General features: G+C 39.1%; 1 protein-coding gene across 1 annotated transcript; it reads right to left on the bottom strand.

Moving 5' to 3' along the window:
* Positions 1–7,092: 7,092 nt before the first annotated feature.
* On the bottom strand, positions 7,093–84,283 carry RNF180 (ring finger protein 180; the record flags this gene model as incomplete). The annotated part of the gene is made up of 6 exons (XM_082335659.1): positions 7,093–7,295; positions 25,279–25,404; positions 31,683–31,908; positions 77,072–78,022; positions 81,804–81,899; positions 84,182–84,283. 6 exons carry the CDS (start codon positions 84,281–84,283, stop codon positions 7,093–7,095), a joined length of 1,704 nt encoding a protein of 567 aa, XP_082191785.1.
* Positions 84,284–128,113: the final 43,830 nt, after the last annotated feature.

Raw genomic sequence — 128,113 nt, 5'->3', positions numbered from 1 at the left:
TATCATCTAGTGTTACAAAGTGTTTTGTGCACTTCTTTGGCAGGGTATATATTTTCCATCTGTTTACATTTGCCACAATTTTCATTAAAGGCTGTAAAATAAATTAGGTCACAGGTTCTTACCTGGGTATAAGTTCAGAGTTTCAGGTGGGTATGTCATGCCTCAGCACATCAACTAATTGAAATGGAAAAGCAGCCCTAAAGGGCAAAAAGTAATGAAAAACAATAGCACATCATCCTGTCTCCTTTGGGTAGAGTTCAGCAGTCACAGGTCAAGCAAACGACCTTAAGAAAACTGGCAATATTCAGGAATGTCTTAATGAAGAAGAAAAGGAAAATCAATGTCTGCCATCTGATGCCCTGGATAACTCCCAAGGACTTGCATGGGACACCTGTGCAATAAAGGACAAAAGCTGACGCTAAAGCGCCAGTGGAGACTGTGTATCTGAGTAAGTAGAGAGTGCCCTGCGCAGCATTCAAAGGGCAAGGAAAGCCATTTGGTCTCCTACGTAACTGTCCTGCTGAGAGCCTTTCCTTGAGAAGCGAGCCCTGAGCTTCTTGTTCTACAGTGTCAATCTGCTGACTTGCCCAGAAGCATTCCTCAGATCAAATGTGTCAGCTTATTCAGCACATTGCCTCCAGTGTATATCAGAGATGAAGCCTGTCCTGTAGGATCTGTCTGTAATAATTTTAGTGAAATCACAATATGGAATTACACATACCTTCAGTCTTCTTTTAAGAATATTTTTTTTTAATAAGAAATCACTTTGTAAAAATATAATCAAGGGAAAAGCGAATGTCCTAAATTAAAGATTACATTTTACAGTTAAACTTTCACAGCATAACACTGAAAGTACTTTCAAATAGGATTACATTTTAATGCCTTACCAGAAATGCAGAAATATTTCAACCAAAGAAAATGTTTGATGGAAAATGAAATAGATTAAGCTATTTTTAACTTATTTTTAATTAAGTTATTTTATTAAGTTCATTTTGACAGTATGTATTCCAGGATTACAGCACAGCAACAAAGAAATCCTAACATGTCTAAGACACTGGAGGTTTAGTTTACTTTCAGTCACGGGGTAATCAAATGTAAGTAAATATAGACTTTGAACTTGCTTGTGCCTCAAGAAATTCTGAAAACTCATTTCAGAGATTCCGTCAGAATATCTTTTACAGCAATGGAAAAAGGTTGTAGGACAAAAATCCAGTTGCAGGTATATATGAGAAACTAGATCTTTACAATGATGGCTCCCATTGATTCTGCTGGGATCTGGATCACTGCCGAAGTCCATCATAAATAGCTGTATTTAAGGTTTATCAGGCTTTGGCTCCCAACATAAGAAATCCTAAAGAACCTGTTTGGGAGAAAGGTGATCTTCAGTTCTGCATCAGGTCCCTTTAGAAGGAAGGTATCATGTTGGGAATGCCAAACTGAGGCACCCAAAATTAGGAGGTGCTTTTGGAAATTTGAATTCAAACCTTTACCTGTAAAAAATCGGATTTTAGACTTTAAAATTTAGATAATAATAAAAAGTTTAAATAATAAATTCTGAATATCTATTTCTGACAGTAAGAGGACTCATACTGGAATGATACAACTAGATTTCTTGTGATTCTTTCCTTGGTACTCTTCTGAACTGTACCATTAGAGGACTGCAACAAAGACAGATTTCAATAAGTAGGAGGAAAGATAACCCCTTGAAGTTTGAACTGGTACCCAAACAGAGATTGGTTTTATTGACTCAAGATACCACTGAGAGAAAAAAAATTACAGTGAATTATTCCAGCCAGAGAATTACAGATATGTATAAAAAAGAACAGAAATAACATAGACATAAATGTGGGCCAAGTTCTTCCAGCATTGTACTGCCTTGTGTTATTAAGGGAAACCATGATGTTCTACTCAGCACTTTCTAGTTTACTTGCCCATTATTGAAGGACACACTTTTTCCGGTCCTCAACCTGGTAAGTCTTGTGTGATGACTTCACAGTATCACTCATGTAAGAGATGCTCCAGCCCCTTAATCATCTTAGTGGCCCTTCGCTGGACTCTCTCTAGTAGCTCTCTATCTCTGTTGTACAGGAGAGTCCAAAGCTGGACACAGCACTGCAGGTGTGGCCTCACCTGTGCTGAGTAGAGAGGAAGGATCACCTCCCTTGACCTGCTGGCCAGTCTGCCTAATGCAGCTCAGGATACCATTAGCCTTCCTGACGCAAAGGTACCTTGCTGGCTTGTGTTCAACTTGGTGTCCACCAGGTCCCCCAGGTTCTTTTCTGCAGAGCTGCTTTCCAGCTGGGTGACCCCCAGCATGTACTGGGGCATGGGGCTGTTTCCAGGCTCAAGACTTTTCATTTCTCCTTGTTGAACCGCATGAGGTTCCTTTCAGTCCATTTCTCCAACCTGCCAAGGTCCCACTGGACAGCAGCACAACCCTCTGGTGTATCAGCCACTCCTCCCAGCTTTGTCCTCTGCAACTTTCTCAGGGTATGCTCTGCCCCATCATCCAGATCATTAATGAAGATGATGAACAGGATAGGACCCAGTTTTGACCCCTGGGATACACCACTAGTTACTTGCCTCCAGGTAGACTTTGTGCCACTGATCAAAACCCTCGGAGCTTGGCTGTTCAGTCTGTTTTAAATCCACCTCACTGTCTGCTCTTACTGTCTCTCTTAGCACTTTCTGCTAAATAAAGGGTATCTCTAAGGAGAGCTTGTTGTCTTGCTCCACATCTAGCCCAGAGCAATCCACAGCATATCTCGCCTCCTTTCTCTCAGCATCTGCCTGGGTGCGGGGCTGAACACCAGCAGAATGCTCTCGATGTATGGGGTTGGTCTCTTCTCCCTAGTAACAAGTGATAGGACGAGAGGAAATGGCCTCAGGCTGCGCCAGGGGAAGTTTAGGTTGGATATTAGGAAAAACTTCTTCACCGAAAAGGGTGGTCAAGCATTGGAACAGGCTGCCCAGGGAAGTGGTTGAGTCTCCATCCCTGGAGGTATTTAAAGAACGGATAGATGTGGTGCTCGAGGACATGGTATAGTGATGGACTTGGCAGTGCTAGGTTAACGGTTGGACTCGATGACCTTAAGGGTCTTTTCCAACCTTGACGATTCTATGATTCTATGTCGCACCTTCGTCTTCTCCATCCACCTGCGACTCCCCTTGTACAGACCTGCAATTCCCCAGAGGGGACTGTGCATCCCACAGTTATGAAGTGGTCAGGATTGCCAAGGAAAAAAGATGATGAAAACACATCCACAAAAGCAACACTACACACCATCAAGACAGTTGTCACATGATAGATAGAATAGCTACTCTTCCTCCCAGAAGTCTCATGTTACCAGCACTACTTTTCTCTAAAAATGATGAAATAAACCGAAACTCTGCTTCTTCATCATCCCTTTCCAACTCAATATCAGTAACTGTGGTAATGCTATTGTTGATATACGGTAAATATTTCAGGTTTGTATGTAGTGTACTGGTAAAGGCTTAACTTAAATCTCAGTTTCTCTGGGCAGGTACACAGCTGTGAAAGAATCCGCTGTGCTTCACAGCACCTACTCCCTGTGTAGCTATTGCTTGGGAATTTTATTTTAATTGTGTGAGGGAAGCAAGATGACTGGACCTTTGGCAGGTAGGAGAGCTACAAATGTACCCACTGCTAGGCAAGAAACTCATACACTTCTGACTGTGCACAAAGTCCCTCTGCCTGTCAAAGCCAAACTTAGTCTTGTCCTGGATTTCTGCTGCCTTCAACAGTTAATCATTCTGGACTAACAGCACCAGCACTGAGTACTCTTTGTTGTCACAATATGTTAAGATTCATACCTTGCCCCAAGATGATTTCTGACAAAAACTGACCGTTTCCTGGAAAGTACTGAAACAAATAAAAGGCTGCTAGTATGAAAAGAGTTAATCACAGTAGTAAAAAATTCAACAAACTCTAGCTGCACCCCAAACAGAAACAGAATAGACAGGATAACAAACAAAACATTGAGTGAAAAAAATATTAAAATTTAATTCCACCAAGCAAAATCTAGTGAAAGGACTGCAAAATATTACAAACAACTCAAATTTTATTGCAAACATTTTAATACTATTGTAGATAAGAAAGACAAGCTTGCAGAGCAGGATCAATTTAACCAGAAAATTGCTTACAAAGGACCTGCTCTTGCTCCCACAGATATCAACAGCATTTTACAGGCAGGCTTCAAGGAAAAACAAATTTGAGCCTTCGAATTGTCATTGTATTTTTACAAAAGTATGTATCTCAAAAAAGCAATAAAGGACAAAAAAAGTACCTCCACTCTATGCCTTTTAGGTGTTTTCCTACGGAGGATGTATCTCAGAGTTGCAACAGTCTTCATTATGTACATTTGTAATTTTTTAAAATTAATTGTCCCCTGGAATTAATAACAACCAATATAAAGTAAAATGATATAGCCCAAGAAACAGTTTATTGTTTAGGCCTTGAAGAACAGTAGAGTTACACAGTTAAAAATGTCATACAAAATTGTCACTCCTACTAAATTTAGGAAAATGCAGCCACCCTCAGCCATCAATTTGTCCTGTAAATGTACAAAAGGGGCCAATATTACATTGGATTTTTTACTCTCCTTTGTTGCCTTTTTCAGAATAAAACCATGGTAACATGCTATTAAAAATGATGTAAGTAACACTTTCTTATATATTTAGTTAGTACCTGTATTATGTTTCTTATGTCTCAATATATTTTGGAATAGTCACTTAAGGATATTGCTTTATCAGATATCCTGGTTAAATAATTTTAAGTTACATTATTACTGGAATTTCAGACTATGTCAGCTAAGTTAAAGTAATTTTTCATGACATCTTTTTATTTTAGTATGTTCTGAGATCAAAAGGTAGAAGCAATTTTGGCTTAACAGGTGAATCAGTCCCTCTCTTTGTTAAGATAAGAGCAGTAAATTGATAAGATTGGAGAGACAAACAAAAATTGCAGTTAGAATCCCAGTCCCGGCATAGATGAAAAAAACGTTTAAAATTATTGATAATATTTAAGCATACAGACCTACACATCTGCATGTAGCAAAACATGAGCCTATGACCTAAAACCCCTAGCTTTTAGAAGACTTGTTTCTATCAATAAAGCGGGAAATTCACCAAGTGCTTTACTACAACCTTAAAGCTTTTAAAACTTTAGGCCTAATGCCACCAGTAATAGAACCCATCAGCTTTAGGTAGAGACAAAGTAACTAGATATACAGTAATTGCAGAAAATGGATTTGTCGCAACCATGACTATGTGGTGATGGTGAATTTCAATTATTATATCTCCTTATATTCGCATATATTAAAAAAGATGGCAAAAGTTATTGAGTCCAATCAGTGTAGTTAGACTTGTAATTTTTAATTCTATACATATATTCTCGAAGAGATTATTTTATGCAGCATGTAAGAAAACTAAATATTAGTTGCTGATTTGCTGCTGTTTTTCAAATAAAGTGGAAGTTTCTGGTCCTTATCACTTTATAGCCTATAAGAGACTGACCCTGCTCCAGTAAAGACGCATAAGCACACGCTTAATAAAACCCCTGCATTCATTCCATTCCACCACATTTGGCAGATGGCACCTTCCACAAAACATTTCTCCTTGTTCTCTGCTAGAACAGGGGAGTACACCACCTACTGAAAAACCACAGGTCTCCCACACAAATCCTTATACCAGAGGAACTGCATACATACACTCACATGCTTTTCTAGATGAAACCACAGTGTACTTTGCAGGGTCATGGCCTTAGAAACAAAACCTTCCTTGTACCTTCCTGAAAAGTAAGCCCCTGAACTACCTTGTACCATTCTTCAGCACTTGGTTCCCGCAATATTTTCTAATATCCTCTTTATAATTTAATAGATGCTCTTTCACTTTCATTCGAAAATACAGTGTAAAGCAGCAAGTATGGAATGATTGCTGAACTGGCTGCAGTTTGGTACTGTAACTCAGCAATCTATATATGGAATAGCTATAAAGTGCTTTAAATTGTTTCACACGAAAGGTGCAAATCAATACTGTGTCCTCGTACATGATCTCCCTGGAGACACATAGTCCTGGTGAGCCCACACTTGAGAGTATCCTTAAATTGTTACAGCAATTTAATAATGACACTGTTTTCTTACACTGGAGAATGCTTCTTTCTCCAGTGTAAGCTTCTTTCTCCGATATTTACTGGGGTTAGTGTCTCATGGCATCCTAGCCAGCAGGCCTGCTGCTTGGCCTCCATTAGCTGTCTTGCTGGATCCAAACACACTGATCTGGACAGGTAAAAAAAGGCACAGTGCTGCTCTGGGAATCTGCACAAAAATGGTCCCTTTAATGCGCAGAACTTGGGGTTGTCAGCTGACTCCTGATTGCCATTTGCTGAAAAGATGAACTGTCAGCACACTGTGCAGTCACATTTCTTTTTGGTTAATAGGCTCAAAATTTCAGGCACTGAGTACAGCACATCTCCACAGTAGAATGCTGACAGGTCTATCAATTGTCAAAATTTTCCAGGATTTGGATTATACCATTGAAATAGCTCAGATGAATGTCTATGTAATGCATGGTGCAGCACTGAAGTGCTTATAATCTCCTTTTCCCAAAAGATCTGACTATAAATGGGAAGCATCTTTATTGCTTTTATGTATGAGGAATTGAAGCACCAAATGAGCGAGCAAAGTGTGTCAACATAGAGTTGAACCCTGAAATGGCTCTGTGGATCATATTCTGTTTTAGTGCACAGAACTCCCCTAAGAACAAGCAGTATTCTATATTTCTACAGAGTAATTATTTTAGACATTAGGGATAAATCCCGTTCCCACCAAAATCAAGGCAAAACTCTGACTGAAGTATGATCTGGATTTCACATTATATTTGGAAGCAAACTCAAGTACTTTGTCACACATAGCGGAAGTATCAAATAGCCTCACAGCATGCTTGATGCAGTCTATTACAATTCTGAATGATAAAAACACAATAGCAAACAAACGTTTTGCCTTCTTCAAGTTTTTTCTATTCACATTATTGTGGTTCACGACTGCCGTTTTCCTTAACTGTGATTGCTACAGACTAAAAAGGGAAAAAGAAATAACAAAGAAAACAGAACACAATAAATCCTATTACCCAGTTGACTGAATAAATGTAGATTATCACCATGTCCATATCAAACCGCCATCCACGGCTATCATCCTCAAAGTCCATGTAGTCCATCCTGTGAGCAGCATGTGGGAAATGCCTCCTTGTTACAGTATGTGAGTGTCTTTGAAAACCTGCTGAAAAACAGACCAGAAGGTAAAAATCTTTAGAAAAGCAACCAGATTGAGTTAAAAGAAAAAGTTAACCCTCTTTCTCCCATTTATTTACAAAACAAATGGAAGCAGGAAATCTGACACCTCACTGCTAGGTTTACTCACTTTGTTGAACAAGAAGCTCTTTGTGGACTTGATTTTGAAAGACTTAAAAAGTAACCCTGTCTTCCATGTCTGGGAAATAATATGTATGTTTGTTTGTATTTGGCACTCTCTACTACAGTAAAGTAATCCTATCAGCTTATGTTATCCAGACCTACGAATACCTCTCATTTGGTGCCGCCTTCCACTGAATTTGATTTCAGTGATCTAGAAGTGAAGGGCTCCATATACTGTAATTAATCTCTTGAGTAATTAATCTCTGGATTCCTGAAGTCTACTCATCTGAATTCTTCAGTAATCGAGACACATCCGTATGTGTACACACATAGTTCAACAGCGCAATTACATTTGAATTCCTATTTCTAGTATTTGAATTTTTTTTCAAAACAGTCTTCTAAATAAATCCTGCTTGCTTTAATATTATGTGTCTATATGATACATACCAGATTAAAATTAAATTTTTAAATTACTGTTTGTATGCCGATAATACATGAAAAATATATAGGCAGATGCAAATACAGCCTTTCAAGTGGAAGTAAAAATCCTGTGACTCCAAGAATGGCCTGAGTGTGGGGTCCTGCCAAAAAGTCCTTCCTCTTCATTCCTCCCCTGACTTCCCTATGTAGTAAGAGAAGTACTACAGGAGCATAGTTCTTGCATATGTCAAGATACGAGGTTAGAGAAGTGTCTGTGCAGCTGTGTTCCCAGAACTTTTGTAGCACAATTGTTTCCATGCCTTCCAAAGAAAGTATTTTCTCTCTTTGGTATCCTTTTTAAGTTCATCAGACATCTTTTGACTCCAAATTACATATGTAAACTGGTCCTCCTCTGTTCATTTAATGACTGCTTTATTTAGAAATTTGACTAGACTACTGAGACACAGAAATTCTTCCTTTGGAGAATCACTCATGGTCAGACGTCATGATATCAGTGCATTTCTTTTTTATTTTTTTATTATTAATGACAATTTGGATCAGTTTGTCATGTACAGATACAAAGTTTCTAGATCTGTATACATCAGAATCTCTCTAACATTATTTATCTTATTTTGGAGACTATACATGAAATCTTCATGCTAGTCAAGAGTGTGATGATGTTTTATGATGGTTTTCAGTGACTCCAAGTGGGCTAAGATTTGCCTCACAGCTAAATATACTACACTGACTCTAGGAAAAAAAAGTAAAAAATTCCAGGGATTTACTTGTAAAGAGTTTTAGATTATAATACAACAATTTTTTATGCAAGTGCATGAACTAAACATCTGCTTAAAGATGCTGAATATCTGCTTAAAGTATGATCTGGACCTCCTTGTTCTTTATGTTATGCTTTAGATTATGTTAATTTAAAATTAAACAGTTAAACAGTATCATATGATAACTGAAAAATACTGGAAAATAATTTTTCAACTGAAAAATAACATTAGTAATTCAGTAACAAAATTCTGAAAAATGTTAGTCTTCTTTAAATACCTTTCTGCCAAGATGTAATCTACTTGAAAAATGCTCATTTAAAAACTTACCTCAATTTCAAACTGTATTTTTCTTAATTTCTTCTCTAACACTTTTGAAACATTATTGTCAAATAGAAACCTAGATTTATGTTGTTATGTTCTACTTTTTAAATTCAATTTGCAAATGGTATTAAATTTTATCACTGATGCTATATCTTTCACTTTGCCTTTTACACATGAATTTTAGTGTATATTATCCTCTCTGGAGGGTCTTAGTCAAGACTGCTATCCGTGCTTTCTTTTTATTTATTTCTATACTTAAAAATGCTAGAGGCTGCTTTTGGATCAACAGGGATAATCAAGGAATTATGCTAACACGGAGTTACATTAGTTTTGACTTGGTAGTCATCACCTTCTAGAAGATCTGGACAAATATTATCCTTGATTTGTATGTCTGTGCAACTCACCTTAAGCAAACCTGCACTGAGCTTATCACAGATTAGACTTTGTAATGTAATCATTCTACATTCAATAACAGCAGTTTCAGTACAGGAAACTGGCTATTCTCTAATTGTTCTTCCTATAAAAAGACATAGAAAAATTGTTGGTGCTGTATTAAGGGTATGTATACAAGATCCCTGTGGCTTCCCTGAGTGTGAGTAAGGCTACTGAAAATTGGCATCCAGTTATGTGGAAAAGATTTAAATTCCGCTGCTGAAATACTCTCTTTTTTACCATCTGTAAATTGATTAAGCTTCAGCTGAAAATGTCAATAGTACAACTATTATGTAAACTGAATTCTAGGACTTAAGAGAGGCTAACAAAGAACAAGAACTGTTTCTTTTCCCTGAAGTATATTACAAAATAAACTTACATACAGTACTGAAACCAAGGATCAGATTTAGAAACCCTGTATTTTCATGCACAAAGGTTACTGCAGACTCTATGATCCATACTGTGACTACTGTCTTTAATAAGCTAGAGTGGAAATAAGCCATGTCTCTACGTCTGATTCTAGCCATCTGCAAATAAAAACTGAGAGCTGTAGAGTTCCTCAAAAACTGTACAGCAACATGGAGTAGGGGTTTGAATTATGAAACAGAAGAGCTGAGGGAGCTTCAAATCACTTCTAATATATTTGCTTCCTTTTTAAAAAGAAACCCTATCTTATTTGATGAATGCAGTCCCTAAATAATTTCTGCACAGGCATGTATTTGTTAAAACATATATTTTACTTAACTTTTTTGTGCATGCCGGTGTTGCTATGCTCTGAACAAGAACTTCCACTCAAATCACATGAATATGCATGCACAGTGCCAGTGGAGTCTGGCAGACTGTTAGTGGAAACCTGTTACTAGATAACAAAAACAATGTTGTGTGCAAATCACACTTTCATACCCACCAAAGCATGCAAATCAAAAAGGATTTTCACCAGAGCATCAATAGGCACATCTGTTGCATGTGTCCCTGCCAAAGTTTTTGCAACCTCCTGTTGAGGTACTAGCAATATTCAAAATAAGACTAGAAACAATTTAAAATACTCTCCCAATTTTATAAACTTACTGACCTCATCTTGCTATGACTAAAGAATATAAGATATGAGATGGAAAATTTTACTCTAAAAATGTGCCCAAATGAATAATATGCAAGCTATAATAGCCATTTACATTATAAGTGCTCATGTAAAATTAAATTACCTAAGAACAAGTGTACTTAGGTAATCAGATGTACCAAGGTCATTTTGACGCAGTCTCTTCTTTCTGATTATGAGCTGCAGCAGATAGATAGAGCTACTGAAAGACTGTAAGAAAAAAGGCAAGTACAGCCTGACACCTTCCCATATGTGCCCTTGCAGCAACCAGCAGCTTAGGACCCCAGTGCTTTGGAAGCTGTGCTCAGAACAATGTGTTACAATGGCATTGACAAGATTTTCTTTCCTTGCATGTGCCTGTGCATACTTTTGAACGAGATCTCATATTGCCTCCACTTACTGTGCTTTGTGTCCCTTGGTGGAGTAGTCTTAGAGCAAATAAATTGATTTCCTTTCAGGTGAAACTGAACCAGAAGATGAGCTCCAGGAGCTCTGATGTGTTCCAGTAATATGCTTCAACCACTAATGGGCATTCAGCCCTTGGGACTGGAAGTAAGTTGCTCCTGTTCCCTAAAATGCAAATGTGGACATCTGGCCCTCAGTGCCAAATGTTTTGCCCTATCTATTATGGCTGATATAATTGCTACGGCTGATATAATTGCTATAATCTTTCCTAAAACGTATTTATGCCATTCATAATTTTACGGACCTCTTGTATCTGTCTTCTGTAATATCCTTCGCAAACAAAAAACTTGTAAATTTCCTTCGTATGGAAAAGCTTCCATACTTCAGATCATCCTTTCCGCATTATGCTTCACTCTGTTTTATCCTTTTTTGAGATGATATAATCTAAAATTACATGCAAAATTGGAGATGTGGGATCACCACAAATCTAGACAATGACATAATGTTTTCCATTTTGTTATGATTCTAATAATTCCTGCTTACCTTTTGACTATGGCTGTGCATTGAATGTTTTCAGAAAACTAATCACAGTATTACCCAGATCTCTTAAGTGGCAATAATAGTTAATTTACAGCTCATCATAGTGAATATTATGTATTCACTATGGAGATTAGATAGCCTCTGTGGGCAACTGCTCCACCACTTGACTGTCCTCACAGTGAAAGTGTTTTTCTTACTTGCACTCTGAACTTCCCATATCTGTTATCACTCATCCTCCTGCCATGCACCACTGTGAACAGCTCATCTGTCCTCTTAGTGGTCTCCTTATAGGTATGGTAAGCCTGCCTGAAGATCCTCCCCAAAGCCTACCCTTCTCCAGACTGAATAAGCCAGTTCCCTCAGCCTCTCCTCACAGGTCAGCTGCTCCAGGCCCCTGAGCATCAGAATCTCCCTCTGCTAAACTTGCTCCAATTTACTTCTGTCTTTCCTGTATTTGGGGGGGTATGTGCAATAGCAGCATTTTAGATGTGGTCTGCTGAGTAGCAGGGGATAAAAACTTCCCTTATCTACTGCTGTTCATACATCATGCTCCTGTTCATAAAGCCCAGGATGCTGTTGGCCTTCTTTGCTGCCAGGGCACACTGCCAGCTCATATGCAGCTTGCTCTCCGTCAGGATGCCCAGGTTGTTTCCAGAGCGCTGCTCCCCAGGCTGTCAGTGCCCAACCCGTCTCATTGCCAGGGGCTGATTCTTCCCAGGTGCAGGACTCAGCATTTGTCCTTGTTGAATTTCACACGGTTCCTTTCAGCACACTTCTCCAGCCTGTCTTGGTCTCTCTGAATGGCAGCCCTGCTGCTGAGTCTATCAACCTGTCCTCCAATTTGTTGTCCTCGCAGACCTGATGAGAGTGCATTCTGTTGCCTCCTTGAGGTTGCTGATCAAGAGAACTGTTAACTGTCAAGCTCATATTTACTATCATCAGTGCCCTGAATAATTTAGTATCACTAATAAACAGCTTTATATGTATCACTTTTCCAAATCACATATGAATGTTCTGAACTACACAGACCGCTGTGGGATTCCAACAACAATCCAATGTAGTTTGCTAGATGCTCTTTTACACCATATTTTCCACCTTCTACATTGGTCTGGTTTTCTTTTAATGTGCCCTGCTGAAAGGGACTTTATCTGCTGAAGCACCTGCTTTACTGTTTCAGCCCATTTCTCCAGCCTGTCTTGGTTTCTCTGAATAGCAGCCCCACCACTGAGTCTACCAATCGGTCCTCCAATTTGTTGTCACCTGCAGACCTAATGACATTGTGGAGAAATGGGCCAAAATTTCACACCATTCTGTACTTTTTTCAAGGATACAGTGCTTTTATACTGCTTTCACAAACAAGGTATCATCCAAAACTTCTTGCATAAACACCAGCCTTTTCCCATATGCACATCACGCAGCATCAGATTCTGGTTATGCTAAGATAATAGCTAAAGACTGCAAAATTTGCTAGTTAAAATGAGCTATGAAATCTGTATTTCCAACAAAGAAAAAAGCATGTATTGCTAGAGAGGTTTGTGAAAGGATGGCACTTATCCTATGTGAATGCCTGCAAGCATGTCCCATTGACTCCCAATCTCATCTCCCAAGCTCTAACTCAGTCTCAGGCCCTCCACCAAACTCAAGTCCCCAAAGCATTCAGTTCCTTCCCCAAACCAAGGCCACTCAACCCAATCACCATCCTTCTCAGACAAAGAGTTTTAGCTTTCTCCTCCTCCTGCATGAAAAGCTTAAATCTCCCTACCCTCCTGCCTCGGGTATTTCAGCTCCACACACCTCTTGTCTCAGAAGTCAAAACCTCATTTTTTCTAGAGTGAGTCCTGAAATTCCAGACTCCTCTTGCCCCAGGATGCACACCAGAAACTCCAGCTTTCCTATGCTAAAACTTCTACCATCACCTTTCAAGGTCTTTCTCACTGCAAAGTCCAATCATCTTCCCAAACCTCCCTCACTATCCTACTCCTGCCTTCCTCTCACTTTCTCTCTGCTCTCTTTGAATATTTCTCTGCTCTTGCCCTTCTGACTTCACCTGTGGGCACTCACTGGCTGCCAGCACCTTATATCCATGTGTGACTAAACTGACATAATGGCCTAAACATCTCTCCATTCCTTTTTCATCCCCAAAATCCAAGTCCTACTTTCTGCTAGCAGTTGGACTTCAGAAAACCTGGATGTAAAATGTACTTAAGCTGGACATAATCCTTATCTGAAACCATTTTTATATTCACTATGATGTCTGTCTTACTAGCTATAGGACTTTTGCAGGGCTTTTGGTTTAAATGTTGAAATCTGCGACAGTCCCAGAGAGGTAAATTGTGTGTAAGCAGTTATTTGCACATGCATAAAATGCAATTTATTGAACTCACTGTGCATACGATACAGAATCCTTCTGTACATGAACAAATCAGCAGCATGCAGGCAATTTAGCAGGGAATACACAGTACCTGCTTTTCAAAATGTCAAAGAACATCGTCTGCAGAGGGTCTAGAAAAGCACCTGATTACTGTGAAAATCTGAAAAAGCCCCGTCCTGAAGCCTTTCATATGGGACACAAGACTTAATTGCATAAGGAGCACTCCTTTTTATAAGGCAGAGTCATTAGGAACCACTGTTCTTAACTCTTACAACTAGCTTTTTGTTTTGTGACTTTCGTAAGGCACTTGACATAAGAAAAAGAACACCATGCTACAGACAAAACTATACAGAAATCCCAAAATGTGGTAATGCCACTAACTGACATACATATGTTTCATCTGTTGAAGCAAAAAGCTTATAAAAACTGCAGTCCTACAAAATCAACCACCAGGCAAATAATGCTGCTTGCTGATCAGTATCAGTGTAACTATTGGCACGGATATCTAAGAACCATCTCTACTCTCTTAAAACTTTATAAATCCTGCATGGATCTGGGAACAGAATATCCACAAATGAACGAGAAATCTCATAGCAAGTAAAAGAAGAAAAAAAAAACCCTGAAATAATTCATAGAAGTTCTTGTAGCAGTTACAGTTCTTACAAATATTCATTTCATACTGCTCTAACTTTCCATATTATTTTTAAGATTATAAATATGATCATCTATTCCTTTTTCTTTGTAGCTATTCTCTGGCTTTTTCTACAGAGATATGTAAGAAAACAAGCCCAAGAGGTAAGGTTATATGCTACACATCAATACATAAAAGCCATACTTGAATTCAGCATTTCTTTGGACCTTAATTGTTAATCCCTGCAGTTAACACCTCTCAGGCCTTCAGGACAGAGAGGAGGCAACTACTCATTTGGAGGTTTTTTCCTCTGTGAAATACTGTAAATTTTATTTAATCAAAATTACAAATATTTACACTTGACAAAGAGATCTGACAGTTTCACTCTGAATAGGAAATGAAGATGAGATTTTTTTCCATTCAATTACAGCTCACTGGATTTCAGTGAGGATTATTTATAACTGAAGTTTTTTGCATGTTCCTGCCATTAGTTTGAATTCTAAGACTAAAATATAAAATATGAAATATAGTGCCCCTGACATAAATTAACAATGACATTCTGAATATTAAGTAAATAAGCAAATAAAAATGTGTGAAGGCAGTTACCTCTTGCTATTTTATAGACTAATTCAGCTTTTACGATTAAAACACAAACCATAAAGCTAGCTAGTATATCTTATCAAAGAATCGGGTTATTGGAAAAGAAAACAAGAGAAAGCTTTAAAAATGAATGACAAAATCCATAAAGAATGCATGCATACACATTTTACATTGAGTATTTTGCATAACTAACATTTTTGCTAATTTATTAAATACGTTTATTAAAGTTATTAAATATATCTCTTTAGCAATTTTATGAGAAATATTCAATGACTACTGTGCCCAGTCCCTCTCATAAATCCAAAGCAAAACTAGAACAACTTGTGTTTTCTATCTTGGACTGTTTATTTCCCTGGAAGTAAATGAATCAAGAAGCAAGAGGACTGTGGGAAGGCAGAATGAGCTTAGAAAACATAACTCTGTCCAAACATCTGTGATTATTCTATAATTATCAATACTCACAATTATAAGCTAATTGGCTAGTTTAAGTGCTGGAGTGCATACTAAAACAGGAGTAATTAATCTTACATTTCACAATGTAAAAGTCATTTGACTGTAGAAACCATGAAGGAATTCTGATAATCAGTCTGTAAACAGATTTTTTTTTATGTAACCAAGTGAATTATTTGTTTCCTTTTTCCTTCTTCCCCTAAACCATAACACACTAGCACCAAGCAGGCAGGACATCATATAACAGCTTTTTAAAATGATTTATAGCAAAACCTACTCTCCTACTTTACAACCACTTTATTTCAAAATTCAATTAAGGGTGATGAAATAAAAATAATATATGGATGAAATAAAAATAATATACAGTAATTGAAATGCATATCCTTGTTTTTCAGGGTGCAAACTAGCTCTGTAAATAAATGAAACATTGGCTTCTTTAACTGCCCTCCTCTTCACCATACCATATAGTCTTGATGACTCATACCAAGAAATGAAGCTGCATGGTTTCCCTGTGAGATCATGTCATGGATCTAAATGCACTGTTTGCATACATTCTAGACCATAAAATGTCTTCCTTTAATTTTAAAGGTAAGTTTTCTACGTGTATATTGATGACACACATCATATAGTTATGGTAATTTTCATACATTTGCCTTTAAGATGGGGATTTGTAATCACTTCTGTTCACATTTGCATGTAGATAAACTGTATCTTAACAGTGAATTTAACTTGTGGACAACTTCCCTCTTTGCCATGACAGTGCACACAGTGAAAACCAGGGAATCTCAAACAGCAACCTGAAGTATTTAACTTTCTGTGGTATGTGCACCAATAATCTATATGAAAAATTAATTTTAAAAAGTATTCAGAATATTCTGACTCTATGAATTTTCTTATTAATTTTTTATCTATTTTCCACTTCTCTTTCACTTTCTCGTCACTAAATCTCTTACTCATGGTCTCAAACGCTACTTGTCATCAACACCCTCTTCTGTTATTCCTACTTTTTATCACTGAACTTTTCTAAAAATCATGTTGCAAGTTTATGTTTTCTTTACATTTGTCATCTCCCCAGCTGATCAAATACTACATTTCAGCTGTCAGCAACTCTTGCTAAATTATCATCGTAAGAGCCTTCACCTTTGTGTCATATTGCTGTAATGGCATCACCTCCCTCTAGTTTCATTCTTCCCTACAACTCCTCCCTAACTACTTACATCCCTTCAGGCTCCATTTGTTTGGACTGGTACCGTACAAAATATGTAGAGGCAAAAGCTATTGATATTTATAGGTAGGCTTAACATAATAGCTCAAGATGACTGAATAAGTATAAATACCATTAAAAAGGATCTCATACTGATGCTTGTCTCTAGTGTGAATGCTACTTGGCATACTGCTCAATTCTTTTTAGATGCTTATTTCTTGACTTGCATGATTGCTATATTTTGTTAAAAAAGTTAATACTAAAGATAATTTAAGAAAAATTTTGCAGAGTTTTGTTATACACTGCTGTCCACAAGCCTTTCAGTGCTTAAGTCTTTAATGTTTTAAGCCAATTTTAGTGGAACACCGTAAGATAATAGTAATGCAAATACTTTTTAAAAAATAAATTCATGAATTAGCTCTACTTGTCTTAAGACAGGGTCAGTCTGACAGCAAAGGTCAGAGGGAATACACAAGATAGGCATGCCAGGGCCTCACCACACCCCTCTGCAAGACAAGGCCATGTATGTCTACACAAAGCATTTAGTTTATTTGCAAATCAGCTGTCTGGCAACATGAATCCCTTAATTCCTCCAGAGAAACTGGTGAATGACCTATCTTGGAGCCATGCCATTGTCTTCGAACAAATTCATATTCAGCTTTAGTTAACGTCAAGTTCAAAAATTCCTACTTCCCATCTGAGCAAACAAAGGAAATATTAATTCCTCCAGAGAATGAAAAATATAAAGCACAAGACCATATCTTGAGAAAGCTGGCAGTTTTTCTGAACTGAAAGTTTTCTGATGCTGACATTACTTAACCAGTTTTTAGGAAGCTGACCAAGGTTTTACAGAAAGAGTTGTCTGAAAAGGATCATATATGTCCAACAGAAAATTAAAAATAAATTTTCGCAAAGAAAAGTTATCAAGAAAGAAGCTATTTAAAATTAAAAAAATATGTTTATGAACTCTTAAAAAAATCCTTCCTTTAATCCTTTATTAAATATGTAATGGTGGTTATCTCTTTTTCTGACAGCATTGCAAACATCCATCTTTATCTACTCAGCTAAGATATTCACCAAAAGTCTCCTGACTTTACTCTGCTGTTTGCTCATCTCTTGCTTCTTTGAGAAGGTATGCTTAATCTGGCTCTGATCTAATAAAAATATGATCACCTTTTCTTGCTTATTATTCTCACACATCACCTTGAGTGCTTTTACGCTTCCACTTTTGTCATTCATCAAATTCAAATTTCAGCTTTTGTTTTCACTTTTAAGGGTCTCCAAAACTCTGCCTTGCCCAAAAAAATGCCTCACTTTTCATAATTACGCTATGCAAGTACCATATTCCTCCAGAAATCTTAGCAGTTTTCTACCCAATAAGTGCTCTAGGATCAAACTGAACTCGTGTCCATGTCCAAATTTTGGAATGGCATGGATCTCTCTGTGTCACTGGTACAGATGTATGAAACAGAAATCACAGGCGTGTTAGGTAGCAGAAACAATGTACTTGTTTATCCTACTTTATTCTCTATTAAGTCATTGATACTGATGAAGCCAACTGATATTTCTACAATCCATTCTCAGCCAAAAATTCTTTGTTATTCTTATAGTAAATGGGATTTCTATGAGGCATTGAATCAAAGGACTGAACACCAGGCAAACTTAACTTTCAAGGTAAGATGTATTTCTACCAGCAGAGCTGAGACATTTAGGGGCTAGTTCAGTAGAACTGAACTGTTCTCCTATGCAGTATATTTCAGTGCTAAGTGGATGGGGGGAGTGTGCTGGGGAAGCACGTCTGACATAACCTTTGCAAAACATAATCAGTTCACAGCTAATTAGGAATATAACCAATTTTACTGGTCATTGCTCAGTAGTCACAATCTATCTTTTTGCCGTTCTATTTGGCATAGCTGGCAAGGATCATTCCCCACTTCCACTAAAATGCATAGAAAGATACTTGCTAATTCCTGCCAGTGATGAAGACAGAATGCATCTTTGCTTCCACTTGTTCACAGAGACCCGTCATAACCTGAACTAGTCTCAAAAGAATCTTAGAGAAAACATAAAAAAATAAGACAAAGAGATATTTTATGCGATAAACAGATTCTGTGATGAAAGACTACCGCTTCAAAAAGCTAGCAATTCAAAGTTTACCTAGACTGGTTTAACCAGGATTATGTATTGTCCTCAATTGTCTTTAGAGGCCAAATAATAAATATTTATGTAATCTTATTTGATAAATACATAAAATCCTTTTACAATGCGTAAGTTAAAATTGTAATGGAAGACACCATTGTAATCAAACTGCAGGATATCTTACAAGAACAGGCATACTAAGAGTAGACTAAAGGTCTTCCTACCCTATCGTTCTTTCTCTGACAAGGTCACAGAATGAGAAATTGGTGAATAGGAAGGAAAGAATATAAGAACAGGGCAAGCGTTTTGCAATACTTTCCTGGTATTCTCTCTCAGCTCCCAGGGACTTGCAGTTCAAGGATCTCCTCAGGTAAATGTGGTATCTTTGAGTTTAATACACTTTACTCCATTTTTCTTCCAAGAATCTGCCATTATTTGAACCCATGCTCTGGGGTAATGATAATTTTATTTAATGTCTTCTAGTTCTTTTATTATGAGACAGTGAATAACAGCAGCACATTCACTTCTGCCATGCCTGTCATGATTTTAATTACCTCTATCATCCTCCCTCTTTAGTCATCTCTTGTTTTGGCTGAAGCATTCTAGTCTATTTACATATTCCTCATCAGGAAGGAATTGAAAACTGACATTCTTATTTATCTTCTCTGTACCCTTCCAGTTTACTGCCTCTTTTTGTGATGAAAGGGAAACAAGGTAAACATTGCTGAAGATCACTGAGGACCATGACAGTCTTCTGCCACTGCTTGCACTTGGCTTTCATTTTTTTTTATTCCGAATATTTCAGTACTGTAAGCAAATGTTATCACCTTCATTTCTAGTAACGAATATGCTGGATAGTACAAACTGTACCATATAGCCGTCTAGGACAAGACTGCTAATCTCCCTTCAGTGAGAAAAATTAATCATTTATTTCTATCCTTTGTTTGGTATCTTTTAACCAGCTATTAATGGATGAGAGGACTTTCCCTCTTATCCTGAACACAGCTATGTTTTTTCAAGCATCTTCAGAAAAGAACCTTCTTAAAAGACTTTTGGAATTTGTAAGCTGCTGGGTGAAAAGCACAATACCTCTAACTCCCCTACAAGTTCATTTGGGTCCCTTCAGTACAGCTGTGGGACCATGGTTGTGTAAGAGGTCTAAAATGTTCTTAGTTTGTCTTACCAGCTAGTATGAACACTTGGTTCGATAAGCAGAACTAAAGATGCCAATCTTAACATCTATTCAGGGACATATCAAGAAATACATGGGGAAAGGCTACAGTATACTTTTTTGCCATGGTGTTGCGTAGTTATAGCTATAAATATTCCTCGTACAGCAGTCTTATAATACCACAGTTAAATGGGAACAAGCAATCCTAAGAAGTCTCTAAAGAACAGCCTCTGCGAAACAGCTTAAAAGATAAACAAGGCTATTGAAACTTACACAGTGCTTTGTACTGACGCTGTTGGCAAAACAGCAGAGACAGAAAGTGGCAGTGCTAACAGGGCTGAAGCTTAAGAAATCTCTGTGACACTGACCTTTGTACCTTAAAGTTCCCCTTCCATTTCATTTTGTTTTTCTTTCAGATACACTTCTGCTTGGTGAGGTGCAGAAGTGAAGCCTTGAAGGCCAGTCAGAGCACAGCTGCTCTGTGGGACCCAAGCGGGACCTTGGAATTAAGAAATCAGTTTTGTGTTTCTTACCAGTGACCTGTTGGAGCTGAAAGGACTTGTGGGCAAGCAAAAATGGTGCAAGTGTTAGGGTCTAAGTGCTGACAAATCAGCAAAATGACAAAGTTGCCAGCTGACCGAAGACACTCTCAACCAGCAGTGCTTGGATTCTCTTTTCTGTCTTAATGTACTATAGGCATAACAGATGCTCAAAGACAACATTTCCCAGTAATGTGTGTCTCCTTGAGGCAGAAAATTCACTTACTGAGAATACTGTAGACTGTAAATGCATCTTGTGAGAAATGCATGTGTGCAGATGGATCCTGGCTGAAAAAGGAAAGCCTTCTGGTGAAGAAGCATTGCATGGTCCCACAACTGCAGTCTTGAGTAGTACGACAAAGGAACAAATAAAATAAAGAAATGAAGAAGTAAGGAAATTAACTGAGGAAAAAAAGTGCAATAAGGAAGGATGGAAGAGTAGGACTTGGGAAAAATAGCTCAATATAAGGATTATTCTGAGAGACTTCTTATACTCCAGCACTACTCTTTATAGCTGGAATCAATGCTGCACCTTCTATTTTCAGTAACACCTGTCTTGTTTCTCTTCTCAGTAGATCACAGCATCAGAAACTTGAAAACCACTATCACTTTTTTCTTCTTTTTAAACAGAGAAGTATGAACTTAAAACCTAGTTGAGGTAATTTTATAGCTGTAAATTTTCACATCTGTTAACATTCTTCCTTTATTGCCTATCTAACTGAAAGAATGATAACAAGAATCTTGACTCAAGAAAGTAGATTTTAAAGTGTTCTACTCCAATTTTAAAGAAAGAGATACAAAAATTTATCAACAGGTATTACTAAAAGCTTTCACAACATTTTTTTTTTTTTTTTTAATGTGTAGGAAATTGTGCACCCTTTTCTCTAGAGAATGATTGCTTAAAAGGACATGGCAGATGTGACCTACTGAGGTGGCGGGAATTTCCACTGGGTATTAGCAGGCATTGAAAACACTGTATCTTGCAATCCTTGACTGATGCAGAAGTCAATAGCTATTTATTAAGTCACTAAACAGATGAGATCAGTAAAGAATTAGCACAGATCTCATTGTATGCAACATTGGGGAAATGTTTTGTAGATTAAGCATTTAAAAAAAAAAAAACAGATAAAAAGAATTACTCTATTTCTAAATAGCTTTTTCCACTTTCAATTTAATCATCATATTTTAAATAAAAATGTTAGCATAGAAACAGTTGGAGGTAATTTCCAAGTAGCCTAGGAATAATCATATCTTGAAATAGTCGCCAACAGCTGTAACTCAGAGGTTTCATAATCCCCTTCTCTCATTCTGAACACCTAGCTATGTACTTACTTTCAGGCATATCTACAGTCTTTCTCTACATGCAGACAGCTAGCACCCTTTTACAACATTATCATCACTATCTTGATTACTGTATCCTGTATCTCTGGTCTCTTCAATGTATTTCTACCACAGATTTATGCAAAAGCTTTTGAAATAACCCTTTTAGGCCCAGTGCACTGTCTCAGTCTATTTTTTTAACTCCTGCACTTGACTACACCAAAGTCACTGTCAAATTAAGTATCGTATTTTCAATTTAAATGATATTTATCACTTCTTTTAGTCCACATTTCTGGTATCAAATTACTTCAGGAGACTTACACAGAAAGTTTGTGAACTTTCTGTGACTGTACAGTGTTTATAGAATGCAACTCCAATTTAATAGCATGCAAAGGCTACACTTATGATGTTATTAAACTATAAATATATGATAACAGGATCCAATCGAGCACATTTGCTATTTAACTATCCTATTCAAACTACACTATTTATTTATTTTTAAATCTGTTTAAGGAAACCATTATTTGGGATGTTATTTCTATTGTGCAATTACATTTTTTAAACGTTACCAATACTCAAAACAATACCTAACATAGTATCTTCATCTTATATAAAACAGAAGACATTCTAGATGCATATTTAAAATTAGCTTGTTAACTTTCACATGTATTAAAAACCTGAATCCTAAAAGAAGATTGGCCTTCATGCTTGAGCAACATTTCCATTTTATCATTAACCTATCCTTGACCAAATAGAGCATACCGTATGCAGAGCAATGGCATATGCAATGTTTATGAAACAAATGGGAATTCTGTTAATGATTTTAATTGGAAAAAAATACAGTGCGGTATAAGGGCAAACTACTCTGGAGCAATTTTCATCAGCTTGAAAGCTACAGTGCTGAGGTTTCTTACTTTTTGTATAAACCTCAAAAGCTACAGATGTTTGGCGTTTTTTTAGTTAGAAGATAATTTTACATTCCTCATGGAAATTCTCATATGAAAGAAGACTCACATATTGATTACAAAATCTGTTTGGCTCAGTGAATCAGTTCAGGAAAAGAAGTAAGGAAAAAGAAAAGACACTTGATTTTATCTAGCAGTCCTGCAATGTTCAGAAAGTCTAAATTAGTTCATACTGATAAATCTTCTATATAATCTAGGCTTCTCAACAGCCATCTTTCTCTCCTTGCATCCCAATCTAATTCCGAGGTCTGATTTTATCAGGTCTAGCATCTCTAACGAGTGGTTTACTGTTCAAAGTTTACCATTTTTATGTCTAGAGTATTAAAATAATACTGTGGAAGAGGTTTTGTCATATGGAAAACTGGAATCATATGAAGTTTGAAAAGAGCTGCTAGATTCTTGGCGACCACTGAACCTGCTGGATATGAACTAGACAAAAGAGCATATGCATTTCTAACAGGGCCACAGAATTTCTTCTTTGACGATGCAGTATTGTCATATAAGGAGGCAGTTATTCTCACATTCAAAACTGCAGATTTTCATCGCTCTCTAAGCACTGTAATCATATCCCTTTTCACTCCAGTCACTCTACTCATAGACCCACTCTGTTCTTCTTCCCATTCTTTATATTTTGCCTTCTGCAACTCTAACATCTTATTAGACTGTTACCTTTCTAACTAAAAAAATTTAATCTAAGTAGCCTCTTTTCCCCTACTGCTCTCAGTGATACCAAGCTTTGCATTTCGAGGGCATCTGTTATGGTGTCAGAAGTCTTTTGCTGCCAGTACGCTCAGTCTTCTATGCCTGTAAAGTCCCTGCGAGCCTCCTGAGGCAGGGAACATAAGCAAAGTTAGGAAAACCAAATATGGAACTTCATATGCTGCCAAGCACAATTTAGATGTAAGCCCAAAAAAGATGTCCAGGAAGAAAACATTATACACTTGTGTTTTGAACTGACACAAACCCTGAAGTAGCTTTTATTCAAATAAAAAGTCCGAAGAGAGAGACATGGCAGTGACACATGTATTTAAGAAGGCAAAGACAAAGTTTCAGACAGGTATGTGGTTTGGATTTCCTATTAACTAGATCTAATCATGTTCCCATTCAGTGTGGGACTTTTAGGCTATCCTTTGGAGACACGTAAATCCAGCATTCTGAATTACATTTGTGGAACGACATGCCCAATTTTCAGGTAGCACAATACTGAAGCTGTGTGACCTCTCCAGATCTTCCTTTTACTTTTAATTATTTATGTTTTGTACAAAGCTCAGCATGGTAGCTTCATATTCATATTCATATTTATGAAAGACATAATTCATGCGACACTATGGAACATATATGAACTATGTCACATACATGAAGTAATGTATTACAGTAAACCAATAAGCTCAGCATCAACATTCACACTACATAAACTGCTGTTAGAGAAAAAGAAATACTAATCTCTGTTTTTCCTGCCAACAGCTTCCCCTCTGAGTAATACCAAAGATGATCTACCAGTCCTCAAAGTTCTCAAGTCTGCTCATTTTTGATAGCTAGGAGCATTTTCTGTTATTTACAGTATCAAATCATGACCTTGTGTGACACAGTTTTATAAGTGGAGGACCAGAATTTATCAAATTTGACCTGTAGAAAGGTCTGCGTAGACTCACAAAAGGAATATAAAAAGAATGTCCTGTTTTATTTTTTCCACATACTTTTAAAAGCAATCAAGATTGTTCTTACAAACAGGAAAAATATATCTGCTAGCAAGACAGCACTACAGAAAGTAACAATGTAGATAGATGTAGATGAGGCCTGGTGAAGAAAGGCTGTTAGACTGGAAACAGGGAAATACGGGTAAACAATGAATCCCACATTTCAGCGGTCTAACTTAAATGTTTTTCAGTTAACAACCAGTTGATAACAATGAAAATGTTTAAGTGTTAAAGTAGCAACAAGAGGACTAAGCTTTCTTCATATAATAAGCAGAAAACAAAGCTAAAACCCACACCCTTTACTCCATTTCATATGTATAGAACAAGCAATACAGAATAAGATATATGATATTATTCCAACTTTCTTATACGACTTCTTTCATAGAAGACTGATTCTGATTTTTTTTGGAGAGGTCTTTATTGACCACACTCAGAACTAGTAACTTTTTCCCTTTTTCCCTTTTTCTTCATTCCACTATGCAGGCACAAATTTGTCCAAACAGGAAACAACATACAATTATCCTGATAATGTGCACAAAATTAAAAGATTGAAGAATAAATAAAAAGGTAAACACAAAAATTGTCTTTTTACAATTTGCAGTTTATCTTTAGATTCAGACCATTGTGTATGAGTCACCCAGGAGAATTTAACTCAGCTCTACTTTAAAAATCATCCATCTCTGATTTGCTATGGCATGTATTACCTAGAGACATATTTTCAAATATTATACTCAAGGCTGAGTGAAGTTTAGGGAAAAATTAAAAAACTTACCTTCAAAAACTCTGAAGGCTTTCTTGCAGCTTGGTAGAGGCGATTTTGCAGAATTTGATTTTTGAAAATTTTCTTTCAACTTCAAATATTCCGTCGGGAAAAAAGATTTGGTAGAGTTGTTCAGTTCTACAATAATTAATGGGAAAGAATGTGCACATCAATGCTGTAAATATAGCAATAATTTGCATAGGTTTATATTACAAAATAAAAATGCCTTATCTACTGTGTAATCCTTTTTCTGATTCTAACATCTCTTAAAATCACATAAACTCAAGCATTTCCAGATATAGCACAAACAAGTTTTGAACATGCTGTTTTGGTTCTGTTCCTCTGAAAAAAAGCATTTAGGAAAGATGACGTCAAATTCTAGCAAAATGAAGTACATAATCATAGAATCATAGAATCATAGAATCCTTTGGGTTGTAAGGGACCTTTAAAGGTCATCTAGTCCATCCCCCCTGCAATGGGCAGGGACATCTACAACTAGATCAGGTTGCTCAGAGCCCCATCCAGCCTGGCCTTGAATGTTTCCAAGGATGGGGCATCTACCACCTCTCTGGGCAACCCGTTCCAGTGTTTCACCACCCTCATTGTAAAAAATTTCTTCCGTATATCTAGTCTAAATCTACCCTCTTTTAGTTTAAAACCATTACCCCTTGTCCTATCGCAACAGGCCCTGCTAAAAAGCCTGTCCCCATCTTTCTTAGAAGCCCCCTTTATGTATTGAAAGGCTGCAATAAGGTCATCCCAGAGCCGCCTTTTCTCCAGGCTGAACAACCCCAACTCCCTCAGCCTTTCCTCATAGAAGAGGTGCTCCATCCCTCTTATTGTTTTTGTGGTCTCCTCTGGACCTGCTCCAACAGGTCCGTGTCCTTCCTGTGCAGAGGACCCCAGAGCTGGACGCAGCACTCCAGGTGGGGTCTCACCGGAGCAGAGTAGAGGGGCAGAATCCCCTCCCTCGACCTGCTGGCCACGCTGCTTTTGATGCAGCCCAGGAGACGGTTGGCTTTCTGGGCTGTGAGCGCACATTGCCGGCTCATGTCCAGCTTGTCATCCACCACTACACCCAAGTCCTTCTCCTCAGGGCTGCTCTCAAACCCTTCATCCCCCAGCCTGTTCTTGTTGTCCAGAACCAGGTCCAGAACCTTGCACTTGTCCTTGTTGGACCTCATGAAGTTCACACAGGCCCATTTCTCCAGCTTGTCCAGGTCCCTCTGGATGGCATCCTGTCCCTCAGGCACGTCAACTGCACCACTCAGTTTGGTGTCATCTGCAAACGTGCTGAGGGTGCACTCAGTCCTGCTGTCTATGTCATTGATGAAGATATTGAACAGCACTGGCCCCGGTACAGATCCCTGATGGACACCACTCGTCACTGATCTCCATCTGGACATCAAGCCATTGACCACTACCCTCTGGATGCAAACATCCAGCCAGTTCCTTATCCACCGACCAGTCCACCCACCAAATCCATATCCTTCCAATTTAGAGAGAAGGATGTTGTGGGGGACTGTGTCAAAGGCCTTACAGAAGTCCAGATAGATGACATCCATAGCTCTTCCTTGGTCCACTGATGTAGTCACTCCATCATAGAAGGCCACTAGGTTGGTCAGGCAGGGCTTGCCCTTGGTGAAGCCATGCTGGCTGTCTCGAATCACCTCCCTGTCCTCCATGTGCCTTAGCATAGCTTCTAGGAGGATCTGTTCCATGGTCTTCCCAGGCACAGAGGTGAGGCTGACAGGTCAGTAGTTCCCAGGGTCCTCCTTTCTACCCATTTTAAAAACAGGTGCAATGTTTCCCTTTTCTGAGTCCCCAGGGACTTCACCTGACTGCCAGGACTTTTCAGATATCATGGAGAGTGGCTTGGCAACTACATCAGCCAATTCCCTCAGGAATCAGGCTATTTAACTTACAAAACCATGATGACCTTTATGAATGAAAATGACATCTATCAAACTGACTGTGGTATTAATTCTCAGTTCATATTGTTTTTTGTTTAACACCATCACTCGGTAACAGTCAGTAATGGAAGAAGAGGGGAAGAGTCTGAAAATTTTTTTTGAGAATTTTTAGATGGTGTAGATTAACAAAAATTAAGAACATATTTGTAGAATGATTAATGACACGTTGCAAGAGTTGACATGACTTATTAATCTCAAGATATCATCAGCTTCTTGGGATATAATATAGGGAATGATGTACATAGACTGCAACTCAAAACTGTCAAAACTAACCTATCCATAGCTATACAACAATGGAAAACAATTTAAAAATAACCATATTTTCCTACCACAGAAAAGAAGTGATCTGCTGATAACACAGTTGCCAGATAGCAGTTAACAGGGAAAACTTCAAAACCCCCCATTTTGGCCCTTCAAACCACCATGGCTCCAGGTAAATACTAATAATAGCAGCTGCTACCATAACTCCTTCTGTACCTTAAAAGAAAGAAAAGGCCCTTCACAGATCTTTGAAAAGCCTTACATATTATTACTTTACCTGGTTCATTGGAATTGTACATACTTTTTCAATAATCAATATTTTATGAAAGGATCAAATCTTTTTCTCTGGAAAATTTGAGAAAGTTAAGCTTTTTGTGAACAGGCTCCAGAAAGAAGAAAAAATTCCAAATGCCCTTTGGTTGCAGTAGCTTTTTCTATGTAAGAAGAAGGCGTTAGCAGATTTGAAGAAAAAAAAAAATGCTGATCTTATTCTAAAAATTATGCTGTATTTCACCGTGTCAGAATGCAGGTGGAATGAGGCTACCCAACACATGCAGAGTACAGAAATCTCCAAATCCTTCTATCTCGTTATGTGAGAATGGCACTACTGCACACATAAACCTCTGTCAGTGAAGGGAAAGAGGTCATTTTCTCTCCTAAATGTAAAAGAAACAAGCTGTGTATTTTTCACTAGTGTTTTTTTTAATTTTTATATAAGAGCTTTGTACGCTACTGAACATATTTGGATTAAGTACTATTTGGATTCAGAGAAATATCCTCTGATGAGACTCTGCTTGCCTCTCACAGCATCAACAGAGAGTATTTTACTTTCCTTATACAGGCTACAAAAACCCACTCAGTTCTTTCAACTTTATTGTCTAAATTTAAACACTGAAATCTCTGGTGAGGCATCTAATTCCTGTTTTTCAAAAGACAGTGGTGACAACACTGGCTTTTAAAAGGTTGCTTGGTTCGGCTTTTAATGAAAGATCCCTTCAGGCTCGCTAGGCCACCTGTCTTTCTGTATGTATGTGACCCCTTCCCTGCCACGTGCCCGGACCTCCCGTGTACAATCACTAGACTGAATCTGTGTTTCACCAAAGTGGTGGACTTATTGTACATGAGTGACAGATCTGGCCCTTCTTGGAAACACTTAACATAAATGAAACTTTATATGAATGGAAGCATAGAAGCCAATCCCTGGCTCACTCTTTCCCCTGATCCCTGATAGGAGAGGCATTTAAAAGACAGAGTTACTTGAAGTGGGTTGCTGCACTCAAATCCAAAGCTGTTGTCTTAGGTGTATCCTGGGCACCCTATCATCTGACCAGAGGTGTTTATTCTGATGGGAGAAGGGCTTTTAAGAAAGCTGGAAATGCACGGAGGACACTCATCAGAGCAACCTATCTGGACTGGAACTCACTCTCAAGGGAACCAGTAGAAAAGGCTCACTTGCTCAAGGCAACAGGCCAGAGGAAGTACTCTCGTAGGACACATCTGGATTTGTAGCTCTGCGTTAAGCACTCTTTTTCTTCATAATTAGTGGATGATGGACCTGTTAGCCATCATCTTTTTTTGACATGTTACATGCATCCTTCTGTTGCAGTTATGTTCAGCTTGCAAAACTGTACAAGCTAAAAAGTGAACTTCTGAATATATCCTTAAATATTTTCTTTCTGAGGTATCCTTGTAAAATAAAATGCAGTTATACAAAAGGAAAGCTGCAGAAGGTATCCAGAATAAATTAATAAGGGAAATAAGACATCCCAGCTGTAGCATTAGAGAAATATGTAAAGAATGCTAGCAACTTTGCCTTGCTGGCTGCACAAACCTATAGCAGCAGTGACTTTAGCATAACTTTTAAAAGGCTTAATAAATCCCCTGAGTAAAAAAAATATTTACTACCCTTTACATTGGTCTGGCACCATCCATCTTCCTTAATGTGTTAACCTTACTAATTTCTCTAAGGATATGATATCATTATCAATATCTCTTAGTTGATTTAAAAGCTGCTCAATATGTTATCCACTGGGAAATTACAAAATATTTTTTTAATACATGTATAATAAAACAAAGTAAATTTAGTGTACCTATTTTCAAATACATTGCTAAGTCAAGCATATATTGCTATATATTGAATAGCAATATACAAATAGCTGCTGTAAGGCCATATGGATTTCTGTCATCTGAAGTTGTTAATACTAAACACATCTCATATACTGTTACGGCTCTCTATTTACAGTAGACTCCCTATTTACATATTTATGACGCTGTATTTACACTTTAGACACACATATCCTTTTCCTCAAAAAAACTACATACCTTTTTAATATTTTCACAGAATGGGTTAGGTTGGAAGGTATGTCTTGAGATCATCTAGTCCAACCCACCCTTCTCATGCAGGGTCAGCTACAGCAGGTTGCCCAGGAGCATGTCTGGTTGGGTTTTGAGTATCTCCACAGATGAAGACTCCACAGACTCTCTGAGCAACTTGTTTGACCACCCTCACAAGAAAAAAGTGTTTTTTTGTGTTCAGATGGAATTCCATGCCTCTAGTCCTGTCAGTGGGCACCACTAGGAAGAGTCCAGCTCTCTCTTCTTCATTCCCTCCCAGCAGGTATTTTTACACATTCTATATTAAGTACTCAATGGCTACAAATGATCCTGGTAATATTTCACTTAAATAACAGTATTTTAAATGTGTGGAAAAGTTTTGCAAATACATTTTACCAAGTATCTATAGGCTCTCTTTGTGTTCTCCCAGTAGTATTTTACTGCAGCAAATCTGTTAACTAGCTTTTTTTTTAAATTTAAATAGCCCTAAACCAACTGAAAGTAATTCTCTATTGGTGAAACACACTTCATCTGTACATCAAATTCAAAGGAGCATCAAGCATTAAGCAAATGAAATGAGAACAGCTTGAAACCTCTATACACCAGCCAGGCAGGGTGCTTAGAGTGCTCAGGCTGCAGCTTTCCATCCATTTTGTCTGCTGCAGTGCTGACATAGTCAGTCTCTATCCCTGGCCACCAGCAGCTCCCCAGTGAACCATCCTGGGGCAATTAGTTTGTCTGAAAAAGGCCTCCTTCCCATCCAAGTGAGTTCTTATTTAGCCCAGTCAGTTCCTTGAACTGGTCTGCCATCAAATTATGCAAAGTTGTGCCTGTGCAGAGGAAGAGTCTGTGCACAACCAGAAATAGAAGCTGGGCAGCTCTTCTGATCAATGTGAAATCATACTTTAATCTGCATCCCCAACCTGTCATCATCACAGCACTCTCCCAGTTTAAAGAGAATCGCTGCAAGATCTCTGCAGCATGCAAAAATAAACAAACACTCCTTCATGGCTGAGTCATTTCCATTACTTTGTGACCTGTCTATGCACAGTTTTAAGGGCTGTAAAGGGTCTAGCTCCAGATATCATAGTGCAATTTTATCTATGGTGCTTGAATTTACCTTTTTAAGCTCCAGGCGTAAAAGACTGACTCATGCTGTTCCAGGTATCTCATCTACAGCACTACTTGCCCTCTTCTATCCCTGTACCCATTCTGACATCAAACACCCCTTACCCACCATGTTTTCCTACTGCTAAAAGTCAGGAACACTAGAGATGAGGGTGTAAGAGGCTAGGAAGGGAGAATTTGAAAACAAGATTAGTTAGGAGGATTCTATAGTTCTGCCAGCCTTTATTTTCACTTGTAGCTAAATTAAAGCCGCAAAACCAAGAAAAGAGCATTTTTTTGTGTCATTAAGTTAGTAATTTTAAAAATGCTCTTCTCGTAGGGTATTTTGAGAAAATGTTTATCATATTTGGAGTTTGTGATTATTTAGCAAGAGGAAACCAAAGAAATGCAAAATACCAGAACCTCACTTCAAAAATCAAAAAGTTTTAAAATATGCATCCAGAATAATTTCTTGCCACTGAAGAAAGCCTGCATGGAATAGTCCTAGGAAGAATTAAATGCAGAGAAAACCTCACGGTGGCTCAACATCACCAAATTTGTTCTGCATGCGTTTTGGATTCGGCCCATTGCATATTATTATTTCTGCCTTTCTTCCTTTTATGACTATATTTGGTTATCAGGGTTTTACTATACTTTTAACTACATATTTATTCAGGCCAGAAATACAGGAAGGAAAGCTACAAATATTTTTCTGTATTGTAAAAACTTCCATTTTTATACCTGCTTGGAAAAAGACTCTGGCAATTGTAGTGCGACACAGTGGACATGGAGTGCTGGCTGGATTGTCTTTGGCAAGCATCCTTAAGCAAGGTTCACAAAAGATGTGGCGGCATGGATAGCACATGTAAGGATTGAAATAAACATCCAGGCACACTGCACAGAGATAGCTTTCTTTATCTCCTCTGAGTTCATGCTCATCGTCTGCATGCAGGTTATCATTTACAGTCTGTAAGAAGAAAAAGAAAAAGAAAACATCTTTTCACAGCTCAGCTCATAACTATTTTGGATAAACCAATCAGCAGGAAGATGACTTTAAATAACACTTAGGAAGTTGGTACACACTGGTGGTATTCTTAATTTTTAATACAGGTTACTTTTAACGAGGTGATGAAAGATACTGATAAGACAGGAATGTCACAACAAGCACTCTGTGGGAAAGGAGAAGGAAAATCATATGAGACAGTAAAAGAAGGAAATAACAAAACCAAAAAGGCTGAGTAAAACTGTACTATGATCAGATTTCTTCCTTTAAAACAAATTTTAACAATTCATTTATAACTTTATTACCAAAATACCTGGTTACTGTGCCAAGAAAGGCAAAACAAAACAAAAAGCTCTAAAAATAACCTGTGGATTGTCCTGCCTTGAAAGGTAATTTGGGAAGGGCATGTTTCAGCAAGAATAATGACTCACAGTTTGAAATAAGCCACAACTTTGCAACTACAATGCAGAATCTAAACCTTAGAGTAGGAAGTCTAGGAACCCCTAACATCTTTCATAACTGCTTGTTTTTGCCAGCACATATGCTCCGAATTTCCTGCATTGATATATTTGTAGGGGGACATAGTTGAACTTCCCAAATGGTGTCCATGTCATATGAGTGTAACAACTTGTGTATACTGCCAGGTTCCTGCTTTGCTCTTGTAACATGACTACACCTTTCCATGTAATCTGAAGATCTTATACTAATGACATCCAGGGTTTTTGGCTTAAAGAAAAAAATCTTCTTATTTCATCTCTATGGGAGCCACACCAGAGACACTGACTTTGCTCTAGCTCCTCTACCCATTCTCTCTGTTTCACAGCTAACAGACCTCAACATAGCCCAATACCCAAGGGACCCACCAGGAAAGAACCAAGGCAGAGGTGGGTGTCAGACACTGCTGAGTGTCAAAATTCTTTTCTCATGCCCCTTGTTCTAAACTCCCAATACTTGCCTATTGATCTCAGTTTAAGTGTCTCAATTCTAAGCTGCCTCGTAGTATCAGTGACTTCTTGCAAGCTCCAGTACCCATACTTAATACCCTCATGCCCCTTGCTCAACTACTGCTCTGTACCTACCTCTTTGCTAGTCCTCCAATGCTACTCCTGCAAGGCCTTCCAGACATCCATTCTTAAGTACACCTGTCGATGCACTTCTACCCAGTAAGTACTACTCTGTGCTAGAGCACCTGCTTGATTTGCGTCTAATCTGCATACCCACTAGCCTTATATTACACAGGCCACTTTTGACACTCATAGGCCATGGCACACAACCACTGCCTGATACTGGTATACCATATATTAATGACAATTGCTATTTTGTGCCTACTGTAGAGATGGGAGTCTCTAGGTCTGTTTCAGAGATGATTACGTGTACGTGGATTTCTGTTGTCTCTCATTATAGTCAGTCCTCCTCTACCTGGGATACAGAACACTGCAAATAATGAATAAGCCCTAACAGTATGGGTACTGTGGAATGCATTTAAAAAAACAGAGCAGAAGTATTTACCCAGAATTTATCAGTTCTGGATAAGCACTCGTCCTGCTAGTCCAGCTCAGCCTTCGCATCGCACTTTCCAGAATACCAGGTGCCAAGAGGGTTTTATAAATTATGGCCTCTCCACAAATGTGTGGAGACAGTTTGGGTTTAGCACTGTGTCCAAATGTAAGCTCTTGTGCAACCCTAAGCGTCAATAACTGCGTGGCTCTTGTAGTACTTACCTCAGCACTTATTACTCCAGCTTGATTTTCTCCATGCCAGACTTGAGATGGGCCCAGAAAACTTCAGTGTGTACTGTAATTTGCTGCAGAGGCAACTAGGCTGTACTGTCAAGCAGCCAGTGTACGTCTGGCTGGGATTAGCTTCTAGCTTCTCTAGCATCTACAGAAGCTGGTCCCAGACAGTAACAACTGGGACTATTACTTCTAGCTCCATGCTGTAGGAAAGAGTGTTAGAGCAGCACTATATTACAACTAATCAATAACACTGTTTAACCCAGACTGTCTCTACACTTACAGCACAGAGAACCCACACCAGAACAGAATGGCAAAAGGTAATTGAGAGTTGATTACAGCTAGGTAATTTCAGAATGAAGGAAGCCTCATAGTACCATTTCTTTGACAAAAAGTGGAAAATAATTTGGCAGAGAAAGCAAGGAAAGTAGTCTGAGCTTAATACGTAACAGAGATGACTTCTGCAGAAATCAGGAAACACTAATACATTGTGACAACAAGAACCCCCTCCAACCCAGCCATGTGGACTTGGCAGTGCTAGGTTAACGGTTGGACTCAATGATCTTAAAGGTCTTTTCCAACCTAAATGATTCTACGATTGTATGATTCTATGTAAGGACAAAATTATAATTAAAAGCTAGGACAAAACCAAAAGAAGGGCTGGGGGGGACACAAGCTTTTTCTGCCTTTTGGTTTTGATGAGCACTGATCAGAATGGAAATATAAAATGTGTACAGAGGAGCTGCTTGTCTCATTGGCTACAAGTTAAACGTCTTGCATGAGCCAGTTAAGTAAATGAGGGAGCTAGAGGCAAAATGGCTGAGGACTCAAGGGTAATGGCTGGTTGTGAGATACATTTGTAATCTCAGTAAGATGCACAGACAGGAGAATCTGAGAGCCAATTGCAATTAGAAAGAGATCAAAATTATTCTAATGTGCAAACTAGACTCTAGTTAAGAGTAATTTGCTTAGTGGATCAGAGGAAGAGCTGTCTTTTCTACAGCTTTGCACCTCTTCTCAAAAGACCTATGGCATGCACATGGCATCATTTAGTACTGCAAAACTAAAATCAGAACAACTTCCTTATGCAAGAAGCTAATGCACAGTAATTTAAACAGGCGTTATTTTTCATCTGCAATTAAGCAATGCCTACATGTTCCAACTAGAGCCAGAGCTTTGGTGTTTGAGAGCTTTCCAAGCATAAACCAGAATGTTATTCTTGCAGAATTATAGTACAGACAAAATTGAGAAAGGCCATGTAGACATCAAAGACAGTGATGAGAGTAAAAGATTGCCAAATACTAACAGGAAAACCTTGAAAGCAAAACTATTACTCCTAAGAAATGAAAGAAAAGTAAGAGCCTTCAAAAGTTTCCATCTTCCCAAGTCACTTGGGAACTGCTAATACTGGCTGTATCACCTGACGGTAACCCCTGATATTTCACTGTTTGGACAGGATCAACTTCTGCTTGAAAAAACTATAAAAAAGCCTATAAAGAATATTAACTAACAAAGAGTCTAACATAGTTTGGTTGGACTACGTGAAAGTATTTGTTTCAGTCCCACAATCAGAGAGAACACATGCACCAATGAATAACATCATATTTAATGTAAGGTTTACCTGTAATCATGTGAAAGACCTAGAACTAGTGGACACTAACAGGAAAAGATTCTATATATATGCTAACAGTAAAAGGAGGTTCAGAGAAAAATCTGGGAGTATGATCAGACCAATGACAAAACTAAATAACATTTGCGCCAAGATGCCAAACTATGAAAAAAACCTTGCAAACCATTTTAAACCAACCAATTTAGAATGCTTTGTAAGCTCAAAAATGTCCACAGTTAAAGGGAATGATGACCAAGAAAAAGATCAGTTCAATACTTCACATGATTATCTTGCAAAGATAACTGTCTGAGATAAAATTTGGAAAAAATACATAAAACTGTATTTCATAAAAATATTAACCCAGCAAAGATTAATGATCAAAGGTGTAATTTTTTAAAAGGCTTTGAAGTTAAGTAAACATTAGAGAAAGTTTTCCATATATTTCACTTTTTAAACAGAAGAATGAAAGCCTAAAGATGCCTGTGTATGCTTTGTCAATGCAAATGCAACTCCAAGTTAATGAGTAGTTGACTTAATATTAGTGCATAATAATTCTGCCAACAAATTGCCCTGAAATGACAGCAGCAGCAGAATTTAAATGCCTCACAGGGCTACACTCTTCTACTAACCAAGAGTTAAAATAGAAGAATGTCATGAACTCTCTTTCCCCATCTAAATGAAATTAGTGTGAAAGCAGAGTCAGGCATAAGCCATTCAGCATGGACATGCCATTTTCAGGGGAGTGCTTTGCAGTGGTGTGGTACTAAGAATGAGAAATAATCTGTATAGTCTGGGATGGGATGTGCTAAGCAGCACAGTGCTGTGCAGTATGGAGGACTAGAGAAACACCTAGCAGTGTGAGATGCTGGCCTGAGTAGTAATGTGCACTGTGAAATGGCTGGGCATTAAATAGCACAAGACAGTGCAGAAAATTGTGTAGGTTGATGGAGAGCCTGTGGAATGGAGACTTGGGAAACAAGGCAGATGTATTATTAGTGTGTGGCCCACAAAATACATCCAAAAGTTCTCTAGAATGAGAAAAGTTATTCATCCTTGCCATAAAACTGTGGAGATCCCATTCCAGACTGCACTTGTAACAGTGGCTACATGCTACACTGGACAATGATAATCTTTTTCAGTAATTCCTCACTAAAAGATACTGACCTATGTGGTGATCAGAATACATATTCCATTAGATGTTACATAGACTGGTTAAGAGGGGAAAAAAAATATTTCTGTCCTTGTATGCTTAATGTAAAGGTGGATAAAACTGTAGTTTCTTTGCGGAGGCAACTCCTTCACTGTTCTCTGACAATAACAGTACCTCGAACAATACCTCAAAAGGGGAACAGTGGTGTGGGAGGCTCAAGAAGCCACATTTTCACCCTTACAAACCAGGAGGAAGACCTCACCTGCTGCACATTCACATACCTCATAGTTTGAAGGAGTGCAGTGTGTATGTTCTCCTTTGTTCTCTTGGAAGCTGCCTCTCTGTAACCTGTTCCACGCTATTCATAAGCCGTACATAAATAAATCTACAATGATTTGCAGCTCTAAAATAGACTTTAAGCCTTCAGTTATACTATATAATCAGAATCATACACCTCAGGTCTGAAAAAGTTTGAAAGAATGAATATAGATCCTGTTTTGTACAGAAATGGATCAAAAATAAATATTTGTTGGTTGCTGCTGGAGAAAAATAATCAGTGGCTTTAGCCTGATTTCCAACAGAAATGCAGCTTATGGCAGTGCCATGTCTATCCGTCAGGTTGTCCCACAACAGCTTTTGAACCAATTGTAACCAAATCTGACACAAGGGTTGTGACCTCAGGTATACTGGCTTCCTGAAAATTTTATAAAAATTGACAGCTATATTGAGTAGAGAGACTGAAATGAGTGCCATCACTATGCGAAAGTCTGCAGGTGCTTTGTTGCTTTGAACAGAATTTATGTAGCCTAATTTCTGCAGACTAAATTGGTCACATTTCATGGAGTTCCAAAAGCAAACTCAGAAAACAAATTCAAGTCCAATTTTAAAATGTAAGAAAAGCCCTACCAAAAATCTTTACTAGCTAAACAAGCAGAAGTTCTTCCAAATCAGGCCATAAGGTCCACCGGTGTTTATATGCCTTTGAGCACTCTGTTTTGGTTGACGGGTATGATGAATGCAAAAGGACATCTTTTCAGGTGTCTGGCAAACCTAAGCTTGAAAGATATAAATCATAATAGCGCAGAGGTGCCAATGCCCATGGCTTAAATATCTGTACAAATCAATAATTCAGTCTGAATGCCCTGCACTCTAAATTTCTCCCCATACAACATTTCAGAAAAATCCAAAGGCAAGCCAAAAACTTCAAAGCAGAGCAAAGCAGCGTAAGCAGCTCTCTGGAGCTACATACTGCCATGTCCTGCGTTCAGACCCTCTCTGCTGCATTTAGGTTGGATATATTGCTCAAGGGGAAACAACTGAAGGACATTTTCTTCATTCTTCTTCCAGAGAACTTTTGTTTAAAGCTAACAGTGTGTTTTATTTTTTTATTATTCTGTATCATTTAGAAGTAGCTTTAGGCAGTGGAGTTGTTCATCTTGTGTGATTAAGTGCTTTGCAGACTAAGGCCTCTAAGGCAACTACTGACAGGACACCTATACTTTTTGTATATGGGGCTCTAAAGAGACAACAATAAATGAATAGAATAAACAATTAAAGTGAAAATCAGAATATTCTCAACAGATATTTGCACTCTATCCTCTAGTTAGCCTCTTCCATGTTCCAGAGAAAATAAATTACCTATCCTCCTGCTTCCCAGAGAAGATATGCTCCTTAACACTAATTCCCTTTCCCTCTCTATTTGAGTTATCAAAAATTGTTCTGAGGTCACGTTTATTGGTGCAGGCTACTGCTTTTCAGACCTAAAAAAACTTTTTGACCCTCCAAACTTTGTTTTTCCATACTCTAGTAGTTTGCCTAATCAAATATGGTTTATTTGTTTTCTTTGATCAAATATATGTACATGTACTAACTTCTCCCTATCAATCTCAAATTGTTTCTATCTTTATGTAATGATGGCTACAATAGTATTACTACAATCTTTTCCTAATCCTGAATGATCTCATAGTGAACAACACAGGCAAGTTAAATTTCTTATCTAGCTAAAGTTTACTGAATTATTATGCATAGGCCATAGCTGAGAAAATTAAGTATCAAGTTTTCAGCGTTTACTGAATACAAACATTACACATACTACAAACAGAGCCAGGTCAATAACTCTATGAGTTTATCATACTCCTGGCTAAGATAATTATCCAGTCTATTATTTTAGAATCTGAGCACTTCACGAGTGCAACTCATCACAACTTGTCTGGTTATCTGAAGTTATTTTCTCTAATATGCATTAAAATTTCTTGTACTTGCCTACTGTGACTTTGTGCTATCGCCAGCCTACTCAGCTATGATAAACTCGTGAAGCTCTGCACAGTGCTGTTTGAACTTGACTAGGTGACTGCCTTTGCACAAATCACTGGTGAGTCATTAGAAGGTTCAAGTCTGTTAGCCACAAATTAAAATGTATGCAGAAAAATTGGATAGCGTACAGAAAAGATACTAGAGATGAAAACAGTGAGCCAATAGCCTGAAGATGAGATGCTTATAGAAAGCAAATGATGCTTGTTAGTTATGAACCCTAATGTGTGAGCTGGCACTAGTACCGTTTTCTTTTGTTCGGGTGCAGTAAGACACCATTTGGAGGAAGGTTTAAAGGTGCTCACAGGCTGTGTAGAGTCAACAAATCTTGGAGAATTCCTCTGAGTTCACTACTCTTCTCAAGAGTTAGAAGACATTGTGTTGTGCACCCTCAGAGATAAATATGTCTTCTCATATGCTGGCCTGGAAAAGTTAGCTTGAAGATATTGTTGAAGCATAAAGAAGGAGATAGGAAAGGAGACAATTTTTTTGGTCCTAGATGGAAACACTTGGGATAACACAACTGATATGCATGGACACAGGGCCTTGCTTCAGTGCTTACAAACACTGTCTGGAGCAGATGTACTGGAAACTATTCTTTATGACTAGTAAGCAAGAAGTCAAGTGTCCAGAGCCAAGGAATTAGGCATTTCATTTAACCCATGTGATGTTGTCCCTTTGATGACGCCATTCACATTATCATCAGAGCTTAATGGAAGAGCTCACCAATGGAAGATATAGGGAAATGAAAAATCTGCCAATTCTATGGAGCCTTGTAAGGCCAAAAGATTCTTCAAGTACTGAATGCCAGGACAGACACCTTCATAACCACAGGGTAAATGTGGACATAGAAAACCATTGGAAGAATATAGCTTGTGCTTGCCCAAAAGGAATTTCTTCTCTTGCTGCCTACATAGACTGCTTTTAAAGGCTCTCCTGAAGTTCTGTACAGGTTGTTACTGAGATCTCTTCTAGAATAACATACCCAAGTTGGAACATCTACAATTTAAAATTTACATTGAAAACCAGAGAGGGCACAACAAAAACATATAACAGCCTAAAATACATCCTACAACAGAAGGCAAAGGAATTCAATCAACTTGATTTTTTACAGTCTACCATAAAAAGGAATAATAAGATGCCACATCTTACAGATGCAATTAACAGTTCAAACCGAAAATAATTTGAAGTGAGAACAATGACAATTCAAATGGATTATCATTGTGACAAACTCTCCACCACTTACAGGCTACGTATGTGGACTATTTTTTCAAAATAGCTCATCTCATGGCCTGTAAGTTAATGGAGCAGGTACAAGACACTGAGTGCAAAGCCTACGGGAGGCTATTTATCAGTGTATAGCTATTGCAGCCCAGCTGCAGACAGAAGTTAACTAAGAGACAGTACTAGCACTGAAATGGCTGGATTAATTCACCACTCTACGGAACATAAAGCCCATCCTTGTACATGGGCATTTCACTGGAGTCTAAGTAGGTTCAGCCTGCATTTTTCTTCTCTGGAGAAGCAGTTATATTCAAAAAATATCAAGGCAATCTGACAATATCTGACTTTCATAGACCTAAAACTATTACAAAGAAACAATAAAAAACATGCCTTACTCAGAATGAATTTAAAGTTTTACAGGGTATATTTATTTAATCTGATTGTTCAAGGAACCATGTCCTTTTTACACACTTCATTAATTAACAAATTAATTAAAGAACATTATTTACAGCATTTTTTAAACTTCTGGTTAGAGATTCATTGAGAGTTACAAAACTGTAATAACATCAGTAGCCTGCTAATGACAAACATTATTTCATACTAGTTGAATGCATTGTTAATATGATCTCTTTTAAGTAAAAGGACAATTTGAGGACATAACTAGAGTACCTTAAAAAAAACAAATTTATAAAATGCCTGGATACGTGGCAAGTTAACCAATTTGTCTCACTGAAATATTTTTACTTCAGCAGATCTTTAATCTTATTTATGTCAGGAGAGAAAGGCTTACTTTGTGGAAGAAGTGGAAAACAAAACTCAGAAAAACAGATAAAGGAGAAGAAAACGATCTAACATCTTTTTATTCCTGTACACACTTCACAGAACTAGAATAATGACTATTTTATTATATTACCGTACTCATTGTATTATTGTATTCATACTGTTTTAATCAGGTTGAAACAGGCCACACAGAACTGAATATCCCTTGTGCTACATGTTGTACATGGGTATTATGCACGTCCCCTTTCTTTCCAAGCAGCTGACAAAATATATTTCAGTTTCTTGTTATGATGAATTTGAAATTATTTAAGCATTTTTTGTTATGCAATTTGGTTAATCTCTGCAGTTCCTTCTATGGAGTAATTGAGCCTTTATGCTTTTGGAATACACATCTAAACTGGCAGCTCTAGTTATTACCTTCTTGGAGATTTCTCTTAGAAGAATCATATTTATTGTTTAAGAAACATGTGTAAACACAGCTTTTATGATGATCTCTTGAAGATAATCCTTCGGCTGGGGCTGCACGGCTAGAAGGCGCGTCCCCTGGGTGGTGGATAGCAGATCCCTCTCTGGAGGGAGCACCGGATAAAATTGAAGAAGGTGCCGCGAACCAACGCAGCCTAAGGGAAGGCCACCCTGACAGAAAAACCACTGGCCCTCCAAGGCATGGGGGTTGGGCAGGAGGCCAACTACCTCCTCCCGGAAAAAAAAAATAAAAAGTTGCAGAAACGACGAGCATCAACTTTCAAAAAAATGAAATGGCGGAGATGGAGAAAATCAGTAATGAAGTGAGGAGGAGGAGATGGAACTGGATTGGTCATGCCTTGAGGAAAAAAACAACAGAAGACTGCGCTGTGGCCCTTGGGACTCCAGAGCACGCAGCCGCAGACCGATGGAAGAACGATGTTCGCGTCTTGTGTGCCTCCTGGCACTGAGAGAATTCAGATCAGATCTTGAAGATAATGGCAACTACTTCATTGACTTATCAGAAAGTATTATTCCCATTAAAATAATTTAAGTATGAAGATGAATTCAGAGATAGGCCACTGGAATAAATATTACTCAAAGTACTTGAATCACAATCATCTTAATGCTTTAATATTTATACCCATTGCTAAACTAGTATGTAAGAAATAAGTGCCATGTTACATGCCTATCTTAATTTTTATTTTGATTTTGCATTTAACAAAACACACATTATCTATTCACGCATTTAAGAGAACGATGTGAGCATTATAGCTAAGTTGGCAAACAAAGCTTCACACCAAAAATAAATATGCAGAGTAGAGCACCCAGGCACAGCTACTAGTGTCACTACACCTAACAATAAAGCAAATATTAATAATCATTCATCTTTATTGAAACCAGTATTTCAAACAAAGAGGAGGAAAATTCATTCACAGAGGCCTGCAGAAACATCTATGAATCTCCTAGAGCCTTTATGCAATGCCTAAATAACAGATAAAAGATTGTGTTGGCCCTTCTGGTATGAATTCCATGCAGAGAAAACATTTTCTTTTTTTACAACTTCTTCCTTTTACAGAAGTTGTAGGGAAAAAAAAGAGAGTATTGTTCCTCCTTTTGGTATTAGAGATCTCCTTTGCATTTTGGAAACTGAAATGATGTAGAACTGTCAGTAACACGTGTGCTAAACATACTGCTGAGGTTCACAGACATATTTGGACTGAAAGGTTAAATTATAGTCCTGAAGAAGTAAACAAGCTGCAAGCACAAAGACTGCCTTCTGTTAGTTAGATCAAAGCAGTTTCTATCTACATCTGAAGAGTCCTACTCTCTAGCACAAAGAGGGTACAGCTGCTCTCTGGTACAAACCAGTAATTGTTCTGGTACATAGTAAAAAGACAGAGTCCTGTCAATTCACATACATAAAGAGCTAGAGAATCAAGAAAATATTTCTACTGAAATATTAATGTTATATCTGTAAAAATAGCATATATTTAATTTTATTTATTAAATTATATTTAATTTATTTATATATATATATATTTATTTATATATTTATATATATATTTTTATATATATATAAAAATATATATTTATATATATTTATATATATATTTATATATATATTTATATATATATAAATAAATATATAAATTTACATATATGTTATACATAACATATATGTATATGTTATATATATAACATATGTTATATATATATAATATATGTTATATATATATGTTATATATATAATATAATATATATATAATAATATGTTATATATATATAAAATATATGTTATATATATATGTTATATATATAACATATACATATATGTTATGTATAACATATATGTAAATTTATATATTTATATAAATATATATAATTATATATTTTTATATATATTTTATATATATTATATATAATATATATTTTATATATTTTATATATATTTTTATATATTTTATTTTTTATTATATATTTTTATTATTATATATTTATAAATATATAATTTATATATATTTAATTTATTACATTATAATTTAATCTTAATTAAATTAAGATTTGCAGCACTGAAATAACAGACAATTGATTGCATTTATTTTTTCATTCGACTTCTAGGCTTTGCATGAGAGTATATACTATTACTCTGTTAGGGAAAATGCTCATAGCAAAATATCTGTAAAAGAATGTGCTGTATTTTGGCAGCTTTGCATAAATATAGTCATAGTATATCAAACTGCATCTGAAATTCTTCTTGTCACTCAGCATAAATCTAAAGCAAATTACAGTGATGCATGACACAATATGAGTTAACAGCACAAAAAAGGCCCTTTTGTGCAGAACACCCACTCTTATCATTAAAATAGGTCTCTTCCCCAGCACTATACAGCAGAAAGTGGAGTAGACAACACGGGAAGAGTGCTGGTCAGAGATGAAGATCCACTCCTCTTCTGAAGAGCATTTACAAACTGTTTATAACTCAATGTATCTCCACTTCTGGAATACAGCTTTATAAATATCATCATTTATAAACATCAATACAGATTTTAAGTTTCCTACCAAAGCCTCATTCCTCCTGGGATTTGCCAGCTCCAAGTTAGTGTTCTCTGCTCATACAGTCTACAGCAACTGCATAGACTTGTCTGCTAACAGTTATCAAAAGGTCAACACAATGAGAGTTACACAGAGCTTCGGGCTGCTAGGTATGGTTATAGAAGGCATACTACTGTTTTGGACAGAAAGATGGGTTTGCTGAACTTAACTCTCATCACAGGCTGTTTCAAAAATGTCTTTAAATAAACTTTACATGAACTCCTTTGTACTATTACATAAGCATGACCTTCCCTTCAGTCATTAATTGTGGTGGCTACACGATCACTCGAATTTTACTAATACAGTAACACAGATTTCCAGCATAGGCTGGGGCAGAAGTGAAAAAGTTCTTGCCTTTTATTCATCAGATAGATAGAAGAGAATTTAGGTAAGAATCACCACAACTATGACTCAAAAGAGGTCTTTAACCCAGATAAATTAAATGTGCCTGTTTTCACCTGGATGCACATTATGGCATACCCAACCCGGACCCTTCAGCTGGGCACCTGCCAAATGTGACATCCTTCCATCTAGGCTGGGTGCCCACAGTGTCCTTTTCATTGGGCTAGGACATGCCTACCTCTCACCCCAAAATCAAGGCACACACAGGACACCCTAGATTTACGAATCTGCAAGTACCCTCTGTTTCCCCAATGAAGGCATAGTTTGTGACATATTACAGTAAAAGACGGATTCACTTACTGAAATGAATTGCTTTAAAATAAGTTGCCCTAAAATTAGGAACGTAAAACTATATTTAGACAACTAAATGATTGTCCCAGTTTCCAAAAGCTTCCTTATCGGGATGGAGCAACTGGGTGATCATCTTGCTCAGAACAATCAGACCACCTATTTAAAGTGTCTTGGCCGAGTTTCTTAAACTCTATTTAATTATTGATTACATAAATAGACTCCATCTCTAAACAGTGTTTAAAGTACAGCATTCACTTACACTGTAGGAAAATAATGACAAGCAAAGGGTTTCAGAGAAGAGTATGTCTGAGAAACTTAGGGGAAAGGTAATCAGATTTCATCACTGTTGCTCAATTTGTCATACCCAGTGAGATCACTACTGATTAATCCCAACTTCATCATAACTGAATCTTTGAATTCATTTCCTATGCAGTTCTGGGCTGACTTGAAAAAATCATATACACTTTTTCCTTAAAATGCAAACAAACAAATCACTGAAATACATAAATATATGCTTTTACTTCAAAAAAATCAGGAAAATTATGGTAGATTTTCCATTACTACAAATTTGCAAGAAGTCCAAATCTGTTTGATTTCCTACAGAACTCGTACTGCCTTTCTGAAGATTTTCTGTAAAGTTGTAAATGACACTTTGAAAAGAAAAAATGATTTAAGGTTAAGACTCTGGGAGTCATCAACAACAAGAAGAAGCAAGATCTTTTTCTCCATTTTGATTACATAGTTACTCTGACTCAGTAAAACTTCTGGTTTGCAATCCATCTACAAGTAGACATTGTAATGCAAAATTAACCATAAAATGTAATGCAAAATTAACAATAAACCATCAAAATATAAAAGTATTTCAGATGTCTTCATAATGTCTTCATGTAGCAATAAAAAAAAAAGTCCCTTTTTTTTCTTCTTTTTATGCAGTCTTTGGAGAGTGACATTGAAGTTTGATCCTGTGCTGTTTAAAAAAAATCCAGGTAGTTCTGTAGTAACAAAATGCAAACCAACTGTTCCATATATTGCTTTTCTGACAAATAATATCTAGATGCTCAATTTGATTAAACAATCTCTCCTCAACTCTTATTCTTTATGAAATTTTATCAGAAAGTTTATCAGAAATTTTATCATAAATTATGGTTCTGTGATGGCAGCTGTCAGCAATAAGCACTACATTCTTTCCTTGGTATTTTATTCAGTCATATCCAAAGTCATCCAAACTGTGCAAAAGCTTGTTTTCCTCCAATTTATCTATTAGATGCCTCAGTCTGAAAGTGCTGAACATGGAGGGCTTCAAAGGGGTCAGCTGTCAGTATACTGATACCTAAATAAATCCTCTTTCCACATACTTGATTTGAGCTGCTGTTATCCAAATCTCTTCTGTCTGATAAACAGAGTAGAAATTATTGCTTATTCTTTCTCAGTATAAGTGAAAAACCTTTATACATGCATGCATATTTCTGTTAATAATTAGTAATTTCATATACACTTCCGTAAACGTTTCCTTTCTTACAGAGCAAACTACATTTCCTAAACAGGTATTACAACATTCAGACTTTATTTTAGGCAAGACATTAATTTTCTGTGTTGTATAAGCAGCATATTGCATCCTACTTCATTTTCCCCAGAAGTTATTTATGAAGACAGTAAGGCCATTTTAAATTTTAGGGTGGCAACATTTCTTGTGAGCCTTCCTACAAAAGCCTTGAGGGTCTGAATAACAACCTCTGACAATTTCAATCTTTTCTCTCTGCTATAGTTCAATACTGCAGATTTTCCTTTTAGTGGAGTCTCTCACAAACCTTCTTAGAAACCAAATATGAAAATCCACTCCCCCCAAAAAAATTCATAGAGTTTAAAGCTTTCTTTGGAATGACAGGATGCTGAAATAGAAAAATTGAGCTGCACATCTGCTATTTCACATTTCTCTGCCTGGATTAAAAAAGTAGGATGCAACTATTAATGTTGGTGCAACATACTCACCAATAGAACGATTTAAGAATTATGGTGCTAAAGTCTATAACTGACTATAAATAGGATTAGTAGCAAAAAGAAAGCAACCTCAAAGTAATCAGTAACTATCTAAGAGAGAGAGCATATGGATAAAAAAAATCCCAGATCATTTACCCTTAACCATCACTTCTCAAACACCATTTCCTTTGCAATAACTTGTTTAAAATATAAACCTTACAAAGGATCTAGACATTCCACAAATTGAAGCTTTCTGAATTTTAAGCAGCAGACTGATGGCAAGATCTTTTGACAAGTCCTGCTAGATGACATAGAAGTGGCACAAAAAGTTTTGCAAAGAATGAGCTGGATGAGGAAATAATAAAATCTATCTTCTGCTCAGCATGTCAGGGTACTCTAACACAGATGTTGTTTAGGAGAATTAGACTTCTCCTTGCTTAGAACGTCTTGGACAACAATCTTCCAGAGGAAGCCTCACTGTCAGTTACTAAACTGTGATCCGTTGCCTGTAACATTACAGTTTCACCCTTAACAAGATCCACTGCTACAAGCTGATGTTGACTGAACATAATTTGTCTTCTGTGACTCAGAGGCTAGGGGACAAGGGACCAGCCTCAAGACAGGTCTCTCTCTTCAGAGGGGATGTGAGATGCAAAGACAAGTCAGGGGAAGGGCCACCACGGAGCACTGCTGTTGCAACAAAAAAAGACTACTTTTTTGGTGGGAGGGTGGAGCTGAGTTGGCCTTCTTGCTCTAACAAAATTAATACACATTCTGATTAGCTGTGTAGGACAATGGAAACAAATGTTTCTTTATTTTTGAGAAAATGTGCTGTGCTGGTTTCAGCTACGATAGAGTTAATTTTCTTCGCAGTAGCTTGTATGGGGCTATTTGCTGGATCTGTGCTGAAAACAGTCTTGATAACACAGGGATGTTTCCATTACTGCTGAGCAGTGTTTACACAGAGTCAAGGCCTTTTCTGCTTCTCACCCCACCACCAGTAAGTAGGCTGGGGGTGCGCAAGAAGCTGGGAGGGAGCACAGCCAGGACAGCTGACCCCAGCTGACCAAAGGGCTGTTCCATACCGTATGACGTCATGCCCAGCATATAAAGCTGGGGGAAGAAGAAGGAGGAGGGGGACATTTGGAGTGATGGCGTTTGTCTTCCCAAGTAACCGTTACGTGTGATGGAGCCCTGCTTTCCTGAAGATGGCTGAACACCCGCCTGCCGGTGGGAAGGAGTGAATCAATTCCTTGTTTTGCTCTGCTTGCGTAAGCGGCTTTTGCTCTACCTGTTAAACTGTCCTTATCTCAACCCATGAGTTTTCTCACACTCTTCTGATTCTCCCCCCCATCCCATGGCGGCGGAGTGAGCAGGCAGCTGTGTGGGGCTTAGTTGCCAGCTGAAGTTAAACCACAACATGTGCCTAGCAATAAGTTATGATTCTGCTACCATGGATTTTCTTTCATTCAGGTGTATTTTGTGTCTTTCTTCAAACATTTACATTCATACTGCACACTAACCTGGAATTTATCTTTCCATTATTAGCAAAATATAAAGCAGCAATATATTTCATTAATGAAGGGATCTGTAAAGAAATGCTCTTTGTGTTTTCATTTTTACCTACAAATTATTCTTTTGATAAAATAATGTCTTCGTAAGAATAAAATGTGCTTCAAACCTTGTGATTACACTGTAACAGAAACTTTATTACAGCATTTTAATCACATCATCTCCAGAAACAGAGGCTACTCCAACACATTCTGTTATAATTGAAGAATTCCAATTTCTTGGTAATTTTATGTGGTGAATACATTTAATCTATGTTCATCTCCAAACAGAGCTCCAACTAACATTCTTCCTTCCCATTTTGCTTACATGCACAAATAAAATGATAAAGCTTCCTAACAAAAAGAACAAAAATACTTTGGTAAATGACAGTGAGTAACAAAAAAATCACCTATGAAAAGGTTAGAAAAACCTCAATGGACAAATTCAGTCCTAAAATAGTGACAATCTCTACAGCTAATTAAATTGCCATAGAAATCTTCATCAGCTTTTGCTGAAGCTATCATTCAGATTGGTTAGGTCAGTCTTCTCGAAGGTCCTTTACAAGGGTATTCACGAGATCCCATTTCACCTAAGAGTTACAGAAAATTATGGTCAACTAGAACATACAGGGAACACAATTTTCTAATTAAGAATAAAGAAAACAACAAATTGTCAAGCACAGCTGTAGTGTCTGGATATCTGAAACTGCTAAAAAAATAATAAGAAGGAAATGTTCAAACATAATTTTAGCACTCCAAGAAAATACAGCTCATGATACAAAATAATCACAGAATCATAGAATCATTTAGGTTGGAAAAGACCCTTAAGATCATCAGGTCCAGCTGTTAACCTAGCACTGCCAATTCCACCACTAAACCATGTCCCTAAGCACCACATCTACCCATCTTTTAAATACCTCCAGGGATGGAGACTCAACCACTTCCCGGGGCAGCCTGGTCCAATGCCTGACTACCCTTTCAGTGAAGAAGTTTTTCCTAATATCCAACCTAAACTTCCCTTGGCCCCATGTGAGGACATTTCCTCTTGTCCTATTGCTTGTTACCTGGGAGAAGAGACCGACCCCCACCTCACTACAACCTCCTTTCAAGTAGCTGTAGAGAGCAATAAGGTCACCCCTCAGCCTCCTCTTCTCCAGGCTAAACAACCCCAGATCCCTCAGCCGCTCCTCGTAGGACCTGTTCTCTAGACCCTTCACCAACTTCACTGCCCTTCTTTGGACACGCTCCAGCACCTCGATGTTCTTCTTGGAGTGAAGGGCCCAAAACTGAACACAGTACTCAAGGTGCGGTCTCACCAGTGCCACGTACAGGGGCACTATCACCCTGGTCCTGCTGGCCACACTATTCTTGATACAAGCCAGGATGCCATTGGCCCTCTTGGCCACCTGAGCACACTGCTGGCTCATGTTCAGGTGGCTGTTGACCAGCACCCCCAGGTCCTTTTCCACCGGGCAGCTCTCCAGCCACTCCACCCCAAGCCTGTAGCGTTGCATGGGGTTGGTGTGATCCAGGTGCAGGACCCAGCACTTGGCCTTGTTGAACCTCATACAGTAGGCCTCTGCCCATCGATCCAGCCTGTCCAGGTCCCTCTGTAGAGCCTTCCTACCCTCCAGCAGATCAACACTCCCACCCAGCTTGGTGTCATCTGCAAACTTACTGAGGGTGCACTCCACCCCCTCATCCAGACCATTGATAAAGACAATAAACAGAACTGGCCCCAGTACCGAGCCCTGGGGAACACCACTTGTGACCAGCTGCCAACTGGATTTAACTCCGTTCACCAGAACTCTCTGGGCCTGGCCATCCAGCCAGTTTGTTACCCAGCAAAGAGTACACCCATCCAAGCCATGAGCAGCCAGCTTCTCCAGGAGAATGCTGTGGGAAATGGTGTCAAAAGCTTTACTGAAGTCCAGCTAGACAACACCCACAGCCTTTCCCTCATCCACTGAGTAGGTCACCTGGTCACAGAAGGAGATCAGGTTAGTGAAGCAGGACCTGCCTTTCATAAACCCATGCTCCCTGAGCCTGATCCCCTAGTCGTTCCATATATGCCGCATGATGGCACTCAGGATGATCTGCTCCATAACCTTCCCCGGCACCGAGGTCAGGCTGACAGGCCTGTAGTTCCCCGCATCCTCCTTCCAGCCCTTCCAGCCCAACCTCCCCGGTTGACCAGGACTGCTGACAGATGATGGAGAGTGGCTCGGTGAGCACTTCCACCAGCTCCCTCAGTACCCCTGGGTGGATGCCATCTGGCCCCATAGACTTGTGTGTTTCTACGTGCTGTAGCAGGTCACTAACCATTTCCCCTTGGATTATGGGGGCTTCGTTCTGCTCCCCGTCCCTGTCTTCCAGCTCAGGGGGCTGGGTACCCCAAGAACAACTGGTCTGACTATAAAAGACTGAGGCAAAGAAGGCATTAAGTTCCTCAGCCTCTTCCTTGTCCTCTGTCACTATGTTTCCCCCTGCATCCAGTAAAGGATGGAGATTCTCCTTAGCTCTCCTTTTGCTGCTAATGCATTTATAGAAACATTTTTTGTTGTCTTTCACAGCAGTAGCCAGTTTAAGTTCCATCTGGGCTTTGGCCCTTCTAATCCTCTCCCTGCATAACCTCATGACATCCTTGTAGTCCTCCTGAGTTGCCTGCCCCTTCTCCCAAAGGTCGTAAACTCTCCTTTTATTCCAGGGTTCCAGCCGGAGCTCTCTGTTCAGCCAGGCCGGTCTTCTTCCCCACCTGCTCATCTTTCGGCACATGGGGACGGCCTGCTCCTGCGCCTTCAGAATTTCCTGCTTGAAGAATGTCCAGCCTTCCCAGACTCCTTTGCCCTTCAGGACTGCCTTCCGAGGGACTCTCTCAACCAGGCTCCTGAACAGGCCAAACTCTGCCCTCCAGAAGTCCAAGGTAGCCATTCTGCTGACCCCCCTCCTTACTTCTCCAAGAATCGAAAACTGCCATTTTATGATCGCTACGCCCAAGACGGCCTCCAACTGTCACGTCGCCCACCAGTCCTTCTCTGTTCACAAATGAGAGGTCCAGCGGGGCGCCCTCCCTAGTGGGCTCCCTCCCCAGCTGTGTCAGGAAGTTCTCTTCCACACCCTCCAGGAACCTCCTAGACCGTTTCCTCTCCACTGTATTGTATGATGTCCAGCAGGCATCTGCTAAGTTGAAGTGCGCCACAAGAACAAGGGCTAGCGATTGTGAGACTTCTCCCAGCTGCTTATAGAATAATAATAACTAGAATTTGAAAACAGTGCTCATACTTCTGGCTGCAACATTGAGCACATACAGGCAGAGAAATAAAGCAAATAATTTTGATATTCAATTAACCAATTAGCCAGTATCTGGCGAATTCACTAGTCAAACAGAACCAGCAGCCAAATAAAGACTAAGTTAAAAAAAAGTATACTTGGAATAATGGAATAAGATTCACACTGGGGTTTTTTTTGTTACTGAATTTACTGGGAATATACTGCTTCAGTCAAACAGCACTTCTTAGAGTCAATCAAAAAAATCATACTCAGATGTTAGGACAACCTCTTACAGGAAGAATCCACTTCAAAGCCATTTTACATATGAACATTTTCATAGTTAAGAAGTAGAGACAATGATGTCCATTGGGATTCTTCACTAATTCCAAAATCTTGCTGGGCCCTGTCTTTCACAACTGAAGAGGATATGAAGGAAATAAGTTAATAGGACAGAATTAATTTCTTTTATTGAAAAACTGAAATACAGTATAGGATGAGACTACAGGAAACAAAGCGATTTAACTCCACAAACAGCAAGTATAAATCTATAACATGCACAAAATCTTCTGTAATTATAACATGCATTTTAAAGCCTCAGTACTTTTGGTGCATTGGTAAACAATAGTAAGAAACCGATGTCCCATTAAAGTCACCTGGACAGGTCTAGGATTTTGTTCTGCAGCATTAGATAAGAAGACTAAGCAGGCTAGTAGAAGTTTATTACAACAGTATAGCGTGCACTCATTTAGTACTACTACACAAAAAGATTAAATTTATAAATGCACAGGTTGTAGCTACTAATTTTATGATATAAATGGAAGCAGAAAGTAAGTCTTAGCAGTTATTCATCTTTGAACAAAAGCAACGTTACCATAAAATACTATTTGTGATCCTTAGATGCAGGCAAGATTCCTGTTTCAGGGTTAAAATTTTTCAAAAAGTAGTTCAGAAAAAGAAACCTTAAACATGATCGTCTTCTCATATCTAAAATGGATCTCAAGCTTTTGAATTTATCTTAGCACAAGCATACCTTACCTAAAAAGCTTAACTGCTCATGCAGCAAAACTGCCATATACATTCATTAAACGCCTCAAGATATCTGGTTTTACAGAAGTGAATACACTGCCCTATACTTCACGCATTTGACCCAACTTAGATATATTACAAAATGAATACTTGGATCTGACTATGGTAGCCAACATACGAAACAATTCATCACCAGTAGATAAGGCATCTCAAAAATTTCACTGCTGACAGCCTGAAAGTCCTTGCAAGACTGACACTAAGAAGGCATAAAAGAGTTTGGAAATTAGTAGAAATATAAACAAAACTGGAACACACAGCTTACAATGTTTTCATGTGAAGAACAGTTCAAAATATACACAAGGGAAAAAGGAACATCAGAAAGGGTTATTTCAGACTCATTGCTCTAAATGATGCAATATGAATTGCAAATTATTTTCATGGCAAAGCACTGTATTCTAGTTTGATATCAGAATATATACTCCCTTTTTGAAAAATTCAATTGATTTCTAATACTGCCCACGTGTTACTTAAAAATGGTTTAATTTTTAGTTACCTATACTGACAGTAAGAAAGGACACTACTTCCTACTTTGTATCTAGTAGAACAGTGAGGGAAACTATCAAAATAATCTTACTAGGCTTCAACAGAGGTCAGATCTCACACAAGAGCATCCCGCATAATTCAGGACTCTCAAGTGAGGTCTTGGAAACTTTCTGATGTTAGCTACTAATTTTAATTTCCTTAATGTGGGCAGCACCCTATGTCCTAGTTTAGCAGAATGGAAAAAGTCTTTTCTAATGAGGAAACATAACAAAGGCAAAGACAAAAGACCCAATACAGTGAAGCAGACAAAGTGAACCAATGCCATTTAATTTGATTGTGCTGGATTGCTTGCCTGCTTAATGTAAGTTTGTAGCTGATAAACTGTGACTGGTTTTAGATGTATTATTTATGTCAGTTCTTCAGGCAAAAGCAGGGCATGTTTGGAGCAGCAAAGCTCATTTTTATATTGTTCAAAGACCTGCCTATCTTAAAAAGAATAAAACTTGTTAGGCTATATACTTTTCGTTTTATGGCTTTCACAGCATTCAATGGGAGACTAGGACTTTATTTTGGGTCTTAAAGGATGCAAGCTAAAGCCCTCAAGCAGAAGATCCGACATAAAGCCTTTGTAAAGGTAGGACCAGCACAAATACTTAGAGTGTACATGACAAATTCAAATCCTCTAGCACCCAACATTTTGTTACTAAAAAGAAGTTCTTAGCCTTCATTCTGCAGAGAAACCTTCAAAAGTAATAAAATTTAACTGGCGGAGACAACTTGAAAGAAAAACTCAGTGATGCAAACTCTGCCCTTCTTAAGCCTGAGTGCAGTCTTAGCTCTGAAGTCCATCACTGTCAACTTCAGTCACTTAACCACAGATCATTTAGTGGATACTTGGGGTATGAAACAGCAATGAAACAGACTCAGCTGGGAATTAGAGATGCTGCTGGGAAGAAAATGCAGAGAAAAGCATGAAGGTGTGTCAAGAAATAACTACCAATGAGAGAAAGAAGAAAATTTCTTTGTAGCAGTCTGTATGTGACTGTGCTTTGTATTTGTGGCCAAAACAATGCTGATAACACACCAGAGTTTTGGCTGTTGCTGAACAGTGCTTGCGCAGTGTCGATGCTTCCTTTCTCCCTGCCACTCCAAGCAGGAGTGGGCTTGAGCCTGGGAACGGATATAGACAAGACAGCTGACCCATACAACAGGATGTCACACTCAGCAGTATATCCTCAGGGAGATGAGGAGGAACGTGGGACATTTGTGGTTACGGCATTTCTCTGTGCAAGCAACCATTATGTGTGCTGAGGCCCTGCTTCCCAGGAAGCAGCTGGACATCTGCCTGCTGACTGGAAAGAGTGAATAAATTCCTCTTTTTGTTTTGCTTGCACACACAGCTTTTACTTTCCTTATTAAACTGTCACTATCTCGATCCATGAGTCTTCTTGCCTTCCTTCTATTTCCCCCAAACCCTGCAGAATACAGGAGTGAGCAAGAGGCTGGGTGGGTGTTTGGCAGCTGCCTGGGGTCAGCCCACCAGAGCCCTGAAGGTACTGAGCAGATATTACTAAGCAAGTGTCTAATTATTCTTCCAAAGACTGTATCTTGTCAGGAATAAAGAGGCATACAGATCACAAAATAATTTTCTTCAAAAAAGAAAAAAAACCAAACAAAACCCAAGTCACCTGTTGCATAATTGTGGAGAATCATTATACAATTAAAGAGTATAAGAAAGCATTATAAATTTTGCTCAGTGTACTAAAGTAAATGATGTACCCTAGTTTTTAATAGTTCTTCAGCCTGCAATCACAGTGCATTCACACTACTCCTTACATTACTGTATGTAAACTTTGAGTTTCAACAGCTATTTTTTAAATGCCAGAAGAGACCACTTCATATTAAGTGCTTTAAAATATTTTAAAAGATCTTGTAAGAAACCCAAACCAATACTAAAATGTAATAAAATCCAGTTAGATCTTACTCCTATAATTTTTACACAAAACGTCACCATAAGCCCCCTAAATGCTGTTCTTAATTCAGTATCTCACAAGCATAATCATCCACCTTTAAAAATGACATGAAATTGTAAAAACTATTCTTTTCCACAAAATTTGAACAGCTGCAGTAGAGAACTACAGAGTTAAACTGTACTTCCACATTTAGGGAAAGGCAGACTGAAATGACATACTATACACTACAAATGTAATTTTCCTAAGTGGTAGAAAGCAGCATGTATTAACTCCTGAGTATAAAGAATGTTTTATTATTTCCAAGTATTTCTAAAACAATATTCAGGGTAGCTGAAACTATACATCAACTGAGTATTAGTTTGCTAAACAAAAATGAAGTCCATATAACATCTCACTTCATACAATGTGTCCTCCCATTTCAAAATACACAAGCTTACTAGATAAAACTTTACATAATCAATATAAAACACCAGCATAAAGATGCCAACAGACAACATTCACATCAGCTTTTGAAAATATTAGACAGCATCTAAGAAAGTTAATTGAAAAATGCACAATTAGTTTAATTTGTAAAATCAAAATATTACTTCTAAGTTATTACCAGTTCTGAAAAGGTCAAAGCATTTGATACTGTCCCACATAACATCCTTGTCTCTAAAATTGAGAGACATGGATTTGACAGATGGACCACTTGGTGGATAAGGAATTGGCTGGATGGTTGCACTCAAAGAGTTGCGGTCAACGGCTTGATGTGCAGGTGGAGACCAGTGATGACTGGGGTCCCTCAGGGGTCCAAACTGGGACCAGTATTATTTCATGTCTTTGCTGGGGACGTGGACAGTGGGACTGAGTGCACTATCAGCAAGTCTGCAGATGACATCAAGCCAAGTGGTGTGGTTGATACTCTAGAGGGAAGGAATGCCGTCCAGAGGGGCCTTGACAGGCTAGAGAGGTGGGCCCGTGCAAATCTCCTGAAGTTCAACAAGCCCAAGTGCAAGATCGGGGCAAACTCAAACATGGACACAGGCTGGGTGAAGAACGGATTGAGAGCAGCTTTGCAGAGAAGGACTTGGGGGTACTGGTGAATGAAAAGCTTGACATGAGCTGACAATGTGCACTCGCAGCCCAGAAAGCCAACTGCCTCCTGCCGCTCCACTCTGCTCTCGTGAGACCCCACCTGGAGTATTGCGTTCAGCTCTGGAGTCCTCTGCACAGGAATGGTATCTGTGTGTATATACCAAAACACAGGAAAGGTGGTGGTGATTGAATGGGATGTATTGGAAAGTGTGGGACCTGGACATGACATAGATGGTATAGAATAAAGGGCGGATATTGTCCTGGTTTTGGCTGGGATAGAGTTAATTTTCTTCCTAGTAGCTGGTATAGTGCTGTGTTTTGGATTTAGGATGAGAAAAATGTTTATAATAAACTGATGTTTTAGTCGTTGCTGCGCAGTGCTTACACTAAAAGTCAAGGATTTTTCAGCTTCTCATACTGCCCTGCCCATGAGCTGGGAAAGGACACAGCCAGGGCAGCTGACTCAAATTGGCCAAAGGGCCATACCATACAACATCATGCTGAACAAAAAATCTGGGGGTAGTTGGCCAGGGGGGCACAGCCGCTACTTGGGAACTGGCTGGGCATCGGTCGGTGGGTGGTGAGCAACTGCATTGTGCATCACTTGTTTTATATATTCTTTTATCACTATTATTCTTTTCCCTTCCTTTTCTGTCCTATTAAATTGTCTTTATCTCAAACCACGAGTTTTACCTTTTTCCTGATTCTCTCCCCCATCCCACTGCAGGGGTGTGAGCGAATGGCTGTGTGGTGTTTTGCTGCCTGCCGGGTTAAACCATGACACAACCGTATCCTGGGCTGCATCAAAAGAAGGGTGGCCAGCAGGTCGAGGGAGGTGATTCTGCCCCTCTGCGCTGCCCTGGTGAGACCCCACCTGGAGTGCTGCGTCCTGCTCTGGGGCCCCCAGCATAAGAAAAACATGAACCTGTTGGAGCGGGTCCAGAGGAGGGCCACCAAAATGATCGGAGGGATGGAGCACCTCTGCTCTGAGGAAAGGCTGAGAGAGTTGGGATTGTTCAGCCTGGAGAAGAGAAGGCTCCGGGAAGACCACATAGCAGCCTTCCAGTACTTGAAGGGGGCCTACAAGAAAGATGGGGAGGGACACTTTATCAGGGAGTGTAGTGATAGGATGAGGGGTAATGACTTTAAATGGAAGGAAGGTAGATTTAGACTAGATATAAGAAAGAATTTTTTTACAAGGAGGGTGGTGAAATACTGCAACAGGTTGCCCAGAGATGCTGTGGATGCCCCATCCCTGGAAGTATTCAAGGCCAGGTTGGATGAGGCTTTGTGCAACCTGATCTAGTGGAAGGTGTCCCTGCCCATGGCAGGGGGGTTGGAACTAGATGATCTTTAAGGTCCCTCCCAACACAAGCCATTCTATGATTCTATGAAATGATACTGTATCTTACACATGTGACAAGTGCTTAGAAACACTGCATTCTGAACACATATATTCATTATGCCAGCATTATCTTGCAGGTAGGGGAACAGATAGTAATCAAGAATAGTTAACAAAAAAAAATTTTTTTGCAGGAGTAACAGTGGTATATGGGAAAGAGGAGAATGACACATCTATCTTTATACAACTTCAGGTTTTGCATCCCAAATCTCATATGCTCAGGACCTACTTTTAGACATGCAATACCTACTCATAGTATCATGCTGTAAAAATTACCACGCTGGTATCCTGTAGCACATATAGCCACTTTGCAGGGCACCATCTGAGGCTCTGACACAGAGACAAGTGATTTGCAGAATGGACACAACTAGTATGCTCTGGGGGGAGTGAGCTCTAAGCAGAGTGACAGGACCAGGGCCACCATGCTTCAGGTACAAGGATGACTCCTTGGCCTTCCTTCAGCAATTATAAATGTACTCAGTATGTCTGAGTGCCTGGCCTAGATCTATTCAAACTAGTGCAGGGTAGAAATACGACCTGCAGTGGCTAAAAGGTCTTAGAATTATACAAAATAGGACCAAAAGACTCTCTGGATCACCAAGACCAGTATTCTAAAATTGTAAGTAATAGGACAGGAGGTCCACAGACTGCCTTCTCCACAGCCACAGATCCTAAACCCCATTCCAACATCCTGAAACAAGTTTTACATCTGTACCAAAAGCCAAAAGCAAAAATGACAACCTAGTAAACTAAGAGGAAGGAAAACGATGACAAATAATATTAGGAAGGAAACTATGAACTTGTCCAGTGGTCTGTACCACACACCTGCTTTCAATAGTTCAACCTGTGTGAAAAATTTCTTCCTGGCACCAAATCTAGTCATTAGGTTACTCCTGTGAGTACAAAGATGACCTATCAACAGAGAATCTGAGAAATTAATGCCAAAACATTCTGCCTACCTCATCTCTAGGTATGGTAGACTTCCAATGCTTGCTGACTTTCTAAGTGCCTACAAATCCAATGGTATAAAAGTAAATCTTTCCTACCTGTGCCATGGTAGGAATGATACTTTGAAAAGAAAAGACCTCAGACATTGCCTTTAACAAAATGTTTCTTTAGCATATGACTTTGCTCTTATTTTTCACAAAAAGAACATTTAATTTTCTGTGTTTACAAGAAAAGCATATAATCTGACAATCTGAATGATACACTTTTCTAGGGTTGTATTTAAAAAGAAGAATCTTCCAGAAGTTTAAAAGGTACACACACTAACGTGAAACAGATGCTGGTGTCTCATTTTTGTCCTTACATTCATTTACAGAACAGATACCACCATTTAGCTCTTGCATCAAATGAGATTACAGGTCAAGATCCTGAACTTTATAATGGAAAAAACCCCTCAATTATTGATTTCACAAAAAAATATGTAGCTGTACACATTATAATTGCCATATGGCAAACTGATATAGTTCCTTGTAATAGAGCTGGAATTCTTCTCAGAATCCAAAGGCTAACACGGTTCATAAAACAACTATAACTTATTTCAGTTAAAAAATTGGAACAATTTTTACAAGGCATCAAGATATTCTGGTCCAAAATCCAGGAAAAGTCTTCAGAGAACACAAGAATTACCTCTGCTCTCCCAGGTTTGAGCATACCTGTTTTAACCTCAGTTTTCAGTACAGCAAGACAAATGTATGTTACCAATAGAAACTGCATTTCTAGACAGCTACTGTAAAGTGTGAATCGGTTTTACCTACCTTGACAAAGGTTATTTGGCAATTAGTTAAAACTTCATACAAAACTCCTTATTCCAAAGCAATTTGCAAGTTAGCCAGCAAACAACTCACCTCTTAAAACTTGAAATCTATTACCTGAATTAGAGCCTCTTACGTACTTCTGAGTTTTATAAAAGACTGGTTTCACAGAACTGTCCTTTTGTCAAGTATGTATTTTTAGTTTCAGATTATGCTTTGTTTTCGAGCATACTAATTTATGCATACTCAACATTAAATATTCATTAATGTCTTTAAAATGCAGATAACAGCTCTGTGAAAGCATATATCATCTTTTATAACATAATCAATTAGAAACTATTTCACCTTCCAAATGAAACTAAATTAATAATTCAGACTGCTCCATAATACCACAATCAATGCAGCAGCTTTTAACCTAACTGAGAAAAATACTTCATAAGATTATGATCTTTAAACCAGAGATGATTTGTGGTTTGCACCAGGCATATATTTACATATATAAATACATATTTATACATAAAAGAAAATTCTTGCAATTGGTTAAGATGGTCATGTAAGAAACCAAGAATATCCCAAATGCCTTGCAAAGCAAACATATTGCTTCTTGAAATTTAATCTTTTGTAACACTGTAACACTGGAAATATCTTGTGAAAAATCACTAGCCACTGTCTGCTGCCATTCTGATATGGACCAATCTTGCATTCTCCATGGGCAACTATCTGTTTCTGGGACATCTGTTCGGGTTGTGATTAACTGTCATCAACGCAAAGACAACTGGTTCTTTGCACAGTTGTTTATATCTAGCAGGTCTCATTGGACAGATCCAGAATCACACGAAAGCTGATCTTAAGCTTTCAGTGTCAGTTAGATAAATGAGCAGTCTAGCCACTTTTATACAGTGTGAGGAAATAAATTTAGCACATCAGAAACACTTCTCTGCAATGTTAGTTCAAATAGTTCTGCATGATGAACCCAGAAATGGCAATGTATGGTGAAGACACCTGAGTGATCCTGCCTGGATTCAGGTTGATTCATACAGAAGCTCTCAGATGGTCCTGCATCATGCTCTTTCTTGATGGTGCAAACCATGGAATCAACTTGCATGTAGCCCTCAGTGCATTCACGCTAATCATCCTGTGATGCTGCAGAGGACAGCAAAGGAACTCAGAAACACCTGCATCTTGCTCCCTGAGACAGGCTTGCTGGACACGAGTTCAGCACTGGCCAGCCCAGATCCAGAATGGTTATATGTGCAACAATCAAAGTGCCTTTTCAGCATGGTTGGAGAATCCATTTTACTTGTTTTTTTTGTCATTTCCATCCCTTGAAATACCCCAGGATTCCTAGTGCTCCAGATGAAGTACCTATGCTGTGCTCAGTATTGTCAAAGAAAAATCTCTGCCTGGAAAATGTGACATGCTTAGTTTTGCCTGAGATCAAATTTAAATTTGAATTAGCATACCTAATCTATCTTATCTCACAGCCCCTGGTCTGGCAGTGTTTCTACCCTCACTATAGCATGTCTTTTTTCTCCCACAAGTCTCTAAAAACTTTTTCTCCCACTGTAACCTCCATGAACCATCTAACCATTATTCTCCGTAGCATCTATTTCAGCCACAATGAGTAAAGAATACACTATTTATTTCTAATTTCGTTAACTAAATGCAGTTGGTCATGTGTTTCTTCATATACAAGGTGTTGTTGAGCATTTAATCTTATTTCTCCAATTTTTATTCTTTACTTCAGCTGATCTTCACCCTTCTAGTTGGCTGTTTTCTTCCACTGAATCATCACTGAAAGTAAACTGCATGCCCTTGAGGCAGGGATTATTGAGTTTACCTACACTGAAAAGCATCTAACACTTCTGAAGTTCTCTGAAACAAATAAAGATGCTAGGATACTCTACCTCCTAAAGCTTTCATTGAAAATGCTATAAATCACTTCTACAAAAAAGCTACACACTAAACAAAATGTTGCTTACAAACCAAATGGTTTAGTTTCAATTTAGCAATATTTAAAACAAACAGTATAGCAGTTTTTATGGGGAGCTCTTACAGTTCTTATGCTTTTAGGCACCATCCCTGTGTATTTAGTGTGACTGCACAATGTACACTGGTACATTTCTACATTTAAGTTCATTTCTGTCTCTCCAGAATCCGATGTCCTTTCTTCCAATTTTTGACTAGCATAAGCAAGCTTACGTACCTCAAGAAGTAATATAACTTGCGGGCTACAAATAATCTGTGATGATGGCTGTTGTTTAGATATAGAACAGTCTTCTCCAAAACAACACTACTGGAAAAAAGAGTATGAAATAATTTTTATAGGCTTTGGAAGGAATGTCTAATGCAGTATGATGAAGCTAAGCTAAATCAAGTCCTCTGTATAGAGAGAATGAATCAAACACAAGAATTAGCCTTAATATACTGGCGAACCTTTTACTTTCAATCGTGTAGTTGTTGGTATCCACATACTTGGCATCATTATAATTTGGCATTATTGCTAGAGCAATATTTTATGGCAACTCTGCAGCACTGAAATAAGTTTGGTGTATATCTTTTGCTAATTTATCAATGCGCTTACTGCAGTGGACCATGTTTTGGAAATCTTTTATTCCTAAGAAAAAAACAACAGCAAGAAAAACACTCTCATTGCTTGATAGAATACAAGAGTACAGCATGCTACTATGTAATGTAATTGTTATTAATGAGGCAGTGCAATAGCTAAAGCTATGCTAGTATTCCCAGAACACATTCTCTTTTTCAGAGCATATTTTTCATTTTCAGAAATTCCAACATGGCATTGAAATTTTTCTGCAGAGATAAAATTAAAATGCCACTGTCTGAAGTCCTCTAAAACATGGCTGGACATTTTTTTCTGCTATCAAATGATAAATATAGAATAACTTCTGTAATTTCAGTTTAGTTTTAAAAATACTTGTAGAGAGTAGTTAATCGTAACTATGCTTATGATGTACTACCATGTCCACTCAGGCTACATTTAGCACAGAAGTAAGGAGCCAAATATGAGAGTGAATATCTGTCTTTCCTAGAATCAACTGAGGACTAAGTTCAGCCTCAGGGTACATCTTCAGACTTTGGTTATCCAATGTTATCAGCATGCAGGTCACCCAGGCACAATCACTACGTAGGATGCTCTTACTCGTTGTTCTTGCATTACTGGGTAGAAATTAAAATGTACCCCACAGAATTAGATATATTAGTGTCTTAGGAAACACTAGAATCACCAGACACATAGCTTGCATTGTACTTTTGCTATTAATTACCACACCCATTTTTAACCCAAGAACATGCCTTGTGGGAAGATGGTTGTACATAACTAGATGGGCAGGCTGTTCTTAGTGCCTAAGAAGTGCTCTGTAAAATGATCGCTGTCAATTACTTTTCTTTACAGAAGTGGAACAGACAGCTGGAACTGGTGTCTCAGATGTGCCCATGCAGAATTAAACAAATAAATATTTGTATTAATATCTCTTACAAATTCCCCCACATAAATGGTACTGCATAGTTACTGAAGCTGATCTTAAGTAAGAATCAATACATGCTTCTTTTCACGGTACTGGTCCTCCACATCCCAGCCCCCTCCAATATTTTAAGATTTTGTATATCACATAGGAGAATATTTACTTTCAGAGTTCTTAATTTTGTTAATAATGTTTCAGATTCTGCTGCTGAAAAAGTAGTCCTTCTCAAAAGAAACCCTAAACCCAGCAATTTCTATAGCAGTATAAAAATGCTATAGAGCCAAAACATAAACTCCCTGACTACACTGTAAAGCAATGTATCAGTGGACATGCTAGGTTATAATAATTCATGATTTAAGGATGGATTATTAAACACATTAAATATGTAAGGCTGCAAAAGCTCCAAAGCAGATACAAAAGCCCATCTTAAAAATTTATGAAGATAAAAGATGGATCAGTTTTTATATTCACATTATAGAGTCAGGGGTATCAATGCACTGTGATTATGCACTAGCCCTCAACTTAATTCCATTCACAGTAAATCAGTTCTGGATAATGCCTTAAACATTTCCACTGAGAATAATTACATTGTTATAGCCATCATAAGAAACATCCATCAAGTGAAGATGATTCGCTGATAGGAAACAGTATGACTGCAAATGACTAAAACTCTAACATCGGCACATCTTCTAGCAGGATTGTTAGAATATGAAACAAATGAATAGTTAGCAAAAATAATACGTATAAAGCCATGCTTTCATGTTATAACTCAGATGATCTACCAGTTGACATTTCTTTACCTCCAACCACACAGTTCCAACTATACTCTTATGCTGACTGCAGCAACCTACTGAACCCAGCATGAGCTTATGTGGCAGAAAAATCAATAAAGAACTACTTAGGTTTTGCCTTTTTTTCCCTCTCTGAATCACAGCACTGTTGAGTCAGATGAGACAAGAGAAGTAGACAGTTGTGGCCAGAATTGTATGGGGATTCCTTTTCACCCACTGTAACATGTAACCACTGCCTGTGTTGCCCACTCACACTATCATTTAAACTAAAAAGATAATTATATACTGGTACATTTTGGCATTGCCATGTGTTTCTGACTATGTTGGTATTTTGAACAAAGAACTGTGCAAATTGCCCAGAAAGTCATTCATAAAACTCTGTTGCAATAGCATATCACTGACACGGTGAGTCATACTTTCCTTGCTGCTTATGCCTGGGAAAAGCAAAACACAATTCCTGAAAAGTTCTGGTTCAGTCACAAATCCACTGTGCCAGTCCACCATTCTGACAGGCCAACATTCTTCAGACAGCCTAAAGTCGCTAGCAGAAACCCTGCAGAAGGGCACAAGATTCAGGATAGTACAAGTATCATACCTTTTGCTCTGCCTTGTGCCAAAAATCTAGCTTGGTTAGTAAGCTTGTCAAAAGAACCATCCTGTAAAGTAGCAGGTACCTTGAACTCCTAGTGAGCTTCCAGAAGAAAGTCTCATAGAAGATGCATCTTGCACCAACAGGCTCTATATCAGGAAAGGTGAGCTATTGGCATTGATTAGGAGTTTGCACTTCAGAACAAATTTTTGTTGAAACAAAATTTTGACAAAGCACTGGGTTTTTCTGAATAAATTTGACACTAAACACAAAAATTTCATAAACACAAAGTATTTCAACATTATTGCTCTACACTGAACTAGGGGGGCTTCCTTAGAGAAATTCTTAAGATCATAGGAAAATACAGAGGATATTCTTGGATAAACCATGGAAATGGCTGCAATTTGCTTTTTACTACTATGTCTTAACTCTTTCTTAAAAGTAGAAACATAGACCCAAGTGAATGAAAGACACTCTCCATCCTGTGTGTTCCACCCCCCACCCCCACCCCCCCACCCCCAAGTTCCTGGCCTCTTTCTTCAACATCAAAATATAAGAGTGAGTTGACAGGCACCACTCTCTGCTTCTATTTTCTACTTCTTAGATTTCACTTGTGTGTATGTAAGAAGTTAGCCTCTGGTGACCCTGCTCCACTTCACCCCACTCCCCTTTCTTCTTCATAGTCCAGCTTTAAAACAAAGCACAGTACAAGCAGGGAAGGTACATGCATTTGCACTCCAGCTCCACTGCCTTTTGTTCTTCTTCTTCCACCTCCAGCTGAAGTCCTATCCAACACAGCAGCAGCATGACAAGAGACAGCTGAAGAAAAAAGCACTGTATTTCCTCTACTTTCTTAGGCTAAGCGGTCTCACTCTTGGACTCCAGATTCACAGTCTGACAGCGAACTTCCAGCTAGCTCTGTCTGTGCCAGGTCTCTCCCCTCTCCACAAACAAAGAACCCCTTACAAACTAGTATCTGGGGCACAGAGGAGTGCAGAAGGTGACATGTGAGCTACATTTGGGCCATAGTTTACTAGTTGAGGGGTCTTGCTGCGGAGGTTTCAATACCTATGGCACTAAAATGCACCATTTTAGTGCACATTCTGTACATCATCTATATGGCTAGGAAAAGACTGACTAACACTTTTTACAGTACCCATTTTGAGGTGTAAGAATTGCTTTCTTCCACTATGCTCAAAATCCCCATTTCTGCCTGCTTTTCATGAAGAATTACTTGAACAATTGAACTCTACCTGTAATAAATTATGATACAAAGCATACTGCATGCAAAAATACAGTGAGTCTGATCCCACAGAACATGCACACCCATATTTGAAAATTGACAGAAGACTCATGGAAGACAAGTAGGAAAAAAACTTGTCTTAAAGTGCAAATAAGAAACTGAAGATAAGAGGATGAGAAAACACACATGGGACTTCAAAAATCAACTGCAGTGGTCCAAAGCCTTTTGAGATGGTATCATGTGTAGCGCATGGAAGGGCAAAAAGAGACAAACTGCTGCCAAGAGCACAAGCAGAAGATTAGGTAGAGAAACTTAGGACAGATAAACAGATACTCTGAATCCCATCTAACCAGATCACTGGATTTGTTGAGATGCAAAATGCTGAACAAAATCTGTGTCAGAAGCAAGAGAAAATATATCTTTGTACATTGAATGAAATGGTGATGAAATGGTGGTATAGATAAAGTGAAACAGAGAATTCATATAATGTGCTGCTAGAGATAAAATTCAGTAAGATCTTCCACCGCTATTACCCAGGACAGGTTTCACAGAAGTTCCATCTACAGAACATGAGAAGAACAACTGCGAGCCCGTCTCAGTGCTACGGCTGAGCAACCACCTCCTACCACAGCTCTGTTACAAAGTGAGAATATATTTTACTAATAGTGGATGAAGTTAATCCTGGGAGATCCTCACCACATTCTGTCCCCACTGTGGTGGGCCACATATCGTACTTTTCGGCATATGTCTCTAAAATTCAGTACTGCTCACACATTTGTATAAAAATAGTTTCAATGCACTAATCAATGCTACATTTATACTTAAGCTAAAGGGAACTGGGATACTTTTAGAATAAAAGAAATCCAAAAGACAGACATCCACACAGTGGTTAATGCTATTTTAAATATGGATATATTCCACAGATTAACAGATTTCAATCCAGAAAGATTCACCTAGTAATTCTAATGCATTATTTACATCCGTCTAGAACAGCTTACTTTTAGAAACCAGATTGGTCTGTTGTGCTGTGCTGCAGAGGGAAACAACAACATATTGCCACAGCAACTACAAAAATGGTGTTCTGCTTTTCAGTTTAGTAGTTCCCTGTAGAAGAGATTTGATCATCCAGAAGAAATGTTTCTGTTCAGCACTTTTTCTAATGCATAAAACCAAAATTCAGTTTGCTAGTATACTAAAATCAGTATTCCTCTTTACTGTTAACATAATTAACATTCTCATTTGAGTCTGGATTTTGGACCCACCTCAAGGCGGAGTACTACTTAACAGTACAAGCGGTGTCATTATGCAGTCAACAGGAGCTACCAGGTCTGCCTGCATCTAATCTTCAAACAGTCTCTTTACATATCTTTTCATGCAATCTTGCCTGTTTTGTAACAAGCGAGATTGAACACTGAACCCGCTTAACACCTGCAAAAATTGTAAATAATAAAAACCATATGCAATTGTCCATATGCAATGCTACATTTTCTCTTTGCTATTCTAGAATCCTACCTTTCCAATGTTGTCAATAAAACAAACAAGTAGTTCTCTAAACCATAGAAAATCTGCCAACACTGCTGCTAACAGGGAAGAATCTACCTAATAGTATCTACTTCTCTAAGGTGCAAGATTAAAACTCTGTGATCTTAACAGGTATTATAAGTTAAGTATATTTGGTATGCATCAGACTTGAGGAATACAAGCAAATTATCTGACTGAAGAACAGCAGGTCCGATCTAGGACATGTTGCTTCTGGATGTGCCAATGCTGGCAAGTCTGCTACTATGGGGCTTGGTTTCTACAGATTTTTGTTTTATGACTGGTGTTTTTTCCTTTTGCAAAGTTCATGTACAGCATTTCCCACATTAGAGCATTTAAAAGTCTCCTGTGTTTACCTACCTTCCTAAAATTTCCTAAATATGAAAAGTGATCTGAAGATAAAACTTCCCACACCATAAATTGTGGCTGAAATGAACAAAGAGGGTAAAAAATATTGACGAACCACACAAAAAGGAAGAAGGTAAGTTTGTTTCCATATAAATGACTGGCACTCAGTTTTTACCTTTTTCCAGAATCTCTGGTGTAATAATACACGTCTTTTTTTTTTTTTTTTTTTTTTTTTTACAACAAACCTTCTGCTATATTGAATTGGAAAACAGTCAGAATGCTCCAAAATCATATACTCCTTCCAATTCAGGGAGCCCATTGAATGTAACACTCCACATTGCATGGTTTCTTTCACTATTTAATGTTTTTTCTTCCTTCATTCTGCAGTCAAGCCCTTTTTCATGTTTTAATGAATGTCCTTTGCTCTGTTTCTTACGAATTAAATAGCTTTCTATCACTTATTTTCTTAACCCATGGACTGCTTTGCATGAAAACTAATATGACAAGAATAATAGTGGAGTAAGCATACAGTTGAAATTTTGTTTTTCCAGTAAAGTGCATTTCAGAGTTGCACTGTAATTCTAGCTCTCCTCTTCCTGAGACATGCTAATTTTAATCTGCAAATGGAAGCTGAGATATTCTAAATTAGATCTATTTGGATCTTCTAATTTTACTGTTAAAAAAAGTCCATGGAATTGTTTTTTCTTACCCCAATTTTTTTGTTAGACATTTCTTCATTTTCTATACAGCTTTTACCAAACCATGAATTAAAATTTTTGTATTTATGGAAGAATTAGAGAATCATCTTTCTTCACCAGTTGCTTCCTCTCAGTCTCCCTTAGCTAAGATCACATTTTAGTTCTCAAGCTGCTAGCTAATTATTTGCAATTTGCTTCAGAATCTGTATTAGCAGTGCACTTTAGCAAACAGTCTAAATCACAATCAAAACTCAAAATGGCTTTTAAAAGCTACTGAACAAAATCGAAATGAAATATCATTAAAAGCTGGGAGAAGCATCAAATGATTTATTTCTTTGCGTATGTGTTCATAATGTCAAATATTTAGTTGACTCTACATACTTTTACTAATCATACAAAATTAACTGGCAAAAGTAATGCAAGCTCTCCTCACTCTGTACATAGAAGAGAGAGATATACAAAATATGGAAATAAGATAATTTAAAATTTTTCAAGTTTTTGAGCTACAAAAGATTAAGATTTGATTAACCTTTTGTCAAACTGTTGGATTTCTTTTATAAAGAATACAGGGCGGAAGCCTTACTTAATGAAGATGAATATGTTTCTTTCTGACTGACAGCATTTTCAAAAATGTAAGATCATTACTGAATCAGAATGTTTCTTTTCTTCATGTTCACTATGTCCAAACATTTTTTTGTTCATACTCCAGTCTTTAGAAACAACACATCAAATCTCCTAATGCTCAAATGAAAGGTGAAATAATTTTAATTAGAAACTTGATTGCAAATTACTAATAACGGGAACTGACAGATTTCTAGCATCTTCACAAAAAGCAGATACACTCTTGATAGAAAATTAAGAAAGAAAAAAACCCCCACACATTCCATCCCTCGTAATTCTAAATTGTGTTAAACTTGATGCATATTTTTAGCTAAGTCATCTATAAAGCAAACATTTTCCTTCTGATGTGTAATCATTTTAGTTTAGGTGCTGATTTAAAGCATTAGGGAAGCACATGATATCAGGAAAAGCACTGTACTGAATAAAATCTTGGCAATAGCTAGCTTTAAAAAATATATGTTGTTATAGCTTTACAGCCAAAAGGGTGTTAGATCGTAACACAGGAAACTTTTGTTTCATTTAACTTATTGGTATGAGCTTGTACTTTGGACGTGAAAAAGATGTTGATATGCCCAAAAGACTGCTAACTTCTTCAGCTGTAACTGTAGATGCCAACTTTCCTTACATTTAGTTCTGAAATGCAGCTACCATACAACACCTCTTCAGTATTTTGCAGTACTACATATAATAATTCATTTCACTAATTTGCTACTTTAATTTTTCCATTTCCTACTAGAATCACTGATTGCTTATAAAGTTCAGAAACAATAAGTTTGTATGAAATGTATTCTGTTCTATTCTGTTTGTGTGACATCTTTTTGATGTGTACAGTGACTTCTACTTCTCAGTGACTGCACGTAGTTTTACCTAAAACAGTTGAAGAAATGTAAAGAAAAAAAATTCTTTTCAGATAGCATTATTTTCTCCCAAATGCAGACATGAGGGGAAAAAAATGGTTAGAAGTTGGATATCATAAAATTTAAAGGGGGGTCATGGATGAGAAACATTCATAGATACATTGACCACTACAAAGCATGAAGAAATAGTTCTTTAAAAAAAAGGTGGGGAGCTTTCATTTTCGCAGATGTTAGGAATTTCTTTTTTCCTGAAAATTATTTTTGAATTTGAAGAACTAAGCCCTACACTCTACTTAAATCTCCATGCAAGCAGCATTTACTATATCTCAGTTTATCTGTACTCAGAGAGTTTAGTACCATGAAAACCAATTAGAAATATAAAACATACTCAAGTTCTTAGTCACTGAGTCAGTAACAATTTGTAGAAGTGAAGGACTACAGGCCTGGGGCACAAAATTCTATAAAATTTATAAGAATACATTCATTTCTTATGTAAAGTCTCATCTTAAACTCTCCCCTTACTGTGTATTTGCTGTGGTCCTTCTGGTAATACACAGCAAATCTCATAAATATGAAAGTACTCTTGTATTCTTGCTCATACCATTGTTGAACTTTGAGTTTTATCTGCCACGAGTCATCTTATATAACTTCAATTTAGTCTGCTCTTCACTCTGTCTGTGTAATAAGAATCCACACTGACATTACAGGATGCACCTAACTGCACACCATTGCAACCTACCTCCATGAACAGGGTCACTGTCTTAGCTGAGGGACAGCAAGTCTCATAAATTGTTACAATCTAAATTGTCTGTGGGCTTCTAGAAAAACTAAAATAATAGTTTCTAATACTTACAGCTTATACAAGAAAAAAGCATACATTATTTCTATAGTTCTAGGCTGTTCGTCAATATTTCATTGAAATAGCAATCAATATAACCTTGGAAAGGCAGTGATGATCTGTATGTTATTTATTAAAAAACCTCACTTCTTTTGGCAGACAGTCAACAATAAAATACTTAACTCACTTCACTAGGCTTAGTTTCTTTCCTGTGTTGCTTTTGTCCAACAAGGTACAACGTCTGCGAGGATGAATCAGGAGGATCTTATCTGTGGCATGGCACATTACCCCAGCTGTTGATCCTTAGGGTTGTAGCACTAGCAGTACAACATTACTATTTCAGGTAGAGGTGGCTGCATTTGGAGCCTTTGTGCATCTCTCTTCAGAAAAACTACACATTACCAAGGATGCTGGAAAAGCACAAAAAGGTCAGTGAAAACCATTGCCTCTTCTTAGCATACTAACCACCAAAGGTGGCCTGACACATGAAGTAGCAGATGATCCCCTCTTTTGCAAGACGGGCTCTTAATGCACACACAACAGCTCATGGACTTCTGCTATGCTGAGATTATTCTATAGTATCTGTACATTCTGGAAGTGTAGACAAGCAGCTTATTCATATATATATATATTTCACTTAATGAAGGAATCTATTCACAGCACGGACAGCTATTTTGGCATTCAGTAAAGCTATGTTGTGACAGTACAGTTACACTATATTCTAGTCTATATATTCCAGCTTCAAGATGATCATAAAAAAATTTTAGAGTACATACAGATACACTGAGACAATCCTGATACATTGTATTTATCCAATAGCTCCCTGAGGAATTTTCCCTCCTTTCCAACATATGAGTGAAGCGTTAAGTAGTTTACGACACAATCCATGACAGAAGGCAAGCAGAGTTTCTTCTTGACAAATCCCTGGCAAATTTGCAAGGCTGTTTATCCTACTGGTTATTATTAACACCAAATTGTGTAAAAGACATATCAAACAGTAGAAAAGGTCAGGGCAGACAACACCCTCAAAAGCTGTAATCACAAATAACAGCATGAAAAGACGGCAGCTAAAAGTAATTAAAGTGTTGGGGTTTAAAGGCTTGCAACAGGAGCTCCAGATGTACCTCTGAAACCAGTGGCTTTTGCATGCTGTTTCCCTCAGATACAACTTCCACAGAAACCACAACCGCAATTTAACAAAGGTAAGTAAGTCATACATTTGGGCATGAATCCATCATTAGTAATACCTTCTTGTCAATCCAGTTTATAATCAGTTACAAAAGTCACCATGTAGTAACTGAAATTCTTCCCCTCCTTGTATCAGCTAGTTAAAAAAGGTACGGCTGGTTACTTGTAGCCACGTAGCCCTGTAATGCAGTATTGCTACTGCTAGGAACAGCCGCGAGCTTTGTACGGAACCTGCGAGGCCTCAGGGCCGAGGCCGGCCATGCCTGCGCTGGCTGAGCTTCCCTCGCCCTGCCTGCCGCTCGGTTTTACTTGGTTTAGCTGTGACAGCAGTTTCTCTAACTGCCCAGATGTCTGTGGCTAATTTGTTTTACTTTTGTTATCTTTGTATGGTACAACAACTGGCAGCAGTTATTCCATGTAGAATGAGACTTACAACTCTAGTATAATGATGTAGTGTAAAGAAATACAGGCCTGCTAAAGACAGCAGAGGTGTTGAGAAATGGAGATCCAGGACGCAACATGGAGGAGTACAGGCATGGAGTCACCTGAGATGGGGCACTGGGTTGGCACTGGAGACCACAACAGCTATGGGCAACTTCCCAGGGGTCTGTTAAAGAAATGCAGACTTGGGCCTGGACAGAACCGGTTTCAAGGGTAACAAACGGAACAAAGAAACTGTATCTTACATACATAAAAGGCACCACATAAGGCAATCTGGATGTAGCGTGAAGCTGCAGAGCAATGAACAAAGAGCAAAAGCATGAAAGTGTGTTACCAAACACAAAAATGACCTCAAGTGGATTCTGGGGTAAAGAAAAAGAAACCATCAACATGAATATCATATTGCTCCCAGCAAAGAACTCCAGATGCCGGCAAGCAGCAGTAGCACCTGCCACCACGAGACCCCAAGGTCCGCTGCCAGCCTGCAGACCCCGAGGTGCAGTGCCATGGGCAGAACCACAGGAACCTAGGAGGAACAAGTGAGTGCGTATAACAGTCTCAATGGCAATATTATTCTTTCTTTTTTCTTTAACAATTAAATCTGGACTAACAATAATCACACTCTTAAGATTTCAGTTGCATGAAGAATAAATTCTTGGCTTTATAGACACAACATGTGTTTCTTCTTCGCCCATAAATAAGATGTAACACCCTGCAGCCTTGCTGCTCAATGGCTCTTAAACCATTAATGCTATAGCACCATCAGTGCAACACAATTATTTCAGAAAGAGTAAATCATAAATGTATCAGGCCAGGGACCGTGAACTCTGCAACTGCATGTTAACACAGAAGCACTACGGTCGTCTTTATCTCAGTTTATTGTGCTTTAAATGTAAGTTTAACCAGTTAAGTATAGAACTTAAAAATTGCTATGTTATTTTGAGAACTTATCAAGAGCAGGAGTGGTTTTGAACACTGAAATCAGAGTTTCCACCTTTCCCAAGTTGGAAGGGTTTATATTAGTATTTGATCTTCATTTCTTTTACAGTCACTCTGTAAAGCTGGTGCGCATATAGTATGAGCCGCACAGAGTCAAAATGCTCTCCCGCTGTTGCATCCCTCAGTCTTAATTCTGGGGATTCACAGCTAGTCAGTCACTGCAGCTGAATATTACTTCATATTAAATCCACTATCTTTTGGTACAGATCTCAGGGTATGGGAGTAGGGCTGCCCCTTTTCCTCTGTTTCCTCTTTCCTTACTTTAAGCAACTTCTCCAGGGCCTCATATGTCCCTAACAAAGGTCACAATTGAGACCTTGTAGTTACTGCTTGTCTTCTCCAGCTGTGATTTCATTTCACTTCCTTCTCTTCCTGCTTTACTTTGGTACCAACACTAACTAATGCTTTTAGCCCTCCAACAGCTAGTTGACAAATCCATAAGCAGTCTGAGGATAATTCTTGTTACAAGTTTCATCACAGAAAGAGTGACTGAAATCCAAGTACATAAACGTATGATGAGACACCTGAGGGATTTACAGTTTAAATACAAACATGACAGCACAAGAAAAAGAATTACAAACGAACGTACACATGAAAAAGAGACAAGCATAGATTAAGTGAACTTAGGTCACAATTTAAACCTTTGAAGTCTAGCACCTTTACTAGAAGACTGTCAGTTGCTAGAGAACATCAGTATGGACTTGAAAACTCAAGGCTGCAGGGCAAGAAAACAGCACCTGACAGTGTGGATAAACAATGCAGTATTCCACCCACCTGTGTATCCTGAGTTCAGATTAACACTGGGAGCATGAAAGCAAACTCACTCAATGGAAAGCGACCACCAGTCACCTTTGTAAGACAAAACTTTTGTGTCTTAAAAAAGATACAAAAGAACTGGTGATGTGTCAAATTATAAAATGAAGCAAAAAGGGCAATAGTATTTTTTCCGATGGTTCAGGATCATTTCCGAGAGGATCCTGCAGTTTTGAAGCTGGCTACATAGTCTTCCTCTATGTAAAATGACTGTGAAGACAAATGAAATAAAACTGGAGGAACCACAAATGGTGTTTCTGAGATCTTTCAGAAAATTATTACAAGCTTCAGACATTACCAAACAATGCAAACACATAACAAGATATACAGAAAAGGGAATTTGTAACAGAAATACAGCTATAGCAATAACAAGAACCATTATTAATACTGGCAATTCCTAGACTTAAGTAGTTATTATCATACCCTAAAAATACGCCAGAATCTAAAAATCCCCCGTGAACACAAACGTGCACGCACACACACACACAAAATGCAAGTATCTCCCCTCACAGGCATTAAGAGCTTTCCCTCGTAGAGCAGACAGAGGAAGCTTGGGTCCCTCTGCTGTTAGCAGGCTAGCTCAGTCCCACACCTACACCACAGAGCCTGCGTCAGCGCAGGCCTCTGGGGGCAAGAGCAGGTCAGGAGCTCACAGAATCGCTCCTATTTACAATCCAGGGTGTATATACTTCAACTTAATAATAGAGCGCATTCTGCCACAACACAACGTTTATGGGCACATTTTTGCTTACTGTATGGCAGAAAAAACGTTTGACACATAAAGTTATCACATTACAGAATAAACTTAGAGAAGCAGCCTATGCATTTACAAAGAAATTCCAAAGCCTGAACAGGTCTGTTCTCTTGCACTGCTCTCCAGAAAAGCTTTAATTAAAGATAAAAATGAGATGCACAGTACCTTTAGCAGAGAGAGCTCAGAAGAGATTCAGCTCACATGAGGATTCTGCTGCACTAAAGTACTTCTTAAAAGACCACTTAAGTTAAATACTTCCCCTTGTCATTTATCAAAACTCTTCCACTCCATCCATTCATAGGTTTATGTTTTTTTCTCTTTGTGAAATTTTATTATCTGAATGCTTAACATACGAGCTAAGTATGCTGGAAATCATGGTTACAAAGTACCACAGATCAGCTTCCTATTGTAAGTACCACTGTAACAAAATGCACATTTTTGCAAGGAGTGTCAGAATGCTGAAGGATGGCAAGTGAAACTTGTAAGAAAAGAGAGGATACCTAGACTGGCACACAAGAGAAGAGCAGCCACAAAAAGGAGTGCGTGGCAGAGGAGCATCCCCTTTTGTGACAAGTCAGACTGTACAGAGGATGCGATTTTCTAGATCCGCATTTTCCTGGGAATATACCACAGTGATGGGAAACACCACTGCACTAGCCATACGTGCTGCTTGACACAGAGTCTGAGAAGTAGGCCCATTTAAATACTCCATGCCACGATCACAGACTTTCACCAAGGTTAAAGAAATCAATGCAAAACCAAAATATCTTTCCATCAAAACTACTATTCAAAACGTGATGATTTATTTTACATACTTATTTTTTCATTTTTGTACTTTGTAAATCGTATGCTTACTGATTAGATGTACCAGATTTAACAACTGTATATCATTTGCTTAAAAATAATGTAGGAATTGGTTAAGCATAGTTTAACAGGAGAAAGATCCAAAAGTATATTTTCCTTTCTTAGGTATCACAGATTTTGAAAATTTGTACAACATTTTATTCTTGAAAGTAACATCTAACAAAGATTGAAATGGCTGGAGAGACTGCAAATGACACGACTGTGCAAATGTTCATATATACTGTGCTTTTGCATCGTCACTTCATTTAACAGAAACAATGAGGCCTGGAATTTTTAAAGTCATTTTAGGCACTCGGACACCTAAGAATCTTTAGACTTACTAAAAAACAAGTATTCTATATTAAGACGTCCAGATCTCGGAAAGATTCTTTACTGTAAGTTTCAGAGAAGCATTTTACAAAATGAGAACAAGTTTTCAAAATATCACAACGCCAATTTAAATCTTTCTTTAAACAAAACAAAAGCCTTTCCAAACACAAAAGGATATATGCACGCCATACTGAAAAGCCTCGTAATGTCCCATCACATTTTCAAGCTGGTTCTTACATTTACTTGAGAGACACAGCCTCTATGTATGTCTCTCTCGATCCTGAATTCACTGCAGCCTCTATGTATCTCTCTTGATCCTCAATTCACTGCTCTGCTTCAATTCCATACTATATTCTAAAGGCTCTGTTGACTGTATGTAGGAAAGAGCTCAAAGTCACTTGGTGCCTGAGCAGCGTGAAACTCAGTATAAGGACAGCAGAATATTAAGGGTGAAAATCATTTAGGTACAAAGGACTAATGGAAGATCTATCCATGAACTATTGGTCCTATATATCCTATTGCATTAAATGCAAACCAGTGAAAACAATTTAATATCTAACCTAAGCATAATGCATTCAAATAAGCTTAGTATTTCTCAATAAGGCATAAATATTAAATTAGACTTGACCGCTATAAAATGTAAAGCTATCACATTAAAAAAATATCTGTGAAATAAGGTTTATATGAGCTTTAGATGTCACTACACTTCATCTATGGAATATTCTAAAATTATCACAATGACATACTTACCCAGAGCGGGAATGATTTCTTGAGTAGATACTACTCTGATGAGAGATAGTATGTTCGCTCTTGCTGGCCACACAGTATTTTGTAGCAGGAAGTTTATGATGAGATATTTTCTTTTAAAAGCACACATATCATTAGTCTTTCTACTGAATTTCAGAGCAAACAAAACCTGTGTTATTCATTTTAAGATACATTCCTGGTCTTTCTCCCACTCTCCAAAAAAACCTGCATGACCATCTATGGTCTTTAATTCTGTTCTGCTTTAGATGGTTTGAAGAAGGAAACCATGGTTGTATAATTGATAAGAATATGCAACATTTCTGTTAGATTTGTAGATAAAATATTTGCCTACTAAAGACTAATATTTTAAATAGAAACAATAAATTCTTTACTCAAAGAAAAAAAAAATTGTGTTACAATAAATAATAAATGCAAACATCTTTTAAAATAGAACTTTTTCTTAACTGTAAAGTTAACTCAAAATGCCATTACTTAAGTTAGGAAATTCTGAAATGCTTCTTATTTAGAAGATTTGAACATTTAGTTTTCCTTTATACATACTGATTGAATTTTACTGTATTTTTTCCCACTTTGAATTTATTATTACATCACAAAACAATAAGAAGACCAATAGAAACTAGCTATATATACCTACCAAGGTTTGATTTTACACAGGAAAAACCTGATTGGATTGAATTAGAAAAACTACATCTAGGAAGAGGTCATAAATCCTTGTTGGCAGGACACCTGACCCTACATAGTACCATGTTAAACGAGTATTAAGAGACAGCATCAAAAAAGTCAGAATGATTTATAAAAGCAAGTCAAACTTTACAAAAAAAGTAGCATAATTAATTTTAAACACCTACTTGCTTCTGCAGCCACCGTTCTCGCCTTTTTTGTTTTCTCCTCAAGCTTTTCAACTTGTTTTTTTCTCTCTTATTCACCTTTTGGTTGAAGGAAATACTCATAGGCTGCACAAGATGAACAGGTGTGGCGTACTGTTCCTCTTCTACAGCATTTGTAGATGAAGAAATGTTCATCACAAAAGGCGATCCATCAGCAATGGCACTCCCAGAAGATTGTCCAGTAGCTTCAAAATCACTCTCACTTTCTGCTTCTCTATGTAGTAATGTGGTAAAGGAAGTAACTTGAAACCTTTTTTGTAGTTTGTCACCACTGGAACTAAAGAGGTCCTGAAAAGAACCACCATCTTTCCTATTGGACTCCAACTGCAAGCCACTTTGTGTGTGAACAGGTGGATTTTCATTTTGGCCATGGTAAATTGTTCCCATGCTGCAAGTTTCATACAATGAAGGTGACAAAACAAGTCTCCCTCTGATATCTAAATCCAAACTATGTGATCTTCTGTGAAAAGGTTTTACAGTGCATGCATCATTCATAGGACAGGAAGCAGAAAGATTTCTTTTTTGATTTAATGCCTTTAAGGGAAATTTTTTACTTTTCATCTCAAATCTGGGAGCTCTTACTTCTAGACAAAGTGCTTCTGTTAATCTTCCAGAATCACTATTATTTCTGGCCATGTACGAAAGCCCTTGATTTTTGATTTCCAAAGTTGCAGTTACCACTTCATGGCAGGTATCCTTGCTAAAACCAGACTGAATTTTGAGGAGAGGTAAGTGTTTTCCTGATGATTTTGCCAATTTAACAGAGAAAGCTGGCTGATAATCAGTCCGACTTTTGCAGAAATGTATATTTACTAACTGTCCACAGGAACATTTTGTGTTGCAAACAAAGTTAAAGCCCCCTAAGCAGGCCTCACAGAACGGACAGTGCAGTTTCCCAATTGTCCACTGTGCCTATTGACAAGAAAAGAAAAAAAAACACCCAACACATTCATTGTAAATAAATGATTAAGAAATCATTACTACAGTTACTTTTCTCCTTTAATAAATTTTGTTTTATAAATTTTTGTTTTATAAATTTTTGTTTAATAAATTTTGTTTTTCAAACACAATAAAAGAGACTTCACAGCAGAAAGAAAATCCACCATAAATAATGTTCTGGTCAAAACTCTGCTTGCTGCAGTGATAACTAATTCTAAGAAATCTAGAACACACATTTCAAAATGTAGGGGCTTTGAAACATATTTAAAATTTGTCCATAGATAGAATAATGTTGCAAAACTAATGAAAACATTAGATCCTTTAAAGCGGTGAAATCAATTTAGCATGTTAATCTGGAATTGGCAAGCACAGTTTCTCAGCTGAGTCTTCTGAGTGCTGATACATTTCTTGCATACTAAGTACAGTGGAAGGAGATTTCTTACAAAGAGAATATAGCTTTTTACTTTGCTTACCCCATGAAAGCTTGAAATAGTACTTCTATTTTGGTGTATGTAGTATTACAACATAATCTGTGTGCAGGTACCATGACAAATCTTTAATACTCTATCTATAAGGAGACAGTTATTTTCATTATTTGTAATTCTATGAATTTCATTTCAATCCTAAAGGCACTTTTTCAAAAGAAAATATGTATCAAAGATCTATAAACTCCTACATATTTGCACAACTATTAGTGTTTTCAGTAAATATATTAATCCGTCAGCAGAAACATTTTTCAGGATTACAGTTATGCAAGCATTTGTAGGATCAAAGCCCAGATGAGAAACAACATTATCAACTTCAGTCACACATTACTCACTAGTGTGCCTAAAGTGGGGTTGAGCCATGAATACAGAAGCTGCCCAATGTTTCTAGCTAAAGCATTGCTTTCAGTTGCAAATGCCTGCCAAGGTAGTTTGGGAAGATGATTCCATGACTGATATTTGTCTGATTGAAAGCTTCAGAAAGTTTCAGAAAAAACAATTTTGCAGTTTCAGAAAAAAAAAAAAAAGGTGTGGGAAAAAAGGTAATTTTTCACATGCAATGCTAGAAAAAGTTCTGGAAACACTTCTTTGAGAAACTTACGCCTGCCTTGTGGGTTAAAACCTCAAAATTTCACCAAGTATCAAAGATGTGCCTTTCATTGTACCTATGAAAATCTGTTTAAATCTGGACACATTTTTAACTTAGAGAAAAAAAAATCTCAGTTTACATATGCCAAAGGCTTTCAAATCCCTGAAAATTCCTTGAACATGCACAGTCTCTCTCAGTTTATAAGGCTGACCAACGTGTGCATATGCCATTCCCCAAGAAGAATTAAGCTGGCTCAGAGATTTACTATAAGCCTCCCACACTGCATTTCCTAGATGCCATGGGCTAGGCACTAAAACACAGCAAAAAGCACTTTCTAGGGCATTTAGTGAGTCTTTGTAGCACTCAGGCACTATGGAATAGTAACCTGGATCTCCAAATGGAGAGGAGGAGTGATTCATGAAGGTTAGGGAAGAAGGCTAGGAGCCTGGCAAAAATCGGAATGCAAGGGACAGTGGGGAAGAAAAAGGACACCTCTATCCCTGGAGGTATTTAAAAACCAGGTACATGTGGTGCTTAGGGACACGGTTTAGTGGTGGACTTGGCAGGGCTAGGTTAATGGCTGGACCTGATGAACTTAAAGGTCTTTTCCAACCTAAACAATTCTCTGATTCTCTGATTCTCTGATTCTATGTCCTATGCGCACAGAGACTATGAGATGAGGTGCAGTACAAGGGAGTCCGGGACTGATTTAGCATGAGTTTGGCAATGGACTGTGGAAGCATTGACTCAGTAAAAGAAGCAACAGCCTACTAGTGGAGGAGGTGGCAGGGGGAAAATCAGCAAGATCTGAAAAGGAGCTGAGGGTATACAGATTTAATGATGGACTGCATAAAGAGGAAAAACTGGGAAGGGTTAGCCAAAGAAGCTAAAACGAGTGATGAGTGATGGGGACAAGAAAATGCAAGTCAATAAAGGTCACTAGCAGCACTAGCTAGATATTTATAATTATTGAAGATTATCTATACACTAATGTGTGCATGAAACCCAATGAGATTTGTTAAGAACAGGGACAGATGGCAAAAAAGAACTGGCTGGGAAGCAGTGGGTTTTTACAGCCTGCAAATAGACTTTGTGCTTATGTAAAATGATTTGGCCTTTGATTTAGGAGTCATACAGAAGAAAATAACACATGATCACAAAATTATTCAGAGGCCAGGAAGATCTGGGAATAAGTCAGAATTGTTTAAAAAACCCACACATTTATCCATAAACCCACAGGATCTTTCCAGAGAAGTCAGAAGTGAACAAGGCAAGAGTTCCCAGGATATTAAAGGACAAAATGAATGCTAAGATATTGAAGGTGTTCATACAGAATTGCATTCTCTGCCTCTGCCACCAGAGGAGCATTGCTCCTCTGCAATCTTGAGTAAATATGTTAAGCCTTTTCTGAGCTGTCTATGGGTTTTGTATTTCCAAGGCCGCCAACCTGACCCTCTAGGCTTCCAAATGCAGAAGGCTGGCCATTTACAGCTAAAGGTGAAACGAATAATATTAGTTTCAATATTGAATCCAATTTTACTGAAATAATATAACATGCAAAGTACTGTAAAAAACTGCATTCTTTTATCAGGCATTCAAGATCAGGCAATCCTGTAAAGTGGGGAAATACTTTATCACCCCTCATCCCCCCCCCGATTAATGCTTCTGAAACAGATACACTATTTGTCATGCACTATTGAAGTATAAGAGATCATTAATTTTAAAAAGTTTAATTAATGTTTAACAAAGTAAAATAAAACATAAAGCAAAACAATGAAGGAAGATGAAACAATTTTTCTTAATTTTTGAATGCTTAGTTTTACAGTCATAACAGTTTTTTTCTTTGTGTATCATTTTCAGTGTGGATTTGCTTAGATCAGAAGTTACTTGCAATATAGTAAAACTTAGACACTGAAAGGAACGCAGGTATCATTTGCCTCTCAAAATCAAAGACTCATCAGAGAAAAACTGTAGGGCAAAAGAAAAGCACTGTTTCTGCTTATTATATCTATGCAACAACATTAACTCCTAGACCTAAAATACCTTGAAGAAAACACTCAACTGAAGCAATCTGCAACAGGAAAGTTATAAGACGGTTTGTAATTTCAAATGGGCAGTTAAAACTCAAAAGCAATGACATTGGCTTGTCATCAGACCTTTAAATTTGCAGGAAGGTAACTAATTTCTATGCATATGACATAACAGCACATTAAAAATAAAAGACAACACATCATATTCCAACAACTGATCTCTTAAACCTCCAGTCCAGTTTTATGCAGAAACATGCTTCTTACTGTCACTGTCAACATACATTAGTATCGCAAGATATAATGATTAAGACAAACCAAAACCCAAAGCCTAGATAATTAATGTAATTTTAAGCATGGAAAAAATATGCAGAGGTGCCCATGACAGTTATTTGGACAAACATAAATACATTCATCTAAAAATGGGCAGGAACAGAATTTATCACTTGTAGGTTTTGTGCATACATAAAAAAACATTTAACAGGGTAAAAAGCCTCTGTAAATGGTAATGTTAGAAGTTACTGAGAAAAATTCCCTCAGTTAGAAAGCCTCTGTAATATACATGGACCTTGGCAAAAAAGTGCCCTTGAAATTTGTTCCCCTTACTTATTTCACATTTTCAATGACAAAGATGCAAGCAAAAAAAGATCTACCTTTTCAATGACACATTTCACCCACTCTGGAATGGCTTCTAAGTTCACGTGCCATACATTGCAAGACTCCTGAGCAGCAGCTGAAGGTTGTGATGTCTGTTAAAAAAAGAATTATTGTATTGATATTCAATATTCATATAAGCTTTTTTAATTTGCATATAGCCAGAAGTCAGCTTCCCAAATCCAGTAAGTATTTTATTAACAAATGATAAAACTCAAGGATGTTGGTGCATTCTTTAAGCTAAAAATCAGGTAGATGCTGTCAATAACTCTCTATTTCTGAATGTAAGGACACTGGACAGACTCCACTGTGGAGATGGAGGCATTTGGGGGTGGTTTTGTTTTGTTTACAAGAACAGAAAGTATGTGATTGCTGATCTTCCAAGTATATTAGGAAATTGATTTCAGAAGCACTATCAGCTGGCACATTTTTCCAGTAAAGACAGGCAAATTTAAGTTCTAGTTTATATGAAGACTGTGGTCAGTACTGCAGAACTATGCCACAAATAGTTTTAAATTCATTTTCTAATGCTTAGAATAACTAGCAGAGAAACCAGGGACTCCTAGCAACTTTTGAGTTTTTACTGTAATGATGTGACCAGCCCAAGAGAAAACAAAATCTAAAAAAACGCAGCATTTCAGTGATACTAAAATAAAAAGTTACCTAACTACCTTTTAGCACAGAAGTGATACAAGTGTAATTAAATCTTTTAATATGGTTTAGAATGTCAGTAAAGTTATAAAGATGGCTAAAAACATAAGGAAATTCTGGTGAGTGTTAAAGTCTTAAAATCAATTGTTAAAATTTATGAATATGGAAAATCACTGACTCCTATGCTATGAAACTCATGGGAATAAAAGTTTCTTTATGCTGAAAATTGAAAGTGGGGCTATACACAGAACACAGAAGCTTTTAGAAATTCTCCAGGTAATGATAGCAGACAGATAGACCCGTTTGCCATGCCTATGCTATCATTTTCCTCCTATCTGTGGAGAGTATCTGTACTTCAACTTGGATATAATTCCGATTTAAAGTGTTTATACTGCATTTGTAACTTCAACATTTGGTTTTAAGATTTCTTCTAAGACTTTTCTCTTTAACTCATATTTCAGTTATGTCTGACTGAAGGTCTAAAATTCACCAGGGAAAGCCAACATACTGAAAACATAACTCTTCTCCTCATAGTACAATCTGTGCCTCCCAGTGTCTCAGGAAGTAGGGTTAAATTACGGTTTTTTATCTGCTATCTACATAATTAGAGAAGGAGCTACTTCAGTCTTGTGCACAATGATGGCAGATCTCCGAGAGCAATTAAAAGCTCCACCATGGGGCACAGACAAAGATACCTCCTTCTTTTCACTACATTTTTTCCATGAAAGGAGTTGAAATTTCCACCTCCCCCCAAAAAAACCACTTCAAACCATGCACAAAATAAAATTTCTCAAGTATAAAGCATGAAAAATATTCCAGAACCTCAAGCTCTGTAAGCAGCGTGATTAAAATGGGATTTATTAATAACAGTAATTATATCAGGATCTTAAAAAATAATAACTTTGTTTCTGCCTCTATTGCTTATACCCTTCTCCAGTGCCAAAAGGATGTTGTTGCATTTCTAGTGCATTAATAAAAAAGATCAACACCTTCCCTTCTATTGGCTTTTTTGCTTTGATTCAAGATCACAGGATGTAAGCACAGTCTTCTGGGCATATTTGGAAAGACTCTAACTCTTTATGATTACTAACTGCCATCATAAAGCAGCAGGAAATACTCTGTCATTGTTTTATTTGGTATGATTATTTTTCTGTTTTTTTTAATAAAGATGATGTAAATTACTAAGTGGTATTTTAGCCTGGCAGGGCATCCCCCCCCTTCAGGGAAGGCTAATCTTCTGAACTATTTTTGTGCACAAACCATCCCCCACTTCTTCAAAATGAAGAGCAAAAGTTTCTGATGTAGGAGTATCTGACACACAGTTAACCACCGCAGTGGAAATTAGTATTTAAAATACACCTTAGAAACAAAGAGTTGCCTGTTAAGAGATACTAAAACAAAAAATTACTGCATTAAAACTGTCAAAACCAGAACCCATTTTTATGTTAAAAATGGTAACACTATATACCCTATACACTATATACACTATATACTATATATAAATGTATCATGAATACCATCCTTCATGTCACAGAACATAAAGGTGATCACTGCCTACTCGGCTTCGCTAGCATTACTGCTTACATTACTCTCTACAGAATTGTCCATATTTTAGTACTTATCTCCATAGGAGATTAACTACTAAGTGAGGGAAATCTAATACTTCTTTATTTTAAACCAATGGCACCGGAAAAAGTTACAAACTCCCTCCAGATGCTATACTTACTTCGGATGGTTCTTTGCCAGGACATTTTGCAAGGCAGACAGAATTTGCTATATATTTTCTACATCTCCAGCAATGTAGAACATCAGCCTCTTGATTACTCATTTCAACTTGTGATTCTTCAGCTCTCTATGTCTATCTGTAAAGACCACAAAACATACAATTCACTCACCTGTTGAAACCACGCATGCTTTTCTCTTGCGACCCAGAAGTCTATCAGTAGTCTCTTCAATATAGAGGAGACTAACACTTTATTTAAAAACATTCTCTGATCTTGTATAGCATGCCACCTAGACATTTCAAATAGCAAAGAGAAACAGCTGTTTTTATTTCCAGGTTGCCTAAAGTACTAGAAAGCAACAACAACAACAAAACAAATAAAAAAATAAACCAACTTCCTCAATGTTTAAGACAAAAGAGAAGTCCTGTTTTCCCAGAATATGTCCATAAGTCACTGCTATCCTACACATTAAATACACACACACACATATGCGCAATGCCACATAACAAAGGTGAATGCTGACATAAAACCACAGAAGACAAAGACTGTTTTCTCAATGTGCCTCTGGAGGCTTCCTCCCTTAAATTAATTTGTGTGGGAGGATCAGTACTACTGGTGCAACAGAGCTTTTCACAGACCTGAATCAACCTCCTTGTAAAACAGAGACCTAAATTAAGACAACCAGAAGGACAAGACAAATATTTTTCTCTCTTTGTGTCTTGCTGTGTTCTGATGTCTCTCTAGTCTTCTCTAACCCGTTTCTAAAGCCTTCCCTTTTCACCATGCTTTCTCCAAATGTCCTCCAACTCTTCTTTCTACCTGCTTCTGTTTTTACCCCCTTGTGCTAGCTACATGAAAAAAATAAGAAAATCTTTTACATCTACACACTCAACTCAAGCATTATGCTAGGGTTATGCCTGCTCACAGTGCTAACGTGCACAGCACTGACTGACAGGGAAGCTGGGGCATAAAACTTAAAACCAGTGTTGAAAGAATCTCTGTTCTTTCATAGTCCAAACATCTGATTTTGCAATTATTTCAACAATTTAATTTCTATTTAGTTTTCACTAACTAAAGAAACTCTGGGGTCCTCAGTATAGGCTGTCTGAAGAGCAGTTTGGCTTATTGAGCCGTACAGACTTTTGCATTTTCTCCATTATCCCCATTTCTACATTTCCCTTTTCTGCCTTGTTTTCTGAATTAATCCAAGACTTATGAAACACACACATAGAGGTTATTAATAATTTTTCATTTATATCTGAGGTCTTCTCTAAGCAGATTTCCTACTTCTTGTACATATGTACATATATAAAGAGTCTGAAATACAGTTTGACAAGGAAGAACAGAAACAACGTGCATACATTAGACTCCTAGCTCAAGTGTACATGGCAGCTTTTAATAACCACACTAAGCTTAGAGAGTGAAATTAAGGCAAACATTAAATCTTTTCTTGCAATGTCACAACAAATTAAAATGAATTTTTCTTAAGATTCCATTATTGTATTTTAACATAAGTCAAGATAGCCAAGAAAAAGATCATGGAGGAGACACTTAGAGAAAAGGCATAATTTACACTGGAAATCTATCCTGTTTATGACAAAAATGTGATGATTCAAATGCCTTGACTTAAGTAGAATCTCTCTGAAGTTTTTATTAACCTTGCTATGTCAGTGCTGCTACTTCCTGTACCAGACACATTTCAAAAGTGCAATGTATAAAAATGCTGGACCTGTCTATGAGTGACTTTTTTTTTTTTCTTAAAAGTAAATTCAGGCTCTGAAAGATTTTTACAAGCAGCATGTATCACTTTGCTGTGACAAATGCAGCATTAGACTTCACAGGGTACTGAAAGAATGATTACCTGTTATGAATTTGTTTGTATCACTCAAACACCTTAAAGCTGTTCTAATTAATTTATTCTTCGTAATTTCATAACACACTTCTAGAATGAACTTAATCTTACAGCAGCTCAGTGAGAACCTCAAATCTAAGACCAAGCAGGACAGAATGAAAGACAGAAGTATAAAGCTAGCTCAGATGTGCTTTTCAGGTACAGACATATCCCTGTCTACTAAAATACATTCTTGAAACATACTACAGTTAAGTGATAAACATCTTGCACACCTTATATGCTGTATCTGTGTATTCAAATGGTATATATTCATGTCTCTGTATACATTCAGTTCCCGTTATGCTAATTGTTATAGAAAAAGCTGGTTTGCTATCTGTTCAACAGCTGCTTCATTTGAGGCTGATGATGCTTACTGGAGCAAGGTATGGAACAATTGCTGATAGACCTCTGAACCAACAGAAAAAGAACTGATGGATAAATACACTTGCTATATTTAAAAGACAAGATTCAAGTCATGCAAACAAGGGCTGTGTAAGGATCACTGGCATTTGAAGTGATGTAAATATCCCCTTCACCTGAACAGTATCTAGCAAGCAAGCACTGTTTTACTGCAAAATAAAAGCTCTATTTTTGTTATACACTTTAAAAGTTTCTTATTGGTTCTGCATATACCTTTCATTTAAAAATACAATTTCATAAGAGAAATAAATGTAATAATATATGCAATAACCGACACAGCACAGATTGTATTTTGTGTAACCAAGAATGCTGATGGTGAACTACATGGAAAAAAAACATCTCTAAGTGCAAATACTTTTTAAGGCTATATTACAGTAGGCTGAAGTGTTCTTCTGGCCTCGCTGAATTTAAAAAGGAAAATTCCTGTAGGGAATTCCTGCATGTATGTGCCTTTTGCAGTTCTTACAGAGGACAGAAAAAATGCTACAAATGCACACTAACACACCACAGAGGTTTCTACATGTACCATGCTAGAAAACAGCAAATGAGACATTTCTGATTTGTCACATAAGCATTCATTTTTATTTTGTTTTGCACATAACTTCAACTGGAACTCAAATAAAAGCATACAAACACAGGATTTTGAAGTGTTTTAATAGTGAAATGCAGTTTAACCATAGTGTTCTGGATATATTTTAGTAAGTTTTTATTTGTCTTGTTTTGCATCTAAAACTATCAAAAGGCATCTTGTTCTCTCCTTGCTTTGTCTTTCAGCAAAAAACGCCAACATAAAGACAAAGAATTCCAGTTTGGCACTCAGAAATTAGACAGTGTCACTCTCAGTGGGCCTTTTCAGCTTGGCACTGGGCCATTTTGTTGTGGCTGTACTGCTTTCAGATCAGTTCTTTGTGAGAGCTCATGTTTGCCTCCAAAATAGTATGTAGACATACCCGAGTGCTAAAAAGCCTATGCTTCTCTGTGGGTCTTGGTTTATGTCCTTTAAATGTTTTTCTACGATTCAGTCCCAGAAAAGCCAGGAGCAGAGGGTCCTAAGACTTCCTTCCCAAGTCAGAGTCTCCGTTCCCTTTCTTGAAAACCATTTGCCTAATGTTCTCTTACAGACCTTTGATGGAGATTTCACAGCCTTCCCAAAATATTTAATTACCGTCTTACCTTCTATTATTTTAACTTTTCCCCTAACATCTAACCTGAATTTTCTTGCAACGTCCCTTATTCGCTGTGACTACAGAGAGCAAAATGGTTCCTTTTCTTCCGTGCAAGAACATTTTACAACTTCAAATACTTATTCTATATTAGCTCCCCTTCAAACTTGTCTTTGGGCTAAATAAATCCAGTTCTTTCCCTCTTTCCTCACAGATGATGCTTTTTTGATCTCCAGCTGTCACTGCTATTTTGTGAACTCTTTCAAATGGGTCAGCTATCCTTGCACAGCTGTGTTCAAATCTGGATGCAGAACTCAAAATGAAGTTTTACCAGCACTGAGTAGACTAGACAGATTATATACATTTTCAAGGAAAAAAAGAATGGAGAATGCCTTACTAGGGTGGAAACTTACAGAAAATTCACTAGATTTTCATTTGAAAATGTTGTTTCGTGCATTTATAAGGGCAGGAAACACTGGAAGATTAAAGAACAACTCCCCAGCAGCAAACAATTTTTAAGTAATTTCAGCATGAGATCCTTAAGATTTTCAGATTCATACATACTCATCAATATGTAAAGGAAAGAGGAAACAGGAACTGTATTTTTTCCCCTCCTCCAACTCTGTCTGGAAAACCTACGAGCAACATCAGAGGAAGCTAGTGGAACTATTCACAAAGAAAACAACAAAAATAGGTGAAGGATCAAGCAGCACACATTGCAGCCAGAGAATGGTATGGAGCGCATCAGCTTCCTGTTTATCCATCACTCCTTGAATGGGACGCTTTCCCTTCTGGCATCCTCACATTAGTAGAAAGACCCCTTTGATATTTATATCTAAGTTTCTTATACAATCCAAACTGTATAATGTATTAAGATTTGGCCATTCCTTCTTCAAAAGGATTGCTAGAAAACATGAAGTAAAACCCCAAGAAAATATTCTCAAATGTTCAGAGTGAAGAACTAAACACAAAAAACTAAATTTCTGTTGAAAACCTGCTCTAGAATTTCTTTTCAACCAGCTTGCCCCGATCCCCAAATGCATGAAAATAAGAAAATGAGTACAGCAGGACAAGTGGTTCTCAATGCCTTTTTGTTCGAAACTCACCTGTGATCCCTTCAGAACACTGCAGTCATGAAGACTGCAACAATAATTAGGTTGCAGCAAGAAATTAGGGCACAGAAATTTGAGCATTAGTTACCGTGAGTCTTGAAAAAATTTTAGATGAGTGGCAGCTTTGAAGGACTATGACAGAGCTAGATGAGCTGTCCTAGCCAACAAGTGTCCATACCAGAAGTTCCTGCTCCCACAAAGGGAGGAACTGACGCTTCACTGGACAGAGAAACAATCATGGAAAGCATTCAGGTACCCATAAAAACTTGCTGCTAGCTTCTGATCTCCGAAGTATTTCTGCTTACAGAGACACTTTTAAAAGCATACTTAACCAGTGTTTCTCAATAAGTAGCACTTAGACGGGAAGACAGAAAATAATGTTTAAAGAACTGCCTCCAGGCTGCCAGAGCAGCAAAGCAGCAAGGCGCGTGAAGAGCCGTGCCATCTGCTTCTGTGGCAGCTCCTGCTCGATTATGAACTGTTCCACCAGTTCAGCTGTTGTTGTGTGATCAGCTTCCTGTCAGGGACCACTGGTTGATGAGAGAGGGTGGCCAGCGTGTGATACTCTTTCTCTTGTAGCAAGAGTAGCCCATGTAATTAAAAGTCAGTTAACATAAAAATAGGAAATAATGTGACTTGCAACGTATTACTTAACTTGCTAAAAAATCCTACTGCATGCTGCTGAAGTCAACAGGTCTAGCAGAGAACGTGGAGCGTTTAAATCGCTTTGACAGGGAACAGACCTAATAGGTCAATGGAAAACCATGGACCAGCGCGTAATCTTTCTTGCATGAGATCCCGCAGACCAATACTGCCTGTTTGATGCTCTGCATGTACAAACATCAGCGGTCGCACAAAATAAAGGACAAAACAGGCAGGAATACGGTGCCCACGTCCCAGCGTAACACCAGCTCCTGACCGCAAGTCACCAGGCAGCACAGCCGCAGCAGCAGCCCCCCGCCGCCCCCGCCGGTGCCCGGACACCTCCTGCGCCCGCCCGGGCCCCGCCGCAGGGCAGCGGCGCCGGTGCGAGCCCGCTCGGCAGCCGGGCACCGACCGCCGCGCCGCCGGCGGGGCGGGAGGGGGCCGCGGCGGGCCCGGCCGCCGCCCCCCGAGTGGCGCGGCGCGGGGCGGGGCGGGGCGGGGCGGGCTGGCAGCCCCGCGCTGCCCGGCAGGCCGCGGGCTACCGGCGCGTTTCGGGTGCTGCTGACAGCCGGCGGCGGCGGCGGCACCGCCACCGCGAAGTTAACTCTGAGGAGAAGTCGGGGCTGCCGCCGCCGCGCTTCGGCGCCCCCTCAGGCCGGCGCTGGGCTCGCCCCGGGACGGGCGGCCCCGCCGCCCCCCCAGCTCCAGGCAGGTGTCCGCACCTCAGCGCTCACCCCGCGCCCTCAGCGCCCCGCTGGCCGGCGGGACCCAGCCCAGGCCCCGGCTCGGCCCAACGAGCGGCGGCGGCGCTTCCCTCTGCCGCCTCCCCCCCCGGCCCCGCTCCGCTTACCGGGCCGCGCTGTGCGAGGCTGAGAGGAGGAGGCGACGCCACGGGGGCGAGCGGGCGAGCGGGGAAGGGGTTGCGCAGCAGCAGCTGCTCCTGCGAACGGGAAGAGACGGGAGACAAACGGCGGCGGAAAGCGCTCCGCTAGCGCGGCGCCTGCCCAGCTCGGCCCGGCCCGCCCGGCCGTGGAAGTCCCCCTGGGCAGGCCAGTCCTCTCAGCGGCTGCCGCGTCCCTCGTCCCCGCGGGAGGCCGGGCCCATCGCCGGCGGCGGGGCCGGGGAAGAGGGCAGCGGCCGCGCCAGCCTGCGCTGTGCCGCGGCCTGAGGGTGGCACGTCCTCTCGTCTCCTGACTGGCAGAGATGGAGCCGGGGTGGGGTCAGCCCCGGCGGCAGGCTGTGACAAGGGTGCAGAGGCGCGGTAGTGAATTCCGCGGAGCCGAATGAAAACTTTTCAGTAGAAACTGAGGCAAAAACATACATTCCTCCACGCCCGAGGAGCAAGCCCTGACCCAGAGAGCTTGCAGTCCAAGAGCTGGGCCAGGGACGCCAGAGGGACCGACGAGCGCCAGCAAGCGCAAGTACCGGGCAGGGTGTCATCAGTAGCCCCTGACTGCGTTGATAGGCAGCAAGAGCAAAGAGGAAGCTTTAAATGAAATATTTTTGGGGGGGGAATGAAGTAAACTTGTGAACCTTTGTGGGGAATTGCGGCAAACCACGCAGGGCTGCGCGGGAGAAAAGGCAGGCAAACCGCTCCGCGGCTGGGCGGCAGAGAGCGAGGCAGCATCGTGGGCCCCTGGCTGGTCAGCGGCTGTGCCTTGGTAGTGAATAAAAGCTGGTCAGCTAGGTGGGCTGTGTTTCCACCTCGGTAGTGTTTTGGCCTTTCGTGATGATGCTCTCAGCAGGAGCTAACGCGCTCGTAGCTGACAATCTGCTAATGATAGTTGCTTCGATTCAAACACAGGAAGGGACCAGAGTTACTATAAGTAATGTGAATGTAAGAAAGGCTGGAAGATTGCTGAGTCTGCCCACTTTTTGGCCTGTGGAAGTGGTTTGAAACACTGAAACCTCCATTCCACTGCTTCTCCTACATTTATGATATCTAATTTCTCTGCTTTTTCTTGCATTTCAATGCACATTTCCTGTAGGTCAAGACAAGGTTTTGTTATCAGGTAGCTATTTTGGACGACGTAGGACTCACCATAAGATCTGGGCTCTCATGGATGCTGAAGTGCACTACCACCATTTTTTTTTTTTCCAATCGTCTCATTTACTTGAATTTTTTGCTAGTTTTTGCTCTTTGCTACCCTGTTATTATTCTAACAGACTGCGTTGTAACAGTAGAATTATTTAGTCTGTTTTTTCTTGGGAGAGAGTATACGTTTATTCAGTTCCTGCTATTTACAGTGCTATTCATGTGAAAAGTTTTTAAACACCAGTGTGATACAAATGTTTTAAGTGACAATACAACAATATTCATTCAGAGACCCTTATGTTTTCCAGTAATTTCAGCTAATTAAATTACTTTATACTTATTTGTGCTTAAAGACTATAATTGTACGGATGTGGTGTTTTTTTTAAAAAAAAAAACAACAGCAAATTACCTTATGCTATGATGAACCATTTTCCCGTCTTACCATTTTCCCACTCCATGGTTAGAAAAGCAGTTGTTTTTATTTTTGAGGAGAGGATTGTTACGGTCTTTTTAGTGTTCATTACATTTGGTGAGATGTTGTACTAATTGCTACTTTTTCTTGCTTAATGTAGAACCAGTAAGGAAGGTCTACATAAAGAAGTTCACAAGTAGGATGCTCACAATAATTAAATTCTGTTTTGTTTTACCGTGATTGTACAGTAACTTTATGTAGAAGAGGCAGATTGTTATTTTGAAATAATTTCTGGTGTGGTGCAGTATGCTCAAATTTAAACTGAAAGGACTATTTAGAAAAAGTACTATTAATCAGTCATAAAGAGTTGCAGGTTATAAGGCATTTTCTAGCAAATTCAATTGGTAAAGGCATATAGAAACAAGCGAAATAGGGAGATGAATGGAGAAACTAAAATACAGGTTAAAATAACTGGCTGCTAATATAAGCCTTCACCTTCTGACATGAAAGAATATTGAAATTATTAGGGGAGAGAGATTTTACTCTTTTAAAATTTTGTAATCTCATTTGCTTCTGCTTAAGTAAGATGTAGGGTTGGACTATTTGGATTTAATGGCATCCCCTGCTTAAGGAGAAATAGCAGTGAAGATGTCACTGCGGGAAAGAAATGAAAGGCGCCACATGACTCATGTCACAGCAACAGCAAATACAATGAGGAAAAATAAAACGTTGCTACTGGCTAGAAGATTATATTTTGAGAATTTTGTTCAGCATATTTGATTTCATTAAGCAAGGTGAATGTGCCATTCAGCTGTGTGGTTAGCTGTATTTATTGTCTTATAGAGAGTGTTTGTCTTTCACAGGATAAGGACAGAGCAGCTGGCCTGTGCAAGGTTAAGAGTAGGTAAAGTGATCACTAAGAAGGTTAATGGATATTGCTTGTGCTGTGGCTTTGGGATACATGACAGCCTGGTGCAGAAGTTAATCCAGGGCAGAATATATATGAAGTGCTTTTTACTGGGATAGCCCCTTGCGTTTATGGTGAGCAGTCCAAGGATCAGTGCCAAACTGACACAGAGTAAATCAGAAACCAGAGAGTATTTTTGACTTGCTGCTCTGAGACAAGGAGGTATAGCAGGAAGACTGTATCAAAGGCTGTATGCAGTGCATCAGTGAACACTGAAACACACTGCAGTGGTGTAGTGATTTGTGCATAGTCAGTGGCACGTACTGTTTTCATGTCTGTGGCACATGTATAGTATATCCAGGTGCTCTATGAACACTTCTGACAAGTGGTGGTGTATTGCAATGGCCACAGCAGGGAGGCGTTGTTTTCCTTGACAATAGTGTTGATGAAGCTGAAAAAAATAATCCGTAGCTGCCTAGAAAAATGGATGTCCTGACTTTCACTCTTGTAGAGTTCCTTTCTTTACCAAAATGTGTCTTCTCCAATAGAAAAAATTACATTTTTTCCAGATATTCAATAGTGAATGACAATCCTAGGCATTAACCGAGTTCCATAATCCCTGGTTCTGTGACCCATTAGGCTGTCCCCATCAGCTGGGGTCATCTTCAAGACCTGCATATCTATTATTTGATCATCTGTGCTGGAGGAAAATATGTTAGAAAATGGCCAGAGAGGGAGCATTAGGAGAAATGAGTGAAGAAATGGAAGATGTTGGGTAGAACCTTCGGGACTTGATACTGAGCACAGGAGGAAATTTATTGTTGCCATTGCCTGTTTTTTTTCTAAGCAGCTTGCATACTTGACTAGCATTGTATTAGGAGAAGCCCAATGAGCAACACTGGCCTGTTTCACCCTTTTCTGTAGGACTCATTGTTGGAAAAACTTTGGTAACACTAGGCATTGCAATAACCATAAAGCATACCTTTTCACTGCATGGAGATAATAATCTTTTTGCATTTTATTGTCCTTTCAAAAATACACCCTGATTTTCAATTTAACATATCATTGAAGAGCTTTTGCTATTTGTTCTGGTTTAACCTGGCAGGCAGCTAAACACCACACAGCCATTCATTCACTCCCCCTGCAGTAGGGTGGGGGAGAGAATCAGGAAAAAAGATAAAACTAGTGGTTTGAGATAAAGACAAATTAATAGGACAGAAAAAGAAGGGAAAATAATAATAATAGCGGTAAAAGAATATACAAAACATGTGATGCACAATGCAATTGCTCACCACCTGCCAAACAATGCCCAGCCTGTTCCCGAGCCGTGGCTGTGCCCCCCTGGCCAACCACCCCCAGATTTTTTGTTCAGCATGACGTCATATGGTATGGAATATCCCTTTGGCCAGTGTGGGTCAGCTGCCCTGGCTGTGTCCCCTCCCAGCTTCTTGTGCACCCCCAGCCGCCTTGCTGGCAGGGCAGTATGAGAAGCTGAAAAGTCCTTGACTTAGTGTAAGCACTGCGCAGCAACAAAAAAACCCATCAGTGTGTTATCACATTATTCTCATCCTAAATCCAAAACGCAGCACTATACCAGCTACTAGGAAGAAAATTAACTCTATCCCAGCCCAAACCAGGACACTATTGCAAAACCAGTTGTAAGAAAATGACATTTCTTCCCCTTTCCCTTGAAGATAATCGTTTATATTTTCAGTTAAGTTTCCAAATCTGATTTGTAAAGCTTGTCATACTCCTGTAAGAAATCTAAAGCCTATGCAGAGTATCCATCAGTTAATGAATCATTTGCTTTCCTTTTGCTCCTTTTTGAAAAACAATCAATCAGATCCGTCTAAAATTGCTGTGTATGGTCATAGACTGTATTAGAGCTAGGGAAAACATTTTTTAAGTCACTTAGGACTAGATCTAATAAAATAATTCTTAATACTGTTTTCTTAACACTGTTTTCTTAACTTGTGGTCACTTGTTCCCTGGAATGGAATCCTGAACTGTGTTAAACGCAGGGATCCTCTCTTTGCTTCAGAATCCTGCTGGTCAAGGAATCCTGCAATCTTGAGGTAGGATAAAAGAAAATGCCATTAAGAAGACACATTCTGCAAATGAGTAAGATCTGTGAAGTTTATTAGATGTGTTCTGTTTATCACCTCTTGGGAACTAGTTACTAGAAGTGAAAGTATTTATATAGAAAAGGGACCTAAGGTCACTTCTGTCTACAACTTGCTTATTCATCCCACGTTTCCCATAACTTGGGAGAACACACTAGTTACTCTGCTAAAGATAAAAGCACAGTTTCTTTTTCTCCACAGTGGCACAGCTTCAAAGAATTTATTGTATGTTGACTATAAGGGATGGAAGAGAACATGCCTGTGCCCAAAGAATTATGGAACTCAACGTAGGAAAGGGAATTTCAGGGATCTTCAAGGACCAACTCAAGTGTTTTACACTAAGCAGACATGTAAAAATAGATTCACAATGCTTTGAAGAGGGTTTTGTACTATTTTGTATTTAGTTTGGGTAAATAATAAGGACATTACTGTGAAGCCAGTCATTGCAAATTTTGATCAGGGTTTTTGATTAAGTTGATGCAGTTTAGATTAAATGGAAACACAAACAAAAGTATGTCTTCAAGTAAAGTGCTTGACTTGGAAGAGTGAGCTTAGATAAGCTAAAGAAACTGCAGTGATAACTCAGCCAGTCTGAACTGTTCAGGAATGTGAATGGAGAGGATATCTGAAATTGAAGTTAGTATTATTTAAAATACCAAGAATTTATATCCAAGCCAGGAAAAGACTTTCAGAAATAGTGCCAGATCTAAATGTATAGTTACTTAAAGAAGGATTTTAGAAATACATGAACACCTACAAGGAACAGAAAAGAACAGAAAGGAATTAAAAAAAAAAACAAACTGATCAGCAAATAAAGTAATGTCTTAGAATGTAGAGCAGGAATAAAAACTGTTTAAATCAAAGCTGAATTAGAACTTGCAAGGAATATTAAGAAAGAACTTTACAACCTTGCCTATTAGAGAAGTGGAAAACGAATGTGATACAGGTGAATAATGTGCAAGGTTATGCACTTGGAGACTGCTGACAAGAATTTCTGCTATCAGCTGAGGACTCATTAAATGGAAGCAATAAAGAGGAGAAGTATTGGAATATACTAATTGGTCACAGGATGTCTGTGCATTGGCAGTGTGATACAGCTCTGAAAAGGCAAATTGTGACCTGGACTGTGGGTGTATTTCCAGTACAGGGGAATAGCAATGCTCTGGTAATTATTTATTTGAAATAATACAGATAGTTGTAATAATCCATTTTTCGAGAAAGAAATTGGAGCTAGAGTAGGCACAAAGAAGTAATACTAAAAGGATCAAAATGTGTAGAGCCTGCTGTATGGGAAGAAGGAAAGAGCTTTGCTTACTCAGTTCAGCAAAACAAATGCTCAAAAAAGTTTTTCTTGATAGGTCATCAGTGAAGAAATAAAAGATTTGGACAGCATTATATAGAAGAAGTATAGAAAATGTATATAAAAAAAGTAGGTATGAATTGGCCATTAAGAAATTTAGGGTGGAAATTGAAAAGTTGTAGTCGTTCCACCAGGGACATTACTGGAAGAACTTGCTAAGAAAAGTATTGGAGAAAAACACCAACTAACTTGAAGATGAAGTACAGCTGTATGATATAAAGCTTACAGCAGTTGGTGGTAGAACTTGAAGATCTGGAATGTTCTTTCCAATCCTCTCTTACTACACTCCCAGCTTTTTGGTTTGTTTTTTTGGTTTTTTTTTTTAGTCTTACACTTTCTGGGAAAAGGAGATTATCCTTGGTAATTTGCTACCTTGTGACTGAGTGTGTGCTTAGTCCTGATTTTCCTGTCCCATGAGAAGCACTGCCTTGTCAGTGCTTAATATGTATATAAAAATAAAATTTCCTGAGAAGTGTAAAAATATCTTTTATATCCTTCAGAAGGGATATAAAGGAGTTTGTTTTTTTTCAGTGCTGCTGTCATTCAAACATTCTGAACAGCTCTGCACAGTAATTTCTATTTGGTGAAGTTTTAGCTTTCATAAAACTCCAGCATCATCTTCTGTTTTCCCATTGTCTAAATTAAATCTTTGCAATTTTTTTTTTATTCCAGTGTTATATAGTTCATGAGAGCAGCCTGAAATTAATTCTCTTTCTAGAATTATCAATTTCACTTTTTTCAGTAGGAATTGGTAGAAAGCAGTGAAAGTTTCTTTCACTCATTAGTGCTAATGCCTGTAGGTAATGGGTTTGTTTTCAGGCTGAGATACAAATAAATTAATTATCCTGTTAAACTGAAAATTGTTTTTAGTGTATAGGATCATTAAATCAGTTCAGCTTTTAAGCAATGTTTTTCTTTTGTATAAATGTATGTACGCCTAATATATTTAATCTTACAAATATTAAATATAGACAAAGTAGAGAGAATAAGCAACTTGTCTGCATACTAAAGAAAATAATGTAACCTGTTTTTCATTTTAGAAGACACCACAGGTTAAGGTATCTCATTCTCCTTGAGAACAGATCAAAATATTAATTTTATAAGACCTGTTTAAGTGGACATATACTGTGAACAAGGTATTTTTGCATAAATAATGATTTACACAGGTTTTTGCAGTCGTATTAAATTGTTTTTTTATTTTCTATTAATGCCATTCTGAACTCTTTTTAGCCTGTTAAATTGCTGGAATTTATCAGCTAAAAAACTTGGAATATAATAAATCAATGGGCAATAAATTAATCTCTAAATTACTTGGGAGTCAGCTTGTTTACGTACATGTTCCAGTTTAAGTAAGTTACATAATTAAAATGTTAAATTATGAAAAACTTACTTGTCTTACATTCAGAGGATGATATCCTCATTCAGATATCAATTTCAATTGAGGACATAAATGATTTTGAGGTAAATTCTAGCTTTATTTTTTGGAAAAGTATGTTAATTATTTATATTTCACAGTTTCTGAGTTGAGAATTGTGGTCTGACAGATGCTATGTTGTGCTTGGTATTTGCAATTTGATGGCATAACAAAAGCAAAACAGGACTTTGAAGCTTTATTTTTCTAACATGATACTGTGTTCAAATACTCTTGTCTTGTAGTCAAAAGAACCTCCTACACTCATGCCTGATTGTGCATAATATTTTTACTATTACTGAAATATGATGCTTATGAATTCCTCTGCCAGATCTCATAGAGATCCAAAATTCTCTTCTTGTCATATAGTCATCTAAAATGTGTAATATAATAAGATACTACAGTAAACAGTCTTTTCACTTTGGTTATTTATCTGTTACCAGATTCTATATAAATTGAGTGTTATGTCACTGCTTTTGCCATGGAAGCCCTTCTGTAATCCTTAAAGGTGTACTTTGGTTTATCCCAACAAAGCGACCTGTTAAAGTGACTATTTCGGTTGCCAAAGCTAAGTACTGATGGGCTGAAAGGAAACTCCCTGCTTTAGTGAGGTGATTCAGGGCAGCTACATGCATCACAGAGTCAGTGAAGACTGAGATTCCTTAAAGGGTGATTCTCTGCTCCAGCATTGAGCAGGATGCCACCGGAGCTAGTGAGTAAGAATGTACATCCACCTAATCGTGATGCTGAACTCCCTTTATGTAGAAGTCGCTTTAATGGGCTTTGACATGGTTTAGTCACATCCCCACTTCAGGCTTAAGACACAGCAGACTTAAGGACAAAGCTACATGCCCACAGTTTCTGAGCAAGACACTAGAAAACATTTAGAAAAATTTTAGTTCATAATTTGGACATTATAAAGTGCAGGCACTTTAAGAGCTGCTTGGCTGTGGAAAGCTGGTATTCTGAGTCTTTTTTTTATGATGTCAGTACAAGGCTTGATTGAAGTACCCACACATACGTCTTCAGTGCTACTTAAAATGCTCACGTATGTATGATACTGGCAGATATGACATGGCCCTCTGGAGCAGCAGCTGGAGGCCAGGTTCAGTACCTGAGGGCATCTCAAATGGCTCTAGGAGCTTCTTTACTGGCAGTTGAACGGAGTCATATATTCCATTGAAGTGTATCTGAGATGCCCAAAAAGTAGCTGTTCTTATTTGCCTAAGTATTTCAGTTTTTAAGGATGATGAGTAGGAAAAGAAAGTCAGAGAAAACCTTTGTGGGCTTCAGTTTCCTGTAGTGAACAGCTCTCTGCCAATCTCTGAAAGTGAGATTTGTGCTTCTGACGTATCCAGGCCATTTTCTGTGCAAACTGTGCCTTTGCTTTTGAGCTTCCTAACATGGCTTCTTAGGCAATAAAGTTTACTGATGGCTTCTACTCAACCGTCATGCTTCAGCTATGTCATCTCTAGACAACTTCTGCTTGCAATCAAACATGTTCAAGCCATAGAAGAGTGGCTAGTTTCTAAGTTCAAGGAATACGGGAATGATTACATATTTCATCAGCCTCCTTGTGGTGTTTGTTATCTAGCCTTATGCATGAATTGAAAAATATGGTAACATCACGTTATACTCGGCACTCTGACAGCCAGTTCTCAGTAGTTCTGTACAATCTCACTAGGTAGGTAGTGCAGGAGCTAGACATAAACCTAACATTTTAGATATTCCTTAATACAAACAGTGTTCCTTCAAGAAAGCCCACTTTATTCTTCACTTTTTGAAAACTGAAAAAATTGTGAAATACTTGTTTTTAGATTTCCTATACTAGTTGCTGGGTCTTGTCTTATCCTTACACATTACGAGGAAATACCTCACTATAATTAAGCTACTGTAGAATTCTCCGCCTCTCTGTAATTGGTGTAAAAAAAGGTTGTGATGGTCTTGCCCATCACGGTGAAAGTCCTGCAGAGTATAGCTCCAGGCAGGGTCTGAAGGCATAAGAACAACCAAAAATGAAAGTATCTTCATTCCTACACATGCTTCACCAGATTTTCTGTGGGGAATTGACTTGAGACTTATCATGAAATTTTATCCCCTTGAAAACTTTATCTGCTTAAGTCAGTTATAACTTAGAACATCCTTGCTGATTAAAACGCACAGCCAGCTGTAGGTACACTTCTGAACAGGGAGTGGGGTGCAAGGTGCACAGCTCAAAAAGAGTGCTTTTGAAGGTGATTCTCTCACATTGGGATTTCTCCTGGTGTCTTCACTAGTGCCCTGCTGAGTAAGGGGTTAGTGGTGCTGTTAGTGCCTTTTCATTGATCATGCCAAAGCTTTCCTTCTGCTGAGTCTCCATTAACTCACCAAGTGTGAACAGAAGGCTTCAACTAGAAACAAACCTTTTAAATTCTTTCATTTTCATAAGACCTGAGACATTTTGGGGGCAATGGTTAAAAAACAAACTCTCTTTTATATGCTGTGGGATATACCGCTTTCTGGAAATAGTTACTGTGGAGTTGTTGAGGTTAGTGAGACCTTTTAGAGTTAAATAACCTTCTGACTCAGCTCTGCCCGAGATGAGCGCCATGGCCAGAGCAACCTGTTGGGGCTCTGGGAGGACACAGTTGAGGCCTTGGTGACTGGCATGAAACACCGATGGCAAACAGAAGACACAAGGTGAGGGAAGGGAGTAGAAAGTGGCATTGCAGTAGCCCCAGATGTGTGTCCAGAGGCATGAGTGTCCGTGCCAGCCAGAGTGCTACCCATGTGAGCACCATAGGAGCAGACGGCCCAAGCCACAGATGGTGACATCACCGAGTGATAGACTGTGAGCACATGGCCCTCACCGCTTGTATTCAGGTGCTGGCAGAGCCTGACCCAGCCTGGCTTGTGCCTGGACTCCTGCTGAGCATGCCTACGAGGTCTGGAGGGTTGAGTGAGGCTTCTCCTGGTGCTGGGTCTTGCTTTGGGGGCTGCCATTGGCAGCTCTCGGTGCCTGTCCTCGGAGCCATCGCCTGCGTTATCCCCGGTCCTGCCTGGTTCAGGCAGCCGGGCACCACAGGGCGTGCTTGCAGCAGTGGAGGTGAGCTGTGCAGGGTAACATCCACCTGGGGTGGCCATGGGGCAGGCGATGAGGCCTGGGGTGGTCCTGGCCCCGTAGGTGGTGCCTTGCCCTGACTGGGTGGGGAGTGCTTGGGAAAAGCCTGAGCCACAGGGGGCCAGGAGGGTGTCCTTCCTGAGGGAGCTGGGCATTTCTTCCTGCCCTTCCCTCCCCAGGACAGCTAATGACCATGGCTTCTCTTCATTTTGCAGTATGTGACACCAGCTGCTGTAGCGCCAGCAAGGGGGAGCAGCTCCTTGTCCTCAGCTCTCACCAGCCTGCTGCAACAAGGAGACATGGACACGGAGACAGAGTGGAGCTGCCCCATCTGCCATGACGCGCAAGATGATGTTGCTTATGTCACCCCCTGTCTCCACCAGTTCTGCCTGGGGTGCATTGTGTGGAGGGCAAAGAGGAAGCCAGTGTCCCCTTTGCAGGCAGGCTGTCAAGACCATCATTTACTCCGTGTGGATAGAGGATAATTTTTTGGAGGTGGTTGTTCAACACCCCTCAGATCCATTGGTTGCCAGCCACCAGGACAAGCAGGGGGCTGTAGGGCCAGTGCCCAGGGCTTAGGTGGCTGGCTTCCAGCCCAAGGTCTGGGTGGGCCTTTTCCGGGAGTGCTCAGAGATCCTCGAGCCCTTGCTGCCCTGGCTGAACCAGGTGCCGTATGGGGCCCGCTGGTGGGAAGTGGCTGTGGCACAGGGCACCATCATAGTAAATCTGTGCCACTATGGGCTGGATGAGGAGGACTTCGTCTGGGAGCTGCTGCCCTTCCTGCAAAACCTGATGGTGACATCCATGTGCCAGCTCATCAACTTTGCCAGAGACTGGTGCATCAAGATCCTCCAGCAGCTGGACCTCCTGGACTCCTATGCTACCGAGGAGGAGGAAGACAGCCCCGTGGCCACCCCTGGTCCTGCAGCCTCCCTGGTGGGACCTCCTGCCCCCACCCCCCAGGGAGCAGGAGGAGCCACATGAGGAGCTGGAGCAGGCAGTGGCAGATCCCTCCAATGCTGGCCAGGGCAGGGACAGCTCACCTGGGTGGCCCCAGCGTCCCCCAAAGAGGAGGGCCAATGGCTCCCAGGCCCCCTCAGCCCACAGGAGGCCATGCCTCTGGCAACAACAGTGTGCCCCAGAAGCCAGCGAAACCAGGGCTGGGCCAGCAGCTGGGGCATGTGCTGGCCCCCAAGGGGACTTGGAGACACTTGTTAATAATCTAATTATAAAAGAAGAAAATAACACTATGAAAACTACAGAAAAAGTCTTAGTCTTTCATTACAAACAGTGCAGCTGGCATTGCTATCCACACCTGTGATGCTTTCTCCTTCTGGTGCTGTGCATACCTTCCTTCTCATGTGTCTGCTGCAACCTGAGGTTGATGGGGCCAGTCTGGTGGGAGAGGTACAGCCATGCAGTGCTTTGCCAGGGTGGGGATGTCTCCTGGTCCAGCCTGTGCCCCATCGCTCATTAGCCCAGACCTGGCCTCCTCCACACCTCAGTCTCTGCCCTGACGTCTTGAGGCTCTGGTCTCCTGCCAGCCTTTACTGCTTGCTACGACCTCGGTATAGTTGCACCCGATACCTCCTTCTGCGCAGAAACATATCTTCATGCTGGTCTCTGTGTAGAACCATGGTTCTACCCTACCAAGATGAGCAAGAGTGCAATGAATGCACTGTGGCCACCTGGTCAGCAAAGTGCTGTGGCAGCTCAGCCTGGTGAAAGCCCAACCACTTTGTGGCAGAGCAAGCCTGAGCAGCTTCAGCTGGGAGGCCTTGTGCACTCCCTGCAGAGCCTCTGCCCTGCTGCTGGCACTGGCTGTGTGCTGTTCCTAGGCTATGGGGCTCAAGAGTTGGGGTACAGGAGCATCCCCCTCGCCATGTGGATGGGAGGCAGGGTGGGTCTCACATCCTGGGAGGAGCAGAGGCACAATCCTCTCTGCTTTGATCTCCCTGGCAGAAGGTGGGAATGCCTCGAACCAAACTCTTCCTCAGGGATGCTCTGGCCTTAGCAAAGGTGTTCTTCACTGGAAACATCTTCCTGGTATGATCTGGGTGTGTTACAAGCAGTTTGGGGAGGTCTGTGTGGAGCCCTGGTGTGGATGCACTTTGCAGTGCATGAAGAGAGAGCATTGCTAGCCAGGGACTTAGCAAGAGCTTCCAAACACATGGGAATCCAGAGCAACTGCAATCAGTCCATGCTGTCTTCTCATCTCCCCAGTCTTTGCAAGTGAGTGTGTGGCCTTTTCTGGGGAGAGATCTGCTATTTCCATCTTGGTTTTCAAAACCGATGCCCACAGCCAGAAATTACATATTTGGGGGCTTGTTCTGACCTGACAGAGACAAAACTGCACAGTTCACAAAAACAATGGAAGTTGAACTATACCATCGTCTGGTCTGTCCCTTTTGCTGTCCCCCAAAGGCCTGATGTCTCCCTTCCCTACCTTCTCATCAGAAGTGAGAACACAGGGACACTGTCCTCTCCACTTTGGAGCTACCGACTATTACATCGTTTCTGGAAGAAGGTATCAAAAATCCACCTTTAGATCAATAAATCAGTAAGAACTGCTGTTTTGAAACCTAAGTTGTTAAGTGGCCAAGTATGTCAGGATGTAGTCGGGAACAACGTGAGGTCTTTCCTGGGATTCTTATAGAATCAACCAGAGATAACTTCCAGCAGTTGGAAAGGTGATGCAGAACTTGTAATGCAGTTTGATATCGTACACAACTTCCCTCTTTTGTGTATATAATAAAAAATACACCCACGAATTGAGTCATGAAACTTAAATTGTGCTGAGGCCATGAACTCTGCTTAGTGTCAAAATGTCTAATGAGTAACAAGACACTGAAAAAATAACTGCTATTAGTAGTGAGGAAAAAATCTGCAGATAAAAATCATTCCACAGAAAATAATGCAAATGTGATCATGCAGCACACTGTTCTTCTGTAAGATAACAGTTGTCTGCAGTTAAGTTTTATTTCAATCTGCATTCACTCCCCCGACTGCTGGTTGCTTTGCCAAACCCAGACTTAAAAATGTATTCAGCATCCTGATGTTAAACAGCTTTCATTAGCCCAGTAGAGTTGACTGTTCATATGCATCATTTGTGTTCCACACTGTGATAAATATGCTTTCCTGTCAGTCTCTCAGGACACAGGTACTGTTGAATAAGCCCAAAATAAATAGTAGTCAGTCATAATGGTTAAAACACAACACTTTCCGAATACGAAAAAAATGCCACGATTTATAGTGAGCTGATCAGGTGATGAATATTTGACACTGTTCAGCAGAATCTTTGAAAGATATGAGGTAGAAAAGCTATAGCAGACTGAATTTCAAGAAACCTTTCCTGTCTTTCCCCATTCTGTATGAAACTTGACCTAATTATCATGATTACCATAAAATAAATAAATTCTAAAAATGGAAAGGAGGAAGAAAAGGAAAAGAAGGAAAAGGAGAGGGCAAAGCAAAGGGAGGAGGGGAAGGAAAAAGGAAAAGGGAAAAAAACCCCAATTCCTGCAATCACTGTACATGGTGGCAAGGCATATTTTCACATCCTGGCATATGAAATATTTTTGTATGTGTTTTGTATGGGCCAAAGAACAATTTTTTGAGCTTTGAAATATGGAAACTGCTACAGAGAGAGGAACTTTGGTACAAAACAAGCATCCAGGCACTCTAACTTACCTAACAAATTACTCTATTTCTCAAACCTTAATAACAGAGAGAGGCTCATTATTTAAAAAAATAGTCTTGGCTTTTACATTTGGATTTTCTACTGGAAAAAAGAGGTTTTAAACTCAGAGCCTTGTTTATGACAAATCTGTGTTTCTAAAAAAGATTTTTCTTTTCACAGTAATCTGCCAAAGACCTTACTGAACTCTGCCATGGGAAACCAAAGCCATCAGGGAAGCATATGTTAGCACATCGGGTAACAACAGCTGAGGAGAAGGCTGAGGTACTCAACAACACTTTTGCCTCAGTCTTCACTGGCAACCTCTTTTCCCACATCTCTCGAGTGGATGGACCACAAGACGGGGATGGAGGGAGCAAAGTCCCTCCCACTGTAACAGAAGGTCAGATTCGTGACCACCTGACGAACCGGAACATACCTAAGTCTATGGGACCTGACGAGATGCATCTCAGAGTCCTGAGAGAACTGGCTGATGCAGTTGCTAAGCCACTCGCCATGATATCTGAAAAGTCCTGGCAGCCAGGCAAAGTCCCTGGGGACTCAGAAAAGGGAAACATTGCACCCATTTTTAAAATGGGTAGAAAGGAGGACCCTGGGAACTACTGACCTGTCAGCCTCACCTCTGTGCCTGGGAAGACCATGGAGCAGACCCTCCTAGAAGCTACGCTAAGGCGCATGGAGGACAGAGAAGTGATTCAAGACAGCCAGCATGGCTTCACCAAGGGCAAGTCCTGCCTGACCAACCTAGTGGCCTTCTATGATGGAGTGACTACATCAGTGGATGAGGGAAAAGCTGTGGATGTCACCTCTCTGGACTTGTGTAAGGCCTTTGGCATGGTCCCTCACAACATCCTTCTCTCTAAATTGGAAGGATATGGATTTGATGGGTGGACTGTTCAGTGGATGAGGAATTGGCTGGATGGTTGCCTCCAGAGGGTAGTGGTCAATGGCTCAATGTCCAGATGGAGAACAGTGACGAGTGATGTCCCTCAGGGGTCCGTACTGGGACCAGTGCTGTTCAATATCTTCACCAATGACATAGACAGTGGGATCAAGTGCACCCTCAGCAAGTTTGCAGATGACACGAAGCTGAGTGGTGCGGCTGACATTCCTGAGGAATGGGGTGCCATCCAGAGGGACCTGGACAAACTGGAGAAATGGGCCTGTGTGAATCTCATGAAGTTCAACAAGGCCAAGTGCAAGGTCCTGCACCTGGGTCGGGGCAAGCCCTGATATCAATACCAGCTGGGGGATGAAGGGTTTGAGAGCAGCCCTGAGGAGAAGGACTTGGTGGTAGTGGTCGATGAAAAGCTGGACATGAACTGACAATGTGCTCTCGCAGCCCAGAAAGCCAACCATCTCCTGGGCTGCATCAAAAGAAGGGTGGCCAGCAGGTCGAGGGAGGTGATTCTGCCCCTCTACTCTGCTCTGGTGAGACCTCACCTGGAGTGCTGCGTCCTGCTCTGGGGTCCTCTGCACAGGAAGGACACGGACCTGTTGGAGCAGGTCCAGAGGAGGGCCACAAAAATGATGAGAGGACTGGAACACCTCTCCTGTGAGGAAAGGCTGAGAGAATTGGGGCTGTTCAGCCTGGAGAAGAGAAGGCTGCGGGGAGACCTTATTGCAGCCTTTCAATACTTAAAGGGTAATACTTAAAGGGTATATAAGAAAGATGGGGACAGAGTTTTTAGTAGCCCCTGTTGCGATAGGACAAGGGGTAATGGTTTTAAAGTAAAATTGGCTGACAGGCCGCACCCGAAGAGTGGTGGTAAATAGCTCTTCTTCAAACTGGCAACCCGTCACAAGTCGGGTCCCCCAGGGATCAATACTGGGCCCAACGCTATTCAATATCTTCATAAGTGATCTGGATAACGGGATCAAGTGTAGCCTGATTAAGTTTGCAGATGACACCAAACTGAGTGGGGAAGCAAACACCCTGGAAGGGAGAGCTACCCTGCAGGAAGATCTGGGTAGGCTGGAAGAGTGGGCTAACAAGAACCTTATGAAGTTTAACAAGGACAAGAGTAATGTCTGGCACTTCGGAAAATATAATCCAGGAGTGCAGCACAGACTGGGATCCAGCTGGCTGGAGAGCAGCTCCGTGGAAAGAGACCTGGGGGTCCTGGTGGACGGAAAGCTCAATGTGAGTGAACAGTGTCCTGCTGCAGCCAAGAAGGCCAACAGGATGCTGGGTTGCATCAACAAGGGCATCACCAGCAGAGATAAAGAAGTCATTATCCCAATCTACTCAGTGCTTGTCAGGCCACACCTGGAATGCTGTGTACAGTTCTGGTCCCCCTTCTACAAAAAAGATGTAGACAGGCTGGAGGGGGTCCAGAGAAGGGCCACCAAGATGATCAAAGGTCTGGGAAGCCTGCCGTATGAGGACAGGCTGAGAGAACTGGGCTTGTTCAGCCTTGAGAAAAGGAGGCTTAGAGGTGATCTCATCGCCATGTACCTGTACTTAAAGGGTAGTTACAAAGAAAACGGAGACTCCCTCTTTAAAAGGAGTCACATGGTGAGGACAAGGCGTAATGGGTACAAGTTCCTCCCAGGGACATCCCAATTGGACATGAGAGGAAAATTTTTCACAATGAGAACAGTCAACCATTGGAATAATGTCCCCAGAGAAGTGGTTGACTCTGCTACACTGGACACATTTAAGACTCAGCTGGATAGGGTGCTGGGCCATCTCATAGGCTGTGCTCTTGCCTAGAAAGGTTGGACCAGATGATCCTTGAGGTCCTTTCCAACCTGGTATTCTATGATTCTATGATTCTATGGTAAAAGAGGGTAGATTCAGAGTAGATACAAGGAAGACTTTTTTTTACAGTGAAGGTGGTGAAACACTGGAACAGGTTGCCCAGAGAGGTGACAGATGCCCCATCCCTGGAAACATTTGTTAATGGTTGGACTCAATCTCAGAGGTCTTTTCCAACCTTAATGATTCTATGATTCTATGACTCAAGGTCAGGTTGGATGGGGCTCTGAGCAACCTGATCTAGTTGAAGATTTCCCTACTTATTGCAGGGGGGGTGGACTAGATGACCTTTAAATGTCCCTTCCTACCCAAACTATTCTATGACTTTATGATTCTGTGATCTTAGACAGATTAAAGGCCTCCAGAAATATTTGAGTTCATAAATAGCAGGTACAAGTAAAAGGTGGGAAACTGGGTCTTTTCTCATTAAGAATTTGAATTTATTAAAATTCTGAAGCTTAAAAGAAGAATTGTTCATTCACACATAAACCATCATAGAATCATAGAATCATCAAGGTTGGAAAAGACCCTTAAGATCATCGAGTCCAACTGTTAACTTAGCACTGCCAAGTCCATCTATACCATGTCTTTGAGCACCGTATCTATCCGTTCTTTAAATACCTCCAGGGATGGAGACTCAACCACTTCCCTGGGCAGCCTGGTCCAATGCCTGACTACCCTTTCAGTGAAGAAGTTTTTCCTAATATCCAACCTAAACTTCCCTTGGCCCAATGTGAGGACGTTTCCTCTTGTCCTATTGCTTGTTACCTGGGAGAAGAGAACGACCCCCACCTCACTACAACCTCCTTTCAGGTAGCTGTAGAGAGCAATAAGGTCACCCCTCAGCCTCCTCTTCTCCAGGCTAAACAACCCCAGATCCCTCAGCTGCTCCTCACAGGACCTGTTCTCTAGACCCTTCACCAGCTTCATTGCCCTTCTCTGGACACGCTCCAGCACCTCGATGTCCTTCTTGGAGTGAAGGGCCCAAAACTGAACACAGTACTCGAGGTGCGGACTCACCAGTGGCACGTACAGGGGGACGATCACTTCCCTAGTCCTGCTGGCCACACTATTCTTGATACAAGCCAGGATGCCATTGGCCCTCTTGGCCACCTGAGCACACTGCTGGCTCATGTTCAGGCGGCTGTCAGAGATTAGCCAGTTAATTAAAATGAGATTTTCTTCCTTTCAATTTTTCCCATAGTTTTTCCCTCTTAATAAATTTGCTGATGACTTGTCTTATTTTAACCAAACTAAAAATGATAGAAGAATTTCTTTTGTTACAGTAGATGTCCATTCAGTCAAGACGTAGCAAAAATAACATGAAACACAAAATCTTCACAATATAATCTTTACAATCAACATGATCTGTACACTGTTTATAACATAATAGTACATGCAACTGCCAATTCCCACATCAACTCAGATGGTCCACTCACATTACTCAAACTGAAAATATTCAGGGCAGGTGCAGTGATTTTTTTTGCTGTATCTTCAGGGATGAGACTGGCTCTGTGACTGGAACTCTTAAATGGTGCTACTGTATGACAGTGGCAATGCAATATACGGTTGGCATGTTGTCCTGGTTTCGGCTGGGATAGAGTTGATTTTCTTCCTAGTAGGTGGTATAGTGCTGTGTTTTGGATTTAGCATAAGAATAATGTTGATAACATGCTGATGTTTTAGTTGTTGCTAAGTAGTGTTTGTCAAGTCAGGACAAGTTATTATTATTACTATAGTTCATTTCAATTATTAAACTGTTCTAATCTTAACCCATAAGTGTTCTCACTTTTACTCTGCCAATTCTTGCCCCATCTCATGGTGGGGGGGAAGAGAGCGACAGGCTGTGTGGTGCTTAGGTGCTTAGTTGCCATCTGAAGTTAAACCATGACACATGTAATCATAATTTTATATTAAATGACAGTCTTCAGTCAATGCTTTGTCCTTTGATCCATGATACCACTGTTTGAGTATGTGCCAGATACTTGCTACAGCACCTTTTTTCCTCTGCTGCAGGAATCTGAGATCTGTGATTATTTCAGGTTTTTGTTTTGATGCACTTTTTCCCCCATTTGGTTAGATTATTAATATTAACAACATGTGAGAAAGAATATTTGTTGATTTCTGTATTAACAGTGTTACACTTTACAAGGGAGTCTGTGGTTCCTCATGCTAAGTGCAGTGCAGCAAAATCGTTGTAAATTAATATGCAATGTAAATAATAGGGGTTATAAGAAGCTGTTCTTTAATTTTAATAATGAGTTGTAAAATCCTTCTATACTTCCACAAAAATATTTAATTCTTTTTACCCATTGTAAGGTGAGGTGAAGTGATAAGAGCTGTTAGTACTTTGAAAGCATATTTAGTTTGCTACAACAGTCTCTGTCCAGTTAATGGGGCTATAGAAATGCCTGTAGTAACATTTTACTGTCCTTTAAAGCTGAATTCTTAAAAGTGTAATTCTGCATTAATAAAAAGGAGAAAGAAAATATTTTTCATATTATATTGAAAACAAGTATTCATTTAAAACATTGGGAAAAATTATGTCTTTAAAGCATCTAAACAGATGGCTAAAAGAATCTAAATAATGTCAGAAAGTCCTTTATGCTCTGCATGTTCTCACAGCCAGGCAACGTACCATGGAGAAGCTAAGTGATGGGTCAAAAAATCACATTCCCCACATGGAGTATTGCCTGTGTCAGGTTGGCAGTGAGAGCCTACTTGGGCTAGTGCTTGGAGAGCTCCATGAGAACAGCTGGAGAGATTTGTGGACTGGATTTCTCTTTCCTAGGCACACACTTGCCCTTAATTCTGTTCCTGATTAGTCACTGTGTGTGGGCAGCACATCTGTTACTGCTTTGAATGCTTCTGAATGATCCTGGGACACAAGCATCTCCTGAAGCAACCTACCTGTGGTGCAGCATTAAAGTGTCACACCACTGACCCAAAGAGCTAAAGATACTATTTCTGCATCCAAGGGAAGGAACAACTGTCATTTGCAGACTCGTGCCCATAACCATGCTTGCACATCTTCTAACCTGAGAAATCAGATGTGTGCTTTGGGTTCTTTTTAACATAACATTTTTAAAATAAAATAGAAACATCAGGAAAATTTTATTTTCAGCTATCCATAATCTTCCAAGAGGTTGAACTGTCAATGATCAGGAGCAGTACTACCCTGATCTAAACTGATGGTCCCGCACAGTTACATCATACACTACACAGGATACATAAATTTCTCACCCTGCCTTGCAGAAAGCGCATGCTCAGGGTAGCCACACAATCCAGCTTTAGATATCTGCTTTTGGTTTTTTGTATTTTCCATGTTTCTTCTAACTGCATTTTTAATGCACTTTTTGATAGCTGCTTAGCCTGTGTATTTTTTCTGTAGTGATAGATTTAAAACATTTTCTTTGCAATCTTTTGTATCTCTTATCCTGGCAAGGTACTAATGTTCTTGTGTTCTGGTTTTTATCTACCCTTTTCTTATTTGTGTTCAGTATTTCTTTTATCTGGCAGTGCTCTTCTTCTTTTATTTGTTTACCAAGTATCTCCTCTTTCCATTAAATCTCTCTCTCTTAATTTTCTGAGCTCAACAGAAACATACGGAGACTATCTCTTGCTCACTATAAAAATACGTATGAGATTCCTTTATGTAAAGCAAAAGTACTGACTGTGCTTCTAGACAGTGGGCCACCAAACAGATAGGAAAAGATAAAACCGTAGATTAGATCCATCTGGTAAATGCTGGGTTGAGATTGTAAACTGTGAAAGCAAGAGGCTCGAACGACCAGCAGAGGGAGTGATTTCCACAGTCAATACCCTCTCTTAGGGATGCCCTGACTCCAGTCCCAAAGAGCGAGCATCAGAGTGCCAGCAGAGGCACAAGCATAAAGCTTGTGAGGAGATGTATAACGAAAAGAGATGGCTAAAGCAAAATATGTTAATACCTAAACAGAAAGCGCTATCTTGAAATGGATGCAATTCTTATTTAACTAGTAAAAAGTTTGAGGAATTTAGGAGGCAATAATACAGACATAATCATAGAATGCTTTGGGTTGGAAGGGATCTTTAAAGGTCATCTAGTCCAACTCCCCTGCAATGAGCAGGGACATCTTCAAATGGAACAGGTTGCTCAGAGCCCTGTCCAACTTGACCTTGAATGTTTCCAAGGATGGGACATCTACCACCTCTCTGGGCAACCTGTTCCAGTGTTTCACCACCCTCATCATAAAAGTTTTTTTCCTTGTGTTTAGTCTAAATCTACTCTCCTTTAGTTTAAAACCATTACCCCTTGTCCTGTTGCAGCAGACCTTGCTAAAAAGACTATCCCAATATTTCTTATAAGCCCCCTTTAAGTATTGAAAGGCTGCAATAAGCCTTCTCTTCTCCAGGCTGAACAACCGCAACTCTCTCAGCCTTTCCTCAGAGCAGAGGTGCTCCAGCCCTCTGATCATTTTTGTGGCCTCCTCTGGACCCGCTCCAACAGGTCCATGTCCTTCCTGTGCTGAGGACCCCAGAGCTGGATGCAGTACTCCAGTTAATAATGGTTAGCTGACTAGAAGTGTGAGACATTATTGAGAAAATAATTTTAATTAATGGTGGTGATATTTATCTTCATGATTGCTACAAGTCAAGTCTTGATGAAGTGAGATTAAGTCTTTAATAGGGAAATTTATTTCATTACTGGAACATGTAATTTTTCATATCAGTTCATTAGAGTGTAAACTGAAATGATGCATTCTTCTTGCTGAAATTCTTATTGGTTAACAAAAATTTCACGACTAACTATGGAAATGATGCAAACAAATGATAAAAACAAACAACTCATAAAAGCAGACATATGTAATGAGTAATTAATTCACTGGTAGTGCTTGGAACATTATGAATCTTATTTCGATCAGTATGTCCTGAGCAAGTAACAAGGTAAAAATCTCTAGATGTTTTTGCAGAATGTTTGTTCTTAATGATTCTAAAGATTTTCCTGAAGTACATTCCTGGGAATGAATGGGAAAGGCAGGTTGACTTATCCATGAGCCATCAGCATTTTGCAAGCAGTCATTGATCTCTAGGTGTAATGAGCTCTAAGGAAGGTATGGACTGTGCTGAAGTATTTAGCTGTTGGTTCCTCTTGGTTTTTACTGGAAACAGAGAAGGGTGAATAGAGATGAGATACAGACAAAGTGGACTGACCTGAATGACAGTCCAGCAATTAAACAGACCCAAAACAGCTTGTGATTATGCTTGGTATCCTCCCTTTTTTCCATAATTTACTGAAATTAATTTTCAGTTCTATTAAAAATAGGGCTGCTGGGCAACAGCCCTCTTGTGCCTCTAGGTTAGAAACAAAATTAATGGGCTTGGTTATTATGAGCTAGGAATAATTACTCAAACTAATTGTGGGGAGGTAAGTGTCAGGATTCAACAAAAAGTCAATAATAGGAACAACATCATTCAATGTGCCTTGTTAATGATTCAAATAACATTTTAATTTATGGATTGGCAATGTTCTAGGATGCCATTTTAGATCAAAGCACAAGATGAAAGGAAATTATGGAATAGTGCGTACTTTTCAGAAAGCATACTGTAACAAAATTTATTAACAATAGGCAATACTAAATCACAACCTAAAACACACCCAGTGGAGTTCTGGGTAAGTAATCCAATCTGTAATATGTACAGATTGGTTGAAACTTGGGTTAAGTAAGGAGGCTTGCTGTTGTTGATCTTTAGGTCATGCTAAATGCCAAAGTAGTGTTTACCTAGACTGTTGTCATTGTATTGAAAGGATATTTTAGTTTGTTGAGGGGGGGTTACTTTGTTTCGATAGCATTTTCTCAATATATCAAAACCGTATTATAAACTGTGCACATAAATTACTGATTTAATACATGGAAATACTTCTAGAATTCAATACAAAGAAGATGGAGCCCCCCAGCAAATCCATCTGAAAATTATCAGCATTGCTTAATTACTTACCATGTATTTGTTCAGCACCTGCTACAATAGAACTCAGCATTGGTCATTAGGAGCTACTTTAAGGATATGTAGTAATAACATTCAAAGGGAGAATACACAAACATCTTGCTCACCGTAACTGCAAAATTACAGTAGCTGCGGCTGAAGGAGGGAGGCCTATTGTGCTTGGTACGATACTGAGACAGAATGCTTCTCCTAGAAATCCCATCTCAAGCTGAGAACCATCAATGAGCAAAATCCTACAGGTATTGTCATGTAATAAAATAGAAGCATTAAATCAAGCGATGGACACCTGTAACTCTTATTTTAACAGTCTGTTGCAGTCTGAAAATAAGGCTTGGAATTAGCAGTTTGATGATATCAGCCAAATTTGTATTCTTCTCAGAAAGAGAGGTGATACTAGGCAATGTTTTCATCTTAATCTCTTTTCTTTACTAGAATACATGTAATGCAGATCTTAACAGAAAATTAAAATTTCAAAAGATAAACGAGATTGAAGTTGTTAGCAGTGAAAAACATTAAAACTGAGGTATTAAGGGATGGCAAAGACTGTAGGCACTGGCACTCTCAAAAGAACAAGAAGATTAACATAAAGATTTCTATGTTATGTCATTGAGTCTAGTCAACATCCACAAGAGCAAACCTAAATATTGGCAGGGAGATGATTAGTGGGTGACCCGCTAGCTATTTTTGGCTCTAGCTACTGTGATTATTTTGATATAGAATTAAGGAAGCCAATTCTTGTGAATTGTTTGTATAGACGTGGGGTTTCAAAGACATAATATGATGCTAAGTATATGAAGGACTGTTTCTGACAGACTGAACGTTCGGAAGTGTTTTGCCAGCAAGTGTCATTTTTAGTATTATTTTTTTTAATTTCAGACAGTTCCTTCTATTTGGGGAAACAGGTTTCTAGGGAGGGTTAATAGCTTATCTTAGATTGACTGATGTGATCAGAAAACAACAGTGTTTCCGAAGGTTGACCTTCTTTAAAAAGAGACAACATCAGACTGCAGACACCATCCCAATATCATGATATAAATGGCTTAAGTATTTGCGAGAACAAGACTGAGACAGAGACTTTATTCAGACATTTTACTGTGCTTACTTACTTCATCTTCACCCACAGCGGTATTTTCATCAATGATAGGAATTTTCACTGATTTTGGGGCATCAAAGAGCATATTCTACATGCGCCACCCCAAGGTTAATTAACTTTAATATAACTGTCCAATGAAATCTCTTTTTTCATGTGAGATGTATCAATGACATTTTAATCATGTATGTTAACTCCCACCATTGTCTCACCATCAAAGTGTCGTCAAAATACAGAGTTCACCTGGTCTTATTTGTATTCTGCAGATATTTTTTCCACGGAAACTACTGCATGGTGGAGAAGACCGCTAAGGGAAATTGAGTAAAAAGCATATATTCAACCTTTTGTATGTTTTTGAAATGACATCAGGTTTGCAATAACAGAACAGTTAAAATGACTGGCATATTGTTTTTTCTCTGATTTTTCTGGGAATTAATAACTTATCATTTGGTAGATGCTTTTGGCAGGCTTCAAAAGAGATTGGAACCTACTGAAAGAAATAGGGAAACACAGTATTTATAATTAGATCTTTCCAAGAGCAACTACTACTTGTAAAAATAGGTATTTTCCTTTGGCTGAGGTGTTATTACGCCATTACTCCCCCCCAAAGAGCCTTCCTTACTCTGGCATGCATTGTTCTAGACATTCACCTAAAGTACCTTTGGTGCATTCATTGTTACTGTTTCTGTAGTCACCATTTTATATTTGGTATAATTAGCTGTTGGCTCACTACCGGTAGTATTAACCTTGAAAAGAACTTGTAGTAGCTTAAAAAGATGAAGGTGGATGTTATTGCTTCTTTTGTATGTTGACTTTTATGTCAACTTACAAATTTTATTTATTGTCCAGGAATGCACAGTTAGCAGGAGTGTCATGTGGTGGCAATGTTTGCCAAAGTACAGTAATTGTGTAGTTTTTAAAAGCTCTAAGGGAGCAATGTTTAAGAAAGTGAGGTCCAATATTTGAGAGAAATAATGAACGTATGAATATATGCTTAATAAACGTTTGCACACGCAAGTATCAGTTAAACAAAAATCTTACATTCCAGTGCAAGGCTGTGATAAGGGCTGGCACTCAGGTTTCTCCTTTTCATAACTGGTTCAGAAAGTCATTTGTCCCCTATGCTAGATGAGACAGGATGTTTCACGCAGTATACTCTCCAGGTCATGCTAGGGTGCTTTTCTACAGGCTATTAAAGATTATGACTTGCTCTAAACTATACAGGTATACCAAACAAGAATCAAGAGCTGTTCACTCAAAGCAGCATTGAGTTAAGAGGAGGTATTTACCAGGCTAAATTTAGCTTCTGCTGAGCTGTGTGACTGTGGCCAGACTGTCAAAGGTTCCCGAGCTAGCTTCTTTAAAGTTAGCGTGATGATTAGTAGTACTGCTGCTGAATGGTGCTGAGTATGAGCAGACATCTATACTTGAGAGTTTCTCAAGCACCATTGCAGTAGGCTTTCACTGTGAAATGTGATTTTTTGGTGGGTTGACTCTGGCTGGATGCCAAGTGCCCACCAAAGCCACTCTATCGCTCTGCTCCTTAGCTGAACGGGGGAGAGAAAATATAACAAAAAGCTCATGTGTCGAGATAAGGACAGGGAGAGATCATTCACCAATTACTGTCACTGGCAAAACAGACTCAACTTGGGGAAATTAGCTTAATTTATTATCAATCAAATTAGCGTAGGGTAATGAGAAATAAAACCAAATCTTGAAACACCTTTCCCCCACCCCTCCCTTCTTCCTGAGCTTAACTTCACTCCCAATTTCTCTGCCTCCTCCCAGTGGCACAGAAAGACAGGGAACAGGGGTTATGGTCAGTTCATCACATATTGTCTCTGCCGCTCCTTCCTCCTCAGGGGGAGGACTCCTCACGCTCTTCCCCTGCTCCAGCATGGGGTCCTACTCATGGGACACAGTTCTCCATGAACTTCTCCAGCGTGGGTCCTTTCCATGGGCTGCAGTTTTTCAGGAATAGACTACTCCAGCGTGGGTCCCCCACGGGGTCACAAGTCCTGCCAGCAATCCTACTCCAGTGTGGGCTTCCCTTTCCATGGGGTCACAGGTCCTGCCAGGAGCCTGCTCCAGCATGGGCTTCCCACAGGGTCACAGCCTCCTTTGGGCATCCACCTGCTCTGGCATGGGGTCCTCTGCGGGCTGCAGGTGGATCTCTGCTCCACTGTGGACCTCCATGGGCTGCAGGGGCACAGCCTGCCTCACCATGGTCTTCACCGTGGGCTGCAGGGGAATCTCTGCTCCAGCACCTGGAGCACCTCCTCCCCCTCCTTCTTCACGGGCCTTGGTGTTTGCAGAGTTGTTTCTCTCACATATTCTCGCTTCTCTTTCCCAGCTGCAGTTCCATACGTTTTTTCCCTCCGTCTTACTTATGTTATCATAGAGGTGCTACCACCATTGCTGATGGGCTTGGCCTTGGCCAGCGGCAGGTCTGTCTTGAAGCCGGCTGGCATTGGCTCTATCAGACATGGGAGAAGCTTCTAGCAGCTTCTCACAGAAGCCACCCCTGTAGCCCCTCCACTACCAAAACCATGCCACGCAAACCCAATGCAGGTTTCCACTTCTGTTATTGTAATTTATTTAAAAGTTACCTTTAGGTATAAAGTGTCTTGATAGGAGATAACTGAACTTTAAGCGAGGCCTTGTGTTTCTGACTGATTTTTGTCAGAATTTACCCTGTAGCGTGGCAAGTGCTTTCAGGTGTTTTACTTCAAAAATATAAGAAACTGAAAGAATAACTCTTCTTTTGGCACCTCTTGTTATCTAGTGTGTCTCTTTGTTTTAAATACAAACTGTAATATGTCAGTAATGGATGCTCCAAGTGGGGATTTACTGACTCTTATTGGCTCTGCCAGGTTTCATGTGTAAAGTATATACAGATTCGAGTGGGATGTGATTGCCCTCTCCAGCATGTCTGCCATAACTTTAGTATTTATACCACAATAAACAAACAGAACAAATAAATGCACAACTCTCTGGTTATTAGCTGTCCTAGGCTGTCCAGAAGTCACAGATTTTTCCCTGAATAGGAAAAGACCATGGTGAGACATCAATAATGTGCAATGAACGTCTCTCATTCCAGAATATTGGTGGGGTGAAAAAACCCAAACCAGATCTTTGAAAAGGTGAACTCCCCTATTGCTCAACCAAACTAAACCAAATGTAAACCAGGAAAGATGATGATTTTTATGGGTCGGCCTAGGGGACTTTATAGCTCAACACAGGTAGCACCACAACCATAGTTGTTTTTTAAGGGCTAGATGCTGGCCATCCTTTTTCTCATTATAAAGGTATGCAGAACACTGAGCCATAGGATGTCAAACAGAGCTTCTTCTTGAACTTCTAGAATTGATACTGAAATCACAGATCTCTTCTGGGCTGCTTTTATTAGAAAAATATTTCTGACTTTCAGTGAGATACACTAATTTTCTTTCTTATTCTGCAACCTAGTGACAGGCCCTGACTTCTTCAGGGAAATAAAGGTACATTTGACTTCATCTTTGGCTGAATGTTTTTACCTTTTGGCTGCTCCTCTCCCATGTGTTGAAGTCAACTACCTGAAATGAAGAAAGAGACAGACAAGAAGGGGATGAGGGGATGGAGGAAGAATAGGAATAATAGTACTGCAGCTTGGAATGAAGAGACACAGAGGAGACACTTGTCTAGCAGTCCATCCAAGAAGGCTTCCAGAAGTTGCCAGCTGTGTTATAGATTTGAGAGTGTTGCTAAATGCTAATACTAATGCTAATTAATGCTAATTTAGTATTAATGTTCTTAAAAGCTTATGGTGGCCTTTAACCCCTTCTTTGGACAATTCAAATCCCAGGGTATAGCATATCAAAAACTAGATAACTAAATCAATTTGATAATTTCTTTCATATAATTTTAACTTTTGATCTGGTACCATCTTTACATTAAGAGTGCACTGCTTATTGCTCTTTTGGAACCTGACTTGGATTCATTACCCTGAGCCCTAATCCTTCTTGCATTCAAATAGAGTTGTATCAGTAATCAAAACAGAAGGATGGTAAAATAGAAGCAGCACATATGGTGATAAATCCCATGAAAAGAACACAGACTGTAGCATAAATCTACCATCTGCTCTAAGATGTACAGACTCCATTTTTGCTTACTAGATGACAAACAGATAGATTACCCGCCCTGTTAGCCCACGCTGAAAGGGATTTTTCCACTGTCTAGTAATAAAATTAGCTGGGCTGAAATTTGCCTTGTACCTAGGCATGCCCGTCTGAACCTCCTCAGTATATGGAAGAAGTCTAAGGTGTTAGTTCTAGAAAACAATCTCCCCTCCTGCAAACAGAGGTGTTACTCAAGAGTCATTGTAACAGTTAGTGGTTTCTCAAAGCATGGTGAAAGGGAGGGGCAAAAGTTTCTACTATTAAGGCAAATCAGCTGTAAACCCATATTTACAATTTAGAAAGGCAACAGAATGAGAGCACAGCGCTGTCTTCTTTAGCTAATACTTCATCTTGCCATGGCTATTTTTTGCAACTGGGATGTCTGCACAGTGGGGCCCTTTTTTTCCAAGTGTTATCCAGCAACCTAACTTAGTTGCTTCTACGTGTAAGTAAGATTTACCTCTGTGGAAAAAGAGGTCAATTCAGTGCTTTGTACTTTCCAAAACTTCAGTTATAAGTCCCTACTTTTGAGCTGGAGTTTCATGCAGCAGAGCAAGACTGGAAGGAAGCTATTTTCCACCTCTTCAGAAGTGGCAGCGATTTGCTTGCCTTTCACAGAAGCCTGCTCCATGCCCATGCATTTTCTGCCAGGACTACTGGGAACATGTGGAAGAATCTCAGTTTCTGTAGAGAGAATCTGAATCAGTATCTCCAAAGCTTAACTCTTCTGTTTCTCCCCTCTGCTAAATGTGATCAATTAACTAGAGGACAGGAGTCCCCAGTGGTAAGCAAGTACAACAGTGTAACATCTACACTGCCTCGAGTTCTGGAACTGGCAATTGTGCTCTTAGTGACGCATAACACCCTCAAGCCCTAATGCTTTGTTCTCCCCCTGGAATGTCCTTTCAGATTAATTTTTCACCTCTGAATATAACATGATTGACAGTATTTGTATTTTGAATATCTAGTTTTGACTCCACAGTTAAGACCTCAGACATAAATGAGGCACTTCATCTCTTTTCTCTGAACTCTTGTTCCACGTCACTGATCTGCATTCTCATTTGGATCACACACAGGTTTCAAGCACAGAGCTGCAGCTGCAGATAGAGGAAGTAGAATCTGAAAGGCCCAATCTGCAAAACTGCTAAGCACACAAAATTTAAGCAAGTTCTGATAGAAATCTTGAAAACTCAGAAAACATAGGGAATTTGTTCACCTTCAGTAAGAAGACAAAAAAAACCAAAACAAAATGAAAAAGAGAAAGAGAGAAGGTTTAGGCACTAGGTAAAATTTTAAGAGAGATTAAAAATGCACAGATAGCCCATTAATCTGTTGGGTTGAAATGCATTTCCATAACATTTTATACTTATCTTTATTAGAGTGTTTTCTCATTGATTGACAAGTTTTGTACACTTTCAAACTGAAAGCATCTTAAGTAAGACAGTATTTTATTTGTTCTTCTCCCTCCTTGAAGGTTTCTGCTAGAAAGCACATTTATTCTACTTTTCCTTTGTTTGAGAATTCTCAGGCTCATATGAAACTAGGAGACACTCTAGAAGGTGGATGGGAATAAAATTTTTCCGTTCTGAGTACATCCGTTTCATCTCTAAGATACTTTTTCTATAAATGCAGCTTTAGCAGTAATGCCCTAAATGCTTTTAACTTTTAGATAAGCAGCAAGGGCATGCATCATAAAGACATACTTAAGTCAGCTAGCCTTCTCTAATATCAGCCATTTTCTTTTGGTCAGAATTTCTTTGAGAATTCACGATGCTTCAGATTAGACTTTTTTCCTCTTCCGTCTTCTGCAAATTTTGAGGCGACTCTGGAGAACTTTTGCTGCATCAGAGACTGGCTGGCTCTCTGGAACTCCCGACAAGTGCAAATAGGAATGTTGGAGAAAAAACTCTTGATATTGTTTACCATGTAGCTATTATCATTGTTGCACAGAAATGGTGGGGAATTGCATACGTAAGGGTTGAAACTATATTTATCACTTTCTTGCAGAGAAAAACAATGAGTTGTTTTTTTTTTTCAGTGTGATGACTACCTAACTCATCCCTTGTCTTAATGATTGTTATTCTGTTGCAAGAAGTATATGTAGCCATTACACTTCATGTGCACAGACACTTGCTTCGCTGTCTAGATTATACCAATGCTTAACCAAGCAAACTACCTCAAACAGTTCTAAGGGGCAAAGGAACCTCACTGTTACCATTAATTGTCTTTTTGAAACCTACTAGTAAATTGAACAGTGCAAGGGAACACTCCTGAGCACTGAAATTCAATTGTACATGCTGTGAAATTTGTGGTTCCTAGTATATTTTTGGCCCACATGAGCTTGCACTGTTCCAAACAATTTCCAAGCCCAGTTTGTGATATACTACAGATCATTTCCGCTAGGCAGTTTGTATGTGCCCATGCTGCTTTAGAGGCTAAGATAATTTAGTAGTGTGGAAGTGAGCTGTTCTCTCCTGGCTGGCGCCAGCAACTGATACGCAGGCACACTTAACTAAACTTAGAGTATATCAAGTGACAGAAGAAAGACCACATCATTTTGTTCATTGGCATAATGAAGGCCTAGTAGCAATCTCACTTTGTAAGGTTTATTTATTCCCGCTTTCAGAGTAGCCATCCTGAATGACCTTGACTCCTTGACATCTGGCTGAGCATCCTAAGACCAGCTGATACACGAATCTGCTTACCTCCTTCCCTCAAATCTCAACCAGATGTGATGATACTCACTGTAACAAAATCTTTGCAAGCTAATGCACAGAAAGTGTTGCCAGCTCTCAGTCACAGGACTTACTAGTGTGAAAGCATTGATCCTGCTTCTTAAAATGCATCTGTGAGTGCATTTTCTCACTCAAACTAGGCAATAAAAAACAAGCTAGCAGTGCAAATGCACACTAAAAATCCCAGACAATATACATTATTGCAGGAAACATCATTAGGTGTTATGAGATAAGAGAGAAATCCCAAAGACATAAACCAGGTAGAGTAAAAGCTATGTTTCTGAACATCAGTCCAAAACAGGGGTCTGCTCTGTGTGTACCCATTGCAGTTTAGGCCAACTAGTACAGATGCTAAAAGTGCAGACTACTCTGACTTAAGGTACGCTCAGAAGATAATTTAGCTTTACTTGAAAACAATTGCTAATACAGTGATGTAGCTGAATGAAAATAACTCAGATTCTCAAGGGCAATTTCCTACTTGTTTAAATAGAAAGATATCAAAGAAATTCTTGAACACATAGAAGACAACAGATTTAATTGTTAATCACACCTGTCTAAGTTAAACAGATTCTGCGGAAGTCTGAGTTAAGTAGCCAAACATTTCATGTCCTCACTAGTGATGGAAATGGAATTGCCTCTTTAAGACCAATTGAAATCTATTTTGCCTCAAATCCTAAATGGCACTGAAGCACTAACTGAAGTCTTGAGTTCCATATCATAATTGCTAATTCTTAAGGCATTCTTTATGCATTATCCTGATGTCTTCCTACATTCTGGAGCAGTCTCATTCTTCTTCCTGGATAACACAGTATTCTGCTTGTCACATACTATGTCTGTGGTGCTGCAGATTGTAGCTGAAAGAATCAAAGAGCCAAATAGTGAAGGTACAGAATCAAGAGTACCTGACAGTTTATTGCCACAAATGTAGGAAGATAGGGAAGTATTTCTGAACAGTATTTCTTACTTCAGTAATTTCAAGGACTATCTGTTTGAAGATTTCAGTTTCAAAGTACTCTTTCCTTCAGTCTAAAGGTCATTAATATACAGTATAAATAAATCTTGAATGGGGATTGCATATTAGTGTAGTGTCTGTCCATTGACAATATCTGTGTTAGCTTTTAAGCTGCTTATTATTTTTAAAGCTGCGTGTATTTCCTTCATGCACCTTATAACTAAAGTCATGCTAAAACTGCACAGGAATGAGATATTAAAAACAGCTATGCAATACAATTAATTCTTGTGGATTTGATAGAAGGGGAGGCAAAAATGCTGCAATTCTTCTGACTGCAAGTCATATATTCCACAAATTATAATGAACACCTCAGAAGAAGTGTACAGACACTTCTGTTAAACAGCCTTGTTTTTTCCACAGCTACTCTTGCAGTCTTTTCTCAGTTATATCTTTCCATCATTCCCAGGCTAGTGTATCCTGAATAGAAGCTATGAGCAAAAGCAGTTGGAGTCACGGATAGAAAAGTCTTTTGAGATTTGGAGCAAAAGGAGAACTCGATTGCTCCTTCCCCTCATGTAAAGTGTGCTGTATATCTCTGGAGAGATGTGCAGGAAGCTCACTGATCACCAGAGGTTAAAAGCATTAGCAAGAAATGTGAGAATCCCCAGACAAAGAACTTTCAGTCTGAACATACAGAAAAGACAGTGGATGAGGAAAGCAAATGCAGTATGTAGTCACAAATGCTAATTTCTGTATATGGCTGTATGGATTCTGAATTATAATAAGAAGGCTAGCAAGTTTGTCTCGCTGCTGATTTTCACTGAACTCTTGACAGCTGATCTTGGTCATTATGGCTTTTTTGTTACTGATGTCCATGGGAGTCAAGCTGTATATATGGCCTATGAAGTCTAATAAAAGCAAACATCCTTCCTTGCTTTTTAAATAATGAAACACTAGCTTAGCAGAATCCTAGTAATTATACACTCCACTCTCATACAGAGCAGCAGCAAGAGCAGGCTTTTAACAACAGTAGTATTTTGAGGACTCTCTTGGAGTTGAGTTGTGACTTTGTATATGAATTCTGGTATTTTTTATTTTTTTTATTTCTGATTTCCAGAGTGGACCTTTCAGACAGTTAAATCAAGGCACTACCTTATGGCCACAAAACAAGCTGAGCAACAGAGATACAGGCAAAACATTCTTATGAAGACACTCTTTGGAATAACAATAAACCTGATTTTGTATTTCAGCCTGGAACTATCTGTCTTATCTAACAACTCCTTTGAAGGTCAGATTTACTAATGAAGTCACAGGTAAAAAAGAAATCCTTTTCACCAGTTTGGTTACAGTCTCAGTGTGTTGGCATTGAAGTGCCCTTTTTGTTACTCCATTTAAGAGATTATCTGTGAGGACCAGAGTTCATGTTTTCCAAATGTTCCATTAATGTTGCTAATTTCTGACAAAGTAACTGTGAAGTAACCTAGAAAAGTATTGTAGAATGAAACAAACAATTTGAAGAATAATCTATAGGTGATGTAACTGTCAAAAATGGCAACCGTCGAAAATGAAAAATGGTGTGACAAAGAGAAACTATCAACAATCTCTCAGTTTACATCAGTTAATTATGAATTCTTCTCTGTATCAATCCCAGCTTATTTTTTAATATGAAGAGCAAGAGGTAGTTGCTTCATTGCTAAACATCTTCATATTTCTCTTCTTCATCCTCATCTGATGGAGTATGGCTCCTTTTTCTCCTTCTGCAGATTTCACCTGGTCTCATGGTAAAGAGCTGTAGGCAATAAAGTGGCCAGCCCTTTTGGACTTTGAACATCATTCATTTCTCCTAGCTGAGCTAAAGACTCTGATTCCATATTTTCTTCATACTATTTTACTGTCAAGTTCCTGTAAAGATAGTAGGCTTAATTATACAATTAATATTTATGATTCACTGCATGAAAATTCTGTTTAAGTAGTGGATTAGTTGTCACATAATAACAGAATTGCAGAATGGCTGAGGTTGGAAGGGACATCTGGAAGTCACCCTGTCCAACCTCACTGCTCAGGCAGGGTTACCCTTAGCTGCTTGCCCCAGATCATGTCCAGACAGCTTTTGAATAGAAGCATAGAATCATTTAGGTTGGAAAAGACCTTAAAGATCATTGAGTCCAACTGTTAACCTAACACTGCCAAGTCCAGCACTAAACCATGTCCCTAAGCACCACATCTACACATCTTTTAAATACCTCCAGGGATGGGGACTCAACTACTTACCTGGGCAGCCTGGTCCAATGCTTGATAACCCTTTCAGTGAAGAAGTTTTTCCTAATATCCAATCTAAACCTCCCCTGGCACAGCTTGAGCCCATTTCCTCTTGTCCTATCGCTTGTTACTTGGGAGAAGAGACCGACCCCTACATCACTACAACCTCCTTTCAGGTAGCTGTAGAGAGCAATAACGTCTCCCCTCAGCCTCCTCTTCTCCAGACTAAACAAGTCCAGCTCCTTCAGCCGCTCCTCATAGGACCTGTTCTCTAGACCCTTCACCAACTTCACTGCCCTTCTTTGGACACGCTCCAGCACCTCGATGTCCTTCTTGTAGTGAGGGGCCCAAAACTGAACACAGTATTTGAGTTGCAGTCTCAATGTCTGCAAGGAGAGAGACTCCACAACCTCTCTGGGCAACCTGTGCAAGTGCTCAGTCACCCTCACAGTAAAAAAGTGTTTCCTTATGTTCAGAGGGAGCCTTCTGTGTTTCTGTTTGTTCCCACTGCCTCTTGTCCTGTCACTGGGCACCACTGGAAAGAGCGTGGCTCCGTCCTCTTTGCACCCTCCCTTCAGATATTTATATACATTGATAAGATCCCCTCTGAGCCTTCTCTCCAGGCTGAACAGTCGCATTGTCATTGTAAGCAATCACACACTTAAGATCGTGAGGACATGTCATACAGATAAGTATTTTTCACCTTTGCTGTTTTCTGAAAATTGTTTTCTTATGACAGGTTTAATTAGAGGAGTGCAAGTTTTTATAGGAAACACTTGTGTGGGATTTTTGACAACACTAATTAATCTGCTTTCTATTGATTTCAGTGTGAGTTACTACAAACTATCTTTCCCTTTTCAAAAAACTACAGAATAAAATTTGCCCTTCTCACATTAAAAATAAATAATCTGTGATTATTTTCTCTTTCTTTAGAATTTTCTTTGCAGCAATGTGATTGAACTCAGAATAATAAAAATAAGATTTAAGATGCTCTTGAGTCTTCAAATATGTATTATGAGAGACCTGCTTGATATCATAATTCAACAAAACCTCCACTGGCTGGAGTAATTTTTTGAGTTAGGCAGCCTATGCATGCCAGTTCAAGTGTGTAGAGAATTGCATAGTTTTTCAGTCTGCTTTGCAAAAGTTCACTATGCCATACAAAAATCTGATAGCAACTGTGAAATATATTATTTTGTTGGTAGAGTCCACTGTGCTCAGCGCACTATTATTTCAAACATCACAATGAGTTCTTAATTGGGGAAGTGTCTGTAAAAATGTCATAGTTATTTCTGTATCAAATCTGTTTATTTTACTTTTTTTTCCCCTATCTTTATGTGCAGATGCAACTGGGATCAAAAAATCAAAGTGTATTCTTTACTCCCAATATTCAGTAAAGATGTAGTTCTGCATAGGCCACATTTGACTGATAAGGAGTTAAATCCTTCTTTCTCCTCTATAGCTGAGCAGCTCCATTGCACTAATAGACACAGGAGAAACATACTAGCCTTTTCTTTATGTCAGGTTTTCTTATACTTCAGTGAACATGACCCTGTACAACGAGGGCAGAATTTAGATCTCAGACTAATAAAATTGGTGGTTTGTACACATCAGACACTGAAGGAGCTGTGTTCTTTAATCAGTATTGAAAAAATACAGAATGGTAAAGGACTGCAGTCTGTGGTCCATTACAGTAGTATTCTTCCAGCATCTTTCTGCAAAGCTGCCTGGAAGGAAGATAGCTTTTGAAGGTTTTAGTTGTGTTGGTCCCATGCTCCACCAGGCCCTTGCATGGACCCTATTTAAGGCATTGAGGATTGATTCTAGATCCAAAAGCGGTGCCAGTGCTGGGTAGAGGGTACACTAGGCTGCAGGGAGACACTTTCTTTAATCCCCATATGTTTAAAATGAGAAAAAAACCCAAACTGATTGGAGGACTAAGAAAAAAAAATAGTTTCACAGTGTGTATACGTCACCTAAACTAAAGAACATGTCTCGTGGGAACAGGAGACACATTAGAACATAATCGTCCTGCTTCTACACAGAACTCCAAATATATATAGTTCATCTTTAAATACTTTTTTTTTTTTTTTTTTTTTTTTTTACTTTTAAGAAGTAGTAACATGCTTTAAGCTCACAGGTTGCTATTTTAACAGTCCTGTGCTTAAGCCACACTTCATTAAGAGCCATAAAGAAATACCCAAATTAAGAGAAGAGAATTTTTCCCAACTGAGATGGGGTCAGGCTACCACCAGACTGAGCTATTTGCATGAAGCAAATTATTGAAGAGGGCTCTTGTGAGAATCTTTACTGAATATTGGAAACGATGATGAATAGTTACATCACTTGTCTCTTCGGCAAGAGGTATGAGCAAAATAAAACTGCTGAATTTGTCTCTTCCACTAAAATGACTATGAAATTATATGAGAGGATTGTCATGTCATTTATTCAAGTTTCCACTCTTTACAAACCATTTCGAGGGATTTCCCTCTTTTTGATGTATCAACCTGTTCTACTCAATATAATTTATTAGAATAGATTCTAATAGAATTTCCTCTGTTACTGAACCGGTCATTCTGTCTTTGCACACTTCTCTTCAAGAAGATGCAAAAGGTGCCCAAGAGAGATGGCCAGCATCCAAAGTTCTGCAGTTGAGAATATTTCTTAATTCCACGAACAAGGGATTTTCCACATATGGGAGAGCATTTAGCAATAGATTTGCCTGGCTGGGTGTATCAGTGGACATGATATACAAGAGGCTGTCTCCTGAAAATTATAACCTCTATAATTTGCCTATAAAACCGTTGACCTTTCCTGCTAACTCGCTTATACAACATTGCATAGTCTTGTCTATATGCTTGCATATGTATTTCAATTTCCTCTTTTTGCCTATCCCTTCAAACCATTGAGTCACGATTCCTTAGCTCAAACTGCAGCAACCTTATTCTTCCAGTTACAAAAGTCCCCCATTTTGTCCTTGTGTGTTGAACAGGAAGCAGTCTTTACAGAGATCCCTTTGGGTTGCCCACATATGTAAAATGTTGCAGTAGGATAAACGGAAGCAGCTTACATAAGGCAGTTCAAAGGCCTAACAAAAATATTCTTGATCTATTTTAATTGCTGTTTAACTGAATAAGCTTGAGTCAGTAAGTTACCTGTGCAAAATAGACATAAAGAAGAGTTCAACTAATTAAACTGATTCTGCAATAAGGTCCTTTTTATAGTTTGGTGAGCAGTAGGGGAAAAATCTGAAAGTGCTCATCTTCAGAGGCTGAGAAAACAGGAGGCCAGTAAACATGTTTTTTACTGTGGTTTTAGAAATACAATCTTATTTGGGCTACTTGGCAGTAGTACACAGGAGTAAAATATTTTCCAATGAAAAATTGTTATTGTCTGTGTTATTGTCCTTGTTGTTTTGCAATCTAGTACCTAAAGATTATGTGGTTATGTTTAAAGTTCATAGTTAAAATTAAGATTTCCCTGTGCTGATATCATAGGCTGCGCTCTGATAAACCATATATATCACAGCTTGTCTTGACACTTACAGATTACTAATTAAGTTCTGTGTGATTCATCTAAAGCACCTGTTGTAAACTGTTTTATTATTGTAATGGTCTTTGATAGAATAGGATGACAGGGTATTTTTGTATTGGTTCTCTTCTCTGTGTACATCTGGACATCTGAATTCACTCCAGGTAAAACTGAGATTTTTTGTTTGG

The sequence above is a fragment of the Platalea leucorodia genome, assembly GCF_965183815.1.
Source record: "Platalea leucorodia genome assembly, chromosome: Z".
Taxonomy (NCBI): domain Eukaryota; kingdom Metazoa; phylum Chordata; class Aves; order Pelecaniformes; family Threskiornithidae; genus Platalea; species Platalea leucorodia.
Note: the sequence above shows the minus strand (reverse complement) of the source record. Positions and strands in the feature narration are given on the sequence as shown.